At 37.6% G+C, this 144,179-nt stretch overlaps 5 protein-coding genes, 2 non-coding genes and 7 pseudogenes across 9 annotated transcripts; 3 read left to right on the forward strand and 11 right to left on the reverse strand.

Annotated features, from left to right (window-relative positions):
- Positions 1-1,610: 1,610 nt before the first annotated feature.
- Positions 1,611-3,434, reverse strand: LOC104728058 (cytochrome P450 705A5-like). The gene is made up of 2 exons (XM_087475587.1): positions 2,464-3,434; positions 1,611-2,378 (listed from the first exon to the last, which is right to left on the reverse strand). The coding sequence occupies exons 1-2, from the start codon at positions 3,385-3,387 to the stop codon at positions 1,749-1,751; spliced, it is 1,554 nt and encodes a 517-aa protein (XP_087331713.1). The 5' UTR covers positions 3,388-3,434; the 3' UTR covers positions 1,611-1,748.
- Positions 3,435-4,108: 674 nt separating this feature from the next.
- On the reverse strand, positions 4,109-6,515 carry LOC104728059 (cytochrome P450 708A2-like). The gene is made up of 7 exons (XM_087475897.1): positions 6,144-6,515; positions 5,716-6,031; positions 5,454-5,603; positions 5,009-5,347; positions 4,704-4,886; positions 4,501-4,628; positions 4,109-4,398 (listed from the first exon to the last, which is right to left on the reverse strand). The coding sequence occupies exons 1-7, from the start codon at positions 6,353-6,355 to the stop codon at positions 4,278-4,280; spliced, it is 1,449 nt and encodes a 482-aa protein (XP_087332023.1). The 5' UTR covers positions 6,356-6,515; the 3' UTR covers positions 4,109-4,277.
- A 7,576-nt stretch (positions 6,516-14,091) lies between these two features.
- Positions 14,092-14,198, reverse strand: LOC147934036 (small nucleolar RNA R71). Its single transcript, XR_015573378.1, has one exon. It is a non-coding gene; the product is annotated as a small nucleolar RNA R71 (small nucleolar RNA).
- Positions 14,199-25,295: 11,097 nt separating this feature from the next.
- LOC147934037 (small nucleolar RNA R71) lies at positions 25,296-25,402 on the reverse strand. Its single transcript, XR_015573461.1, has one exon. It is a non-coding gene; the product is annotated as a small nucleolar RNA R71 (small nucleolar RNA).
- A 15,948-nt stretch (positions 25,403-41,350) lies between these two features.
- LOC147934038 (uncharacterized) lies at positions 41,351-42,941 on the reverse strand (annotated as a pseudogene).
- A 129-nt stretch (positions 42,942-43,070) lies between these two features.
- Positions 43,071-71,917, reverse strand: LOC147934039 (uncharacterized). Its single transcript, XM_087472446.1, has 9 exons — positions 71,913-71,917; positions 70,900-71,590; positions 70,658-70,744; positions 70,104-70,544; positions 68,527-69,804; positions 64,535-64,858; positions 43,353-43,416; positions 43,223-43,250; positions 43,071-43,113 (listed from the first exon to the last, which is right to left on the reverse strand). Exons 1-9 carry the CDS (start codon positions 71,915-71,917, stop codon positions 43,071-43,073), a joined length of 2,961 nt encoding a protein of 986 aa, XP_087328572.1.
- Positions 71,918-73,786: 1,869 nt separating this feature from the next.
- LOC147934040 (glutathione S-transferase T3-like) lies at positions 73,787-75,000 on the forward strand (annotated as a pseudogene).
- Positions 75,001-77,871: 2,871 nt separating this feature from the next.
- On the reverse strand, positions 77,872-78,751 carry LOC147934041 (uncharacterized). Its single transcript, XM_087472447.1, has 2 exons — positions 78,107-78,751; positions 77,872-77,991 (listed from the first exon to the last, which is right to left on the reverse strand). Exons 1-2 carry the CDS (start codon positions 78,749-78,751, stop codon positions 77,872-77,874), a joined length of 765 nt encoding a protein of 254 aa, XP_087328573.1.
- A 512-nt stretch (positions 78,752-79,263) lies between these two features.
- LOC147934042 (uncharacterized) lies at positions 79,264-79,914 on the reverse strand (annotated as a pseudogene).
- Positions 79,915-80,180: 266 nt separating this feature from the next.
- On the reverse strand, positions 80,181-80,978 carry LOC147934043 (glutathione S-transferase T3-like). The gene has a single exon (XM_087472071.1). The coding sequence runs from the start codon at positions 80,961-80,963 to the stop codon at positions 80,181-80,183; it is 783 nt and encodes a 260-aa protein (XP_087328197.1). The 5' UTR covers positions 80,964-80,978.
- A 1,886-nt stretch (positions 80,979-82,864) lies between these two features.
- Positions 82,865-84,494, forward strand: LOC147934044 (uncharacterized; annotated as a pseudogene).
- A 4,001-nt stretch (positions 84,495-88,495) lies between these two features.
- On the forward strand, positions 88,496-100,198 carry LOC109127293 (BAHD acyltransferase BIA1-like; annotated as a pseudogene).
- Positions 100,199-101,057: 859 nt separating this feature from the next.
- On the reverse strand, positions 101,058-103,089 carry LOC104723627 (cytochrome P450 708A2-like; annotated as a pseudogene). The gene is made up of 7 exons (XR_015570675.1): positions 102,882-103,089; positions 102,466-102,781; positions 102,208-102,357; positions 101,781-102,110; positions 101,498-101,680; positions 101,287-101,414; positions 101,058-101,195 (listed from the first exon to the last, which is right to left on the reverse strand). The product of XR_015570675.1 is annotated as a cytochrome P450 708A2-like (transcript).
- Positions 103,090-121,560: 18,471 nt separating this feature from the next.
- On the reverse strand, positions 121,561-125,943 carry LOC104723628 (cytochrome P450 708A2-like; annotated as a pseudogene). Its single transcript, XR_015570674.1, has 7 exons — positions 125,699-125,943; positions 125,031-125,343; positions 123,285-123,434; positions 122,686-123,020; positions 122,140-122,322; positions 121,939-122,066; positions 121,561-121,843 (listed from the first exon to the last, which is right to left on the reverse strand). The product of XR_015570674.1 is annotated as a cytochrome P450 708A2-like (transcript).
- Positions 125,944-144,179: the final 18,236 nt, after the last annotated feature.

A 144,179-nucleotide genomic window follows, 5' to 3' on the forward strand; every position in this document is an offset into this window, starting at 1 on the left:
GAGGACATAAGAAAAGAGCATGATTGATTGTCTCTTCCGTCCCTCCACAAATTGTACACTCCAGATCATAGCCCATCCCACGTCGCCGCAGATTAGTTGTTGTCGCTACACAACCCGTAATTGCTTGCCACAAAAAATGTCAATTTTTTGGTGGACACCGAAGTTGCAAAACAAAAGCCTGTAAAGGAGTAATGTTGGGACCAGAAACAGGAGAAGCGGTTCCCGGTTTCTGACGCAAAGCTTGATACCCATATTTGACAGTATACAAGCCAGTTTTTGTCAAATGCCAACCCAATCTATCCGGTGTGGGAAGATTACCAAGAGGTAAAGCAGAAATAAGGGCAACATCCTCCGGCTCGAAAGAGGTCGAAAGCAAAACCAAATTCCACGAGTGCGAGCTCCTGTCAATGAAAGTTTCAACTCTAAGCGTAGGATCGGCTGGCGATCCCGAACGCAATGCTGGTCTCGGGGATTGAGCATGAATCCAGGGGTCAGACTATACTAAAATGGAACCTGTTTAATAAGTCCTTTGTTCACCAGAGAGTGAGCAGATACCATACTCCGCCATCCATAATACAGGGAATAAGATTTAATCGGATTCAAAGGATCAGAGTGCCTATAATATTGACCTTTAAAAACCTTCGCAAATGACGAGTCTGGAACTGAAATCAACCGCCAGAGTTGTTTAGCCAACAATGCGGTGTTAAAGTCATCCAAACACCGAAAACCCAAACCTCCATCCAGTTTATCATCACATAACCTGTCCCAAGCGATCCAATGTAACCCTCGTGTTTCTCCTATTATTGAAATAGATTGTAAAACAAAGATAAGAAAATAAGAGTAATTAATTTATAAAAATAAAATATGTAAAATATATATATATAATTTTGAAGAGATTTTAAATATAATAGGGAGAGAAAAAATGTTTTTAAAATTGTTTAGTTTTAAAGCATGAGTTTTGAAGCTTTTAAAAAAAATAGAAAAACAAGGAAGAGAAAAAAAATGACTGTGAAGGCTTTAAACATTTTTAAAATCTTAAAAATGTGTAAAATCAATATTTTTAATGTAATTGTTTATTTTTAAGAAGAACAGCAAACAGTTACTGTCGAAATGTCAAGAAAAATAGCAAAACTAAAAGAAAAATAAAATTTAGTTGAAAAGTGTGGGCTTGCCAAAAATGCACAAAAAAACTATCATTGGATATATAGAGGATTTCAATACTTTCTCCGCTTCAATAGAACTTTTGTTTTACAACTTAAATTGTGTTTGATAAGAAATGCTGTTTCATATTTTCAATGCAAATGTTTGTGAAAGCTTTTATGTTTTTTTACAGTATCTTTTTTTTTTGTCATCAATTACATCATCATAATCGTTATTTGATCTTTATGTTATCATGGTGGTATTCAAGTACCTGCAATTTACACGATTATGATGAATAGTTCCTACGACAAATTATTTTATGATGCAGCTTTCTCCGTAACATGCAGAGGCATCCATACATTCAGATTAATGATGGATGACTCTGCATGTTTAACATTCCTACGATGAACATGCTCTCTTTACAACACACAAGACTATGAATGATTAGGAAGACTTGTTTTTATCCATGGTTTAAGATCGTTTAGCACTTGTGGCATGAGTTATTAGGAATTTAAAACATAATCATATCACATGTTTGATATATCACGAGATTAGTTAAGAAAACAAAAAAAAAAACAGTAAACAAGCAAGCATCTCAAAGTAAAGAACTAGGAAGGTAACTGGTTTAGGGTTCGAGGAACAGGAGTGCACCTAAGAGGTTGAGACATGGTCAACACCATCGTTCCAGCAGCCTCATTCATGTTGACTTTCTCTCCTTCGATTTTCCAATCAAAGCGTTGCACCATCACTCCAATCGCGGTTCCTACAGAGACATAAGCTAGATTTGTTCCAGGACAACCTCTCCTTCCACTGGCAAAAGGAATGTATTTTAGGAACTTATCTCTCTTCTCGTCCTCTTGCCCTGATCTTGAAAAACCTAAAAATCTCTCTGGCTTAAACTCCTCAGGATCTTCCCAAAAATCAGGATCTCTCATTATAGCATAGGAATTAACAATAACTATTGTCTTCTCTGGTATGTGGAACCCTTTAATTTCACACCTTTCTTGGAGTGTCCTTGGCACGAGAGGCCCAGGTGGATGCAATCTTAGCCCTTCTTTGATTATAGCTTGCAAGTAAGGAAGGTTTGGTAGGTCAGTTTCTTGAACCAACCTTGTTTTCCCTACAACAAAATCGATTTCTTCTCTTAGTCTCTCAAGAATCTTGGGATGATTAATGAGCTCTGCCATGATCCACTGTATAGTGGTCGATGAGGTGTCAGTACCTGCAATGAAAAGATCCTATATACAGTAACAAACATTTGTTAGTCAGTAAAACCAACGGTATTTTGGCTTACAAAACCCACCTAAAGAGAAGAACATTTACCACAAACAAGGACTTAATATGGTTTCTTGTGATCTTATACTCTGCGTCTTTGTCTCTATAAGCTTCCAACAACACATCCATCATGTCAGTACCTTGATGATGCTCCTCCAATTTCTCTTCGTGTTCCACAAGAATCTTCTCCAGCAGCTCGTCAAACTTGTTGGAAACACTCATAATCTCTTTTTTAAACAGTGAGATTCCAAGCTTCTTAAGCGGTTTTTCAAAAACGGTGGCCAAGAAAATTTTCTTTGTCAAGGCCATCGACTCCGTTACCAAGCCTCTGACTCTCTCCGCCTCACCATTCTCCTCAGAACAACTCCTTCCCATGATCATCTTACAGATGGTGTTGTTATTGAACTTCGCTGCTTCCTCACCGATCTCAACAGTCTCCTTCTTCACTGCCTTGTCAACCAGAACTTTGTAAAAGCGATCAAGCTCATCTTCACGGAACCTTCGTGAACGTTCGAGTGCCTGCGGTCCAAGAATCTTTGTGACCATCAGCTTCCTCATGAATTTCCAGTAATCTCCATAGGGAGCACTGATGAAGCTATAGGATCCCAGTAAGAGAGACTCTTCAATCGGAGGGGAACTCCGAAAGGAAACATTCACGTCTTGGTCCCTGAAGATATCGTAGGCCACTGAGGCCGAGGAGGCTAGGACTATGGGGACGTGAAAGATGTGGAGATGGAGAAGAGGTCCATACTTGGATGAGAGTCTCTGAAAAGACTTGTGGGTTAAAGTAGACAAAAGAATGAGGTGAAGATGACCGATGATCGGAAGAGAAGGAGGGCTCGGAGGAAGACTACGGCCATCTCGTGAGTTCTTTGGTTTTATGAAGAAGAAAGAGTAACAGAGAAATGAGAAGAGACATAAGAAGATGAAGATGAAGCTTGTTTGAAGGTCAAGTGTGATTATTGCTGCCATGGTTGCTCAAAGTGCAGAGACAAATGAAGCAGACTAATCTTTTTGTCAAGAATCAATGTATTATCATGCTCTGTTTTAGTAGCAAATATAATATGCTTTCTCGTCGAAAGAACGTGAAAAAATTGCAAGTTGTAGTCTTCTCTTTTGATTTATATTATTAAATCCTAGTTTAAGAACTCGTTAAGCGTTTTCATCGCCCAACGTGACAACTAGAATACTTCTATCAATATTGTCAGATTCTTCTAATATAGATTAAGCGCATGTGAAATACTTAGATATTAGGGTAATTATCGCTTTGAACGTAAGGAAGAAAAAAAGAAAGAAAAAAGAGGAAAAGGTATATGTAGAGCTGGAAACTCTTTACTATAAGTCTATAACCCTTTGCTTTATTGGATTTCAGTTTAAAATTACTTAATATTAGTAATTTAATTATTCACTGTCTCCTATATATTTGTCAAAGATCTTCCTATTCATCTAAATTTCTCCCCATCTTATTTTGCTATAGGGACTTGTAAGAAGTGTTTTGATGTGGATATCTAGGATCTAGATTTACTATACGCTTCTGGAAGACGATGATGTTTTGAGATGTAACCGTAATATAGCAAAATGAAATGTACGTATTAAATGTTTTCTGGCGTATATATGTTTCTGATCTGTAGTATGCTTTTGAACGAAGTATGATGGTCTGACTCTGAGATATAGATATTATACACCACCCATGTTATACGAAGTGTTAGGCGTACACTATTTATTCAACGGAAACATACATATTGACCACTGGCCTCTTAAAAGATGGGTCTTGCGCGTTTGTAGCAACCATAACAGTCGGACAGAAAAAAAGATATTTGTTTTACTCTGGGATTCGAATTAACAACTTTAAGATATAACTACTAGCTCTGATAACCAACATTATTATCCACTTTGGTGTCATATGAGAATTGAACATCAGATCCACATGGAAACATAAGCATAAACCTTCGAAGCACTGTAGTCTCTTTCTTCATTGACCACCTTTAAACCATGGGTAGATAGAAAACAATTTAATTAAGCAAAAAAAGCTTCGAGCTGTTAAAAATAAATTAATACATTGTACAATAGGTAATAAAAATGAACCTGTATCTAAACAAATGATGTATAAAAATGGCCATCTGAAGCTTAGCGAACTCAGCTCCTACACATAGTCTAGAACCAGCGCCAAAGGGAATGTACGATTTGGAGAGGATTGAGCCCAAGTCGTCACTCTGAAAATTCAATGATTATATGCTGAAAATTATATAAATTTGACTAGTGGTATAATATAAGTTAAATAAAATCACCTTCCAGCGCCATGGATCAAATGCTAGAGGGTCATCATACTTCTCCGGATTAAAATGGACATTAGCATAGCCCATGAAGATCCAACCAGCTGGAATTGTATAATCACCAACTTGGAAATCATGATCAGTTATTCTAAGTACTGTAGGCGCTGTGCTTGTGATCCTAAGCGACTCATATATCACCTGAAATAAAAGTTAAAAACACAACATTTGTCTCACATATATATATCAAGGTTAATAGACATACAACTTACAACTAATTAACAATGAGTGGATTTATATATATTACTATGATACACACTCACCATTTGGGTGAACGTCATTGATTTGTAGTCTTCCCATGTTAAGCCAGCCTCCTTCTCGGGCTTACCTTGGACAACTCTATCATGCTCTCTTTGCAACTCTTGCATGACATTAGGGTGATCGCTTATGAATTTAACTGTAGCCGCAAGGATCCCTGGTGTTGTCTCATTAGCAATCAAAAAGAAAGTATATATGTATTCAATCGCATTCTCGACGCTCATTTTTTCGGCTCCGCCTTCCATTTCTCCGAAGATAATCTTGAAAAACTCTCCAAACTCCTCTCCTGATGCTCTCTTCTTTAATACTGTTTCTTTTATTAATTTCATCATCCGCTTTCTTGCCTGTGAAGAAACACATCATAGGAACGATTACCTTCCCTCAAATTATATTCACAATCATAGGAACGTTCCAAGATAATTGAAACCAATCCCTTGGAAAAACACATACCTTCATCATTCGATAGACACCAGTCCCAGGAATGTTCCAAGAGAATTGAAACCAATCCCTTGGAAAATATCTCCAACATAGTGCAAGTTCTTTTGCTGCCTCTGGTTCCATTTCACCCATAACTTTCTTTGCAAGACATTCAATTAAGATCTGTAAAATTCGATGATATGTGTTTGATGAGATGATCCATTAAGTAATCCGGTAAAACAGAATCATGCCACGAGTTACAGACATTAAGAAAAGGATAGACTTTTTTTGTCACCTTGCTTGCTGTTTCCTTGACGTCAAGACAGCCGTTCCTGGCTCCTTCCTCCATGTATGTGCGAGCCAAAACATCGACGTCTTCTACCATCTTCAGCTTCAAATATTTTGGACCCAACAATTGAAATGTCAAGTTCCGGACATGTTTATGGGACTGCTTGCTCTGGATAAACAAGTTGTTTTTCCCAAATAGTCGTGCTATGCTCTTCGTGATACCTGGAACATGATTTGCCTTTGCTATTTCCAGGTTCAGTTCAAAATCCAACGAGATTATAGCTTTGCTTCCAAATAAGCTTGTCCGAAAAACTGGTCCGTATCTTTTCGAAAAAGTATGTCAAGGAAAAGTTAACGTAAATTAGGTGGAGTAATTAAGTTATATATTTCTAAGTTTACATACAAATGATGAATGCTAGAGAATTTGCAAAGAACCTGAGAACTCTCTCTTTGATGAATGTCGGAAATTGAAGAACGTCATGAGGCTTCATGAACTCAAAAGTGTCTCCAATGATCGGAAAACCCATGGATCCTGGTGGTAGTTTTCCATTGATTTTCGGATTTCTCCACTGATAGATCCAATGAAATAACGTCACCACAATGAGTGAAACTACCACAGCCAATAATAACTCATAAAATTCTACCATGTTAACTTCTTTTCTTCTCTCAACAATGAGTGAAGATGTTTGTTTGAGGGGTTTTCGGCCGGTATAAGATGCGAGGGAGGTACTCTCTTTATATTGGTGCTCTCTTCATGGACTCACTAATGCTATTTATATAAGTGAGTAATCTTATTAAATATTAATCAAAGGTTTTTTAATGACTTGTGATACTTATATTTTTGTTAGATGTGTCTTTTTCTCTTAGCTCTAAAAACACCATTATTCATTTTGTTAAGTTTTGTTATACTTTTATATTTTTATATTAAAAAGTGTATTTTTCTCTCACAAACAAATACATCATCTATTTTCACTAGATTTTCATGAGATTTAAGATTATATGTATTAAAATTTATTTAAGAGATAAATTTAATTACAATGTTTATTTTTAACAAGAAAAAATAAAAGATTGACACATGGCATGCATCCCTATTTTAACAAAGGGTTTTTCATTATGTCAAGTGATGTTACATATCTATTTTTCTAAACTAATCAAAACATTTCTTACAATTTGATTAGGGGTGTTTAATTGAAGGTGGATTCGGTTTAGTTTGGGTTATTTTATGTATATAATCTAGACGTATCTATCTTGGAACGGGAATCTCGTCTCTAATCTGTGACAATTTTTTTTGTCCCATAACCGTTTTCTTTAAAATAATTACATGTTTGATATTTTTTATTAGAAGTTATTAGGTAAGAGATATAGATGGGATACCCTATTTCCCATTTGAATATTTTTTTTTTTAGGACATTGATGTATATTTGCCAAACTTCTGACATGGTTGAATAAACTTACTTTAACGCCTCGACAACCACCTCTCACTGGACCTCATGTCCATTCTCAGTTCATGGGGCCACCTTCATTAATGGACTTCACGTCCTCTCACTAGGCCCGTGAGCCTATCCATATCCGACGGTCTGTTTGGTACGTCCAAGAGGCTTTAAAGACATGTTACCGTCCCTACAAATCACCACATGATCTTTTCCTGTGTTTTATCCTCATTCGCACAGTTCTGACTATCACTTCCCGGAAGGTCACCCATACTAAAACTACTCCAGCATAAACACGCTTAACTGTGGAGTTATCTCAGGACCTTTGACCGAAAAGATAAGTGCACTTTGGTGACATAGGTGGCCAAATCAATTATTTTAAACTACTCTGCAAATTGGGGTGTCACACTTACAATGTGTTAAACTCAAAAAAAAAACAAGAAGAATCATACTGAAATCCTCCAACTATAATAGATATAATTGTTTTAAAAACCATATTTACAGATTATAAAGAATTTGGTTAATTTTCTCTTGTTGATAAAACAAAATCAGGATATACTCTATAATATTTTATACTACATATATATATTTGTTTTTCATGTTTTATAAACATTTATTATTAATTTTATTTTAACTTTTTATAATTTTAAATTATTACTGATTATTAAAAATAATTATATGCCTAAATATCAATAAAACTCTATAAAAAAATTTAAAATCATGAATATCTCAAATAATTTATTAACTTTGAACATTTATAATATTTATAGCCTTGTGAACCTATTGAAAATTAAAATATGATAATAAAATCAAACAAAAATGAAAAAAAAAACAGAAATTTATCTTAAATTTTTTTCCAAATATACTAACTAAAAACTAATGTTTTAAAATATTTATAATATTTTACACTTATATAGAGTTTAAATACTGTTGATATCTAGAAAAATTATATACCTTAAATACTATTAATTTTTAATTTTTTATAATATTTACATAAAATTTGAATATCATTAATATTAAAACATTTATAAAGTTTAATTGCTGAAGATGTATGACACTAAGTGGAGAAATTCCACTAAGAATTAGAGGGGGGTATTCAAATGATATTTTGGATAATTTGATGGGATTTTGGATTTTGAGAGTTTTTAGGATACTTAGGTGGATTTGTTAGTTTTTTCAATCTTAAGAAAGAAAAAATAGTTTGTGATTTGGTGAGATTTTAAAAGAATATATTGGGTGATTTTAAGAGATTTTTAGAACCAAAATGAAAAAATTGGATTCCAAACAAAACCATTCTCGTCATGAAGTGAATAATTTTGCAAGGTCATTGTTTTCAATTATCACCCTCTCATTTTCATTCTCCATTCTCGTCATGACTATATCAATGGGAAACTCTCGAAGGTTGTTGATATCATCACTGCTAACATTTCCATTTTGGACGATGCGATCGAACTGTGAAGGGATTAATCATGTCTTCTACGCTCTAATGCGACTAAAAGAAGGGATCACTTACTTTTTGAATGCATATACCCAAACGCTTTCTCTGTTAAATCCTTCTGTTTGTGTATTCTCTTGACTACGTATGTACCCGTCTTGCCAATGGTGGTAGACAATTTGATGGTCTTGTCTATGTTTATAGAAAGACACTCAAGTCTAATGGTATTGCTGGTCTTTACCGTGGATTTAACATCTGTTGTGTTGTGTTGGTATCATTGTCTATTGTGGTCTGTACTTTGGACCCTATGACTCTATGAAGCCTGTTCTCCTTACTGGAGAGAAGCAGGTTCGTCTTGTTGTCTTTCTCACTGATCTGGGTGTTTTCTTGCTTATAATTGGTTGGTTTTGACATGTTATTGTTCTCTTTTGGTTATTTCTGGACAGTTTCTTTGCTAGTTTCGCTCTTAGATGGGTCATCACTAATGGTCCGGTTCTTGCATCTTACGCCATTGACACACAAGAATGATGATCACTTGCAGGGATGTATTTAAAGAAACGTATCATCACATTCACTACAGAAGACGTCATTTGCAGAGGACTATTTCTTTTTTCTTTGTGAATTAATTTTTTTAAAAACAAATCTTTCAAAATAACATCTCCCAAGGTGTGATTTTTTCTGTTGGATTTCTCATGTAAAAATGTATCCAAAGTCTCCTAAAATCTGTGTTTTGATTTTCTATTAAAAAAAACTTATACTTTGAATAACAGTAGATTTTATATGATTTTGACAGATTATTAATTGAATAACATGGTACTGTGAGTGATTTTGAATGATTTTATAGAAATTCTAAATTGAATAACATTAGATTTGGGAAGTGATTTTAAAATCATAAGTTGAATAACAGATGATTTTAATAAAAAGCCAAAATCCTCCTAAATTCTCATTTGAATACCCCCCTCTTATTTTATTCCAAGAGAAGGGAAAGTGGAGAGGAATATTCTTTTTTCTTGGCGCCACTTGTGATTTTGGGAAGCAGGAGGGCGACACCTCACCCCAGAGGTGTCACCACGAAAATGCCAAGTGTTTGCCTGAGTGAATGTCATTGTGACACCTCACCCCTCTGCGTGTGCCATGAAGAATCCACCCAAGCCTCTATAAATACAACACTTCTTCTCATTTTGGAGAAGAGAGAAAAAAGAGAGAACTTGCCCAAAGGCTGGTAAGAGAGAAAGAGAGAAGCTGTGAAGAAATCCGCTAAGTTCAAAAAGCTTTGCCGATTAGTTACTGCATTTGTGAAGTTGCGTCGAAGCTAGCAAGGATTTAAACGGTTTTGGCTTGAGTTCTTTAATTTTTGTGAGTTCAGGGAGCATTAATCTGATCTAGTTCGATGTCAACGATTCGCTCTAGTTTCAGTTTGCATGTGTATTTAGATTGCATTTTCTTGAATTTCTTGTTACATTTTCTTGATCTTATGCATCTAAAGTTGGTTGCGAAGTGATGAGATTTGCTCCATGTTAGATCATGTGCATGATCGTCGATCTATACATTTTGATATATTGCATGTGAGGTTAAGTTTTGGTACTTGATGTTTTATGTGTTCTCTAAAACCTTAAAACTTAAGTATCAATGGATTGGAAGGTCTTAGTGTGTGGCATTCGTGACAAGAGGTCCAACTAGCCATAAGCACACTAAGACAGGGATATGGGTGACCTTTGCAGTAATTCTGTCTCGACATGCAGTCAGACTTATGTCTTGTGTTGCATGTTGACACTAAGAGCTCGGAGAGACTTGGTTAGCTACCTTGTCCGAAGCTGTCTAAACGACAGTGTAGCCTAAGTGATGTTCCGGTTGCATGCCTTAGTGGTTGCAATGCGGGTGTACACAGCTGTAGTGTAGCAAGAGGCAGCATATCCAAGCCCTAGTAAACTTGTTTAAAAATTTATCCATTATTCAAGTTTGCATGTTGCATCGATTGGTTGCGTATGGTTATTTGCTTGGCTTATTACCTTCTGCATGCTTTCTCTGATGATAGGTGTTGTGTTTGATTGATTCCTTGTATTTTGGAGTTGGGATGGGAATCTAATCTTCTGCATGGACCCCTGAGACTCACTAAGTAATCTTAGATTATTTATGATAATATTTTGTTCTGCAGGTAACCGTTAGAGGGAAGCTAGTGGGCGTGTTGGACGATAGGACCCCGATAGTGATGGTCCTGCTTCGTCTTCTTTATCAGCAAAGAATTGGGGATACTTTACTCGGAACTTCCCTTCGTCCTCCCAGGTTGTAACCTTCGGATTCTGCTTTCCCAAAACACTTGAATTTGAGGAATCCTCCTTTTCTTCAATTCTTGTATCCATCGCTCGCCAATACCCATTGGTCCTTGATAACTCTCTAATTTACATATTTTAGGCATCCTTTTTTGTCCATATTTTGTATTATATATACCCTAACCTTAGCGTTTTTAGGTCATTAACTGTAGAAATCCACATTTAGGCCATTTAGGGTGTTGCATTCTTGCATTTTGCACATTTTGGATGAAAACAGGTGCTTTAGAGCCTAAAATGGGGAGAAACAAGGTCAAATCCGAGCATGTACCCGAAGGAGCTATGGAGCAGGAAGAACAGTCTGAACCTCAACCCGATCAAAGAGGATCAAGGGCAGGACGAACAACCCGAAGACCTATCCGAGGAGTGATCTAACCACATCCTCGAGCACCGCCTCGAGCAGACCCTCGAGCAGGACTGGGCAGCTAGGTTTAAAGGGTTTCCATATATAAACCCCTCTTCTTCTTCCTCTCGCCCTAGCACGCCGCAGACCCTTAGAACAGAGAGCGAGAGCTTCTGGGAGAGAAACTGAGCGATCCAAACTCTTTTTCCACTTTGTTAGGATTTATTTTCATTTTCTTTTTGCTATTCTTCTAGATTTCGATTATGTACTCTTCTACTCTATTTCTATTTCAATACAATGCAGTTTTCGTTTATATGTGTTTTTATGTTTTCTGCAATGAGATCTGAGTAGTGAAACAAAGTTTCTAGGGATGGGATAGATAAATATGTGTTCTTGATCGGTTAGGATGTCTTAGCTTGATTGTTTATGTTATATAAATTCCTTTCTAGATTGGTGTTCTTAATGTTATTTTCAGACCGAGAGGTTGAGAGTAGATCTAGCACTACAAGAAAACATGGATTTTACGACTACAGTTGACAACTATATATGTAGTCGTCATTTTTGGTGACTAAGTAGCAACTATTTAGCAACTATTTTACGACTACATATATTTGGTTGTATATCAGTCGTTTTTTGACGACTACATATCGTAGTCGCTAGTTTAGTCGTAATTTAGTGACTATTTTATGACTATATTGCATACCAAAATATGTAGTCGCTAAATAGTCACCAATTTAGCGACTAATATGGGACTCATAGTAAATGTCGCTAAGAAGTCACATATCAGTTGCTAATTAAGAAAATCAAAATTTTCAAAATTTAACCCCAAACCCTTAACTAAACTTCAAAACCTAAATCATAAATACTAAATCTTAGAAATTAATTCATAAATCATAAATTCAATGCTTAACCCCAAATCATAAACCTATACCCCAAACCATGTACTTTAAACCCTATAACTTAAATTTAAACTTTTATAATGCATAGTATATAGAAATTAAATTGTAAACCATTTAACCAAAATATAACCATTATGTGTATAAAATAAAATCTATATCTAAAACTATTTAGTGTATACATATAATTTAATATTTTCAAAAACTATTTACTTATACAATTTATTAAATTAGTCATTTTAAAATCTAAATCTAATTGTTGACAAAAAAAAAAAAAAAACCTAAAACTAGTCATTTAGTTTGGGCCTTAAAGGCTTTTGTATCAGTTTGAGTTATGATATGATTCAAAACTTGGCCAACAAAAAAAAAGAAAAAATCAACAAACAAAGAAACCTACCCTAGATCTGTGCCTCCATTCCTCGAAACTACACTTGTTTAGCGACTAATTTACAACTAAATTTTTTTACCGACTTACGATTTACGACAACAGGTTTTAGTTGCTATTTAGTTGTAAAACACTATTTAACGACTAAATAGGGACTAATAGTGTAGTTGTGATTTTCATGTTTTCTTGTAGTGTAGGGTGTTTTGCCATCGAGAGATGTTGTTGAAATGCTTGAATCAATCAATGCTAGAAATTTACTCACTTAGCCTAAGAGATTAGATGTGTAAGAAGTTTATTGACAATAATGAATCGGTTTGTATTGTCTGCTTGGTCATGTTTCTCCAACGAGAGTTCGGTAGGGGAGTGATCAAGGTTGATTTTTTCTATCACGAGATTGTTTTAACAAGGTTTTAGAGATTCATTGTCTAGGGAATATTTGCTTGAGGCATGTAGGACATCCATAATGGTCAGGAACACTTAGGAGTTGATTACCCCATCCTTAGGAGCTTTTGCATCTTGATTGTTTACGTTTTTATTCATAACTCGACCCTATACCCGAACTGGTACTCGATCACCAGCTTCGTGTACACCTTCGAGCTGTTCTTACTCTCCTTCCTTACCCGATCACTCCACCCGATCCTGTACTCGAATGCTCGCATCGAGTACGTAGGTCGTGTGGTTCTTGTTTATTTATTTTCTTTTAATTATTTTAGGATTGTTAGATCAAACCCCAACTATTGCTTGGCTTGACTTGTTTGTTCTGATGATATCTTATCTGCTAGCATAACAACATTTGGATTGATAACCCTTTGTACTACAACTGCATAGGGAATTGATACCCTGGGTGAAAATCCTATTATCAATTTGGCACCATTGCCATTTGGTTGAATTTAATTTGCTACGTTTAAGATTTCAGCACTTGCTAGATCAAGTTCTATTATATACTTAGGTTCGTTACTGACTTGTTTACTTTCATGTTTCTTTGTTTTGCATTTCAGGTACAACCCGAGAACCCACCCGACTCGTCACTCGATCACCTGGATCGAGTAGACCCTCGTGTACTCACTCGGTCAACTGATTGTGCATGCAAACACGATCCAAAGGTAGCCAACACTTTCATCCACAACAAGTCCAGCAACCATAACAAACTACAATTGAGGAGGTCATGAATAATCAGAATGGTCCACAAGCTCCTCAAGAGAGGACCAACATAGGAGCAGGAGATGCTCCATCTACTCACACTCAAAGACATGGCATTGTGCCACCTGCTGTTTAAAACAACAACTTTGAGATCAAGTGTAGTCTCATCCAGATGATTACGAGCAACAAGTTTCACGAACTGCCAATGGAGGACCCACTGGATCATCAAGATGAGTTTGATAGGCTCTATAGCCTAACCAAGATAAATGGAGTCAGTGAAGATGGATTCAAACTCCGGCTTTTCCCATTCTCTTTGGGAGATAAATCACTCATCTGGGAGAAATCACTTCCCAAGGAGTCCATCACCACTTGGGAAGCATGCAAAAATGCGTTTCTAGCCAAATTCTTCTCCAATTCCAGAACCGCAAAGCTGCGAAATGACATTTCCAGCTTTGTTCAGAAAAGCAATAAGACGTTCAGTGAAGCTTGGGAACGTTTCAAGGGATACACAAGTAGATGCCCTCATCATGGTTTCAACAATGCTTCATTGCTAAGTACACTGTACCGAGGTGTAGTCCCTAAGATACGGATGTTGCTGGACACAGCTAGTAATGGGAATTTCCTCAACAAGGATGTCGATGAAGGTTGGGATCTAGTAGAGAACTTTGCTCAATCTGATGGGCATTACAATGAGGATTATGATCGCACTATACGCTCTACTGGAGAGGATGACGCCAAGTAAAAGAGTGACATGAAAGCCCTCAATGAAAAATTGGATAAGCTCCTCAACCACCAGCAGCATGTCCATGCAATCTCAGAGGAAGACCCGTTTCAGTAACAAGATGGGGAGAGTGCTCAATTAGAGGATGTGAACTACATCAACAACCAAGGTGGTTACAATAAAGGGTACAACAACTACAAACCAAACCCGTATCTGTCATACCATAACCCCAATATTGCAAATCCTCAGGACCAAGTCTACCCATCCGCAGTCCAAGGGAACCAAGGCCAGCAAAAGCCTTTTGTCCAATACAATCAAGGCTATGCTCCCAAGCCACAATATTCTGGCAACTACCACCAACCGACTGCACCACCTGGATTCCTACAACAGCAAGGCCCGCAGAACCAATCTCAAGAAGCTGACCTACGTGGCCTAATTCAGCAGATGATACAAAGTCAAGCATCGGCTGCAATGGACAATGCAAAACGGTTTGCGGAGATGAGCAACAAGATCGTTTCTAGGTATAATGACCTGAATGCCAAGTATGACTCTCTCAACACTAAGCTGTGATAACTTGAAGGTCAACACAACACACAACCACCTCAAAAAATCAACCACCTTCCAGGTAAAACTGTTCAAAACCCAAAAGACTATGCCACTGCCTAAGCCATCTTTCTAGATGATGATTTTGAGGACTACCTCACTGAGTACAACGATGTTCAAGATGGGGAGGATATGGATCACTATGGGATGAATGAGTGTCAGTACTACATATCCGAGTATGGACCTGATCCTTCACCCGAGGAGGCTGATCGAGCTGATGATCAAGCACTGGTTTGAGAATCGCAGACCAATGCACCACCCGAGGCTGAACACGATGACATACCTGATGATTGTGATCGGATGATCCATCGGGTAGACGTTCAGATGACAGATCAACCTCAACTGCCTCAAGCTGAGGAAGGGGAATTAGAGGAAAGGTTCAAAGCTGCTCTTGACATCCAGTTAGAGGCGCTTGTAGAGCGTATGTCCAAACGAAAAGCCCCGCCTCCAAAGCTCTTGCCACCACACGAACTTTGAGAGGAAATAATCAAGGAGACAGCTCAGCTGGAGATTGAGGTAAATGAAGCTGTCAAGGAGATTGGGAATGCAATTCTGAGGAGTGGAGTGTGTTTAGATCTTGAACTGCGAATTGAGAAAAAATTGGAGGATCCCGGCTCTTTCACCTTGCCATGTTCAATAGGCCTTAGGATTTTCAACAACTGCTTATGCGATTTGGGAGCTTCAATCAGCATCATGCCACTATCAGTTGCCAACAAGATGGGTTTCAGCAGTTTTAAACCAAGTAGCCTGTACTTGGTTCTAGGTGATAGAACGGTCAGACACCCCATTGGTATTATGGAAAACCTGCCTCTTAGGATTGGAAGAGTGGAAGTTCCTACCGATTTCATGGTCCTTGATATAGATAAGGAACCAAAAGATCCACTGATCTTAGGAAGGCCATTCTTGGCATCAGTAGGAGCAGTAATAGATGTGAAAAAGGGAAGATCAGCATTGAGCATGGAGAACACTTCAAAATGGAATTTGGTATCAAGAAGGGAATTGAGAAGCCAACCATTGATGTACAAGCTTTTTCCACCCAAACAAAACGAAGAAGAGTCAAGCATCACAAAGAAGTCCATACTTCATTTGCTGTGGAACCTGGACAAGAACTGGAAAATCCATTAAATCAGCCAGCTACAGTGGAGAGGATTCCAAAACCTCTCCCTCCTAAAACATATGCTTAAAGAGCATGAAGAGTCAAGCTTAATGTCTTAAAACAAGCTCTCTTGGGAGGAAGTCCCAAAGATATCCTTTTATTTTCTTTTAATTTTATTTAATTATTTTGTCTTATTTTCTATTTTTACATATTTACATATATAAAAAAAAAAGAGAAAAAAAAAGGAAATTTTGGGGAACCCGAGGCTCTACCCGAATGCATACCCGACGCGCCTGATTATGTCCCTACTCGGGTGGCGAGTGGAGTACGAATTCCACAAAACCCTAACCCACTCTCGGTGAAACCCTAGAAGCTGCCTCTTTTATTTAAGGGGACTATGACCCCTCTCCATCAGCATCAGAAAATCTATAAGTCTCTCAACCCTAAAAACTTTTTGTCTTCCAACTTTCTATTTCTCTCTCAAAGGATCAAGAGTCTTTAATCTCTAGGGAACTAACCCTATTGATCTCGAGTTTAGTTTCTTTTCTTTTCAAGGATTCACCAATGGCTCACAAGATGACAACTTACCAAAAGAAAGGGACAAGATCAACCTCCGCCGCTGCTAGAACCGGAGGTGACGGTGTGGATGCTCGCGATTCTCAGGGAGGAGGAAACATTTCGCATTCCCAACCGCTGAGTGGACGTTTCCAATCCCCCACCCGATGCTCAACCTGATCATCTACCCGAGGAGACGCTCGAGCACCCGATCGGGTAGATACCCATGTTCGCTCACATAGCCCAGTAGCGGTTGCAATCCACCGTTCTCCTTGACGTAGGGACCTGTCTACGTTCGAGAGAATCGTCACCGACCCAATAGAGCTCGATTCAGATACAGATGGAGGAGAACCGGAGGAGATCCAAACCTCCAGGTTAAGAAGCAGAGCTGCGGTTGCGAGAGGGAAGAGATCAGCCTCTGAAAAGGCTGAGAAGGTAGCTGAGAGAGCAGCGGAAGAAGAAGATCAAGGTACTGAGGATGAGAGCCGTGATAATGAAGAGGAGTAGAGGGAACACACACGTTTAGCATTAAGGAGGCTGAAACAAAGAGAAGTGGAGACTCCGGACAAGCTATTCAAGGTCCTCCGCAAGATGAGCTTCGTTGGTACCCGCTACCCCCACCGCGAAACGATGAAGCAGTGAGGAATCGCAAGAGACTTTGAGTTTCTTTCGACATGTACCACCTGGGCCAGATGATGCGAACCAACCTCAAAGCTTATGAGGAGGAGACGGTTCACTTCCTTTCCACGCTGCGGTTACACTACTTTAAAGACCACCCGACCCTACTACTCGATGGGGGGATCGGGTTCATCACCTTCTCCGTGCGCAACAAGGAATACCGACTCACCTACAAGGAGATGGAGGAGTTGTATGGATTCAAGGCTGGGAGTGGAGAAAACATTGAAGTAAACAAGGAAGAAATGAAATCCCTATGGCTGACAATAGGCCATAAGCTTCCCTACAAGTCTACAAGCTCAAAATCCGCTCAAATAAGGAGCCATGTTTTGAGGTACTTTCACAAATCTCTAGCTTGCACCTTATTCGCTAGGAAAGAGACTAGAAATGTGAATGATCATGAGCTCCAACTGCTAGACGTAGCCTTGTGTGGAATATTGGATAATGCTAGGGATGGTAGACTGCTAGTAGGGGATGTTGCGGACACTAGCATGATTTTTGTGTTGGTCGATCAGTTCCTGTATCTAAAATCCTGGGCAATGAAAACCGAGAGGCGAGAGGGAGCTGGAGAGATATCCATAGGGGGTTTAGTCACACCAATTTTGGTCGCTTGCGATGTGCCCCTAAAGGGGGTAGTACATGAGCCGAGATGGCTAGACATCGACTACCTCACATTGGCGAGATTCTTGGCTTATGAGAAGCCAAATGATATGTCTCTCTTCAGGTTCGTTCATCCAGCAGTCGGAGCTACTCAGACGATCCTGCCCAACGTTGTGTGCACAAAAATCCGGCTAGGAGAGAACATAGACTTTGTGCCACCATTGGAAGAGCTGTACAACCCTGAGGAAGAATCCGCAGCTGAAGAGAGAGAGCCGACTGAGCAAGGACAGGGAGAAAACTCGGAGGACTATGATTTTGAGGAGTATGTTTGCTCTCAAAAGCAACCAGTTGGAGTGAGGTAAGCTCACAAGAGGATCAGATGGTTGAAGAGGATGAGCAAGTTCCTGGCTAGGAAAGTGAAGGACCTTACTGGCACTGTGAAGGTGATGGGAGGACAGATCATGGAGCTGCAAGATAAGGCAAGCTGTGCCTCAGCTCCCAGTTCAGCTTATGTACCCACATGGATGGGGAGGAGCAGACCATTAGGGGGAATCCGAGGATTAAAACCTCCAGAGCCCCATAGGGCATCCTCCTACGAGTCCCACGCTGAGGAAGGTGTAACCAGACCCGATAGGTCACGGAGAAGCCATTTGGATGCCTATCCGACGCCTAACCCGACGGGGTACACGATGCCTTACACGATGCCACCATCGAGCACACATTCGGGTGACCACTCGGGTCCTTTTGCTCCAACATATCATATGCCATATCCGATGTCGTACTCGATGCACCCTGCGAGCAGCTACACAGGTGACCATTCCGAATCTCTCCCACCATACCCTTCGTACTACCCGATGCCATACCCGATGACCTACGCCATGCCCTACCCGATCAACCCCTCGGATGCTGGCCCAAGCAGGTCGTCCGTGCGCATAACCGAACTTTCTGATGAGCGAATCCTGGCGCCTGCTGAAGCCGGTGACGATCCTGGGTACACGTTGGCAAGCATGGAGGCTGCCACAACCTCCTTTTTCACCAACCCATGAGGTACCACTTTCATCCAAACCATTGTTTATACCATTGCATTTTATTTTGTTTCATTTTGTGTGATTCTCATATTTCTTTTTCAGACTTTTATTTATACAAGGGATTGTGTAATTTAAGTTTGGGGGAGGGTCTGAGAATGTATATAACATTGTGTTTTATTTTCTTAATTTTCTTATTTCAAATTATTGCATGCTAGTTATTCATTTGAGTCTGCATCTATTTGTACAAAAAAACCCAAAAAAAATTGAAAAAAAAAAGGTGTGTTCATGTAGTTGCATTTCCATATTAGGATTGAGTCTAGATTGCTTCATATAGGACTGTTGCATATGCATTTTAGGGGACAATGATTAAAACCACCTTGTTTAAAGCCAAACCTTAGGATTGAAGCTATAGCCCTTAATCACAGTTCATTGTTGCTAGATCAATCTTTGAAAAAAAAATGAAAAAATCTTTGTTTAAAACCTTGTGTCTTTTGAAAGCTTCCTCCACTTTTGTGAAACTTGCTTGAACATTGCATCATCTCTATATTATTGGACTTAACCTGAATTTCAATTATCTTGCTTATGGAATTTGAATATTTGCTCATGGTAACTCTAAACTCAGGTTAACATTCCATTCTTGCCAATCTTTTCGTTTAACCCGATTTGTTTTTCCCTACCCTTGAACTCAAACCTTTCTTCCAAACCTTGTTGTGAATTGTTGAGTGAGGCCTTTTCATTGTGCTATAGGTTGTGAAACCTTGAGAGTATTGAGAACGACAAAGAACTGGCTCTTGTTTTAGCTAAGTTTAGAATCATTTGGACTAGCTAATAGAATCGGTTTTGAAAGATAGGTTGTTAGCATGATTATTTGGGGTTGGGTTGAGGAATAAAAAGGAAATTAAAGAAGAAGGTCCCTATGGTTCGGTTCATTTAAGCTCTAAGTAAAAAAAAGAAAAAGATCTTGCTATAGTCTCCTAGAAAAAGAATAAAAAAAATATAGGAATATTATTAGGAGTTTAGCAAAGAAAAAAAAAGAAAAAAAAAAAGAATAGCTAGATGTTTAAAGATTAGACCTTAGGGATTATAAAAAAAAAGGTTAAAATCAAGGTTGTGGGTAGTTCTATTCTAGGGGGTTTGAAAAAAAAAAAAAAAAGAAAGAAAATGAATGAAAAAAGGGTTAAGCTTTGTATGCCCTAATTGTTCTCAATCTTAGATAGTTTTCACAACTGTCTAGCATTCCATCTTTTGAGAGAAAACCACCCAAAGATATTGTTTGAAACCACCCCACCAAAAACCCTTACCCTTGAAACCAATTGAGCTTGATTCACTTTCCATTTGCAAGAATTCGCCAAACACTTTAATGAATGTGAAAGAGATGTTCTTTGGAATTGCAAGTCTTTACTAATAGTTGTAAGTATGATGATTGATCTTAGCACCGATAAACTATCTTTAATGACTATGGTTTGAATCCTTCGCTTAGCTCAAAAGGTTATGAGTCCTATTTTTAACCTCTTCCTCCTACTTCCTTGCTAGAGGACTAGCAAGATTTAAGTTTGGGGGTTTGATAACTCTCTAATTTACATGTTTTAGGCATCATTTTTTGTCCATATTTTGCATTATATATACCCTAACCTTAGCGTTTTTAGGTCATTAACTGTAGAAATCCACATTTAGGCTATTTAGGGTGTTGCATTCTTGCATTTGCACATTTTGGATGAAAACAGGTGCTTTAGAGCCTAAAATGGGGAGAAACAAGGTCAAATCCGAGCATGTACCTGAAGGAACTATGGAGCAGGAAGAACAGTCCGAACCTCAACCCGATCGAAGAGGATCCAAGGGCAGGAAGAACAACCCGAAGACCTATCCGAGGAGTAACCCGACCACATCCTCGAGCACCGCCTCAAGCAGACCCTCGGGCAGGACTGGGCAGCTAGGTTTAAAGGGTTTCCATATATAAACTCCCCCCTCTTCTTCCTCTCGCCCTAGCATGCTGCAGACCCTTAGAACAGAGAGCGAGAGCTTCTGGGAGAGAAACTGAGTGATCCAAACTCTTTTTCCACTTTGTTAGGATTTATTTTCATTTTCTTTTTGCTATTCTTCTAGATTTCGATTCTGTACTCTTCTACTCTATTTCTATTTTCAATACAATGCAGTTTTCATTTATATGTGTTTTTATGTTTTCTACAATGAGATCTGAGTAGTGAAACAAAGTTTCTAGGGATGGGATAGACAAATATGTGTTCTTAATTGGTTAGGATGTCTTAGCTTGATTGTTTATGTTATATAAATTCCTTTCTAGATTGGTGTTCTTAATGCTATTTTCAGACCAAGAGGTTGAGAGTAGATCTAGGCTGTTTTGCCATCGAGAGATGTTGAAATGCTTGAATCAATCAATGCTAGAGATTTACTCACTTAGCCTAAGAGATTAGATGTGTAGGGAGTTTATTGACAATATTGAATCGGTTTGTATTGCCTGCTTGGTCATTTTTCTCCAACGAAAGTTGGGTAGGGGAGTGATCAAGGTTGATTTTTTTCTATCACGAGAGTGTTTTAACAAGGTTTTAGAGATTCATTGTCTAGGGAATATTTGCTTGAGGCATGTAGGACATCCATAATGGTAAGGAACACTTAGGAGTCGATTACCCCATCCTTAGAAGCTTTCACATCTTGATTGTTTACGTTTTTATTCATAACTCGACCCTATACCCAAACTGGTACTCGATCACCAGCTTCGTGTACACACTCCAGCTGTTCTTACTCTCCTTCCTTACCCGATCACTCCACCCGATCCTGTACTCGAATGCTTGCATTGAGTACTTAGGTCGTGTGGTTCTTGTTTATTTATTTTCTTTTAAATATTTTGGGATTGTTAGATCAAACCCCAACTATTGCTTGGCTTGACTTGTTTGTTCTGATCATATCTTATCTGCTAGCATAACAACCATTTGGATTGATAAACCCTTTGTACTACAACTGCATAGGGAATTGATACCCTGGGTGAAAATCCTATTATCAGTCCTCAAGGTATGTTAAATTCGTCTTCAGTTCCTGGATCGACTCCTCTGTGATTGCATTAGGGTATGGTATATGTTTTCTGAGTTGGGACACATGAAAGACCTAATGCATGCGCATGACTTCTGGCATGGCTAGACGATAAGCTACTTCACCAACTCTTCGCTCGATTTGGTACGGTCCTATGAACCTGACCGCGAGCTTTCCAACCTTTCCAAAACGATCTTTTCCTTTTTGGATTGTGACCTTCATGTACACCCAAACTCCAACTTCAAACTCTACCTCTCGCCTCTTTCGATCGACATACTTCTTATGGCAATCTTGGGCCTTTTTCATATTCTCTCGAATAGACTTGATCTTCTCCGTCGTTTCATCTATCAACTCATGGTTGAAACTTGTCCCCTCTCCTACCTCCGTCTAGCAAAAAGGGGTTCGACACGGCCTCCTGTACATGGCTTCGAATGGAGACATGTCGATGCTCGAGTGATAACTATTATTTTGTAGGAGAATTCAATAAATGGTAGGTTACCTTCCCAATCCGAAGACCAATCGAGTGCACATAGTCGAATCAAATCTTCTATGGGTTGAATTGTCCTCTCCATTTGTCCGTCAGTCTCTGGATGAAATGAGGTGTTCATATGGACGTCCGTCCCTAGTGCACGCTGCAGATCTTGCCAAAATATTGACTCGAACCTAGGGTCGCGATCAGACACTATGTTGGCTGTCACTCCGTGGAGCCTCATGATATATCATGGTTTTTTTGTGTTTTTTAACCATCATATAAGGAGTCTTTTTAGAGTCTTTTGATGTGCTTTTAGGTTCGTTATGAGTCTTTACAGGTTTTATAGGATTTTGGCATGGATGGAGCAAAGTGGAGCAATTTGTGATGTTTTGGAGCAATGAACCGAAGGATATCAACTTGGAGACAATAAAGGGTGATGGTGTCGATCGACACTACCCTTGGTGTCGGTCAACACCCAAGTAAGCCAACACGAAGCCCACGTTTTTGAAGTTTTACAAAGTTACCCGAAGTTTTTCAAAATTGCAAGACTAGTCCCTTATATGTTTTAGGACATATATAGTATTTTTAGGTTTTAGAAACCCTAAGTTTTATTTTCTGCAACCTTCTGAGATAGGTTTTGAGAGCTTTTGGGAGAGACGGATCTGAATCCGTCTATAGAGAGAAGATTCCTAAACTCCCTCTTTACTCTTTTAATATCCATTGCATATTATTCAGAAAGATGCTTTGTGTTTCATTCAATATGTCTGTGTTTCTTCACCATAGGTTGTTCTTAATGCTAGATCTTTGATTAGTCATCTGAATTTAGATCTCAGGATTACTGATTGATATGAGAATATAATTATTTTTCCTGATAAAACCATTGATGAGCAAAATTAATTTTTACAAAGAGATTTGATGTAGTAATTTTGTGAAAAATCTAAGGTTGTTTTCAAAGCTGGTCTTAACCTTGAATTTTACAAAGAGATTTGGATTTTCGAGTTTTAAACTTAGATAATATTTGCATTGAGAACTGATTTATTTTACAAAAGAGTTTAGAGTTCTAGATCTTATTTTTAATTTCTTGAATCCTATTAATTTATTGATCTAATATTATGTAATTTCCTGAGAAATTCCCTAGACCTAGCTTTTTAATCCCTTAAATTTACAACTTTATTTTAGTATTTTGCATTGCTTTTATTTCAATACAAATCATTCTGTTTAGCGTAACTATAAAACTCTATAATATATTGTGCACTCTTGAGTCTTTGTAGAATTCGACCCCTAAGTACTACATTGATGTCTTAATTCGAGAGAGTAGCTCTAGGGTTAATTTGAGCATATCAAATTTTGGATTCATTAGGGATTTCATGGTATGTTAGATTGATTGATTGTTTGAATTCATTATCTTTCTTGTTCTTCACCATAGGTTGTTCTTAATGCTAGATCTTTGATTAGTCATCTGGATTTAGATCTTAGGATTATTGATTGATATGAGAATATAATTGTTTTTCCTGATAAAACCATTGATGAGCAAAATTAATTTTTACAAAAAGATTTGATTTAGTAATTTTGTGAATAATCTAAACTTGTTTTCAAAGCTGGTTTTAACCTTGAATTTTACAAAGAGATTTGGATTTTCGAGTTTTAAACTTAGATAATATTTGCATTGCGAACTAATTTATTTTACAAAAGAGTTTAGAGTTCTAGATCTTATTTTTAATTTCTTGAATCCTATTAATTTATTGATCTAATATTCTGTAATTTCCTGAGAAATTCCCTAGACCTAGCTTTTTAATCCCTTGAATTTAAACAGTTTTATTTTAGTATTTTGGATTGCTTTTATTTCAATACAAATCATTCTGTTTAGCGTAACTATAAAACTCTATAATTTATTGTGTACTCTTGAGTCTTTGTAGAATTCGACCCCTAAGTACTACAGTGATGTCTTAATTAGAGTGTAGCTCTAGCGTTAATTTGAGCATATCAAACTTTGGCGCCGTTGCTGGGGACTCTTTTGATCTACCATTAGATTTGAGTTTTTTTTTGTCTAAGCTTTTCTTTTTATTTGCAACTAACACGTTTTTGTTTCTCTTCCCTTATGTGTTTTAGGTGTATGCCTTCTAAGCCTAGCACTTAGCACAATAAGACTGGTCCAATTGTGAAGCTTTCAAACCAAGAGTTGGAAAAATTAGAGCGTGAAAACCGAAAAGCAGCCAAATCTTTGAAGATGGTCAACACAATCATTCTGAGACCTGATGACGATGGCGTTTTAAGGGATCAAGAGGGCCACTTGCGCAATGAGTAGGGCCAAAAGATTGATGCAGAGGGCAACATGATTTATGAGATTGTTGTCGCTGAGGAGCAGAATGATGGTGTCGATCGACACCCACTTCCAGCCGTTGCACGTGGAGCTGCCGACCACGTCCAAAACCCGCAACCGGTTCACTGGCAGGACCCAAACCGGGATTTGATCAGGGTCATTGCAGACTACAATAGGGCTGACCTGGTTTATGACAACCGTTCTGCCATTGTTCCACCTCCATTCCCAAAGAATGACTATGAGCTGAAGCCTGCATACTTCCAATTAGTTGGGCAGAGACCTTTCTCCAACCTGCCAAATGAGAAACCTCTGGACCAGACTGAACATTTTGAAGATATTGTGACTAGTATCAAGGCTAATGGTGTTACGGAAGACTACATCTACTGCAAGCTATTTCCATACTCACTTGCATGAGAAGCATCTCAATGGTTGAAGCAACTGCAACCTGGATCACTGACAAATTGGCAAGACATCAAGGTGGCTTTCCTCAACTACTTTTATGATGATGCAGTGTCTGATGAGCTGAGAGTCAAGCTATCCTCTTTTAAGCAAAGACCGGATGAAGCCTTCAAGGCAGCTTGGGTATGATTCAAAGGTTATTAGAGGGACTGTCCACACCATGGTTTCTCAAGGGTACAATTGTTGAGTATCTTCTTCAGAGGATGTGACTAGGAGTATCAGTAAGCCTTGGACGCTGCCAGCCATGGGAATTTCAAGACAAGATTTCCAGATGAGGCTAAGCATCTGATTGAAAATCTGGCCTTCAGCGATAGCACTAAGTGAGCCAATGCTGAGAGAAAAAAATTACATGGAGGCAATGATTCATACCAGCTAGCTTCAGTTAATGCTAAGCTTGATTAAGTGCACAATCTTTTTATAGGTAAGAAATCTGTTCATTTTGCTGCTGAGGTTGAGACATTTGAGCCAAAGCCAGAGAATGAAGAAGAGAACGTCAATTTTGTGTAAGGATTTGGGTATCAGGGACAAAAGTTTGGCAATCAGCAAGGCAAAAGGCCTTACAGTTGTAACTCTTCAGGCTACACTTCCAAGCTATATTACCAAAAGCAGCAACAGAACAACAGTTTTACAAGGACCTATGGTAATTCATCTAATCAGTTTTCACCTCCACAAACTTTTGAGAGTTGAATGGAAGCCATGCTTGATCAGAGTCTTCAGGGATAAGAGCAGTTCGCAGTGACATTCAATGGGAAGATTGATAATATCTACACTGAGCTTAGTGGAAAGATTGATGCATTGAATGTTCATGTTAAGAAGCTGGAGAGTCAAGTTCCACAGACTGATGGGTCTGTTAAACGACAAGAGGGTTTTCTTTCTGCAAGAACATAGTCAAACCCCAAGCATGCTTGCAATGCCATATCAGTGAGAGATGAAGATGATGATGAATTTGCTTCCGTAGAACAGGGAGAGAGATCAACCGAGCTCAACACAGAGGAGTCGACACCAGATGATGGTGTGGATCGACACCAACTGGGTGTCGGCGACACTCATCTGAGACAGAACCTGACGTTACAAAATCTCCGATTCTAGTTGCTAAGAGTAGGCATGACCAAAATTAAACCGTAACCGCATTTCGGACCGTATTCAAACCGTAACCGTATTAAAATGGTTAAAACCCATAACGTTAACCGTAAATATATGGTTAAATTATATTAACCATAACCGTTAATTAACCATAACCGTATCAAAACCGTTGGTTAACCGCATAGTTAAACCGTAACTGTTTTAAAAACATAGAAAAATATACAAGTAATTATATGTTTAATATCAATCATATAATATATAGAAATATAATTACACTAAAAGAACATATTAATTATAAATAAATAATATCAATTATATTATATCATCAAATTAAATAATAATACAATATCATATTATCAATGAACCGTAACCGTATATAACTGTAACCACTTCAACCGGAACCGTATTTAACAGTAACCACTTTAACCGGAACCGTATTTAACCTTAACCATTTAACAATTTTATTAAATGGTTATGGTTAAGGTTAAACAAAATTTTTAACCGTAACCGTGGTCATGCCTAGCTGAGAGGATATACAATCCTAAGATTCCTTTTCCTAAGCCAAGACGGTCTAAGCAGGAGATGGAGGAATCTAGATGTAATGCTATGATAGATAAGGTGATAATATAAATGTCTTTGGTTGATGTAGTAAAATTTTCTCCTAGGATTAAGCAGTATGTTAAAAGAATGGTATCAAATGGTTTGAGCCCTGAGGAAGGAGCACTACTTACCAAGGATGTTAGTACATGATACTAGGATTTTTGAATGTCTATCCTAGTAGGTTCAACTAACCTTATGTAGTTGTAATACTTAAGGTGTCAATCCAGTTGGGAACTTTGCTATCACTCAAGATGCAATCAAAGTATTACAAGTCAAGCCAATTCAAAGAGTGGGTTTATATATAACAATCCTAGAATGGTTGAAACACAAAAAGAAAATGAACTAAAATATTAGAAACGAACATGAATGACAAGAAGCAAAAATGAATGAGTAAAAGCAGAAACAAGTCTAAGCATGAACTGAACAATAAGAACATAAACTGTCTCAGGAATGTAATAACAATCAGAAAGATAGAAGTCCTAAGGATGGGAGTAATTGATGTCGGCGAAGTCTCCTAGTCTACAGAGTGTTTAATATGCCACAAGCAAACTATCCCTAGACAATGAACCTCAAGACTTAGCTAATCCAATCTCTTGGCAGAAGCTACTTAGACTCAAACTTTTCCAAACCTAGCTCTCGATAGAGAAACATGGTCACGCAGGCATGACGAACCAGTTCATTCACGTCAACAAACACCCTAGACAACTAATCTCTTAGGCTAGGCATGTAAGTCTCTAGAACTAGTTGGTCAGACATTTCATCAAACACCTTTTGGGTGTGGAAATTTTTAAGACCTAGTTCCAAATGATCAGAGAGAAACTAGCATTTCTAACTCTAGTGCAGAAGGGAAACATACGAATCTAAGCTTAAATATCCTATATACTAAGATTTTCCACCTAATCTATCCCATCCTCAAGAACTCTAACACTACTCAGATCTAGAAATCATCATCACCAAGAACACAAACCCAGAAAACATTAAATCAAGCATAATCAGATAGACAAAAATGAGATGAACAACTTTGTAGAAGAAATCAAATGCAAAAACTCAATAAATTCAAAGATATTTGGATTACAAAATCAGAAAATGTTTAAGGTGGCAACAGATAAAGCTTAAGGTAAAAAACGATATCTCCTGGGTAAAGACTTGAAAGAGTATTTATAGCAAAGCCCTAAAACATAAAACGACAAGATAGAGATGCGGTTCGGGAATCTTCAGAAGCGTGCGAGACGGGTCGTTCTAGTCGCATGTTTGGCGTGGTCGGTCGAGACGCATGTCATCTTTTCCAGGCATGGTGGGTCGAGTGGGATGACATCCATTTCAGGCGTTCTTGGTCGAGTCGCAAGTCGTCTCTCCCGGGAGCGTTGGTCGAGTCACATGTCGTCTCTCCCGGGAGCGTTGGTCGAGTCGCATGTCTGGAGTCGCATGAATTGAGTCCCGGGAGTGTAGCTAAGGCTTCATTCGGCTCCAACAGTCTGGACACCTCCTAAATACCTGAAATACTCCAAAATACACAATGAAATGCATAATTTATGCAGAACTACCTAAGTATGCATTCTATGAAAAAGAGACTAACAATGATACAAAATAATGAGTTATCGTCCTAGCTAAATGCATGATAACTACATGGTAAGGAGAGACAAAATAGACATATCAACTCCCCCAAACTTATTTTTTGTTTGCCCTCAAGCAAACAATCAGGAACAAAGTATGGAAGAGAGGTGTGAAGATGGGGTCTCATAACCTAAAACTTGCTGAATAGAGTAGTTAGAATCAATGTCCTTGTTATTAATTCTATGATGCATGGTGAGAGAACTTTATTTAAAAACTTTAGACAAGTTCTTCACAACCTGAAACGATTCCAATCTTTACACATGCAGTCCTATCAATCAGTCCCTTTAACATTCATTAAGAGAACATTGTTAAATAAGGTCGTATGTTGGTGAATTGGTTATTTTCACAAGTCAAGGTAATGAGGTAATGGAAAAACCTTTTGTTGCAAATTGGAGTATTCTATTCAACTTTGAGATCTATTTGAAAGATGTGTGTTATAATGACTGAACGATGGAAAATTAAAAGGAATTATGACACTTGACACCCCATGTTGCTTTGGAGTAAATCATAGTAATGGAAGAGTTGGGTTTTTTTACCTAATCAAAAGCTGAAAATGAGGAGCATGGAGAAATTATTTCTAGTAAAAGGAGACTAGAGTGACTATAACCAAGTGGAAACTTGCGGTTCGTTGTTGATCAGAAAAATTTGAAATATTCGAAGAGAACATCTAGGAGGAGGACACTCCCAGTTGAGTTGGATACTAAGTACGGGAGGAACTAGTTCACAAATTCGACGACGACGATTTTTACAATTGGGCTTTGTTACTAAGATCAGCCCACTAAAAGCTCAATTGAAGTTAAAGCAGAGGAGAAGAGGGTTTTGCTGTGTGCTCTCGTTAAGCCGCGAATAGAATCGGGGATTATCAAACCTAAAACCAGCAGCCTCCGAGAGTGGGAGAGACGAGAGAGCGCTGAGCCACCATTGTTGTTGTTGTGGTCCCGTGATGGCGTTGTAGTTAAAGACCTGTGATAAAGCAATCGCTAAGTCCATCGTTGTTGATGTTGGAGTTCAGCACTCTGATATTCTCTGTTGTCGTCAAAGGCGGTTGTTTTTTACCATTGGTCACCGGATATGGCACCCACTGTTACCGGAGTAGTTGTAATCATCGTCTAAACCATTAAAGGTAAGGAAACCTAGATCTTCTTTGTAACTTTTGCAGGAAAGTTACTGGCTTTGTCTGATTTGTCGCTTTGTGTTGTTCTATATTGTTGTGGCATGAGGACCTAACCACCGTGAGCTTGATCCACCGTAGTCCGTAGACGAGTATTGCCGCCGTGTTAACAGTGCGTCGAGACTAGTCACCGTGAGAGGTAAACGATGAAGCGTTAGGTCTCGTATGGTTGTTGTTGTGTTGTTTGTTCATTGCTAACCAGTATTTAACCAACTAAACCAGGAGATTTAAGTCCTGAACAGAAAGCTTGATTATCGAACGTGCATGGTGTCGTGCATCGTCACGTGTGTTGACGGTGACGTTGGTTAATTTAATATTGTGGTGAATCGATTAGTGTGCTGGTCTACGAATCTTTATTAACATTTTTTAAGTATATTTTGCTTTATGTTTTTCAAGTTTTGCTTATTTAATTTATTTTATTTATAATATTAACCTTTAATAATTATCCTAAAATAACATTTCATAAAAACTCAATTAATGGAACTATTTAAATCGACCTAATTTGATACGTTTATTGTCATAAAACAACTCTATACGTTTGTTAATTCGATGTTTCCAAAAACAACTCTATGTATTAAATTTTTAATTCCATAAAAATCTCCAAAACTATTTTAATATATTTTCAGAGACTGTATAATCTCTTAAATTTAAATGACACAGCCGAATTTGAGTAACAAATGATTACAATCCTGCTATCTTAACATTTTTGGAGTACATTTTTGTGCCATCCTCTTATTTTCCATAAGATTTCCACAACTAGCCTTATGTTAAATCAATTATTCAAAACTCATTATAGTTAATTGTGTACACTTACATCTTGGGTCGGTTTTAAATTTTGATTTAAAACCCGATTACACTAATCGGATCCTTCTTTGAATCCTTAATTACTAACAGTCTAATTAATCCTTCAAAATTCCGAGATAAACGTATAAGGAAATATATATACACGAAATCCTTTACTAATATGCATTTAATCAGTAGGAATGTCAACAAGTAAAATCCGGGTGGTTTAAATCCCAAAAATATTGCAACACAATAAAATTTATAGAAATTAGAGAATAAATTTTGCACAAATCTCGCAATCGTTTATAGTACTCCAATATACAATCTTCCTATAATATGGCAATCGAGCATTAAACATATGAATTTCATAACTACAGCCGAGCATTTTTTAAGTATATACCTTATTAATCTTACCTAAATAAAAACACTTCGGATCTTATAATATCTTCTAAACTTGCGAATCAAGAATTGAACCAACCCACAATACCAAAACCCTATCATCATCTCAAATACTATATATGTGTCATTCACGACACCTACCTAAGCCACCAAACTAAATACATATATTGAAAATGGTCGCTTCATTTGCCTATCTAAGACACATACGTCCATACAGCGTGGCAAGTTCATGTCAAAGTTTTCTACTCATGGCGACAATACACACAATGATCCTATCTCTGATTCAAACTAATTATCCTTGGTTAAGTTTCAGAAAAAATTGAGTGGTGATCTAAATGCTAACATTTTGATTGGTAAGTTTATTTCTAATATGTGTTTAAATTTTGTTGAATTCTCATTCAACACTCATGTCTAAATCTCATTAAAAAAATTGTAGATGTGATTGGGCAAATCCTCAACATTGGAGATATTGACATGAGCTTAACAACAAGATAACTAATAAGCTTGATTTCGAAATGAGAGATGAAACGTAAGTTAATTGTTTTTTAAATCTTATAATTATCAGCCATATTTACGTATATGTGATAACATTAGTTTTCAATACTAATTTATTCAAACAGTGAGAGACTGCCATGTACCTTGTGCCGACTCTGATGGGATAGTCGTCATTTTCCTAGGAACTATATTTCTGTATCGCTAATTGATGGGATAGTCGCTAATTTATTTGAACAAGGTTTTCTTTTTTGCAAAAAAAAGAATAGGAACTATATTTAATCATGTTTATAACAATTGAGTTATTAATATTTAAGGTACAAAAAGTTTATCCAACCTATTCGATGCTCACAAGTTCATGTGAAATCCATCATTTCTTAAGTCTACTTTCATTTGTTCGTTAATATTGGCAGGGCCGTGCCTATGAGTAAGAAAAAAGGCATTTGCCTTCGCCCCAAAATATATTGTTTTTTTTTGTTTTTTTTTAATCCTCAATTTTGGAAAATATGGTGTATCATTATGGTTTTGGGAGTCTTATTATTTTCTAAACAATCCATGTATGACTCTTTTTTTCTTAAAATATACAAAAAAAATAGTACCCTAAATTGTGAATGAATCGAGTAAGGTCGTGACACAGAAGCAAGAAAGATTATGAAAAATTGGTGAGCGATTATGTTTTAGTTTTTTAGATTATTTTTTTATGTTTTTGAAAAAATTATATAATTTTAAGTTTTTAATATTTATTTATTATAATTTTGTATTTTCATATTTATTTATTTTTTCAAAAATATATTAAAATGACCTCCAATTTAAGTTCGCCTTAAGCCCCGATAAATCTGGGCACGACACTGAATATTGATTTACTTTTTGTACACTTTATTGATTTGTTTTATTTTAATTCTTAATGATATACAGACTCCCTATGATGGCCTCACTCTTCTATCACCGGTCTTGCAAGATACACAATACTATAATATTCCACTATAAAACAACTAAGATGAAAAAAGAAGAAAGAAGAACCTTCGTCTGGATATATTTACGAAGACTCCATCTCCATTTTCATGAAGTGATTATACAAGTGACATCTACAAAGCATGTACATAGTGAATTTAGAATAATATTGTTCTTCTGCATCTGCTCGCAATATTTTATATCTAACTAATAGTAGAAAAAAGTTTATATGAAGTTATTGTAGGGTCAGAAAAAAAATTAAGGAGTCAATTGTGTTATTAAATTTTTTTAATAGGGGTTAGTTGTGCTATTTTATCTGGGTCAATTTGATTTTTTTCCTAATATTTTTCACTTAATTTTATTAACGACGAAGCATACAAATAAAAAAGTTATATTCAAAATTTTATAGAACACTATAACATTTATATTCAAAATCAAAGAAACTCGATTTACCTATAATACAAAATCATTTAAATTATATATATACAAAAAATGAAAAAAAAAAAACAATTGACCCGTGGTGTACCGCGGGTAAATTCTAGTTGATATTAATCTGGAACCATGCGATCGTGGAATGAATTGTGATGCTATAAATTATTTAGATTGTTGGTTTAATTTATTCATTAAACTAAATCTAATTAATTATGGAAAATATTAAATGGAGACATTGGTTTGGGTTGGTTTAATGGATTAAATCATGGATTATTACCTGGAAATAATCTTTGGTTGGTTAATCTCAACTGTTGCAGGTTAAGACTGTTTTGAAGTGGATTTCCGTTGTCGGTAGTTCTAAACCGAGGATTCTATTTGTGTGGCTAAGGTGAGGACTAGTTGGTGTTGTCTACATATGCAGATGTGTTTGGATAGTTACTTAGCTTAAGGTTAAGGTGAGTATACCTATATGTTACATAGTATATAAGTAATGTATATTTGGATGAGTGTAGATCTTATTTATACATATATAAATATATATTTATTATAAAATATAAGAACTAGAATAAACGTGAGAATAGAAAATGAATGTGTGTTGATTGATATTGATGTTGTTGCATGACTGCATGTTGTTGTGGTGAAATAAGTGCTTGTGTGTGAGGAGATAGGTGACAATGGCACGTAGATGCGGTGAGCCGCAGAGAGTCATGCAAGGAGAGATCCTTGTACTTGTCTGGTGGTCTACGGGCGCGGCATTCGGGTAGATCAGGATTGGTTGATGAGCCAACGAGTGCGTTGTGCGTGGAAGAAGTGCGGGAAACCAGAGGAATCCGGATACGCTAGTGAAAATATGCAGGAAGAAGCGCAAATGCATGAGGAATCCAGTAATGCATGGGTTGGCGTGTCTTGACATGTGGTATCATGGGACATAGTTCCATTTGTGTGTTGTGTGCATATGTTTGTGTGTCATAGGATTTAGGATACAGTGATTGCTGCTTGTCTTAGGTTTAGACTCTGTGATTGTCTAAGCGTATTTGGGTGTAGAGACTTCGGGAGCCCTGAGGCTTTCCCTCACTGAGTTATTATCAATTGCTCATCCCTCTATCTTTGCAAGATGGTTAAGCTAAGGGTTCTTTTCTCATGGTTAGTTGGTGGTTTTGCGATTAAAGAGTGTTCTGGGCCAGGCGAGGAAGTCAACCCGTTGACCAGCTTCAGGTTCTGAGTTCGGGTATTACACCAAGAATTTGAACAAACCTCTCAACTGAATCCAAATCAGCTTTCAAAGCTGGACCACCTCTTATATGTCCATCCACTTTTTCCAGGAAGTAGTCATTTTATGGTTTATCTTCAGCCTCTATTTTCTCAAATGCAACTCTCAACTTTAGAGCTTGTTCTAACATGAGATAGGTAGAATTCCATCTGGTCTTCACATCTAATGGCAGGCTTCCCCTTATAATTTTTCATGTTTCCACACTTAAATCAAAGGCCTTGAGTCTATTTGTTGAAGACCTCACATAGTGGATTCCATTGCGAACAACCTCAAGACTGCTATTTATATCATGCAATCTTTTCTTCACAACCAGATTGAATATGTGAGCAGCACATATCAAATGCAAATTTTCACCTTTCGGTATCAATACATTACTTCCATTCTTCTGCATCATTGCTTTCTTGAACTTAGTCATAGCTGAAGTGTTAGTTGTAGTGTTATCAACAGTGATGCAAAATATTATATGTATGTCCCATTCTTCCAAACATTCTAGAAGACAGTTACTAACTGTTACACCCTTATGATCATAAACATTCTTAAATCATATAATCATCTTCTTTAGCCTCCACATAACATCAATAAAATGAGTTGTTATTACTATGTAACTAGCTCCAATAGTGGGAGCAGCCCATATATATATGTATTCACAGACAACTTCTGTTTCTTGTGCTCAAGAATCTTTTTCACTGCTGCCTTCTTCTTCTCATAAATCTCCACAATGTCTCTTGTATCCGTTTTCCTAGAATGAGGTTTATACGGCTGAAATTTAGAGCAGAAATGCCTCCAAGCTAAGCACTCTACGAAAGATAATGGTAGCTCAGCTAAAGCCAATATTTCATTTGTAGCTACTCTAAACAATGCTTCATTGACCTTACTCACTCTAACATTACTACCAACACCATAAAGAGTTAAAACATATTGAACATTATCTTTATTAGCAATTGGCCACACCTTAAACGCCTTGCATGTCTTTTCAATATGTTTCCTCAGAGTAGAGGTTTCAGACTTGGTTGCACAATCCAATTCTCACCCACAATAATTGCAACTACACTTGTGTTTTTTTCTACTCTGGTGAAATGTTGCCAAACATACGACATTTCTTTCTTTTTTGCATTACTACCTTGTTCACCTTCTTTCCCTTTTAATTGCCAGTCTTATCAGTATTAGGTGTTTCCACCTCATCATCGTCTATCACCTCTAATTCATCATCGTCAGTTTCAACCTCCATCGGATCATTGTGGTCTATCCCTGTTGGATTATCATAAGACGCCATCTACATCAAATATTCAAAAGCAAGCCTTAGTCAGAAACTCAGAATCTTGAAGCCAAATACAATCAACAATAGTCTCATTTTTTAAAACTCGAGCTTTAGGTGCTGGGTCTTGGGGCATGTTCTCCGATCATCGCCCTCGATCTTCATGAAAATAAGTTAATGGTCACGTACTCACCTTAAGGTAATTCGAACAATAATTACAACTAGGAGAGACTCTCCTCGCGTCTACAACTGCCCAGCAACGTCCGTTAACTTTCAAATACCTCCGGTGAAAAGCTAGCCCTAGTCTTCATGGAGCTTCCCACAAAATCTTGTATTGATCGCGTAACAGACGAGACCAAGATCATAATTATAATCCTGTTGGTCCCAGTTCGCATATGAGAAAAAACGTTCCACTAAACTGCAGATATCTCCTATGAGTACGATTTACTATGTTGGAACCCTTTCCTCCCGAACCCTGACGATTATACTTTCTCCCTAATCTCCTTCACACCACGCCAAGCTTCTGTCTCTCCCTCTCTTTGCTTATGATAACTCTCTAATTTACATGTTTTAGGCACTTTTTTCATCCATGTTTTGCATTATAAATACTCTAACCTTAGCATTTTTAGGTCCTTAATTTTAGGCATTTGCATTTAGGCCGCTTAGGGTGCTGCATTGTTTCATTTGTGCATTTTGGATGAAAACAGGTGCTTCAGAGCCTAAAAAGGGTAAGAATGAGGTGAAACCCAAACATGTACCCGATGGAGTGATCGTGCAAGAAGAACAGTTTGAACCATAATCCGATCAAAGAGGATCTGAGCGCAGGAAGAACAACCCAAAGCTCTACCCGAGGGTCTACCTGACTAGAACCTCGTGTTAACCTCGTGTAGACCTTTGGGCAGAGCTGGGCAGCTAGGTCAAAAGGGTTTCCATATATAAACTCCCTTCCTTCTTCTCGCCTCAGGAAGCTGCAGACACTCACGACCCTAGAGAGCGAGAGCTACTGAGAGAGAGAGAGAGCGATTTACACTTTTCAAGTTTTGTTAGGATTCGATTTTCACTTCTTTTTAACTACTCTTCCAATTTCAATTCTGTACTCTGTTATATATTTTAGTTTTTCAATTCAATGCAATTCTCATTTGCTTGTGTTTTTATGTTGTTTAACATGAGATCTGAGTAGTGAAGCAAGGTTTCTAAGGATGGGATAGGGGAGTATGTGTTCTTAATCGATTAGAGTGTTTTAGGATTGATTGTTCTTGTTTAAAATTCCCTTCTAGAGAAGTGTTCTTAATGCTAGTTTCAGACCGAGAGGTTGAGGCCAGATCTAGGGTATTTTGCCATCGAGAGATGTTTGTTGAAATGCATGAATCAACTTATGCTAGAGATTTACTCACTTAGCCTAAGAGATTAGATGAGTAAGGAGTTTATTGATAATAGTGAATTGGATTTTAATGCCTACTTGATTATGTTTCTCCAACGAGAGTTGGGTAAGGAAGTAGTTAAGTCTGATTGTTTCTACCACAAGAGTGGATTAGCAAGGGTTAGAGATTCATTGTATTGGGAATAGATTGCTTGAGGCTTGTAAAACATTCTAGGTTGATTAGGAATACTTATGAACCAATTACCCAATCCTTAGGACCTTTCGTATTTGATTGTTACTCGACCCATTACCCGGACTAGTACTCGATCACCAGTCTCGTGTATACCCTCGTGTTGTTCATCTTTGTGTTCTTGATTCTTCTGTTACCCGACCTCCCACTCAATCCGATACTCGATTGCTTGCATCGTGTACTTAGGTCGTGTGGTTCTTGTTTTTATTTCCTTTTTTTTTTACCTTAGGTTGATAGTTAAAAACCCACACTATTGCTTGGCTTGACTTGCATTGTTCTGATTATATCTTATCTGCTAACATCACAACCATTTGGATTGATAACCCTTTGTACTACAACTACATAGGGAATTAATACCCTGGGTGAAAAAACTCTGTTATTAGCTTTACTCATATCCTAAGCACGAATTCAGCAACAACAACATCAAGGAGAAGGAGTTATGGAGCAAGGACAGCTGAACCAGACGCGGACATGGCTTTGGACATGGATGCCATCTCAGACACGGACGCAACCATACCAAGACATGGATCATGGACACAACTTCAAGTTCCAAGAATCATGCCTGAGGCGAACACACAGAGCAAGAGTGCAGCAAGGAACGTGAGAACAAGTGCAACCTCTTTGTCCAACAGTTCGTCCAAGACCACGGCCCCACCTCAAGCCGCCAACTGATGACATCCGACAATGCAATTTGGACCGTCTTCATCCTTACCCAAGGGATGAAGACACCAAAATCATTAGGAGAACTTGTACTCTTTTTTTTACTTCGGGTTTGTCCCATTAGATTTACCAAAAAGTTTTTAACAAGGCAAGGAATCTTAATGCATCACCACGTCCAAACCAATGACGTGGCGAACCTTCCTTATTTTTGTGACCGTTGTGATAAGGGCTACGTGTGTGGCCGTGTATTAGTCTGCGTGTTAATGTCTCCTCTTGTACTCAGCCTATTTAAAGGCAAAGAACCTCATTGTAATCTTTAGACTTGATTGAATAAACAAAGGTTATCCTTTTCCTTCTTGTCTCGCTCCTTCGTCACTCAAATAGCTTAGGCTAGAGTTCAAAAACCCTAGAAGGCTCAAACTCTTGTTTTCCTCTTCTAGTCAGTATCACGAGCCCTTCCATCACTCGTGAGTTCACTGCTTTGATTCGCTCATCTCTACTACATTCATATTGGATTGAGTTACTTACCGAGACGTTTGCATCTGCTTCGCTTCCATCTAATCTAGGGATTTTAGGTCGAGTTAATTACTAGAATCTCTAGCCATTCTCACCAATCCTTCCACAGAAGCCTTGGCCAGTTTGAGTTCCAATCATTCGTCGTCGCAAAACAACCGTCCGATCTATCAAACCGGTCGTCTGTCCGAGAGGTCCTTCATCTGTCTGATCGATTAGAGCGTCTGTCCGTACGTGCGAGGAGTCCATCCCTTCTCCGATCCTAAGGTGTGTGCCGAGGTCACATCAAGGAGCGTCGAGACTTATAAAAACAGATGAGGGGTTTTGGTTTATTTAGTCTAACCAAGATTTAATTAAAACGAAAGAAAGTAATTAAAATCCACTCTCTTGGCGTATTCTACACATCACAATTCTATTACCGGAAGAACACGGGTGTTACAGAGATCTTTAAAATATTATTTAGGATTTCGAGGTTTGTCTGTTTGTCTCTGACTTCATATAAAGGGTGACAAAAAGTAGAAAGAGAGAGTGGAGTATAGAGGAAAAAACTCAAACGGCAGATAGAAATGTAAAGAACACTAAACTCCCTTTTCCCCTTAAATGAAATGTTTCGGGTTTTTGGGTTACTCGTTCGAGTATCGGATAAACCCCAAAACCGAAGCAATACTCACAATGCATATTATAAAGGACCCAACAGTATAAAATGGCATAATCCGAATCAATACGAAACCCGGTTTTTCGTGTCGGTTCTGGTTTGGGTTTACATATCCGGATTTTCTGCCAAGGATTTAACGAGTCCCTAGAACACCTTCTTCGTCATCGCTTTGATTCCACGATCACACATGGTCTTTACCTGTACCACAAAAAAACAATTGAGATGTGTGAGTATTATTACAAATACTCAGTGAGACGATCCTCCCATCTACTGAGATATACACACAAGCCAAAATACAAACACAAACAATACAAGTAAATCAGGTAACCAAAATAACACATCAACCGCCTGAGAACTGGTGTAGACCGACAATCCCACCCAACACCACCAGTGTCAACTAACACCACCGTTGTCAACTGACACCTATCTGGTGTCGACCGACACTCTCGTTCTACAACTCGCGAACCATCACCAATACCCTAACATCGATTCCAGTTGACTCTCCTCGAAATATCTCGGCTCCCAAAGCCACCAACTCCACCATGACTCCCACAACAACCATACAAGACCAAAAGGATCACGAAAGACACACAACAAAGCAAGAAATTTATCACCAAATCAACCAATGTGGTCGACCCATACTAAAACTCCACATTTTTGGTTCTTCAGCGTTACATAATCAATGTGGGACGTTGATATCGATAAGACTAATCTATAAATAAATATCTACTAGGCGAGTGTCACGATTTTTAAAAACCGAGTTCGAATGAGAAAGACCGTATAAGTGGAACCATAAACCATTTAACTAATGAAAGACAAATTCATTTTTGTTAAACTTACTACAGGAAAAAAGGGTTTTCTTAGCATCGGATAAACGCTATTGAACGATACTAGAGCAGTGTAGAAAACGCTATATCTACTCCCGTTATAGTAGATATGACACTTTACATAGCGGTTTCAGTGAATGCTATTATATATTTCGTTAATATAGCGATTTTTTTTCTGCAATCGTTAGTTATAAGATAGCGAATCTTTGTTGCTGTAAATATGATTAATTATAGCAGTTTGATTGCTTTTTCAATAGCAGTTGGAATATGTAATTAATTTTTAGTTGTGATAGCAATTTAGCTTGTGGACACACAACGTTTGTAGTAAACGTATGGTATAACGTTTTAATTTGTATGATTTGTAGCATGTATTTGTATTCGTAGAAACTTTGAGGTATAGGTATGTTGCGTATTTCTTACAATTAAGTATTTATACAGTATTCGTAGTTATATACATCATTTAATTTGGTATTTTGTGTATAGAGAGGAAGCAATTATACAATATTTCTATTAAAAGAATATGATATTTGCTAATATTAAAACTGGGTTTACATGTAATTAACACAATGTGTACATTTCAGCTGAAAATAAATTCAAAGAGATTTAGACTTCTGAATTTTGTCTTGGTTTGAAGCTTCACGTTTATGCTGCTGAATATTGGGTCTAAGGTTTGAAGCTTCACGTTTATCCTGCAAGGAACCACAAATTAAAATATACGCAGAACAACAAAGATAATCGAGTGATAATTCAAGAAGATAAGGAACAATACTCATTTGATATACCGTGATTGGTTGAAAATGTCTGTTTAACGAATGTGTGGATTTCGCCATGTCAGCAATCCGAATGAACCCTTGTCATTGGCTATTATTTCTGAAAAAATTAAAATGTGTTTTCTATGCTAATTTGGAATTTATTAAAAAATTCAAAATTATGTGTTAAACATTCTATGAGATTTCCTCATGAACCAAATTTTTTAAAAAATTTAAAAAATTATTTGAAACTTTTTTTGTATAGTTTATTTGAAGGCATGTTTAGCCATAATGTTACTATGAGAAACATGTAATCTAATGTTCTTAATGTGTAAATAGTTTGTTCAAATACAATGTTCTTAGAATGAATTGAAGTAATGATTCAAATTGTTTTTCTATTATTCTTTAACATTACATTATATTTACTATTAGCTACTATTTAAAACAAACATAATCCTAAACCCTTAAGGGTTGAAACCCTATCCTTACCCTAAACATACCCTAAACATAAGACTACCAATACCAGGAGGATTCATTCACACACAATTCCTAATATTCAAACAATATCCATCAGGGCCTCTGAACTGAGACAACCTCAGGCAAAACCTTCTTTTATCTTCCTTTGACATCCAATAAGCCGTTGGAGGTAAGTATGTTTTCTTGCCCCTTAATTGTGTATGCAAATGTCTTCGTATTCCCATATCTTCCAAATCTTTTCTTGCCTTCAAGCCATCTTTGGAATTAGCAGTTTACATCAGAGTGGACAATAAAGCATCATACACGTTTTTTTCCACATGCATGACATCAATGTTATGACGCACAGGTAAGTCCTAACACATGATCAACAAGATTGTCAGCCTATATACATGTTATACATCTATATATCTGTATCTATATGAATTTTAAGAAAAAAAAACTAAGAGTTACCTTCCAGTAAGGCAATTCGAAGAATATGGACTATTTTTTCCACCTCCATTGATCACTATTCTCTACTTCTGCAATAAGCTCATCTCCATCCAATGTAGATCGTTTCCTCTTCTTTTGCATATCCAAAGTTTTCCCAAAATCATTCCTAAAATCTTTTAATATCTCAGCAATCTCTGCACCAGTTTGAATTCTATTTGCTGCCCCGTTCTCGACAGTGTTGTCAAACCATCCTTTTTTGCGCCTGTACGGATGTCCAGGCCTTAATCACTTCCTATTTTCCAAATACACATACTTACTACTAAACTTCAACCACCGACATGGTGTGTCCTTTCCACAAACGATACATGCTTGTTTCCCCTTAACCTTACATCCAACCAATGTCCCTAAGGCTGGATAGTCACTGATACTCCACAACAACAAATCTCTAAGTGTAAACTTTTCTTTCATAAAAGAGTCAAAAACTTCAATACCTTCTGTCCATAAATCTCTTAAATCCTCTATCAAAGGTGCTAGATATACATCAATGTTGTCACTTGGTGCAGTTGGACCAGGGATCAACATAGTCAACATGATGTTCTCGGCTTTCATACAGATGGTTGGAGGCATGTTGTAGTTAACTAACAAAATTGGCCATGTACTGTAATTTGTGTTATGCAAAGAGAAAGGGTTGACTCCATCTGTAGAAAGATCCAGTCAGAGGTTTCTAGGGTCAGCAGCAAATTCTGGCCAATTACTATTCACTTGTGCCCAGTTAATGGAGTCCACAGGTTGTCGCATTAAACCATCTTCACTACTATTGTTGAAATGCCAACGCAAATCCTCAGTCATTTGTTTTGATCTAAACATCCTCTTCAATCTATCCTTGATTGGAAAATACCTAAGCACTTTCCCTGGAATCTCCTTCATTTCCTCACCACTGTGTTTATCCATTTTCCATCTTGAAGCACTACATCTTGGGCAGCTTTCCATCTGATCATACTGATTTCGATAAACTATGCAGTCGTTTTTGTATGCGTGAATGACATAGTAACCAAACCCAAATATCTTCAAGAATTTTTTCACTTCGGCAGTGGACTTTGGAAGCACATTATCTTCTGGTAACATGTCTTTAACAGTAGTCAGTATCTGGTCAAAGAAGTTCTCAGATATAACACTCTTCACTTTGATGTGGTACAACATTGTTATCGCAGAAACCTTGTTGTACTTGTGACATGATGAGTAGTGTGGAGTTTTGGCTTCTTCTAACTTCTCCCTAAACTCAGAATCTTCTGGAATCCGACACTCCTCATTTGCCTTTTCATCATTAAATTCTGACTCAAAAAAAAGCTGTTTTCATCAAGTCATAAGCCTCTTCCTCTGAAGTTGGAACATCAACAGCCGTTTTGTCCCTCCTTTCCCCATGCTTGCTCCAAAATGGATTCCTCTTGTATTTCTCATCCATATCCCTGATCACTAGATGATCTAATACTGTCTGTATCAGCTGATGGCAAACATTTCTACAATCAACGCAGGGACAAAATATCTTTGTAGGATTACCCAACCTACTTGCAGCTCGAAATACAAATTTTCTTGCGTCCATCTCATACTCAAGGTTATTCCTGTATAAGGTAATTAAATTACACTATTTAGAATCACATTATAGATGAATCCATGTATCAAAATAACATATCAGAATCAGACACATACCTTGGAAGCCAGACCCATGCCTTGTCCATTTTACACCAATACTACCTAAGCTCCAACACCAATTATACGTACATTTGTGATAAAAACTTTAATGATCAGATACTCACATAAACCACATCAACAACAAAATGACAAACAAAAAAGCTAGAAATAATATCTTACACAAATAAAATCAAGGTACGACCGAACAAGAGCTTGAATCTAGTTTTTGCAAACATAACAAGACATGAATATCATTACAACAGTTTCAAGTACACATCAGATAATATCGATTAAACTCAGACAAACATCACTCAATATCAAATATTACCTTCGATTGAAGATTAACTTCAATCTTCCTGCAACAGTGAGAAACAACAAATGATTCAGATCACCAGTTTAACGAACATGAATTATAGTAAATCATTGCAAATTATCGAACACCCAAACATATATTTTACCTTCTGAGTCACTTTCGACCTCACCAGTTTGATTTGGATCAACAATGAAACTGAGGATCGAGATCTACAAGGATTGAGACTAACAGAGAATTAGAATGAGACTGAGAAGAAAGAGAGAAGAATTAAACTGAAAGATAAGAGAAACAAATTGGATCAAAATTGAAGAACACTTTGGAATTCAGAGATGGTTTCAGCGGAGAAAGAGAGAAGAGCGAGAGAAGTGGCAACGCAATTTCTTTCCTTCTTTTCTGTGAAACCTAGTTTCTTTAATTTCTTTTCTTCTTTTTCTCTCTCTTTTTTTTATTTTTTTATTTACTTAGTAAAATTTTGGGTGGCAACGCAATTTTCATTTTCTCGGTTTCCCTTACAATAGCGTTTTTATTTTTGACATTGCAATCGTAGAACCAAAATCTAGGCGCCACATCAAAATCCATTCGCGTTCATCCTAGGATAGCGTTTCAAATTATGGAAATACTATGTTAGTTTTTAAGAAAATCAACTATAGCACAACCAAAAAAATCCGCTATTAAATACTGCTATTGAAACCATCATTTCTTGTAGTGACTAAAATAGATTGTCTTACTTGAGGCTTTTAAATAGTCTATTCATGGGAAGTGTTTTTAGTCAAGTAAATACAGCACCACCTCTGCCATTGATTTCACCGGATTTCGACTCTACTAAATTGCGTTACCCCAAGTTGTATAGATTGGCTATGAATCGGGCCTTGTCGATTCAATGATGAAAAAAAAATAGTCTATTCATTTAGGTTGATATTCAAACATTAAAGGATATAATAGTCTACTGAAACCCCAAAGAAAATCAATTCTCTCGTTAGTATATTTTATTCAAACATTAAAGGATACAAAACTGACGAAAACATTTTAAATCACTAGTTTTGGGAATTACAAAGTCCGCGATTTATTTGGTGATAAAACCTTAATAAATAGAAACCTGAAAAAAAAAAACTAATTCAATATGAAGCAGAAAAAAAAAAGAAAAAAAAAGACAAGAAGTATGGAAAAAGTGTTGGGCAAACAAATATTCGAGTTGGTTTTCGATTTTGAATCAACAAAGAAACAGAGAAGAATCATGAACAAAGAAACCATCTATTTCGTTAAATTATCACAAGATTAAAGATTATACATCACTTGTAAAGCTCCCACTTCACCAATGTTTGTCGATGCCGGAGGAGGTATTTGCTCAATCGAAAGGCACCCCGGGCAAGATTCAGATCCCTAAACCGTTATTTACAAATTTTACATGACTTAGATGAATCTCAATTTGAAATACATATGAAAATTATGCAAAAAAAAAAATGAATAGTTTTATACAACAAAAATTCTTCTATACGCGTCCGAGAGTTATACTAATTAAGATTGCGGTATTCACTAGAGAAATTTAATTATATAACCACGGTTTTTTGCTACGGAAAAGTTAATAACAAAAATTAACTACAAAAAGTTACGATATAATTTATTTTATTTACATTGTAATTTTTTAATAAAATATAATTTATGTGATTATTTTTTTAAAAAAAATTGGATAAACTATTATGCAATAAAATGATATGCTAAATATGATGACTTGAAAAAGACACTTATTTTGTAAGTTTTATATTGTTAATGATTCTAGATAAGTATCCATACTAGAAAAATGGTTAAATTTTATTTTATACAAAATTTTGTATATTTTCTATTTTAAAATAAAATTTAATATATTGTATTAGTTTATGTACGTGAAGTTATTTCAACAATGTATATTCTATCTCATGACTTGAATGTCATTATAAGACATAATTTTGTGAATTTGGTTTTTAGAAAGCGAGTTATTATATTATAAGTAATTTAATATATTGTTATACTTTTTGTTTTAATATACTTGGTTTTTTGAAATTCTTTCATATTATATTGACATATTATTGACATTGCTAAAACAAACCAATTTAGAGTGTTTATAGTTTCTAACTTCAATATGAAGTTTCAATATTTTAAAAATATTTCAAAATAAATTATTTAAAGATTATTATATTATATAAAATTATAAAATTCAACAAAAACGTATGAAATTGAATTTAAATATTCAAATTTTGACCCATTACTCAGTAAATTTTTTAATTCAATAGATATATTTTTTAAAGAATAATATTAATAAAACTTGAATATTTTATAGATTGAATCATTTATATTTGTTTTTAAAAATTCAATTTATGGTATATCCGGAAATAAAACTATTTTTTATTATAATAATTAATATGATAATTTATTTGTTTCACAAAATAGACTCATATATTAAAATGAGAGGTGAAGTATAATGATAATTAACAAATTAATATGTTAAGTTAGATATCAAACAATTTTATTTGATGAATAATTTAATAAAGAAAATTAATATGGTAAGTTAGATGATATCAAATGATTCTTTAGAATATTCTCTTTAAGATTTTTGGAAACAATAAATCCAGACTATACAAATAATATAAAACTTAATCTATAACATATTTGTAACCAACTTATTAAAATTATATAGTGTACAAAACAATGTTGTGTACTTCCGTTTTATTCTATAGGAGACAAGTTTTGTTGCAAACTAGTTACTAAACGTAGCTAGATAACGACAAATAGATATGGAGATAAATTTGTATCACATTTGCTACAAATTTAAGGACAAAATATGTTGTAACCTTAGTGCATACAAGAGAAATCGTCACAAATTGTAGTAAATAATCTGTAAAATAATATGTTGTCCTTATATGTTGTCCTTATTTCTCCGTCTCTCTCTTATCCCCTGTTTTAGAAATCGCTAGGCGCTAGTCGGGCGGTCGGTGTGGGCCTAGCGCCTAGCGAGAAAATTGGAGATTAAACGGGGATTAATAGAGGACTAGTTTTAGTGTTTGTGAATTCTTAGTAAGTTCAGATTTTATGTTTGCCTGTGATAAACTGTTAGGTTCTCAACACATGAGCTTTGTGTAGGGACCTTGTTGGTGGGCGGGTTTAAGTCCCACATTATGTATGATTCTGGAGCTACTCATAGCTTCATTACTCCGGAGTGTGCAGAGAGTTCGCAGATCAGAGGGGATCCCGGGGAGCGTACAGGAGTTGTCAGAGTTGCGGGAGGCAAGTTCCTGAGAGTTATTGGACGAGCTAGAGGAGTTGATATTCAGATCGTAGGAGAGTCGTGGCCAGCGGATTTGCTTATCAGTCCAGTGGAGTTGTATGATGTTATTCTGGGGATGGATTGGTTGCATCGGCATATGGTGCATTTGGATTGCCATCGGGGTAGAGTGGAGTTTGAATTTCCAGGAGGGAAGGTGGTTTTTCAGGGTATTAGACCGACTTCGGGGAGTCTCGTGATCTCAGCCATTCAGGCTTGGAAGATGATCGAGAAGGGCCGTGAGGCTTATTTGGTTACTATATCAATGCCAGAGTCAGTGGGGAAGTCTACGGTTAGCGGTATTCAGGTTGTTGAGGAATTTGAGGATGTGTTTCAGCCATTGCAGGGATTACCACCATCTCGGTCTGATCCTTTCACGATTGAACTGGAACCGGAGACAACGCCGTTATCCAAGGCTCCTTACAGAAGAAGCAGCTAGAGGATTTGTTGAGTAAGGGATTCATCCGTCCTAGTGTATCACCGTGGGGAGCGCTGGTGTTATTTGTCAATAAGAAGGATGGGAGTTTCCAGTTATGTATTGACTACCGGGGTTTGAACCGGGTCACTGTGAAGAACAAGTAGCCTCTTCCCAAGATTGATGGGTTGTTGGATCAGTTGAGAGGTGCTCCTTAGTTCTCTAAGATAAATCTGGCATCGGGTTATCATTAGATTCTGATATATGAGGTAGGTGTGAGGAAGACTGCATTCAGGACGAGGTATGGGCATTATGAGTTTGTGGTGATGCCGTTTGGGTTGACTAGCGCGCCAGCAGCGTTTATGAGATTGATGAACAGCGTGTTTCAGGAGTTTCTGGACATGTTTGTCATCATTTTCATCGACGATATCCTGGTTTACTCTAAGAGTCCTGAGGAGCATGCAGTGCACTTGAGAGCAGTTCTAGAGAAGCTGCATGAGCAGAAGTTGTTTGTTGTTTGCTAAGCTGAGCAAGTGTAGTTTCTGGCAGCGGGAGATGGGCTTTTCGGGTCATATTGTGTCTGTAGATGGGGTTTCTATAGATCCGGAGAAGATCCAAGCTATCAGAGATTGGCCTAGACTGCAGAATGCCACTGAGATTAGGAGTTTCCTGGGTTTGGCATGTTACTACAGGAGGTTTGTGCAGGGGTTTGCAAGTAGAGCATGTCCTATGACTAAGTTGGCAGGGAAGGATGTTCCTTTTGTTTGGTCACAGGAGTGTGAGGGAGGCTTTGCGAGCCTGAAGGAAATGTTGACTAATGCGCCAATGTTGGCTTTGCCTGAGCAGGGAGAACCCTATGTGGTTTATAAAGATGCATCTAGAGTTGGTTTGGGATGTGTGTTGATGCAGCATGGGAAGGTGATTGCCTACGCTTCGCGGCAGTTGCGGAAGCATGAGGGCAACTATCGTACTCATGATTTGGAGATGGGTTCTATAGATTTTGCCCTGAAGATTTGGAGATCTTATCTTTATGGTGCAAAGGTGCAAGTGTTTATAGATCATAAGAGCCTGAAGTATATATTTACTCAGCCCAAGCTGAACTTGAGGCAGAGGCCGTGGATGGAGCTGGTGGCGGATTATGATTTGGAGATAGCCTACCACCCTGGTAAGGCTAACTCGGTTGTAGATGCTCTAAGCCGGAAGAGGGTAGCTTCGGCTCAAGAGCAGGAGATGGAGTCTCTGGTAGGAGAGATTGGTGCATTGAGATTGTGTGCTATTTCTCAGGATTCGTTGGGTTTGGAGGCGGTTGATAGAGCAGATTTTCTGAGCAGGGTGCGGTTGGCTCAGGAGAGGGATTTGGGGTTGGTGAAGGCCTCAAAGGATGTTGATTCAGAGTATCAGGTCTCAGATAATGGTACTATCTTGGTGCACGGTCGGGTTTGTGTGCCCAAGGATGAGGAGTTGAGGCAGGAGATCTTGAGAGAGGCTCATGCGAGCAAGTTCTCTATTCATCCAAGATCGACTAAGATGTACCATGATCTCAAGAGGTACTACCACTGGGTCGGGATGAAGAAGGACGTGGCTAGTTGGGTTGCGAGGTGTGATGTGTGTCAGCTAGTGAAGGCTGAGCATCAGGTACCGGGTGGTATGCTGAACAGTCTTCCTATTCCAAAGTAGAAGTGGGATATTTGGGTCATTGTGGACCGGTTGACTAAGTCGGCACATTTTCTGTCCATTAAGAAGACTGATGGAGCAGCAGTCTTGGCTAAGAAGTATGTGAGAGAGATAGTCAGGTTGCATGGGGTGCCTGTGAGCATTGTATCTGATAGGTATTCCAAGTTTGCTTCGGTGTTCTGGAGGGCATTTGAGGCAGAGATGGGCACTAAGGTGCATATAAGTACATCTTATCATCCTAGACAGATGGACAGTCAGAGAGGACGATCCAAACGCTCGAGGATTTGCTGAGGATGTGTGTGTTGGATTGGGGTGGCCATTGGGCTGATCACTTGAGCTTGGTAGAGTTTGCTTACAATAACAGTTACAAGGCGAGTATTAGGATGGCTCCTTATGAGGCTTTGTATGGGAGGTCGTGTCGTACACCGTTATGCTGGACTCAGGTGGGGGAGAGGAGCATTTACAGGGAAGATTTTGTTCAGGAGACCTTAGAGAAAATTCGGGTTCTCAAGCTGAACATGAAGGAAGCTTAGGATCGGCAGGTGAGTTAGGCCGATAGGAGGAGGAGAGATCTTGAGTTTCAGGTTGGAGATAGAGTGTACCTCAAGATGGACATGTTGCGAGATCCGAAAAGGTCATTGACTGAAACTAAGTTGAGTCTGAGGTATATGGGTCTGTTCAGTGTGATTGAGCGTGTTGGACCAGTGGCATATAGACTGGAGTTACCTGAGGTTATGCGTGCTTTCCATAAGGTTTTCCATGTGTCTATGTTGCGGAAGTGTCTCCGTGAGGATGATCAGTTGTTAGCTAAGATCCCTGAGGATCTTCAGCCTAACATGACTTTGGAGGCGATACGAGTGAGGGTTCTCGAGAGGAGGATCAAGGAACTTCAGAAGAAGAAAAATTCTTTTGATGAGGGTCCTTTGGGACTGTGATGGTGTTGAGGAGCAGACTTGGGAGCCAGAGGCGAGGATGAAGGCAAGGTTCAAGAAGTGGTTCGAGAAGCAGGTCGTTACTTGAACTTGTCTAGCCTGGTCCTAGTTGTAGTCCGTGGCTAGAGCGGGAATGGAGTATTCTAGTCCATCTCTCTTGTTTACGTGGTCGCTTAGGGGTGGTTGGTTGTGCTACTAAGTAACAAGATGAGGTGGTGTTCGGGGTACAAAATTTCCGTGAGGCGGTGGTTTGAGGGGAAAGTTTCCTAAATTAGAAGTTTCTAGAAGTGAAAAGTTTCCAAAAGTGGAAAGTCTAAAAATGGAAAGTTTTATGTGAGTTAGAATTTGTCCATTTTTAGTAGTTGTGAGCCTTCAAGAGGCTGGTGTCTCCTTTGTGGTGGGCTGTTTAGCCGTGTGTGGCCTTTGTGGCGGGCTGTTTAGCCATTATGTGGCCTTTGTGGCGGGATGTTTAGCTATTGTGTGGCCTTTGTGGCGGGCTGTTTAGCCATTGTGTGGCCTTTGTGGCTGGTTGTTTAGCCAATTGTGTGGCCTTTGTGGCGGGTTGTTTAGCCAGATTTGCCTATTTAGGTGGTCCTTCAGGACAAGTGGTCTTCGTGATGGTCCTTTGGGACGAGTGGCCTTGGTGGCGGTCCTGTTTAGGACAATTGCTTGGCCTTGGTGGCGGCCCTGTTTCGGACATTTGTTTGGCCTTGGTGGCGGTCCTGTTTAGGATATTTGTTTGGCCTTTGTGGCGGTCTTGTTTAGGACATTTGTTTACCCTTTGTGGCGGTCCTAGTGGCAGTGAGATGATCCATGTGTGGTCATGAGTATTCCAGTGAGGGGATATGTGGTTGGTAGGATATTGTGTTGTTTTACGCGAGCCATGGGGAATAAAGCTGGATAGGGATTGGGCTCAGACGTGTTCAGAATTGTTTGCTCGCGACTCTTGGGGGACTTTAGTTCTCCTAGTACTACCATATTCGGGGACTTTGTGGCTTGGGAATATGGTTGGTATATCGACTTCGGATGACAATCTGGGCGCGCGCTATAGGGTGGCAACCCGAGAGACGAATATTGGACTTCCTTTTATATATGGCATGCGGGCTTAGGCCCGATGAGGAGCCAACATTATGGTATGCAGACTTAGGTCTGATGAGGAGCCAATAAAAACTCAAGGTTTAGATCTTGGGTAAAAGAAAGTCCAAAAGTCGAGAGCAAATAATGCCTGGAGCGTGAGTCTATCACCTAGAGGTGACCTTCCATAGATAGGTCGGAGGAGTGCGGGCCGTGGAGACGGTCGCACGGGAGTCCTTAGCTGATGGATGTTCGAGATTCGAGGATGAGTCTATGTTGGTGGGGGAGAATTGTAACATCCGCGAACCGAAATCACGGTTTAGAGGTTGCATCGGTCAATGCAAAGTTGGTTTTCTGCGGACAAGTTAAGTTAAACGCTGCGTTTTAGGTTAGGAAAACCCTTAACTCGAGTTTTTGTCTCATTAGTCGTGTTTTAGCTGCTCTTAAGTGTTTCTTGGTGATTTCTGGTGATTGGAGGCATTTCCTGTAGACATTTGTAGGTGAGATCGTTGTAGGAGCTTTCTAGGAGCGTGTTCTTGCTTGTTTAAGGTTCAGAAACTTCTTGGCAAAGGTAAGTGCATGACCATGGCTTATCTAACCTGGAGATTTCTCTGATCTGCTTGTTCATGTGTTGTTTGGCTTGTTAGTATGTTATTTGGGACGTTAGGAAGCTTTCTTGTGGTTTGCGATCGAGTTTCATAGGTCGATGCAAGTGCAAGGACGGCGTGTAAACCTAGGGTTTTTGTGCTATGTCGAGCATGCGTCGGTCGATTCAATGGGAGTATCGGTCGATGCAAGTGAACCTTGCATCGGTCGATGCATATCATGTGTCGGTCAACGCAACCCTAACTGGTGTCGGTCGATGCATGTTTGGTGTCGGTCGATGCAGAGTCCCGGTTTGTTATTGTTGATTGTTGATTGTTGGTTGATGGTTAGACATGTCTCTATTGTTTATGTGTATAGCCCAGTAGATGGTAGGATTGATGGTAGTTTATTTATTATTATTTATTATTTATTATTTATTATTTATTATTTATTATTTATTATTTATTATTTATTATTTATTATTTATTATTTATTATTTATTATTTATTATTTATTATTTATTCTTTATTATTTATTCTTTATTATTTATTATTTATTATTTATTATTTATTATTTATTTTTAAAAAAAACCGGGTCGGGTCGTTTCACATCACCATTCAAAAATTCTTGAGAACTGATCATCTCCTCTATGACCACTCTTTAGGTCAACCTCTAAACATTCCCACCACTCCGGGCATTTTCCATCCCCTTTCCCAAAAATAGAGAAGTCCTAGCTATTCATAGAACTTTCTATTTTTAGAAACTCTATATTTATGGAAACTTTCCATTTCAAGAATCGCATAAACATTCAAGTATTACGCATTAAGATTTCATAAGAACTAATCATTTTATTAAATCTTCTCCCACCAGCATTGTAAGACTAAACTGGCGATACGGTCCATTGGGCCTGAGCAACCTGCTGCCACACTCACAACACTTGTTGAAGTTGCACCCACACTAACCCCACTCTCATACCCCTTCTTGACCTGCATGAAAATTCCTGACTTGCTATCCCGAGGCACTCAAAGCAACTCCAATGAAGTAAGTTCCCGACTTAACTTCTCAAGCACCAAACAATTTCTTTCCTACTTATTCACTTTTGTATCAAATATCTCAACAACATCACCGTGCTTTTTTCCGTAGAACTTACCATGTCTAAACGACCTAGACAAGTCTATAACCATTATAGAGTCTGTCCTAGAACGGTATATGCTCTGATACCAAACTGAAACGACCGCACCAGGATTCCTTATCCTCACACAGGATCCACGGGAAACACTCTCATCGGAACCCTATAATTCCGACGAGACAACCGGTGAAGAAATTGCTTCTTACAAAATCAAATAAACCAAACACCACCTCATCTAGTTACTGAGTCGCACAACCAACCACCCCTAGCGACCAAGTAACAAGAGAGGTTGGCTGGAATATTTGATTCTGTCCAGCCACGAACAACACTTCCCCACAATTATTCCAACTAACTATCAACTCCTCTAATGTCGGACGGCACCTCCACCCAGTGACGAACGTCACCCATCGCACCACTTGCGAACCAACACACATTGACGCTCACGGAAACACTTCTGTCAATCTCTCCTCATCCAAACCTAACTCCAGCAGTCCTCTTAGGACCCAAACACACAACAACATGCTGGTGTCGACCGACACTACCTTGCTGTCGCTCGACGCCCCAACTTTACCGCAAAACCGTCTATACCAGAACACAATACAAACACTTGATTAAAACACAAACCGACCATTCATTTCACAAAACCCATTGTTGGATATGAAGCCTATAGCACCACGAAGCTACCTACCAAAATTCAGCCAAATCGGACTCCGTTTCATCCTCCAAACATTGCCCCGAAGTAGCCATCTCAAACCAGTTCGGGCTGTTCATCTGCAGCTGTTGGTATCGACCGACACCACCATGGTGTCGAACGACACCAACCCAGAAAACACGACCGGAATCCTTCCTTCAAGCTTCTTCTAGCCGCAAATCCCTAATCCACTACAACCATCAATTCTCTAATCGATCAAACACTAAAACAACAACACTTACCTGGATTACAGCCATGAGAAAACCTCCTTGTGTCTCCCAATCCACCACAAATCTCCCATCCATCCCCTCACACATGAAAAAGACGGATCTCCCTTCTTCTCCTTTATTCCTAGCACAAGATCTTCACTCCATAGCAACAGATCTCTCAATCCAAGCCAAGAAATCCCAATCTACCAAGAACACTCTCTCTTCTCTCTTTTCTCTCTAAAACGGCAAAACAACTCCCCCCTGCACGACCTAGGTCGAGTTCAACCTTTAATATGTCGGTTTTTAAGGTTTCAATTAAACCAAACCGCACCAAATGACAAATTAAAACAAACCGGACGAATCAGAATTGCTGGTGTCGATCGACATTACCCTTGGTGTCGATCGACACCCATCCCCAAAATCCCCAATTTGGTTCATGAATGTTACAACTCTCAAGCCACAAAGTCTCAGAATATGGTAGGAGAAAAGTCTCCCAAGAGTCGCGAGCAAACAATTTTGAACACGTATGAGTCCTAACCCTAACCAGGTTTCCTTCCCGTGGCTCGCGTAAAACATCACAATGTCCTATCAGCCACATATCCCCCTCACTGGAATACCTCATGACCACACAAGGATCATAAACCTGCCACAAGGGCCACCACAAAGGCCAAACAAATTTCCTAAACAGGACCGCCACCAAGGCCAAACAAATGTCCTAAACAGGACCGTCACGAAGACCACTCGTCCTGAAGGACCGTCACGAAGACCACTTTCCCCGAAGGACCGTCACGAAGACCACTCATCCCGAAGGATTGCCTTAATAGGCCACACGTCCCGAAGGACCGTCATGAAGACCACACATCCCGAAGGATCGCCTAAATAGGCACATTTGCTAAACAGCCCGCCACAAATTAAAGGCCACACAATTGGCTAAACAGCCCGCCAGAAAGGCCACACAATGTCTCAAAAGACCGCCACACACGGGTACAACGGCTCAAAAGTCCGCCACAAAGGCCACAAGACGGTCCCAAGAGGTGGCGGTTGGGGCGTTACAAGTGGTATCAGAGCCAAACCCAGACGAGTGTGGAGTCGAGTGGACTCACACCATCAGGGGGTGACGGTCTTGGTGCACAATGAGGACGTTGCGATCTGTTAGAGGGGGTGAATTGTGACACCCTCGTTTCAGAAATTTGCGGAGAGGTTTAAAAGAATTGATTTGGCCACCTATATCACAAATTGCACTTATCTTTTCGGTCAAGGGTCCTGAGAGAATTCCACAGTTAAGCGTGCTTATGCTGGAGTAGTCTTAGGATGGGTGACTTTCCGGGAAGTGACTGTCGAAACTGTGCCAGTGAGGACAAAACACAGGAAAAGATCATGTGGTGATTTGTAGAAACGGTAACAAGTCTTTAAAGCCTTCCGGACATAGCAAACCGACCGTCAGATATAGATGGGCTCACGAGCCTAATGAGAGGACATAAGGCCCATTAAGGAAAATGGGCCCATGGATTGGGATTGGATATGGGGCCCAATGAAAGATGGCGGTCGGGGCGTTACAGTCGCAATGGTGCAAACCACTGAAGAGTGGCTGGCTTTTTCTACGCTTCTTGATGAATTCAAGGCACTTAATGTTTCTTTGCCCCTTTTTACTCTCTTAATAAAGGCAGATTGATTAGCTCGTTCCTCTAAATCCTGAATGTCAGATACTCTCTTTATAAATTTTTATCCTCTAATTTGGAGTATCAACTTTATAGTTCTAAAATATATATATATACCAAATATCGATGGATCTTTTGTGAGAATTCATTTTTGGTTTGGATAGTCTAAAAATTCTGACTTCTGAATAGACCCATGCCTATTCTTCTAAACCCTAAACACCACATAATTTTTCCCTGTGTTTTGTCCTCACTCGCACAGTTCCGACAATAACTTCCCGCAAGGTCACCCATCCTGAAAGTACTCCAGCTCAATCACACTTAAATCTGGAATTTTCTCAAGACCCTTGACCAAAAAGATAATTGCATTTTGGTAACATCGGTGGCCAAATCAATTCTTTAAACCTCTCTACAAGTCTCTGAAATCGGCGTGTCACACAAGATAATAATCAGTTATACCAAATCGACATACATAAACATATTTTAATCTATATAATAATAACAATCCGAATAAATGTGACCAACAGTTGTGTTTTTTCAATCGACCTTTTGGATATTTTCTTAAAAATCGTGATGGATCATTAAAACGGCTATTTATGAAAAGATAAAAATGTTCACTGTAAAGTTGTGTTGATTGGAACATTCGTATCTTTTGAAATCTATATATATTTGTCTGTTTGAACTGTTTTCATTTTTTTTTGCCATGACACAAAATCAACTAAAATTTCAATCTCAACGGTTTATACATTTATCTAAATTATTTTCTAGCATTCATTATTTTAAAAGAAATTCCTCTAATTCTTGATTTCACAAAAGATTTTTGGAATGATGAATCTAATTTACATCTTTTAGTTAATTTTAAATATAAAAGTTTAATGAAAATACATAGAGTGTTTTTCCAAGATTTAGATGGAATACATAGTGAGTTTTTGGATTTGACTTTTCAATATATTTAAACCCAATCTGAATAAATGCCACTAAAACTTGTATTTTTTCAATCGTACCTTTTGGATAATTTTTTAATAAAATTTGTAAAAATTTAAATTGTATCTTTTACAAAGAGTTGTGATTGTTCATTGTAACGGTTTTTTGTAAAGTTGCAACTGTTCATTGTAGAGTTGTGTTTATTCGAATATTCGTATCTTTTGAAACTATTTCTTTGAACTGTTTTCATTTTTTTGCCATGACACAAAATAATATAAAATTTTAATATCAATAGTTTTTACGGCTTTCTAAATTATTCTCTAGCATTCATTCTTTTAAAAGTTAAGAAACTCTTCCAATTCTTGATTTAACCAAAGATTTTTGGAATGATGAAACTAATTTACAACTTTTAGGTAGTTTTAAATATAAAAATTTAATGTCTATATATAATAGCAATCCGAATAAATGCCACCAAAAGTTGTGTTTTTTCAACCATACCTTTTGGATATTTTATAAAAAAATCTGTAGAAAAATTAAATTGTGTGTTTTACAAAAAGCTGCGATTGTTCATTGTAACTGTTTTTTGTAAAGTTGCAACTGTTCACTGTAAAGTTGTGTTCATTAGAATATTCATATCTTTTGAAATCTAGATATATTTGTCTTTTTGAACTGTTTTCATTTTTTTGCCATGACACAAAATAATATAATTTACAATTGTTTCCAATTCTTGATTTAACAAAAGATTTTGGAATTGACGAATCTAATTTACAACTTTTAGTTAATTTTAAATATAAAAAATTCATGAAAATACCTAGAGTTTTTTTTTCAAGAGTTAGATGGATTATATAGTGAGTTTTTGAATTTGACTTCTCAATATGATAAGAAAGATGTCTTTTATTTAAAAGCAATTTATATGGGTTATTAGGTGAAATCAAGTGCATACACAATATTTGCGATTTTTTGTAGCACTTTTTCATAACTTTTTTTAAATTCAAACGATTGTATCTGTTCATTGTAAAGTTGTGTCTTTTCACTATATTTTATTTATATCTTTTCATCACAACTTTTCGGTCTATTAGGTGTGTCTATTTAAATAGTCATGTCTTTTGAAGTCTCTTTATATTTGTCTCTTCATCAGTAACAAATTTTCCATTTTATGTTTATGACAACCCGTCTGTGTACCCCACTAGCCTCACTACTAGTTGCCCCCATAGGCTGGCCCTGCAGGGCATCGATCCTAACCCATCACTGTGGATATCCAAATCCACCAGTAGATTATTGGTGCATCAGGGGTTCCTCGAACCCTGGTCCCTCACCCTTTAACAACCTTCCCACATTGATGGGTTAGGATTGATGCCCTGCAGGGCCAGCCTATGGGGGCAACTAGCAGTAAGGCTAGTGGGGTCCACGGACGGATTGTCACATGGTCAATTGGTGGCAACTTGTTTGTGGGAAGGTTGTTAAAGGGTGAGGGACCAGGGTTCGAGGAACGCCTGATGCACCAATAACCTACTGGTGGATTTGGATATCCACAGTGATGAGTTAGGATCAATGCCCTGCAGGGCCAACCTATGGGACCAACTAGCAGTGAGGCTAGTGGGGTCCACGGACGAGTTGTCACAATGTTAAATTTAAATAATTAAATATTAATATCTAATATTCAACGTGATTCTATAATCTAACTTAAATTTTAGAAATGATTATAGCGATAGAGAAATTTAATACAACTTAATATTGAATTTATAGTTGGGTCTATTTTTATCGTAAGTTTTTGTTAAAAAAATAGTTTAATATTTAAAAATAAGAATAACAATCTGAATAAATACGAACAACAATTGCGACTTTGCTTAGTATTTTTTTTGTAAAAAATTGTTTTTATTCCTTTTTTTAAAACTCAAACAGTTGTATATTTTTATTTTACAGTTATGTCTTTTCACTATATTTTATTCATATTATTTCATCACAACTTTTTGTTCTAATAGGTGTGTCTATTTAAACAGTCATATCTTTTGAACTTTCTATATATTTGTCTTTTCATCAATAACTAACAAATCATTGTTCGTTGAAACAAATTTTCCGTTTTATGTTAAATCTAAATAATTTGAATATTAATATCTAATATTCAACGTTATTCTATAATCTAACTAAAATTTTAGAAATAATTATAGCAATATAGAAATTTAATAAAACTGAATATAGAATTTTTGCGTTGCGTCTATTTATCGTAACTTTTCATTAAAAACTAATTTAATATTCAAAATTTATATTATTTTGTTTTTAATTATAATTATTCAATAGAAAAGTATATTTATGCATTACAACCATTAGTTCAATATTCTCAGTTATGATCACTATGTCATATTGATTTTTTAATTGTAGCTTTACCATAATTCTTCATTAAAAAACATTATATTTATAATACTTTAAACAATATTTTTTTGCAAAGTTGCGTCTATTCTATATAATATTTTTTGTTACAAGTTTTTATTTTGATGGTTGTGTTTTTCGTAACAGTTTATGTTTAATTTATGTATTCAAACTATTTTATTACATTCAAATGATTTCATAGTGTATAATTATAAGTTTTAAATTTTATTTATTTTTTTCTAAAATACTTCCCCGCGATATCACGGGAGTCTGAGTCCTAGTATACATAATTATAAAATAGAATATTGCCAATGACTACCCTCACCAGTAATCTCTGCAAGAACATAGACCGTCTTTATGATGGTGAAACCTAGTGACATATAATAAAAATATTAATTTAGAACTAATCTATATGTCATTTTTATTAAAAATTTTAAAATACAAGAAAAATATCAATCCGTACTCTAAGATGGGTCCTATTCTAGTATTAATTTAGATTGATCATTTTTAGTGATATGTTTTTGGATTAGGGTGCCTCCAACGTATTTTAACATTAATGTTTTACAAGTTACGTTATGGTATTCCACTATATATCAGTTGCTCTTGGATCTCATACCTTATATATAATTGAACATAGTTATATAAATTGATTTCTATTATATCAATAACAGTTTATTTCTCTATTATGTATAATTCACAAACACTTTCAAAAATTTAAATACAATCATTTTTTATTTTAACAGCAAAATCAATCAAGCTAGAAAAGGATGGGTTTTTCATTAGAGAATCAATCTGTTAACTTCTTGTAATATGTCTCAGATGCAACATGATAAAGAGAGAGAGAGAGAAATGTTTGTTAAAAAATAAAAATAAGGGATCTCATTGTCCAAAGTAGCGACTTAAACTTCATATGAAGGGGGATAAACGACGTTGAAGGCTTTTCATACCCCAAATGATTCTTTTTCTTGTGCTAACACCCAAATGAATTAATGAGTTTGATTGGTGAACATAAAGATTCACAAGTGTACAACTTTGAATTTTTGCCAATTACAAAAGCGTTACTAAAAACTTTATTAAAAAATGCTCTCAGCCTTTTGTACAATTTTAATGTAAAACTCTTTCTCACAGTTATACACTATTTCATAATATCTTACAACACCAATTTACAGCTTTTCTGTACAGTTTTGTGTATATTACTAATCTGACCTAATAAAAAAAGAGGTACTAAATAAAAAAGAGAGAGACGAGTGAGAATTCTAACTTCATTATAATTGAAGTTTGCAATGTTTTCATGTTTTACAACAATCGAATTTGATCGTTTATATATAAAAGTTATAAAAAAAAATTATTATGCGTGTATGGTGATGAAGAGGTGGACAATGAAAAGATATTTCTGTGTATTTATTTTGAGAACCATTACAGACATATATAGAGGATATAGATTTGCAGAGAATATACAGACTGATAAGGAAACAAATAACATTACACACGGGATATGATTTGCAGAATAATATCCCAATAAGTAACTATGACTCTACACACAAAATAATAACAAACACAAAATGATAGAAATATGCGCATCAATATATACTATTAAAAAGGAAACATTTTTAATAAAAAAACATAGGGTTAAAGATTATTACAATGAAATGCCACTAAAATAGAAATAAGGATATGTATAATTCTTGAAGCCAAACATGTACAATTAATAAGGAACTTTGTTCGGAATGAGTATTTATCTTAACATTTTTGGAGTACATTTTTGTGTCATCCTCTCTTATCTTTGTATCCAAACAAGCCCAACAAAATTCTCTACAATCCTTACAACCAAACACAATCATTTCCTTATATGCTAATATTAATTTCCTAAAATCTATCCACCTAATTTAAACCAATACGTTAGATTAAAATATAATTCTCCTTTTACTTTTATTTAATCTTATATTTAATTATTTGGAGTACTATTTAACACATAAAGTTAATAAAATTTTAGATTTTTTTTAGCATATGATATGATTGAATTTTTATAAACCGATATATATTTTAAAAATCTATCTTAACATTTTTGAAATACATTTTTGTGCAATAATCATTTTCAATATATTTTCCAAAAAACCATGGTATTAAACACTATTAATCTAAAATCATTAAGAATATTATCAAAAATGGGTCAGTTTAATTTTATATGTTACAACCCAAAATTAGTGAATCGGATCCCATTAATCGAAAACATAAATGATTAAAACTCGGATTATATTTACATTCCAAAAGTATATTATTGACAAAAGTGTCGCCGTCGTTATTATTAATTATGTTAGTCAAAATAAAATAAAAAACAATCTTGAAGATATACTGAAGATATGGTAATATTCTGGTTCTAATAAATCTATTTATAAGCCAAAAAATCGGTATTTGTTGTGAAAGTAGAGAAACTCGAAGGATGTTTTCTCTTGGATTATTAATGATTCAATCGAATAGTACATTATATAGTAAAGGTTAAAGCCCTAAGTACAATGGGATTCCTAAACCGACTTAGAATTAGAGAAGAGGGCAAATGGGCCTTGTGGACTTGGACATGTAAATGGGCCGGTTATGGAGATCCACTCCAAGTGATTTACAACACTCTCCCTTGGATGACATAACCGTGCAAATTCTAAGAGATCACCGTAATACGCTTGGGGACGCTGTCTCATTAAAACCTTACCAGGAAAACCCATTGGGACAAAACCATGGTGAAGGAAAAAGAGTACAGCACGTATTACTCCCCCTGTTCCAAGCATCACTAGAAGTCCTTAAGTCTATGCATCCCAATCTGGTGCGTGAGCTTCTTGAATGTCGATGTCGGTAATGATTTGGTGAAGAGATCGGCTGAATTGTCGCATGATGGAACTTGCACCACTTGAACTTCTCCGGAATTTTGTAGTTCATGTGTGAAGAAGAACTTAGGCAATATGTGCTTTGTCCGATCTCCCTTAATGTATCCTTCCTTTAGTTGTGTGATGCAAGTGCTGTTGTCTTCATACAATATAGTTGGTTCCTTGTCATCGTCCATGCCACAATCTGATCGGATGTGTTGTTTCATGGACCTCAACCAAACACACTCACGGCTGGCTTCATGCATGGCTAAAATATCTGCATGATTAGATGATGTGGCCGCTATTGTCTGCTTCATCGAACGCCATGAAATTACTGTACCACCATGCGTAAACACATAGCCTTTTTGAGACCTAGCATTATGTGGATCGGATAGATAACCTACGTCAGCAAAACCAACTAAACCTTCTTTGTTATAGTTAGTATAAAATAAACTCAAATCCAACGTTCCTTGTAGGTAACGCAATACATGTTTAATACTGTTCCAGTGCCTTTGGGTCGGACAAGAACTAAATCTTGCTAGGAGGTTCACGGCAAAACAAATGTCTGGTCTAGTGTGGCTAGCCAAGAACATTAACGCTCCTATAGCACTGAGGTATGGCACTTCCGGACCGAGAATCTCTTCATCGTCCTTCTTTGGACCAAATGGATCACTGTCCAAATTTAGGCTTCTCACAACCATTGGGCTAGGCAATGGGTGAGCCTGGTCTATATTAAATCTCTTGAGTACATTATTAGTATATGCCATTTGATGCACAAGGATTCTATCATTTATGTACTCAAGCTGCAATCCCAAACGGAATTTAGTTTTACCTAGGTTTTTCATTTCAAACTCTTTCTTGAGATATTCAACTGTTTGGGCGATTTTCCCAGAGGTTCCTAGGATATTCAAATCATCCACATATACTGCTATGATTACAAACCCTTTGTTTGCAAACTTCTTTATAAAAACACATTGACTGATGGGATTATTCTTATAGCCTTCTTTGGCTAGGTACTCACTTAGTATATTGTACCACATACGCCCACTTTGTTTCAATCCATAACGAGATTTGTTTAGCCTTATGCAGTATCGTTCTCGAGAACCACTCTTATCTTTGAGCTCAATACCCTCTGGTAATCTCATATATATTTCATTATCCAGTGGACCATATAAATATGCGGTCACTACATCCATTAGCCGCAAGTCAAGTTTTTCTCTTATAGCCAGACTTATTAAAAATCTAAAAGTCGTTGCATCCACCACAGGGGAGTATGTCTCCTCATAATCTATTCTTGGTCTTTGAGAGAATCATTGTGCTACAAGTCGTGCCTTATATCTCACGATTTCATTATTCTCATTTTCTCTTCCTTACAAAGACCTATTTGTGTCCAACTGGCTTTATATCGAATGGTGTCCTTAAGATCGGACCAAACACATTCCTTTTCTTTAATGAATTTAACTCCACGTCAATGGCTTCTTTCCATTATAACCATTCTGAACTTTGAGTGCACTCTAATATGGACGTGGGTTCATGATCCTCATTTATTTCAAGTGCTACCTTGTATGCAATTATTTCATCAATGTCGACATCTTTTCGGTTCCATTGAATTCCAGACATGATATAATTTATTGAGATCTTATTATTATCAATACCTTCAGGACCTTGAGGTTCAGCGTCCCAAACCTCATTTGATACCTTAAGATTTGCCGCGGCCATGTCTATATTTTTCGTAACCTCGGTTTGATTTGCACCTTTCTTAGATTTCCGATGGTTCTTATCTTTGGAACCTATTGGTCTACCACGTTTCAAACGTGCCTTAGACTCTTTAGTAACTTGATTGTGTTCCTTTTGAACATCAATACGTACTGGTGCATTACAAGTTGGTATGTACGATTTTATAACTCTCTTTGGGTCAGCAAAGGAATCTGACAATTGATTAGCTAGCTTTTGTAAATGTAAAATCTTTTGGACCTCTGCCTCACATGCTAGAGTCCGAGGATCTTGCCAATTTAAGGATGCTTGATTCCATGATATTTCTTTGACCAGCTTGATTGTCTCTCCACCCAACATAGGAAATTCGGATTCAGCAAACTGACAATCCACGTATCTAGCCTTAAATAAATCAGCCGTCGTTGGCTCTAGATACTTAATAATGGTTGGAGAATCATATCCAACATATATTCCCATCCTCCTTTGAGGTCCCATCTTTGTTCTCTGTGATGGTGCAATCGGTACATAAACGGCACACCCGAATGTCTTTAGATGAGATATGTCTGGCTCATGACCCGTTAGTAATTGGGATGGCGAATATTTATGTTCACTAGATGACCTGATGCGTATAAGTTCTGATGCATGTAATACTGCGTGTCCCCAAGCCGACACAAGAAGCTTCGACCTCATGAGTAATGGTCGAACAATCAATTGAATTCGTTTAATGAAGGATTCAGCTAATCCATTCTGTGTATGTAGATGTGCCATGGGATGTTCCACACTTACCCCCATGGACATACAATAATCATTAAACGCTTGGGATGTAAATTCACCAGCATTGTCTAGACGTATAGTCTTAAGTGAAAAATCTCTTTAGTTACTTTCACTGGTGATGGCCTTATAATGAGTTTCCCTTGTGTACATGCTACACACGTGAAATTTTTAGGGATAACTCGTCTCTCTTTAAGAGTGTGCGCATTTGAATTCATAATTAGCTTACACATCATGTTAGAACCCGGATGGCCAAGCCGGTCATGCCATAAAGTGAATTGTTCATTGAACATCTTGTTCATTGCCATATTAGCTTCTATCATATTAATCTTAGCATGGTAAAGACCAGTGGGTAATGCGGGTATATTCTCTAGGATTTTTTTATGGCTTTGGGTGATTTCAGTAATATATAGGAACTCTTGGTTTCCTTCACCCTTAGTTTCAACATGGAAACTATTCAAACAAATGTCTTTAAAACTTAATAAGCTCCTCTTTGAGCTGGGTGAATATAAGGCATCACTTATTTCAAGATGTGTGCCATTAGGTAAAAGTATATGGGCCTGGCCGTAGCCTTCAATTAAACTTGCTATACCTGCTATTGTGCTAATATTGACATTTTTCAAAATGAGATTTTGCAAAATATCTCTTATCATTTTAAAATTGTGTGGCTTAATCCACTATCCACCAAAATTATATTTTTGTCCTCAGCCATTTCTCAATATGGACAAGAATTATGTTTTAGACATAAAAGAATAAAACAAACAAAAATATATTGAAGAAAATAAAATAATTGAATTTAAACCAAAATCATATTCCAATAAAATTCAAAGCATGAAACATGGAAATGAAATCAAGACAATATTTAAATTTTAATTATCCTCTCCTAGACAATCCGAAGTCTCATAATCCAATTGGTCATCATTCTCATGGTCGAAATCTCCTTCACCATCGAGATGAACCAGATTAGCTTCTGGATTCTTTTTTCAAATTCTCTTGATAGAGATCAACAAGATGCTTAGGTGTTCTGCATGTCTTTACCCAATGATTCTCCATACCACATCTATGGCAAATGGATTTGGTCTTATGTTGCGGTTTGAAAATTTCACGGCCTCTACCTCGACCACGACTGAAGTCTGATTGATTCCCACGGCCATGACCATCATAATTATTTCCATGGTAATTGCCACGACAACCACGTCCTCTTTCACCACGGCCACAGCCGTGATACTTGCTTCTATGGACGTAGTTAGACTCTTTAGTCTCTTTAGGATCTTTCTTGGTCATATCAACCTTGTGAGCTTCTGGTAATGGATCATTACCAGGAGGTCTCATTGCACTGTTCATTAGTAATAACTCATTGTTCTGCTCAGCAAGTAGCAAACAAGAGATTAGACTTGCATATGTCTTAAAGCCCTTTTCACGATACTATTGCTGAAGTAGTATGTTATTGGTGTGAAAGATTGAGAATGTTTTTTCAAACAAGTCTTCCTCAGTAACCTCCTTACCACATAATTTCAAGATCGAGACTATCTTAAATAGCTCTGAATTATACTCATCCATGGTTTTAAAATCCTGGATCCTTAGCTTTTTCCAATAGAATTGAGCCTTTGGTAGGAGCACCGTCTTTTGGTGTCCATATCTGTTTTTCAACTCTGTCCCAAGGTCAAGAGGATTCTCAATGGTAAGGTACTGGTTCTTGAGACTCTCAGCAAGATGATGGCGTATTAGCAAAATCGCCTTGTACCTACTCTTCTCAGTATAATCATTATCATCCTCAATGCACTCACATAGGTCCTTTGATTTCAGGGTAATTTTAGTGTCTAATGCCCATTATAAAATACAAAACATGCACCCGATTATTTTCATGCGGTATTTAAGACTGAACCATGCAATCGTTTTGGATTATGTCATGCGGTATTTAAGACCGAACCATGCAATTAATTTCGTCTAGGCCATGCGGTATTTAAGACCAAAACATGCCATGCCAATTTTAGTAAATAATTTCTTGTCTATTAATACATAATTAATATATGCATGAAACAATCCTAGACAAAAATGTAATCTAGTATGAACAAGGATAATGCAAATAAATTCAGGGTTTTAGAATTTCCTCTTTTAAGTTTTCCTTTTCTCTAGATAAGATTATTTTCTTTTTTAAGTTTTCCTTTTTAGTTTAGTAAATTTTCCTATTCTGAATAGAATTAGGACAAGAGGTTTTACGGAAAAAAATTTCTCTAGGGTTTCGATTTTAAGTTCTTAGTTTTAGGGTTTCATGCAAGACATAGAACAATTCCGATTTTAAGTTTTCAATTTATGCAAGACATATCACAATCAATCAATAACAAACAATCAATCCTAAGCAATTCTAAACCTCATACAATCGGATTTTAATGTTTTAGGGTTTAGGGTTTTCTAGAATTTAGAACTTTAGGGTTTTGATTTGTTGATTGTGTAATTGTAGATTTTAGGGTTCTAATATATTTAAGATCAGGTTCGAATATTTGTCCGATGAATTCGATTTATACCTTACACCGTTTGGGGTTGATTGGAATTGATCCGGGAGCTAAAGACCTCGGATATACCTTGAGTTTGATCATGAACCTCTGACTAGTCACGAACAAAACTTGATCACGTACGTAGAACCGATCGCCGAGCTTGAATAATCACGAACTTGATCCGGTTGAGAGCTTGGATGAACAAAGGATGTTGTGCGGCTGCTTTAGGGTTTTAGGGATTTTTCTCAGTTGGATTTTAGGGCAAACTCGTGCTGATAACGTGTTGTGAAAGTAGAGAAACTCGAAGGATGTTTTCTCTTGTATTATTAATGATTCAATCGAATAGTACATTATATAGTAAAGGTTAAAGTCCTAAGTACAATGGGATTCCTAAACCGACTTAGAATTAGAGAAGAGGGCCAATGGGCCTTGTGCACTTGGACATGTGAATAGGCCGGTTATGGAGATCCGCTCCAAATGATTTACAACAGTATTAATTATCAAGCATATGAGCATATTTGTTAAGATTTCACAGTAGGCTATTGACTCTCCAGATTATTAATCCAATATACAAGTTCCTTAAAAGTAGCAACACAATCAACTAAATCAAAATTAAAGATCTTTTGACATCATATAGTAACAAAATTAATTACATATGAGCATAATAATAGCATATACCTAATCAACTATTCTGAAATATTTAAATTAAAGATCTTTCAATATTTTTCTACTAACTCAGACAAAACCCTAAAAAATTTCTTAAACATTATAAACACTTTGTTAACCCTCCAACTAGCCATTACGGTAAACAAACACAAAAAGAAAAAAAAACACATTTTGTCATTGATTTCATTTCTTAAGTTTTGCGTATGAGGTGAAACCGTGATATATATGTCATTCTTCGTTTAATAAATCATGTGGCAGTTTTTTTCATTTAATTTCAATCTTGACTCTAGAGCATTAACTATAATTGCTTCTGTGGGTTTTAAGGTATTTGCATTTGTCGTGTGAACTTTTGTATCTCTATATACTCAATTATATACTCAAGTATTGGGAACTTTTGTAATCTTTGGTGTGAGTCCAAACCGATCCATCAACTGATTTGTGTATGGCAGGTGGATTATTTACTTGGAGACGAGACAACCCGTTGAAGTTGGCATACATGGTTGGTTACTATTTAGGATTTACTAACATGGAGAACCAACAAGTATTTTTTATATTTTGTGTTTGTGAAAATTGTATAAAGGTTATTGTTCCTAATAAATTAAATATAATCTATTTTGGTTTAATAATGTTACGGACATATAGATATATTAACAATACAAAAATATATTTATTTAAAATATAAATATATTTACAAATACTGATGTAATTTATTCATATAGTTATTTTAGCAAATTTGATTTTAATCATAGTTCATTGTATTTTTAAAAGTACACATATTTATTGTTCTTTCAAAGTCAACCCATATAATTTTATTAACAAGTACTGTTAATTATTGTAAAAACACCAAAATTTATATAACAGTGTAACATTGATAATACAAAACAAAGAAATTAGTTATGGGATAAATTTTGTAAATACAACAACATATATATAATATTATAATATTTTATATTAACTAACTAAAAAACCTGATTATGTTAATATACTAACTTATTTAAATGATTTATGAAAACGAATAAACCGTGGTACACCACGGAGTAAATCCTAGTTTAACAATATTTTTGTATCCAATCAGAGCCAAACAGAGAAATTTCCTACAGACTTTTTTTGTAAAAATGAATTTAATCAATTTAAGGAAATCTTTGAAAAATCGTAATCTTTATTTATTATCAAATACTATAACAGATATAAAGATATGCAATCAACAAATACTAACCATATGTGAGATCTTTTCAATAATTAGCATTTCAAACTTTCCAAATCCGAATCTTAACAATTACAAACTTAAATATTAACCGTATTTTGAATTGTTTAGGATATGAGTCAATAGGATCCATTCAAATTCAAAATCGTAAAAAAAATATTATATACTTACCAAATGTGCACACAAGATTAATTACCATCACCAAATCATAGACATTTTCAATTAAAAAATCGTAAATATAGAAACGAAAATAATAATTTTGTTATGAAAATATGGTATCAATTGCATTTATCTTATTGATGGAACCGCTGACCTCCACTATAAATATAACCATCGCTAGACATAGTTTAGTGTATCCGATCCTACTTGAAATCTCTAATTTTGTTTATCAAAATGGCTACCAGCGATGGCAGATCCGAATCATGATGTAAAAAATTCAAACCAGTGGCCAGTGAGGATATACTGAAGGTTGTTTTTTTTTTCAGCCTCACATTAATTAATTAAAATAAAACTCCTCAATTGGTTGCTCAAACTGGTAGAAAATTGTTTACAAAAAACGATTCTGAAACTAACACTCTAGAAGAACGAGCTAAGCAATCAACCTTTACATTTAACGTCCTTGGGATCTTGATAAGGGTGAAAGGAGGCAATGAGACACTAAGCACCTGAAACTCCTCCAGAAGCGTTGAGAAAACCGGCCACTCCTCCGGAGCTTGCACCATCACTAATAACTCTGCAGAATCCGTCTCGAATCTCCGGCAATGAATCCCTCTGGAACGGATACACTTCATCGCCCATAATAATACTTCTAACTCTGAATGAAGTGGGGATGCACTGCAACGTTGACATTTGGCACCCATTACCAAAGCCTGATTCTCACCATCACCACACCACCATCCTAACCCTGAATGTGGTTCTGTGGCTTTCCACGAGCCATCAACCTGACAATGAATTAACAACTCCGGCGTAATCAAAGAATCTGTCAAAACGGTTTCAACCCTTGCAGTAAATTGGGATTCCTTCAACCACAATTGTTCACGTAAAGTCTGATTAATGATATCAATTGGCTCTGATTGTAATCCTTGAAAAACTTTTTTATTCCTATCCTTCCATAAGAACCAGACCAGCCACGGAATCGAGCTATGAGTAGTGCCAAAAGCCATATGTGCTAAACCTTTGCCATATATAAAATCCAAATTTGAATAGATTGAACCAAATGGGAACTTATCCGTATCAGGTCCATCAAAAATCCTCTCCCAAACTTGACGTGAATGTGGACACTCAAATAAGGTATGGTTAATAGACTCTTCCTCCAAGTCACATCTCTTGCATATCGTGTCACAATTAACTCCCCGGGAGGCTAATCGCACCGTCACCGGAAGAGAACCCGAAGCGATCTGCCAGAAGAAGTGTTTGATTTTAGGTGGTACCAGAAGATCCCAAGCCTTAGCCTTCAGGGCATTAAAATTGGGACCAAACTCAATTTCAGCCTTCATATCTTGAGCTACCTTATAACCTGACTTAACCGAATACCGGCCCGATTGTGTATAATGCCACACCAATCGATCTGGTCTAAAAGACTTGCTAATAGGCAAACTAAGAATAGTTTGAATATCCTCTGGAGCCATATATTCCTGAAGTATAGGTAAATGCCATTCTTTAGTCCGAGGATTAATCAAATGGTTTACCATTAAATTTGGGTGAAGTTGCTGTCCCCTACCATTTGCAGGTCGAGGGTGTTGATCAGGGATCCACGGATCACGCCAAACCGATATGTTGAACCCTGAGCCAATCGTCCATCGGGCTCCTTTTTCCACTAAACTTTTAGTTGAAAAAATGCTTCTCCACCCAAAGGAGGGAGAATAAGGTTTTTTTGCCATTAAAGGATGTTTGTTCCTGAAATATCGACTCCTAAAAACTTGAGCAAACAAAGAATTCGGAAGCTGTATTAAATGCCAATATTGTTTAGCCAATAACGCATCATTAAAAACCTCCCAATCCCGAAATCCCAGACCTCCCTCAGATTTATCTTTACACATTTTATCCCAAGCCACCCAGTGGAGCCCCCGATCTTTCCCATCAGATTTCCACAAAAAATTGGAAATAGCACTCGTCAATTTGGATGTTAACCCTTGAGGAAGTTTGAAGCAAGACATGACATGCATAGGAAGGGCCAAGGCCACCGACTTTAATAAAATTCCTTCCCTCCCCTAGATAAAAATTTTGCTGTCCAACCATTAACCCGGTCATTCAACCTATCTCGAACGTAACCGAAGACTTGTACTCTCGAACCTCCGAGGCTCTCAGGAATTCCCAAATAGGAGCCCATACCCCCTTCATTGGAAATTCCAATGACAGTTTTTACCTTGTCCTTGACCTCTGAAGGCACTTTTTTACCAAACATAATCGATGATTTATCCAAATTAACCTCCTGGCCGGATGCTTTACCATAGTTGCCTATGACATCCATAACCGTTGAGCATTGTTCTTCACCCGCTTTACAAAAAAACAGACTATCATCCGCGAACAACAAATGAGAAATAGGAGGAGAATCTCGGGCAATCTTAATGCCCGATATTTTTCCTTCCCTCTCTGCCTTTTTTATATTAGCAATCAACACCTCAGTACACAGAATAAACAAATAAGGGTATAAAGGATCCCCTGTCGCAGGCCCCGTTTTGGCCTAATGGAGCCACACGGTTGACCATTAAGCAACACTTGATAGGAAACCGAACTCACGCACCACATTATCCAAGAGATCCATCTGGAATCAAAGCCTAGCCTTATTAAGACCACCTTCAAAAAATCCCATTCAACTCGGTCATAGGCCTTGCTCATATCCGTTCTGAAAGCCAAAAATCCCGAACTGCACATCCTATTGGTCTGTAAACCATGAAACATCTCTTGTGCCATCAGAATATTATTTGTAATTAACCGTCTAGAAACAAAGGCCGATTGTGTTTCAGAAATAATCGAGGACAAAATCTTTTTTAACCGGAAACAAAGAATCTTCGATATGATCTTATAACCCACATTACACAGACTAATAGGCCTGAATTCTGCCATTTTTTAGGCACTTGCACCTTTGGGATCAGACAAATATTAGTTTCATTAATTCTAGGATCAAACTTCCCAGTCCGAAAGAAATCCCTAACGAGAGAAACCAAATCCCCTTTAAGATCAGGCCAAAACATCTGAAAGAAAAGTGCGGTCATCCCATCTGGCCCCGGAGTTTTCTCCGGATGCATTGCAAATAAGGCCTTACGAACTTCCAGCTCTGATATATCCTTAGTTAGCTCCCTATTCATATGTTCGGTAATAAAAGGATTGACCGCTTGTACCATCTCTGAAATACCACACACATCCAATTGAGAAAACAACTTATTGAAATAATCTGACGCAATCCTCTCCATACCCTCATTCGATTCATCCCAAACATCCTTTGTATCAAACAGCCCCACAATCTTATTCCTAACCCTCCTCTGTTTAGTAGAAGCATGAAAGAAACTAGTATTCTTATCCCCAACCCGCAACCAAAATTTTCGACTTTTCTGTTGCCAATACAATTCCTCATCATGATATGCATCCTTTAACTTCTTCTCAATAATGTGAATCTCCGCTTGCGAAATAGAATCATCCTTTTTAGCATCCTCTAAAGCCGTCTTTAGGGAAGATATAAGATTATTACTATTCGGAACATTCTGCTTCCTCCACCATAAGATAGAATTCCTACAATTTTTTATTTTATCCACAAACACTAGTAAACAATGGTTGAAGGTTGTTTTATCGGGTGAAATAATAAAGAGATCATCACTTATAAACAATGGTTTGAATTTAAAAGTATTTAGTATGCATACTTCTTTTCTATTTTGTAAAATACTTTTTTTTAATACTATGAAACTATTTTTTGTTTAACTGTATTTTTACAGGGTTCAAAAATTCATGTTTAACTCAAGAAAATATATGTGAGCATTTATGTTCTATTTTGAACTACTCTAATTAGTTTTTTTTTATGTTTTAGTATTCATCCTGAAAAAGGGTTCCCATTTACATCATGGTTGATGAAACCCTCACCAATTAACAACTAATTGTTTTGTTTATGTTTATGAAATTATATCTTTAATTAAGTGATATTTTTAAGTTAATATTTTCATTTCATATATTATTACATATACATGAAGATACCAGTATATTGTGTCAAAGAGAATACATGTAAGAGTATTGTCAAAGGACTTTAATCATGAAGAATATACTTTTTAAGTGATTGATAATCAATTGTTGATTAAAAAAAAAAGTGATTGATAATCAATTGTATAGTGGATTTGTGTAACCATCCACACATATAGAGTAGTTATATATGTGTATATGTGTAATATAAAAATCAAAATGTTTATTAATATATTTTATAAAATCATCTTTAAATTGTAAATTCACATTTTTGTTAATTTTCATTTATTTGTGTGTTATTTAAATTGCGACAATCAAACTAAACAAAACATATTTTAGAGTATTGGTTAAAATCTCATATCGAATCTACAATAAAATTTTGGAAAGATAATTATCAATTTTAAATAATATAAAAATCAAATTTAATTCGATTACATAAATACCTATCATACCAACTTTCTTTGGGCAAAAAGGAGCTATCATACCAACTAAAACCAAAAAACCTATCATACCAACATAATTGCTGTAACTGTGTTAATATATAAGGATAAGTTTCATTCCTACCAATGAATAAATATCAAGTTTAAACGGGAATAGTTTTACTTTTTTCACACATGAATAAATATAATTTTGGCTAAACTTTTTTTTAATAGCCATATTTTATTCTCAAAATCTAACTTGAGTAAGAGCAACTTTGGATAATGTATAAATAAATAACTTTGGAATGGAAAAAATTTGAGTATTTTTGAAAATTTAGAGAGTTTGTGACTATCAAAACATAAAATAAACTCTTACCCAATCTCTTAAGACATATATCATAGATTAGAAATTTTTTAAAATTGAAATACATGTTACCCACGGGTTTTGCAAATTCAACAAGAAAAATGCAGACATTGCTCCTGTGGTTTTTGGGGGACGAGTTTTCTACAGGTAAAAAAATAGCAAAACCATTACAAAGCCTATCAATGTGGGTTTGTCATGATATATAATTTAGGTTATCGAGTTTAGGAAATTCTGATCATTACAGTAGATTTTATCCAGTTTGATAGATAATTTTTAAGAAATATAAAGAAAATTTTGTATAATTTCCACTAATTTATAAAAATTAAATATTCATCTGAATCTTCTACCTATTACTTTATCGGTTGAACTAACATATACAATATCTATTTAAATCATGGTTATGAAATAGAATATAAATGACATTTATGGGACGTGACAGATTTTTTCACACAATTTGTTACTATAATATGTTTTTTCTTCTCATTCATATCACGTGGTTGAAATATAATGATGAAGCCGCCATTTAAAACAATAACTCCATCAACTCAGGTACTCAGCTCTGTCTATATGTCTAAAAAATTGTTTGAAGTAAGCTTGAATTTCGTGAGTATTAGTTGTGTGGACTTATAGTGAGTTTAATTGTTTAACAGATGCATCTCGCACTAGTGTTTTTTTTATTACAAATTGCTTTTTGATATAGATTAGGTAAGACTTGAGTCTTGGATTGATTGCTTTGTGTTTGGTGGTTGTGATTAATGGTTGAATATTAGTTGTGAGGACTTATTGTAAATTGCTTAGTGTATGTTTGAGTTCAATGCTTGGTTGTGTTAGATTAGGTAAATGTCTACATCATACTTATTGTGCATTACTAATAACAACACCCACCAACATGTTTTATTGTCATTGATTGCTAATAACCACACAACCCAAAACGTTTTCAAACTAAGTTAAACCTCACCTTATATAGTAAACCATTCCTCCTTAAAAGTAAACACATCTCTTTCATTCTCCTTCAAAGTAAACCATTCCTCCTTCAACAATCTCTTTCTTTCTCCTTTTAACACGATACCATGAATCCATTTAGCCACCCTCCTGGCTTCATGGACCTATTAAATAGTCAAGGAGAAACCCACACCAATCCTTATGATATTGATTCACCAAGTATTGAACTTGGTGAATCACAAGTTCCGGCGTTTAGCACTCAATGTTCATATGCACAACATGAAGACCGTAGATCAAGAAATAAATGGGCACCAGCAGATGATATTCTTCTCATTAGTGCATGGCTAAACACGAGCAAGGATCCCATAGTCAGTAATGTTCATATGCATAACATGAAGACCGTAGATCAAGAAATAAATGGGCACCAGCAGATGATATTCTTCTCATTAGTGCATGGCTAAACACGAGCAAGGATCCCATAGTCAGTAATGATCAAAAACGTGCATCTTTTTGGAAACAGATTGCAGATTATTTCAATGCAAGTCTGAAGGGTGCACGACAAAGGAGAGAAGTCAGTCATTGTAAGCAGAGGTGGGGAAAGATAAATGATATAGTGTGCAAGTTTGTTGGATGCTATGAGGCTGCGACAAAGGCAAAATCAAGTGGCCAAAATGAGGATGATGTTATGAAGCTAGCAAACGATATATATTATAATGATTACAATTTGAAGTTCACATTGGAGCACGCTTGGCGAGAGCTAAGACATGATCAGAAATGGTGTTCATCTTCTACTACTAACCGGACTGGCACGGCTAAAAGAAGAAAGGTTGAGGATGGCTTTGGACAGTCTTCAAACTCCGAACCAATGACTCGTCCACCTGGTGTTAAAGCTTGCAAGGGAAAGCCGAAGAAGAATGTAAACGAGACATTCCCTGTTGTTGAAGATGGAAAATATCTGTCAGAGTTAGAGGCAATCTATGAGTTAAAAGAAAAAGATTTTGCTTTGAGAGAGAAGATAAGTAATCGCAGCATGCTTGAAATGATACTTGCAAAAACATAGCCACTTAGTGATATTGATATTGCTTTAAAGAACAAGCTAATTAATGATTTGTTAAGCTAATTAGTTTGTTCTTGTCCTTGATGTATGATGAGCTAATTAGTTTGTTCTTGTTCTTCATGTAATTGGTTCTTCTTGTAATGGTTTATGTAATTGGCTTTAATGTGATGATATGTAATGGTTTATGTAATCGGCTTTAATGTGATGATATGTAATGTTTATGTAATCGGTTTTAATGTGAAGTTTTATGTAATATGTTCAGTTTGTGTATCAGATTTGGTTATGTCTAGTTCAAACCCGACGTTTGTGTGCTTCTTGTGTCTAATTTAAACTGAAATGGCTTGTGTTTTTGTTGCTTGTGACAGGAATAGACCAGAAAAACAGGTTGTTGACAGCTTGAAACAAGGATGCTCGTGACTTGAAGAGACATGGTACAAGCTCGTGAAAGGAAGAAACAAGAAAACAGGGACTTGATTAACCCACTTATTTGTATTTTTGTTGCTCGTGACTTGTATGCATTTTGTGTTTGTTGCTCGTGACTTTCCAAAGCTGGCGACACCATACAAATGATTTGTAACACTTTTTTTTTCAACAAGATTTGTAACACTATATAAGAACGTTATATATTACTACCACAACTCACACAACTCCATCTCTTCTCCTCCTAAACGTTTAATACTTCTTCTTCTTCGACTTCATTGCTCCATATCTTTTTCTTTTACCACTTCACAAATCCATATCTTCTTCTTTATTTTGATCTTAGTCATCTTTAAGAAATAAATGGCATCTTGTTCTAGTAATAATTTCGAGGATTTCGACAAAATGCTTATGAGAGATTTGATCAAGTGTATGATCAAGCGTTCGATCATATTGTTGCTGCTCATGCTGCTCGCCAACAAGCAAGAAAGCCAAGGAAAAAGAGTCTATATTGAAAGAGATCGTGAAGATGGACACAACATCTTGTGGAACGATTATTTTTGTGAAAATGCAACATATCCTCCTCTATTATTTCGCTGTCACTTTAGAATGAACAAGGCATTGTTCATGCGTATTACTGATCGACTCTCTAATGAAATTCCATACTTTCAACAAAGAAGAGATGCTACTGGAAGGTGGGGTCTCTCTGCAATACAAAAGTGTACAACAGCAATTCGTATGATGACATATGATTGTGCAGCTGATGCAGTTGATGAATACCACTGCGATGCAATGCTTGGTCAATTTTGTTGAAAGAGTCATAAATTTATTTGGAGATGAGTATCTAAGGAGACCCACACCAGAGGATCTTCAACGTTTACTCGATATTGGAGAGCGATGAGGATTTCTGAGGATGATAGGAAGCATCAATTGTATGCATTGGGAATGGAAGAATTGACCAACCGCATGGAAAGGTCAATACACACGTGGATCCGGAAATCCAACCATCGTTTTAGAGGCTGTAGCGTCACACGATCTGTGGATATGGCATGCGTTTTTGGACCTCTAGGTACAGTAAACGATATCAATGTTCTTGAACGCTCTCCAGTTTTTGATGATATATTACAAGGTAATGCTCCAAAAGTGAATTACATTGTCAACGGCCGCGAGTATCATTTGGCTTACTATCTCACCAATGGTATTTATCCAAAATGGGCTACTTTTATTCAATCTATTCAACTCCCAAAAGATCCAAAGGCATCCTTGTTTGCTACATGTCAAGAAGCTGTCCGTAAAGATGTCGAGCGTGCTTTTGGAGTCTTGCAAGCTCGCTTCGCCATAGTTAAAAATCCGGCTCTTGTCCATGATAAGGAAACAATTGGAAAGATTATGAGAGCATGTATCATATTCACAATATGATAGTAGAGGACGAACAAGATGGGTACAACCAGTTAAATCCAACATAATTCGAACAAGTAGAAGCAAACAGAACTTCACATGTGGACTCAGATATACCTTCAAATGTCAGCAATATGATGACCATGCTGAGCAAGCGGAAGGAAGTTCGTAATCAAATAAAACATCAACAATTGAAGGATGATTTGGTTGAGCATATATGGCAAAAATTTGGCACAAATCAAGATTACAACTAATCTTTTTCCCCATTTGTGATTTATGCTTCTATTTTCATATGCTTTTATGTTTTGTATGTTTAAAAGTTTATGAATGCAATAATAAAATCTTCATAGTTTAAATATTTAAAATTATTATTATTTTTTTTTACCCTAAGGTTATCTCCAACGGATGTTTTTAAGAGAGGTTTTAGGAGAAAAAAAAAAACAGAAAGAAGAAAAAAAACAAGAGGTCTTCTTATTTAGTAACCTCAGAGCATGGAAATTGGTGTCCTATGGTTTTTGGTCCCCCAAATTTAATATTATTATTTTGAAAGTTTCTTATTTTTAGTATGAGCATTGCTGTCTATTTGTATTTGGTCCCCCAAATAAAATAATAATATTTTGAAAGTTTAAACATTAATTATTTAAAATTAAAAAAGTAAATTCACAGTAAAGATTTAATAAAAATAAAACATATAACATTAACATTGAAAACATAAAAAAATTACAAAGTTACAAAAAATTGAAAAACAAAAACATACAATTAAGACATTAAAAATAGAAAACATAAAACATACAAACATCAAAAGTAAAAACAAACATTTTATTCAATTCATAAAAATTTTAAAATTAATCTTCATTATCTGGAAGATGTCCAAAGTTAGTCCAAATATGCTCAATCAAATCATGTTTTAGTTGGTCATGGGCTTGTTTATCCCGAAGTCTTGTTTGATGAGTAATCGTAGTGCCGATATTTGAACCCACACCGGCGGCACCAACGGTATATGTTTGATCCACATGTTCTCCGTGTTGAAATTCAGAAACAATGTTTTGGAAACTGTATGTATGTCGTTCATCTTCGACAATCATATTATGGAGTATTATGCATGCTCTTTTAACATTTGCCATTTTGTATTTATCCCATAAACGAGACGGATTTTTAATAACGGCGAATCTAGCTTGCAAGACTCCAAAGGCACGCTCAACATCTTTCCGCATAACTTCTTGTTTTTTAGAAAAGAGACAATTTTTCATACCTTGTGGAAGTCGGATAGATTGAATAAAAGTGGCCCAATTAGGATAAATACCATCAGTGAGATAGTACGCCAAATTGTACTCCCTTCCGTTGACAACGAAGTTGACTTCCAGAGCTTGACCGTTAATAATGTCATCAAAAACATTAGATCGATCAAGAATATTAAGATCATTCATAGTACCTGGAGCTCCAAAAAAGGCATGCCATATCCAGAGGTCATACGAAGCTACCACTTCCAACACGATTGTAGGTTTTCCGGTTGATCGTGAATACATGTCTTTCCAAGCCGTGAGACAATTCTTCCACCCCCAATGCATACAGTCAATGCACCCAACCATCCTGGGAAATCCACGCTGTTCATTCTCATAGAGTAGTCTTTCTAGGTCCTCTGGTGTAGGACGTCTTAGGTATTCATCGCCAAACACTTGGATGATGCCGGCGGTAAACTCGTGCAAACATTTCCGAGCTGTTGAAGCACCAATTCGTACGTACTCGTCAACACTGTCAGACGAACTACCATATGCCAATTGACGAATTGCTGCAGTACATTTTTGTATAGGTGATAGACCAGCCCGTCCGGTTGCATCCTGGGTTTGGTGGAAATATTCGACTTCGGTAGAGAGACGTTGCACAATACGCATGAACAATGGCTTGTGCATGCGAAACCGTCGCCAGAATAAATATTCTGGAAATGTTGGAGTGTCACTGAAATAATCATTCCAAAGATTATTGTGGCCTTCTTCCCGGTTTCTCTCGATAAAAATCCTTTCGTTTGGCTCCTTTGGTTCCAGAATAATATGCGAAACATCATAATTTTTTTTATAAATAAGCATCAAAATTATCACCATCATCTCCTTGGTAGTGATAATGACCATCATCTCCTTGGTAGTGATAATGGTTTGAAGATGATCCCATTTCAAATAATAAAAAAATTTAGAAAGAGTCAACTTGTATTGAAGAGAAAGAGAGATCTTGTATTGAGGAGAAAGAGAGATCTTGTATTGAGGAGAATGTTTTTTTGCTTTGATATTGTTTGGTTTTTCATTATGGTCGCATATATATAATGAAAGACTAGTGAGCTTCAATGTGTAACCCGTGATGTTTTCTTTGGTGTTGCATTATGGTCTGCTTGCAATGTGTAACCTGTGACATTAAAAATAAATAATGCCAAGAAACATAGTACATCCTGACTCTTTTGCAAGTACATAATGCGAAGATTCAAAACCCGTGAGCCTCAACTTTATAATGAAGAATCTGTGACTCTATAGTGTAAAAATAAGTACAAACACAAAGGCCATTACAAAAGCAGAGTCATTACAAAGGCATAGCATGAACATCCGAGTCATTACATTACATGAGCACCCTAACTAAATGTCTCCAATCTGATTTAAGTAGACATGAACAAGATACCTAGAAGACCTACCACAATAGCCATTACACCAACAAACAGGAAATTAGTTACATTTCTAAACCTAGTTTCCTCACGTAGCTCAGAAACTACATTCTCTAACATAACCATCTTCTGTTCAGTTGCATAACTCTGATCCCTAACCTGATTGATCTCTGATTCATAGTCATTGAAGAAGGTTAAGTAATCTACCTTCTCAGCCATCACTTCATATCGCCTATCACTGTCTCTCATCTCCTCCATTACAGCCACATCCACCACTTGTGAATATGCATCTCTCCATCATCAACATTTGGACATGTGAAGAACCTGCAATAAGTAACAGAGTTATCATATATAGTAAAACTTAAACTTCAATAACATTAAAAACAGAACAACTAAAATCACATACCTTCTGTTGTAGCAGTTGGATAGAATAGGTTGAGCACCACAGTAGCATACCTTGGGGAATCCATGCTCAACCTCAGGTTGAGGTGGGTATTGACTCGGTTCAGCATTGATGAACGTACTCTCTGCTTCATCCATAAGTACCAAAGCTTCTATTTCTCTCTCTGCAGTGTCCTCTGAGTACCTATCATACTGATCTGATGAATCAGGCTGAGAGTAGCTATAGTCTTGGCCCATTTCTGAGTTAACCTGAAGATAAACAAGAAGAAGCATATTAGACTTAATAGAACAAATGTTAAAAAGATATCACAATCTGATTAAGTGAGTTAAGGCTTAAGATAATAATACAGATAACACAATATATTGATAAGATAATAGACTTATATAGATTCAATTTAAAACATGGAACACAAAAGCCGAGTTACTAGAACATGAAATACAAATCAAACAGGAAATACAATGCATAGAAACTTAAGCAAGAAATACAAACAACAAACACATAGTTAATATCAGAAATACTGGGACACTATCTTGTTCATGATAACTTCTTCACTTGCATTCAAGGGTTCCTTTTTGGCTAAGAGAGTGTCTAGGATGGCCAGCTTTTGTAGTTTCTCCTTTTCAGCCAATTCCTCTTTCTTGACATCCCACATGCTCTTATACTCAGCAAGAGTCTTCATGTTTGTGGACTGAGCATTGTTCCTCTTTGCCTTTGCAGCCTTGATCCCTTCTGGCCTTTTCTCATAGTCCTCAACATTGCAGCTTGATGCTTGTGAACCTTCAGCAGCTGGTTTCCTCTTTGTTGCAGGCTGAGATGGAGGCGTGTTAATAACGTTAAGGCTGAGCCATTTCTGCTCATACCTTAACAGACACCAACAATGTTCAAGGTTAAACCTCTTCTTATAGTCAGAGAAGTAGATATCATGTGCATTCTTAAGGATATCATTTTCAGAATGACCAGAGTTGTTCAGTCTCTCTGCAGCTGCCATTGCCCCACAGAACTTGTAAGTTTGGTCATTTATCTTGTGCCAACGCTGCTTGCAATGTGTCACCAGCATCTGTTCACCACCATTTCTAGCATGAGGAGAGTCAGCATAGTACCGGCTAATCCTTTGCCAGAAGCTTCCTCTCTTTTGTTGATTTGCAACAATGGCATCCTTTGAAGTGTTGAGCCATGCAGAGATCAGGACTTCATCATCAGCAGGTGCCCATGTCTTTCTCTCCTTGCGCTCCAATGGTGTTTCTTGAGAAAGAGGTGGCGCCTCAGAAGGTTGGGAGCTGAGAGGAGGCATTTGTGAGCTTTTCTGTCCAGAAGGTGGATAACTTTCAAAACGAAAGTTTTCATTTATACCACCTTCTTCTTGACTGTTAAGGAGGTTTAAGTAAGAAGAAGACTGATAAAAGGAATTCGTAGAATCCATATGAAGAATCTTAGAGAATGAGTAGAGAAGAGAAGGGATTAGATAAGAGAATGGATTAGATAAGAGACGCGATTAGAACTGAGAAGGGGTTACTAAATGAAAGAGATTTATGATGGAAATAGAAAGAAGATGGTTGAGGTTTAATAGGTTAAAAGGTAACTTGCAATAAGTAACAAAACATAATGAGCTAACAACCACAGTCTAATCAGAAGATGGTTGGGGTTTAATAGGTAAAAGGTAACTTGCAATAAGTAACAAAACATAATGAGCTAACAACCACAGTCTAATCACAATTTATGACAAGTACACTTCACAAAAGCTATGAAGTAGTCTTTACTGGCTCATTCAACTTAAAGGTGGCATAAACACATCTGAAGAAGAAACCTATGAAGTAGGTACTACTATGGATGCATTGGTGTCTTTACTTGCTAATTCATTTTACTTGATAACTGCATCAGTAGCATTCAAAATACCCCTTGCAATTGATGGCAAAGAAAAACTATAAACTTCCTAGAAACAAGTCATCTAAACCCAATAATAAAAACAGAAACCTTACTTGCAATAGTAAGCTTCTGAGCTGCGTTTGGTGAACTCTCGAACAATAGAGGAAGACTAGTGAATTTGGTCAGAAGAACCTGAAGAACATAACAATTAAAAACCACCAACATAAGAAGAAATCCTCACCGTTCAATTGCAATATAGAATTAAACCCTACATGTTTTACTCACATTCACAATCCCTTAAAATAGAAATCAGCACTTACGCTCTTCTTCTAAAAGATCTCTCTAATAACAAATTTTTTACTTCAATACATCAAAGATATCATAGGTTCGAGACAAACCCCATCAATTCACCTAAAATTCAATCGATAAACCAGATATATATGCAAAGAAGAGAAATCGAAACAAATTAGGGTTCAAAGAAGCGAGAGAGAGAGAGATGTATACCTTAAGCTGAGACAACAGATCACTACAGGTATCGTAATCCTTCCTCGCAAACACCGCCTTGAATATCTCAAACTGCTGTGAAACTTCCGTTAACTGCGGATCCATTGCTTAACCCTACCCAAAGACTTCTCCCAATCACCACCTTCCACGTGTCCAAGTAGACGAACGAAAACGTCGCATTTAAAGAATGGATTCTTCAATATTTGCCCATTTTTGATTTAATTTTAAAAAACAATTGTTGGGGGACGGCCCAAAACTACGCCATTGCACATGGTCTCAGTATACATATAAGAGCTGTGACGTGTCAGCTAATTGTTGGGTAAACCATTTAATTGATTTTGTTTTTTCATCTTCCTCTCCCGAGAGACTCTCTCTCTCTCGAGCTTGATTGAACTCGCAACTCTCTCAATCAGAGAAAATGGAATCACAGGAGATGGAATCGGAGGATCTGGCCGCAGAATCATCAACGCTGGCGATATTTATTATAGTATATGATCCTTTTGTATATAGTTTATATCATTTTTGGTTCCATTGGAGTCTGTATAGTTTAGGATTAGTTGGTTTAGAGGCTTTGGTTTAGGCCTGGTATAATGTATATAAACCCCCAATTGTACATTTTACATTGATAAGGAGAATGAGATTCTTTGTAACAAACTTTTTCCGATCATCGATTCTAATCGGAAAAGTTAGTTACGCCGCTGTATTTTTTTTCCGATCTAGATCCTCCCGTAGCTCTTTGCGTCTTCATCTCGCTTTCGATTCCTTTTCTGATTCGCGTTGCTTTTGTTTCCGCTTTGCCCCTTTTTCAACTCGATTCAGCTAATCATGGGAAAACGAAAGACCACTTCGAAGTATCGCTCTTCTACACCAGATCTACCGGAAATTTCTTCTCCGACTCTCCGCGACAAGTCTCGAAGCTCTTCGCCTTTGCGAGTTGCCTCTGGATCTACGCATCAGGCACTCGATACTCGACCACGGTCGTTCTCTGCTCCGTTTACAGTCTCGGATTCTCCAGATAACATTCACAGCCCATATCATCTTCACAGCTCCGATCATCCAGGTTTGGTTCTTGTTCCTGACCTCTTAGATGGAACAAACTATGGAACTTGGATTGTAGCCATGACTACTGGTATCGAAGCTAAGAATAAATTGGGATTTGTTGATGGATCTATAATCCGACCTGCGAAGACAGATCCTTATTATCCGATATGGAAACGATGCAACAGCATGGTCAAATCCTGGATGCTCAATAGTGTGTCGAAGCAGAGATATGGAGAGATCTGTACACTCGATTTCACAAATCCAATCTTCCTCGTTTGTAGAAGTTGCGTCACTAGATTCATTCACTTCGTCAAGGTAGTATGGATCTGTCTTCCTATCATACTAAAACTCTGTCATTATGGGAAGAACTCTCTAGTCTTCAGGTGACTGCAAGGACTGTTGATGATATGTTGGCTGAAAGAGAAATGAATCGTGTCATTGATTTCCTTATGGGACTTAATAGTAACTATGACACGGTGCGTAGCCAGATTCTCATGAAGAAAAGCTTGCCATCTCTCTCTGAAGTCTACAACATGTTGGACCAAGATGATTCTCAGCGATCGGCCAGTTTTCCACCTGCTTCTGGTACTCTCGACACTTCTGCTTTTCAAGTGACTCAACAACAGTCTCAGGGTGCATCTTTTGGTGGTTATCAGATTCAAAAGGGCAACAAACCACTGTGTACCTTTTGTGGGAGAATTGGCCATGTCATGGATAAATGTTACAAGAAAAATGGTTATCCGGTTGGTCATCCTCGCTTCAAGTCAACACGAGTGGTTCCCACTGCAGCCAATATCATTTCCGAGAGTGTGAGTGAAGGAAATGTTGTTGTAGAGACTCCGAGATTGACTGATGATCTCTCCACAGAACAGATGCAGCAAACAGTCTCTTTTCTCAACACCAGGATCCAGAGTTCTACACTTACACCTGAGGTTCATGCGGTTTCAGTATCTTCCCTCCCTTCTTCTTCTTTAACCAATGGCCCAACACCTGGTAATTTTTACCCCTCTATCATTTGTTCTTTTTCCAGTGTTGATAGGCCAGATTCTTTTTCGATTACCAACCGTTATGTTTGTTCTGCGAATAGCAATCTTATTGCTATCAATGCTTGGGTGATAGACAAAGGAGCTACTAACCATATTTGTCATGATAAAGTTTCCTTTTCCACTTTCAAATTTCTCTCTAATACCAATGTCAATCTTCCTAATGGCGGTTTAGTGAGCATTGCTGGGATAGGATCTGTTCATTTGGGCAATCATTTAGTTCTTCATGATGTCTTATACATCCCTCAATTTAAATTCAACCTTTTAAGTGTCAGTTGTTTGACCAAATCTATGGGTTGCAAAATCTGGTTTGATGAAAATTCTTGTGCTCTTTAGGATCTTTCTCGGGACTTAATGATTGGAATGGGTAAACAAGTGGCCAATCTTTATTTTCTGGACATTGAGTCTATAAATCTCCCAGTTCATAAAGCTTCTTTAGTCGCCGCTTCTGTTGTTTCTCATGATCTCTGGCATAAACGGTTAGGTCATCCTTCCTTTTATAAACTTCAGTCTCTTTCTTCTGTTTTACATTTTGTAAAAGAACCAAAAATACAAAAGGATTTTCATTGTAAAACTTGTCATTTGGCAAAACAAAAACATATTCCTTTTATCTCTCATAATAATATAAAGAAAATTCCTTTTGAATTGGTCCATATTGACACTTGGGATCCTTTTTCTGTTCCTACTCATGATGGGTTTAGATATTTTCTCACTATTGTAGATGATCATTCAAGGGCTACCTGGGTTTATTTGATGAAACAGAAATCTGATGTTCTTCATATCTTTCCTTCTTTTATTCCTATGGTTGAAACTCAGTTTGAGACTAGGGTTAAGGGGGTTAGATCTGACAATGCTCATGAACTTAACTTCACTCAGTTTTTCCAATCTAAAGGCATTATCCATTTCCATTCTTGTCCTGAAACTCCACAACAAAATTCTGTTGTGGAGAGAAAGCACCAACACATTCTCAATGTTGCTAGAGCACTTCTGTTTCAATCACATCTCCCACTTCCTTATTGGGGAGATTGTGTTCTTTCTGCTGTTCATCTCATTAATCGTCTACCAGCTCCTGTGCTTGATGAGAAGAGTCCTTTTGAGATTCTCACTAAGAAAGCCCCTAACTATGATGACTTACGAGTTATAGGGTGTCTTTGCTATGCTTCTACCTCACCCAAGAATCGACATAAATTTGATCCCCGAGCTCGAGCCTGTGTTTTTCTTGGTTATCCTTCCGGATACAAAGGTTATAAACTTCTTGATCTAGAAACAAATGACATTTTCATTTCTAGACATGTAGTTTTTCATGAAGAGCTCTTTCCTTTTGCTAAGTCAGAGTTATCTCAGGAAGCTAAGAATTCTTTTCCTGATCTGCCTAGCAATTCTCCTATGCTTCCACATTTATCCGATGCAGAGGCTTCTCCTTCTTCATCATCCCTAGAGACTATGCCTTCTGCTAGTCCTAGTACAAATGTCCCTGAACCTTCTGTTCAAACATTGCATAGGAGAAACAAAAAGCCTGCTTATCTTCAAGATTACTACTGTCATTCAGTGGGATCTTCAACCATTCATGAAATTTCTCAATTTCTCTCTGATAATAACATATCAGAACTTTATCATTCTTTTTTAGTTCCTCTAGACAAAAACAAAGAACCCTCAACCTATGCTGAAGCCAAAGAATTTGAGGTGTGGTGTGGAGCTATGGATGTTGAGGTTGATGCTTTAGAGATTACTTGCACATGGGACGTTTGTACCTTACCTCCGAATAAGAAACCCATCGGTTGCAAGTGGGTTTTCAAGATAAAATACAATGCTGATGGCACTATTGAGAGGTATAAGGCGAGTCTTGTTGCCAAAGGATACACACAAACTGAAGGGGTTGATTTTCATGACACGTTTTCTCCAGTCTGCAAGCTTACTTCTGTGAAGCTTCTCTTGGCTATTTCTGCTATCTATGGTTTCACTCTTCACCAATTGGACATTTCTAATGCCTTCCTCAATGGTGACCTTGATGAGGAAATTTACATGAAGCTTCCTCCAGGATATGCAACAAGAAAGGGGGACTCTCTTCCACCTAATGCGGTTTGCAGATTGAAGAAGTCCTTGTATGGTCTTAAACAAGCCTCTCGTCAGTGGTTCTTGAAGTTCAAATCTACTCTGATTGATTTAAGTTTTGTGCAGTCTCATTCTGATCATACTTGTTTTTTGAAAATCACTACTGATATCTTCTTGTGTGTTCTAGTTTATGTGGATGACATTATCATTGCTAGTAACAATGACGTTGCTGTAGAGGATTTTAAGGCTCAGCTTAAGTCCAGTTTTAAGTTGCGTGATCTTGGTCCACTTAAATACTTCCTGGGTTTGGAAATCGCAAGATCTGCTGAAGGTATTCATGTCTGTCAAAGGAAGTATGCTTTGGATCTTCTTGATGAAACAGGTCTTCTTGGTTGTAAGCCTTCTAACATCCCTATGGATCCCAGTGTCAAGCTCTCTAAGGATACTGGTGGTGATTTTGTTGATGGTAACGTCTATCAGCGACTCATTGGACGGCTCATGTATCTTCAAATTACTCGTCCCAACATCACCTTTGCCGTCAACAAGCTCAGTCAGTTCTCTGAAGCTCCTCGACATGATCACCTCCAAGCAGCCTATCGAGTTCTCCATTATATCAAAGGCACTATTGGGCAGGGTTTGTTCTATTCTTCCAATGCATAACTTCAGATTCAAGCTTTTGCAGATGCGGATTATAACTCTTGTCCAGACACAAGACGTTCTACTTCAGGACATTGCATATTCTTGGGCAAATCCTTGATATTTTGGCGATCCAAGAAACAGCAAGTTGTGTCAAAGTCCTCTGCGGAATCTGAATATCGTAGTCTTTCTTTGATTACTGATGAACTTGTCTGGCTTGCCAAGTTTTTTAAGGAACTTCAGATTCCTCTCCATAAGCCGACTCTTCTGTTTTGCGACAATGAGGCGGCTATTCACATTGCTAACAACTCTGTCTTTCACGAGCGCACAAAGCACATCGAATCTGACTGTCACAGTGTTCGTGAAAGGTTGGTTGCAGGTTTGTTTAAATTACTTCATGTTAACACTCATCTGCAGCTTGCTGATCCTTTCACAAAGGCTCTTCATCCTTTTCCCTTTCAACAGTTGATAAGCAAGATGGGTCTTCTCAACATCTATGCCCCATCTTGAGGGGGACTATTATCGTATATGATCCTTTTGTATATAGTTTATATCATTTTTGGTTCAATTGGAGTCTGTATAGTTTAGGATTAGCTGATTTAGAGGCTTTGGTTTAGGCCTGGTATAATGTATATAAACCCCCAATTGTACATTTTACATTGATAAGGAGAATGAGATTCTTTACTCATAATATTAAGCTACATGCAACTATGACCGATGCTACCCTTGTCGCCGGCCTTACTTTGAACGGCCTCTCTCTCACCGTCGAGAAGCATGGTTCCTTCATCGTCGAGTACAATGTCCCTTAAGAAGGTAAAAAAAACAACTCTTTGCTTTTCCCCTTTTAATTAAGTGAAAGTTCCTTTATTTTCAATTGATTGATTCAAATCAGTTTAATTTCTGAAGAATTGAGGCATAACCAAACAATTGCAGTAGAACTAAGAGTTGTGGGGTATATTTAGGGTTGGTGTAATCTAATTTGGTCAGGGTGTTTTTGGGTTACAGGATGTTAGGTTTCAGTTCATGAACACAATAAGGGTTGCTGAGAAGCCTTTGAATTTGACTTACATTCATAGCAGAGCAGATAACAGAACAATTCTCGATGGATCGTTTCTGTAACTTATATGTGGATGCATCGTTTTAGTCAATAAACTAGATAACTGAATGTTACAATATAAACGGTCTTATATTTTAGATTGGTGTTCTTGAAGACTCTGAAGAAAAATTTGTGTCTCTCTTGTGTTGACTGTTGTTAAATTGTGCTATTTTATCTTTGTGTGCAGCCAATCTTTGGGTATGGAGTGTAGAGTGATAGAATCTGGGCAGCCAATCTTTGGGTATTGAAAGACCATCCCTAGTTTATTATCGTTAAGAACTTAAACTGAGTATTTAGGAAGTTGATGCAAACCCTCTTCTCTTTAGTTATCTGGATCAGTTTGATGTGGCGCAAAGATGAAAACTTGATTGCAGTTGTCCATCTTGATATACCTCTTCGCAGATGCACCTGCATCAACAATGAGTCATTTTTCTAGTTGCAGCTCAAGGGTCTCACTTCATGGTACTAGGGTCTTGTCTAATCAGCTTTCTATCTCCCGGGGCAAAAGAAAGCAGTCGGATGTTCCAGCATCTACTGGCTCTGGGATTAGTTATGTTGCATCTTTGTTTAAGAGGTCAACTCATAGGAATGGAATTAGTTATGTCAAGTTTTTAACATCAATCTAGAAGATTAGAGTTTCAACAGTTTGCTTTGTTGATCTGTTCCATATTTTGTTTCTTTTGTCTCTAGTCTTCACATTCTCCATTGTGCCAAAGATGCAAAGACAAATGGACTCATTCTTGAGGAAATTAATAAAGTCAAATCTCTTTAAAAATAGGTATGTTTTATATGTTTAAAAATTTATGAAATGTAATAATTTCTCATATTTATACAATCTGAAATGTTTAAACATTTATACTAATCAAACTAATATGAAATAAAAATTTATAATACTCAAAATTTATAAGCATATATCAGAAATGCAATAGTTTCATATTCTACTTAATTTTTTTTTAATTCAAATTAAGAGACTCAAAATTATAACCAACCATTGGAGAATTTTTTTTTTCATTAGGAATCCCAAAGTTTGTATTCTACTAAAAGTACATAATATAGTAATTAAAAAAATTAAGAGCTCCAAAAATATAACCCCCCATTGTGGTTGCCCTAAGAACCTCACTTTTAAGAGTTTACCATTGGAGAAGTACAAATTTAATTAACAAACAAAAAATTCTTATTTTATAAAAATACACTTTTTAATACTAAAATTTCTAAGAATCCCAAAAATCAGAATCTACCAATAAAGATGCTCGGGAAAACTGAAAAGCTCTCTGGCCGAGACTCTGTCACGCTTCTATCCACTCGCTGGACGAATAGAAGGCGTTTCCATCAGCTGTAACGACGAAGGAGCCGTGTTTAGCGAAGCACGCAACGATCTCCTTCTCCCTCATTTCCTGAGAAACCTAAACACTGACTCTCTTGACGGATTCCTCCCAAAGTTAGCCCAGGAGAATCTCCAGGGGAGTGGCCGTTGCTGAGTGTCAAGGTCACTTTCTTCGGGTCTGGATCAGGAGTGGCCGTTTCTGTCTCTGTCTCTCACAAAATCTGTGATGCAACCTCATTGGCGATATTTGTTAATGATTGGGCTACCACCACGACCAAGGGGAAGTCAAATGATGTGGCGCGAAGTACTATTGAGTTTACTGAAACGACCATTTATCCTCCTCCTCATAACATGTATTCACAGTTCCCATCAAAAGATTCCAATTATACACGTAAATGTGTTGTAACCAAAAGATTCGTCTTTGAACCCTCTAAGATTTTTGAGCTTAGGCACAAGGCTGCTAGCAAAACCATTCCTGCGCTTACTCGTGTTGAAGCTATCATGTCACTTCTCTCGAAATGTACCAGGAAATCCTCACGCTCTCACTTGGAAAGTCCAAGACAAGTGGTGATGTGTCAGGCCTTGGACTTGCAGCTTAGGATTCCATCTACTGTTTTGCCTGAAGACGCGATCGGCAACCTACAAACAGTTTTCGCTCTCAAGAAAGAAGCGGACAGGGACTTAGAGATCCCCGAAATCGTGGCCTCGTTCAGGAAGGCCAAAGAAGGTGTTAACGAGATAATTAGAGAGAATCTCCAAGGCAATATACTTAGTCAGAGTTTGTTGAGTTTGATAGAGGTAGGTGAGTAAGAGTCACCTGATATAGACATGTGCATAATGTCTAGCTGGTGCAGAAAGCCTTTCTACAAGGTTGTCTTTGGATTGGGTTGCTGTTGGATATGGGTTTCACCCTGCCTTAACAGGCCTCCAACCTAGCCCATTCCCGAATAGTCAACACAACCTTCAGAATCTTTGACTGACCAAATCATCTTTATCAGGCCGACAGAGTTTCTAGAAGGCCCAATAAAGACGGACAGCCCATCAAACGACAGCCTGCAAATAAGCGATCACCGACTTTGCCCTAAAGTGGTACCACATCGATCTTGAGGTATGAGGTTGAAACGTCCCATCAGCTATAAATACCGAAGGACAGGCATGGAGAAAGTATCAAGTGACCTAGAGCAGGAGTCTGACATAAGTCTGATTCTGGCACTAAGTTAAATAGTCACATTGAGAATACATAATTCTGTAATTAGCCGTTCGACTTATATCGGGAGACTTTGTAAACTCAGCGATCTTTGGTTGTCTGAATAAAAGTCCTTTGACGCCCTCTTTAAATCGTTATTCCTAATCTAGTAGTGTCTGTCTTTCAACACTGTATCTCGGCAAAAGAGGTCCATCGAGTAATGCAAGAAACGCACGAAGGGGCCGGCAGAAACCACTCAGGTAGGCACGCTCTAGCACTCAAGATCAAAAAACATGGAATATACTGGCCAACTATGGGTAACGATTGCGAGCAATTTGCCGTCAAATGCGAGAAGTGTCAGGGGCATGCGTCAGATATACACGTCCTGGCAGAATTACTCTCCACCACAACGGCGCCATACCCATTCATGCAATGGGCGATGGATACTGTCGGACCGCTTCCTGTCTCTCGCGGCAAAAAATTTCTCCTCATACTGACAGACTACTTCACCAAGTGGGTCGAGGCGGAATCATACAAGAAAGTCCAAAGAAACGAGGTCCAGAATTTTGTCTGGAAAAATATAATATGCCGGCACGGACTACCTTATGAAATCGTTACGGATAACGGGTCGCAATTCATCTCTAAGAAATTCGATGACTTCTGTGCCAGCTGGCGCATCCTCCTTAGCAAGTCAACCCGGAGATACCCCCAAGGTAACGACCAAGCGGAGCCACTAACAAGACGATCATAAACGGCTTAAAGAAGCGACTCGAAGAAAAGAAAGGACTCTGGGCCGACGAGATAGATAGTGTGCTGTGGTCCCACCGGACAACCCCGCGAAGGGCGTCAGGACGACCCCGTTCTCACTAGCGTATGGCTTAGAAGCAGTTGCACCAGCCGAAGTCAGCGTCGATAGTTTACGCCAAACCCTGCTAGTCAAAAAGCTAGAGTTAAACGAAGAAATGCTTTACGATAGCCTAGACAAGGTCGAGGAATTGCGAGATCAAGCCTTACTCCAAATTCAGAACTATCAACAGGCAGCAGCTCGCCATTATAACAAAAAGGTCAATCTGCGATCTTTCAGAGAAGGAGATCTCGTGTTACGCAAGGTATTTGAGAATACCGCCGAACTCAATGCAGGGAAGCTCGACGCAAAATGGGAAGGCCCGAACCAAGTGTTCAAGGTCTTCTGCCCAGGAGTCTACGAGCTAATGACCATGTCCGTAGAAACAATTCCGAGATCTTGGAATGCCGGCGACCTTAAGCGTTATTTCTATTAAAAAAAATCTGCTATTTCATGTAATTTGAACTACGATCGGCTTGATCCTTTTTTTTTAAAAAAGGTACGTAGGCAACCTGGAAAGGTGCAACCACTACTTATAAAATCTATTTACAAAATTACTTCAGTATTCCTTTTGTTAAGCATACTGCCTTACAAAGTTTGACAAGCGTCATAGCTCAAAAATTGCCCCTTAAAAAAAAGGGGAAGGAAATAATAACATGCAGAACATGCAAAAAATGGGGTCGGCAATTTGGCCAATTGTACGATTAAAAAAAAACACACAAAACAGCGCAAACAAAATGCCACACTCCATGAAAAGTGTAGGTAAGAGCAGGGCTCCAAGCAATGTCTGCAAACAGTCCATGGTCGACGAGCATAGTAAGGTATAAGTCGGGCTTCAATAAGCGAATACAACTCTTTCCGCTCCTTAAATTTAACAACAACCCCTGCAAAAGCAGACTACAACCAAAAATCATATGGTTCCGAACAAAGCCATTCGGCTCGACACAATAAGTTGAGAGACGTCTCACTGTCGAGAATAGCGAAACAAAAAAAAAACAAATCATATCTTAAAACAAAACCAGCCGACCGGGTGCAATGTTCAGTAGGAAAAAAAAAAAATACATAATATGCCCAATAACAAGTTAAGCCCCCCCCCCCCCACCCCCAAAGAAAAAAAAAGAGTCAGCAACCCTGCATACGGGCGCACAAAGTAGTTCAGTTTATAAAAGGTAAATAACGTGTCGAGCATCTTCAACGACCCCCACGAACCTCACGGCTAAGAGCACGAACCCGATCGCGAAGCCAAAAAGGCATCATGCGGAATTTCCTGAACCTGAATCGCTCCCAATCTTCCGGTCCAGCCTCCAGCTTCCTCATCCCCATCTCGAGGTCCATTATCTGCCTAACCAGAAACTCGTGCTGACAACGATAGGCACGGTGTTGAATCTCAATCTGCCAAAAAGGAGGGGGAAGAGGAGAGAAGAAAGCAAAAATAAACCCAGCAATCCAAAATTCAAGAACGGCAATTTACAAAGCAAAGAGAAAAAGACGAATGACGAACTAACCGTCCTAAACCAACCAACCGCTTGATGCCTTTCCTCGGGGTTCAGCGTTCGAAGGAACTTCGGCGGAATCTCCGTGACACCTGGTACAAAATCACGCGGCAACAGCCTACAAGGAGGTGAGGCAGCCGCAACAGGTGGTCTCTTCCAAGGGAAGAACAATTCATTCGGACGAGCCTCGACGAAACGGCCTGACCCATCACTAGGTTGAGCTGGATTGATACGAACTGGTGAGGGCAAGGGATCGGTTCGGGGACAACCAAAGACGATACGTTCACGACCTGCCGACGGTCCCATCCGTGGTGAAGGGGGACGGTTGCGGTTCACCGGAACCCACTCCCCAGAGTCGTCAGAGTCACTCATGATCAAGCAAGAAAAGAGAAATGAGAATGAAAAATGAGACAGGATTACCAGTTGAAAGGAGAAAGTTGTGTGGTTTACTCTCCCACCCCCACCTCCCTTTATATAGTTACGACGAAGGAAAAGCGAAGAGGCGTCGGCAATCAATCGCCCGTCCACTTACCCGCATTTAATGCAGCTCCCTCATCAGCCAATCAAAATCCCGCAATAAAAATCGCACCACATGCAACACCCACACGCAACACCCACGCGTGGTTATGATGAGAAATGCCTCGGAAAAGTAATTCACCATTCAAGTCAAGCACTTAATACGAAAAAATTAAAGGGTCCAAAGGTTGCGAGTCCCCGCCTCCACAAAGTCTCCCGCTCGTCAAAAAAGGGAGGAGCTATAGCAAATTCCAACTTTGCTTAAACTCACCCCCCAGCTCGTCAAAAAAGGGGGGAGTTATAGCAAATTCCAACTTTGCTTAAACTCGCCCCCAGCTCGTCAAAAGGGGGGGAGCTATAGCAAATTGCAACTTTGCTTAGACTCGCCCCCTGCTCGTCCAAAAAAAGGGGGGGTGCTATAGCAAATTCCAACTTTGCTTAGAGTCGCCCCCAGCTCGTCAAAAAAGGGGGGGAGCTATAGCAAATTTCAACTTTGCTTAGACTCGCCCCCAGCTCGTTAAAAAGGAGGGGAGCTATAGCAAATTGCAACTTTGCTTAGACTCGCCCCCAGCTCGTCCAAAAAAGGAGGGGAGCTATAGAAAATTCCAACTTTGTTTAAACTCGCCCCCAGCTCGTCAAAAAAGGGGGGAGCTATAGCAAATTCCAACTTTTCTTAAACTCGCCCCCAACTCTTCAAAAAAGGGAGGGAACTATAGCAAATTACAACTTTGTTTAGACTCGCCCCCAGCTAATCCAAAAAAAGGAGGGGGGGGAGTTATGGCAAATTCTAACTTTGCCTGACTTGCCCCCAGATCGCCAAAAAAAAGGAGGGGAGCTATAGCAAATTCCAACTTTGCTTAGACTCGCCCCCAGCTCATCAAAAAAGGGGGGGGGGAGCTATAGCAAATTCCAACTTTGCTTAGACTCGTCCCCAGATGGTCAAAAAGGGGGGAGCTATAGCAAATTGCAACTTTGCTTAGACTCGCCCCTAGCTCGTCCAAAAAAAGAGGGGAGCTATAGCAAATTCCAACTTTGTTTAAACTCGCCCCCAGCTCGTCAAAAAAGGGGGGGAGCTATAGCAAATTCCAACTTTGCTTAGACTCGTCCCAAGATCGTCAAAAAGGGGGAGAGCTATAGCAAATTGCAACTTTGCTTAGACTCGTCCCCAGCTCGTCCAAAAAAGGGGGGAGCTATAGCAAATTCCAACTTTGCTTAGACTCGCCCCCAGCTCGTCAAAAAAAAAGGGGGGGGGGAGGGAGCTATAGCAAATTCCAACTTTGCTTAGACTCGCCCCCAGCTCGTCAAAAAAGAGGGGGAGCTATAGCAAATTGCAACTTTGCTTAGACTCTCCCCCAACTCATCCAAAAACGGAGGGGGGAGTTATGGCAAATTCTAACTTTGCCTTACTTGCCCCGAGATCGTCAAAAAAAGGGGACAATGGCAAATTCTAACTTTGCTTCACTTGCCCCCCAGCTCGTAAAAAACAAAAACAAAAGGACAATGGCAAATTCCAAATTTTGCAAAACAGTTTAACTGATAACTACTTCGTCCATATTCAAAAGAAGGGGGAGAGTAAAAACGGAAAAATCCCATTTCCCCCACTGGAGTTCAAGGTCATTAAAAAAAAAGGAAAGAAAACACATAAAGAGGTCTTAAAGATAGTTAAAGCCGCATGCAGCGTTATTTAAAAGCCACACACGGCCTATACGGGATCAGCTTCATTCACGCCTTCGGAAGCAGGAACAGGCACAGGAGCTAATGGGTCCACCACGGCTGCGTCACGGATCTGGTGATATGATTCTTGAGGCTCTGATACCACTTGATATGATCCTCCCAAGGATTCGGCACCTTCGAGTTGGTTGATAGAGACACCTTGATTCTAAAGACGATGAAGCCTCAAGAATAATGATGGTGGAATGAATGGTCGCACAAGAGTTGCGGAAAGACTCTTGATATACCGGTTTGATCTTTCAGCCTCACACCAAAAAGATCGGATCTCTCAGCCTCGCAGCAAGGAGATCGGGTTTTGACTATTGGAATCACACCAAGTAGTCGGTTTTAATTGTTGGAATCACACCAAGCAATCGGTTTTGTTCACAAAGAACAGAAGAGAATCACTCTCAAAGAAAAGAAAAGGTTTTATAAAAAAGTTGGATTGATTATTTCTTTGCTCTTACATGAGTTTATATAGGAAAGAAAACTTGGTAACAAAACAAAGTATTAACTAGTCTTGAAACTAAAAAAAACAATTAAGATAGATGGTTGAATGAAGACCCAATTCTTGTGCATATATCCCTTCCCAAGGTGTCCTTCCCAAGGTGTCCTTCCCAAGGTGAGTTGAATTCCAATTTTCGTCACTTCTCATTGACCACAAAATAAAGTGATTATTTTGGGATTTCTTGGATTTGAATTACGCTCAAACTGGGCTGGACTTGATAGACATCATCCCCAATATCATTTCTCATGCTCTCGTTGCACATAATCTCTTGAATTAGTCCATTAAGTACCTCTTTGATGTTTTATCTCTTTGACTCCTTGATCTAACTTTCTGATGAGAAACAACTTGGGTTGTATCATTTCTTCATCTTGGGCTTAGTTGAAACAACTCCTGGTTGGTAAACATAATTCTGGAAGCTCTTAAACCAACAGGACCTGAAACTTATCTTGTTAAGAACTAGATTCACCTCCTTTGGCAAATGGGACGTATCTCTGTGGTTTTGTTGGCCATATCTTGTGTTCTTGAGCTTGTTGGAAACATAAGAGATCCATTGACATCCTCCAGTTGAATTCGTGTCGAAATTGATGCTGAGTTGGTCTGTGTAACACGATCTTTGGCTCAGACGCGAAACTAGAACTAGGACAGATCCACTGACTTGAAATATCCATATCTTTTAAGTATGAACTGATTTTAACGTGCTTCCAATTCTCAGTGGTTCTAGGATGGATCAATATTCCAGAACAGTTTTGTTCATAGCTTGAATACTTCTGGCTTGGTCGGAATCCTCCTTTGAATGCTCGTAGGTCTAAGTCGCGTAGCCATGAGTTCACCTGATTTGTAAAATGAATAACTCCTTCACCTAAACTCTGATTGGACTGATTCAACTTCGAGATATGCTCTAGATGCGGTAAGAATAGATTCCTAATAGCAGTTTGGCTGGAAGAGTTGATCTTTGACTTTGTTTGTGTTGAGCAAGACTCAAGGGTCGTCTTGGATGGTCTCATGATCATATCATCTGGATGGTATGCCCCTCTATTCCCTCATAAATAGGAGTCACAGCTGCATCCGCCAAGGCAAGTCCGGTTACGATATCCTGCTTGTGGGTTTCCTGCGGCACCATCTGTGACCCAATATCTAGAGTCAGATCGTCGCCATTCCCAGGAGGCAGCTTGGTTTCCACGTCTTCGGCAGCAGCAGACGGCATGTTCGAGCCGTACTCGTCAAAATCAGCAACTTCGTCGTAACCTGGTATACGGCGCGGGTTGGCAGCGACGTGCTCGGCAGTTGGAGTCACCACGTATCCATCATTAACCAACGGGTAAATTTCAATACCCTCAACCATATTATTCCAAAAATTCGAGCCGTCTGACACAAATTTGATCGTTCCGGCAGGAATCGGACATCCACTCTTCACGAGATCCTCAATCTGCTTCGCAATGCCATTCGCTTGAGCCTTCATCATCATCGAGTAAAACGCACGCCTAGCATCCCAGATGTGCTCACGGATCTGGTTTGACCGTTCGCGGTAGCCTTCCTTCACTTTGCGACGTACCTCCTCAGCCCTCTTATTGTCAGCTGACGGTCATGGTCCTCAGCAGCCTGGCGAGCAGCGGCCTCTAAGCGAGTAACATCAGCACAAGAACGTTCTAACGCCCCCTGCAGTTGGAGTTTCTCCTCCTTCAGACGATTGGAGTCCCGCCAGGCCTTAGAAGCTTCGGACCGGTATTTTCCAATCTGACTCTAAGACTCCTTCAATCCAGCTTCAGCTTGAACAATGTCTCGTTCAGCAGTCTTCAACCTGCGTTCATACCGACAGACCATCGAATACACCGCGCTCGCTGACTGACACCACATTAAACAAAAAATTTCCCTTCCACCGAAGAAAACTAGAACCTGAAGATCATGCCGAGCCCATTCATCGAATGCGTCAGACTCCTTTAAGTCATCTTCAGAACGATCACCCGACACTCTAGAGATCTCGCAGATGAGAGCACCGCATTCCTTCTTGTCAGACAAAAAAGGAGTGTCCTTCGCATAACGAATATGGACGGAGTGGGAAGACTGGACTCCCTTATCTTTCAGATCAAGTGAAGAAGTTCTCGGCTTTTTAAACACAGCCAGACCGTCAGAACCAGACGGTACGTCCTTACGTTTGCCAGAATCCCCTACCGAGTCAGATAGCATCTTCGAAGAGGAGCGATCTTTCTCAGCTGTAAGATCGATCGGGACAATGTCCCTGTCTCGCTTGCTAGCATCACCAGTTTTCCCCTTATCGCGAGAGGAATTACTATCAGGAGCTCGATTGCCCGAGGCGCCTGCAGCTCGAGAACTCTAGACAGATGAATGATCAACCAAACTCTTCTTTAAGGCCAGTTGTAGCTCTTTCTCTTCCACCGAATCCTTCTTCTTTGAAACGGGCTTGCCAGAGTATTTAGGGACTCCCATCTTAACCATCTTCTTGCTATTTGGACGTCCTGCGAACACAAATCGAGATCCTTAACAAGAAAGGAACAAGGCAAAATAAGTCGGCCGACCAAATTAGTAAACTTGTCAGGATCATACCTCTCGTCGGTTTCCTGCCCCTAGCCTGATCCAATTGAGGGATACTCCTCCAATCGAGAACCGTCTGCCTCCTAAGCAAGTCGCGAACCTCAAATAAAGAAAAGAGCAACTGACTTGTCAACCAACTCTGAAAACAAAGAAAAGAGCAAAACGATCAGTGATTGGTAAGCTAACACAAGGAGAGAAAGCAGGGTCCGCCCAAGAAACTACCAGGGGACAAATTCCATTCAGTTTTAAAGCCTAACGACGTATCTTCTACCGAGGCATCATCGACCTTAGCGTAAAAATATTTGTTCAAACAAGTATGGGTTTTCGATGGTGGATGATCCATCAACTTATACCCCGGGATTGCACTAGCATACCAAATGCCATTAAACCCTTTTTTACTGGTAAAGCACATCATATTCTCGACGAAGCAAGCCGTCAATTTAACCTCGCACTAGTCGGTGAGATATTAGAGATCGACCATATTTCGAATCATATGGACGGTGAGCTGAGTAATCGCTATTTGACGACGCCAACAGTAGTCCATTAAGAAGGCCGGGATCGGAAAACGAAGACCCCCCCCCTTCGTGAAATAAGGCTCGTACAAGCTAATATACCCATCCGGGCACTTAAACACCCGATCATCGGATGATGGACATACAATAGATACATGTCAAGGAGGCTTACAAAAATCAGTCATGGCGAAAAGCGATTCGGCATAACAGAGCGTCGGACCATAGTCAAAAGGAGCGTCAGGATAGTCAACCCCTTCGCCGACCTCGATCTCATCTCCGGATGAGGCGTTAGCAGACCTCGCATCATCACGAGAACGAGGAGAATCGAAGCGGCCTACTCGATCAGGAGCGGAACTAACCGTTTCTGGCTCAACGGGTGTGTCAAACGAAGAGAGGGACCCAGGACTGGCTCTAAATTCGGGAGACCGGCTCATTGGTCGGCACATTTTAGACCGCCTCGCAAGCCTCAGTGATTCCATCGATGTCTCGGAATCAGACATACCGAAAGCATGATTAGACGATCTAACCCCAGAGGAACTAGATGTCGAATGCTCCCTCATGTAATCCTCACATGAGTTTGACATTATAATTGAGATCAGCAATTACAACAACAATCCAACCGAACGCTACTAATATGACAAGCTAAAAATTACAGGAAAATCAACTAGCTAAAGGTATAAAGGGGTAAGTTCGAATTTTGCGGCTGGAGAAGAAGTGAGAAAAACGCTCCAAAAACCCTCCTTTTATAAGAGGAGGAAATAGAAACCCTAGACGCCGTGATTGGGCGCAAAACGGCATGATTCCCAAGTCGTGACGCTTCGATCCAACTTGCTCCAAAGAAAACGTGAGACCCCAAAATGATATTTCGTAAATGGGCCAGGCCAAAAAAATTCACAAACAAAAGCTCATTGGCTCAAATCAAGATCGACCGCAATGAACTTGGGGGGGGGGGACAATTGTTGGATATGGGTTTCACCCTGCCTTAACAGGCCTCCAACCTAGCCCATTCCCGAATAGTCAACATAACCTTCAGAATCTTTGACTGACCAGATCATCTTTATCGGACCGACAGAGTTTCTAGAAGGCCTAATAAAGACGGACAGTCCATCAAACAACAGCTTGCAAAGAGGCGATCACCGACTTTGCCCTAAAGTGGTACCACATCTATCTTGAGGTATGAGGTTGAGACGTCCCATCAGCTATAAATACCTTGAGGTATGAGGTAAAGACAGGCATGGAGAAGGTATCAAGTGACCTGCAGCAGGAATCTGAAATAAGTCTGATTCTAGCACTAAGTTAAATAGTCACATTGAGAATACATAATTCTGTAATTAGCCGTTCGGCTTATATCAGAATACTTTGTAAACTCAGCGATCTTTGGCTGTCTGAATAAAAAATACTTTGTTTCGCCCTCTTTAAATCATTATTCCCGATCTAGTAGTGTCTGTCTTTCAACAGTTGCCCCGTCTGGATGGGTTACCCGTCAAGTACCATTTACAGCAACATGGGATATGTCATGTTGATTGATTCAAAAGAAGGTGATGGTGTAGAAGCATGGATAAGCTTACCTGAGCAAGACATGTCCGTATTCATCGATGACCAAGAGTTGCTTGCTTATGCCATCTTAAATCCCCCGGTCGTGACCTAAACAAGACTACTACCAATCGCACCTCAATATACATCAAAAATTGCTTACGCTGGATTTACTAAGTTCTTGGCTTTTACGTTTCATTGTGATCTGAATAAAGTGAACAAGTCATTTCAATTTCATGTGTTCATGACCTTTATCTTGTTTGTACTATATATGGTTTATTAATCGTTTGATTTGTCATCCACTTACAAATACCTCTTACATGATATTATAATAAGTGCTTAGCAGATTTCCTTCAATGTTTTTTTTTTCTTCTTCTTAGTTTCTGATTAATAGGCTATGATGCGGTTCATGGCTCTGGTTGTTTCGAGGCTTGTACAAACTAGCATTTTGAAAAATATTGTAGCTACTTGTGCAGTTCAAATGAAACTAATACATCAAGAATTAATTCTACCTCGCCCATTGGCCATCATACACTAAAGAGATTAATTACTTATGAAGCACAAATGAAATACAAGAAGAAATGAGCAAAAAGATATAAAAATAAAGGAGGAATCTTCACGAAATTTCATGACATAAAAGATGTTTGTCAAAAAAAAAAAAAAAAAAAAAAAATCCTTTAGTTTTTAGATCCAAATGTTTTTCCTAAGAAAGGGATAAAAGCATGAAATCTATATTTTTTTCGCCATAAATGCTTTGGTGGCTTTATAACAAAGCGAATATGAGTTCGTGACGATCTGACCAAATGGCATCGTCACAATGACAAAAGTTCTCTTTGTTGTGACGAAATGAAACCGCTACAATATGTCGACATATACTAGACACAATGTTAAACACATTATTAATCCAGTCGGAAAATACACTCTCTTCCAAGATGATTTTTATACATTTAAGCATTCGAGCCAACAACCTTAATTAAGAATATAATTAACCACCACTCTAATAACCATCAGAGTTATCCTCTTTGGATTCTTCTGTGATTTGAACATCAGATCCACATGGAAACATAAGCATAAACCTTCGAAGTACGGTAGTCTCTTTTTTCATTGACCACCTTCAAACCATGGGTACATAGAAATACATGTAAGTAAAAAAGCTTTGAATTGTTAAAAAACAAATTAAAGCCTTTAGTGATAAGAATGAACCTGTATCTAAACAAGTGATGGATAAAAATGGCCATCTGAAGCTTAGCGAACGCAGCTCCTACGCATAGTCTAGAACCAGCGCCAAAGGGAATGTAAGTCTTAGAGAGGATTGAGCCCAAGTCTTCCCTCTAAAATTTTAGTGTTTATTCCATGCTGAAAATTATATAAAATTTTTGAATAAGTTAAAAGATGAAGTTTAAATTTAACTCACCTTCCAACGCCATGGATTAAATGTTAAAGGGTCATCGTACTTCTCAGGATTGAAATGGACATTAGCATAGCCCATGAAGATCCAACCAGCTGGAATTGTGTAATCACCAAATTGAAAATCATGATCGGTTATTCTAAGAACTGTTGGCGCTGTGCTTGTTATCCTAAGCGACTCATTTATCACCTGAAATAAAACACCATATTTGTTTGAACTACTATATATATCAAACTAATAGACAATGAGTGTATTGATATATTAATGTATGAATGTGGCATATACCCACCATCTGCGTGAAAGTCATTGATTTATAGTCTTCCTAGCCTCCTTGCCATTCTTTCCCCGAACAATTCCCTCATTCTCTCTCTTCAAATCTTGCTTGACTTTAGGGTGATCGTTTATGAGTTTCACTATAGCCGCAAGGATTCCTGGCGTTGTTTCATTAGCAATCAAAAAGAAAAGTGTATATGTACTCGATCGCATTCTCTATGCTCATAGTATCCGCTCCGCTTTTCGTTTCTCCAAATATGATCTTGAAAAACTCCCCAAGTTCCTCTCTTGATGCTCTCTTCTTTAATACCGTCTCTTTTATTAACTTCATCATCAGCTTTCTTGCCTGTCAAAAAACACATTTTCGTTTTGATTCCTTTACAACCAACTCATTTGCACATATATAGTGCTATAAAGGTTATATGAACTGGAAAAATATGTACCTTCATCATTCGATAGACATCAGTCCCAGGAACGTTCCAAGAGAATTGAAACCACTCCCTTGGAAAATATCTCCAACATAGTGCGAGTTGTTTTGCCGCCTGTGGTTCCATTTCGCCCATAACTTTCTTTCCAAGGCATTCGATTAAAATCTATAAATTTTGATGAGATGATACATTAATTAAGTAATCGAGTAGAAGTAATAATGCAAAGAGTTACAAACTGTACGTACTATATGAATGAATTTTTATTTTTTTTACCTTGCTTGATGTTTCCTTGACGTTAAGGAAGCCGTTCCTAGCTCCTTCCTCCATGTATGTGCGAGCCAAAATATTGACGTCTTCATCCATCCTCAGTTTTAAACCTTGTGGACCCAACAATTGGAATGTCAAGTTTCGAACATGTTTATGTGACTCTTTGCTCTGGATAAACAAGTTGTTTTCCCCAAATAGTCGTAATATGCTTTTCGTGATACCAGGGAGATAATTTGCCTTCGCTATCTCCACATTCAATTCAATATCCATCGAGATTATAGCTTTTCCTCCAAATAAGCTTGTCCGAAAAACTGGTCCATATCTATTTTTCCCGTAAAAGACAACGCAACACTTAGGAGTAATGTAAAAATATATGTAGAAACATACATACATATGCATTCTGGAGAAATTAGCAAAAGTACCTAAGGATTCTCTCCTTGATGAATGTTGGAAGTTGACGAGCGTCATGAAGTTTCATGAACTCAAAAGTCTCTCCAATGATCGGAAAACCCATTGACCCCGGAGGTAATTTTCCATTTGTTTTTGGATTTCTCCACTGATAGATCCAATGAAATAGCTTGCCGCTATGATTGAAACTATCACAGTCAGTAAGTCATAAACCTCTACCATGTTAACTTATTTCATTCTTTCTACCTTTGGAAGTTATTGGTTTGAGGGTTTAGGGATGCATGATTCTACGACGGATGTGCCCTCTTTATGCTACTGCTCTCTCGTATATTGAAAATATATACTATATAATTGTATTCAAGTTGGTTGAGACACTGGTTGGTACGGACAATAACTCACTCCTAAATCTTTTTTTTTTTTTGGTTCACTCTAACTTTTTTTTAACTTTATTGTTAGTTTTTGGTCTAGATTATTTAAGAAAAAAAAAATTGTTTTTGTGGTTTAAGAGGGGTAACACGAAAAGAAGTTGTAAATGAATTTCAAATTTTATTTTGTCAAATCATCACCACACTACACACAACTACTTTGAAAAACCAAATTATCGAATTTATCCAAAACGTTTTCTACATAATCTATGAGAGATGACATAGTCATTTGTACATGTACTTGGAGGTGAATGTGGTATGGACGAATGGTGATGTTATACATGCATAACAGTGTACGTGTAAGTTATTTGGTTATTTGGTCTTTGGTAAAATTGTAGAAAAACACACAGTAATGAATGAAATTACTGATTATATGATGAAATGCAATCTTTTTCATTGTCATTTTTTGTTTTCGGGTGATTTTTCATTAAAATTTCAATATTGTGTTGCTTGACGCATACGGAATTTGTAACGAGACGTATTGAATGTAAGTACATGTGCGATTTATTATGTTGCTTGTCTATCAAGTTTCACGTGTTTAAAATGTCCGCTGGACAGTCTGGACGTATATAAAGTCCACGCTTCGAGAATCGAAGAACTAATATAAAAAGTTGTACACAAAAATCAATCCTTATACTATATGATTTCGTTAACAAAATATTTTCTTTTTTAGATAGATATAGTGAAATTAAAAATTTACTATAAGAAAGAATTCGATCGCTCTTTCCTTGCATAAGTTACTGATTTTATTTTTGGATTTCTGAATTAGACATGTTAAAAGATGATTTAAAGCCATGGAGTAATATGGTGAATTATGACCCGAACAAGGAGGTGATGTAGTTTGCCAAATGTCGCAGTATGGATAGAAATATCTTCCTTTATTGATTCATAAGATATTGGTATTTATAAAAGTATGAAAAGGGTAAATATTGGTATTCAACGACTCGGCAGGATTGTTTACAGGGCTTTCTTGAGCAATACGTCTTTCAGATCTAGTTTAGAAGCATTCATTGTACAAAAGGTTCTTTGATTGAATAATTTTAGATTCAATTCAAAGAAAAAAAAACGTCTTTCTCAGATAGTTCTACACACAATTTGGAAACAGAGAAACAGTGGAAAACATGGGGAAGATTCCACCAAAGCCACACAACTGGTCAGGTGGATAGATAAACTAGTATGGAACAGGTTTTTTTCCATCAGCTCGTTGGGTGATAGGAGATATGATGATAACTCTGGCTACAATACAGGCTCTAGTTTCTATTCATTATATTTTCTAAAATTTCTGTCTGCATTTTATCAAAAGTAACGTTCAGCCAAAAAAACGTTATTTTTTTAATATAATTTAATATTTTGTTAGAAAAGAAAGAATACTAGGGCAAATAACTAAGGAGTGTATTGAACTTGATATTTTAGGATATTTTGGAGTATTCTTAAATCTCCTGTTATTTAATTGATGATTTTCAAAAATCACCAGAAATCTTATGTTATTGGATGTGAATTTTATAAAAATCATTTACAATCTCTTGTTATTATTGCGGATAATCATGTCTCTTATGTTGTGTTTATCTTCTTATTATTGATAAGGACTAGTTGTCCTGTATTTTCGGGTCTAAGGTCTATCTTGTTCTTGTATATATACTCTAGTTGGAGGATCGATAAAAGTTAAGTTGGTTTGATATCTATTTCTATATCGTATCAGAATTAAGATCACAAAAATTTCTCTAAACTTTTCTTTTCAATCGATAGTTTTGATTTTCTCTTTACTTCTTCTTTGTTCAAAGTTTATTTCTTGCGTGACAAGTAAACATGTCCTCCGTCGAAGATAGTTCTTCTGCAACAAAGAAGGATGATTCTCCGCAGTCAGTGACTCCGGTGGTGTCTCCTTACACCTTGTCAAGCTCCGACAATCCTGGTTCCATGATCTCGTCGGTGTTGTTAAACGGTGAAAACTATAATGAATGGGCAACGGAGATGTTAAATGCACTCCAAGCCAAACGTAAACTTGGTTTCATCAATGGCTCGATTCCTAAACCAGCTGGTGACAATCCCAATTTGGAGAATTGGTTGACGGTGAATTCTATGATTGTCAGTTGGATAAGGACTTAGATTGAACCAAAGGTAAAATCGACAGTTACCTTTATCGCGAACGCTCATCAACTTTGGTTAGACTTGAAGCAGCGGTTCTCGGTTGGGAACAAGGTTCGTGTTCATCAACTCAAAAGTCAGCTCAGCGCTTGTCGACAAGAAGGACAAACAGTCGTTGATTACTACGGCAAGTTTTCCACTTTGTGGGAGGAATATTAAATTTACAAACCTCTCACAGTTTGTTCGTGTGGTTTGTGCACATGTGGAGCTACATCTGCACCTGCAAAAGAAAGAGAGGAAGAGAAAATTCACCAATTTGTTTTGGGACTTGATGAGTCCAAATTTGGGGTATTTGTGCTAATCTTGTTGCCATGGATCCTCTTCCTTCTCTTGGTGAAGTGTACAGCAGAGTAATTCGAGAATAACAACGGTTGTCTTCCACTCGTCTTCGTGAATAACGAGAGGAAGCAGTTGGTTTTCTTGCTCGGTCTGATGCTTCTAGTGGAAGCAAACCAGAATCTTTCCTTGGTAAATCTCGTTTCTCTTGTTCTCATTGTGGTCGTAGTGGTCATGAGAAACGAGACTGTTGGCAGCTCATCGGCTTTCCGGACTGGTGGATGGAGAGGAATGAGAAGAGCAATGCTGGTCGTGGTTCTGGTGGACGAGGAAGAGGTCGTGGTACTAGCTACAACGTCGGCGGTTTCGGACGTGGTCAACATGTTACTGCACACGGAACTAGTTTCAGTCCTTCTGGTTTGCCTGAATTTACACAAGAACAATTAAAGGCTTTCACTCAGTTCATTCAAGAAAACTCCAACAATGGCACTGCTGCTGCTGATAATTCGAACAATTTGTCTGGTAAGATCACTTTTGGCAATGTTATTTTGGATACTGGAGCCTATCATCATGAAACAGATATTTTTTTTTTTTTGTGGTGATGAATGATGTATGGAATGATGACTTATGAATGAATGGATGGCAGGGTGTTTCAATTCCCCTTATGCAGTTGTAGTATAAGAGGTGTCAATCCAATATGAGTGTTTGTGAACAATCAAGATGTGCATATGAGTCTAAGTCAAGCCAGATGTAAAGGTTGTTTGTCACTAACAATCCTATGATGAAATGGAAAGTGCAGAAAGTAAAACTAGAAGAACTAGGAGCTAAATGCAAATGGAACAGAATGATTATGACAATTATGAAGCTAAAACAGAAACGGAAACTATGATAATGCAAGTATTGAACTAATGCAAGGTAAGTAATGAACATGATACTAAATGAATGCAACAGAAATGCAACTAGAATGAAACAGGACAAACACAAATCATAAACACAAGTTCTGGGTTGGAACTCGAGCAAGCACTCGATCGAGTGTAGATCGAGTGCAGGGTCGAGCTGGACAAATACGCAAAACAGAGCAACACAAGAAAAACAGAGCAATACCAAAACGAATCAAACAACAGGATTTTAGCTAAGAAATCAATAAACAAGAAAGGTCTTGAGGAGGGATTCATGGGCTGGACTAATGATTGAGGTCATCTAACTTGGTCAACAAATCTCAAACAACTTGAGCTAATCTCTAGACATATATTTCTAAGACATGTTTAATCCACTCTCATGGCAAGAAACAATCAAACTCATGCATCTCTAGACTTGTTCTCACAAAGTAAAGAATCTACACAAGCAGGCATTAAGCAATATGTCAAAAATCAAACAAGAGTTCTAATCTCTTAGCAAGCCTAATGATAGTCTCTAGATCTAGCCTTATCTATGCTCCTTAGACATTGGTGTGATGCTAAGAGGCTTGAAATCAGATCCTACCCTCTCAGATATAGGATCAGCATTAAGAACATCTAGCCTAGAAGAGATCTACAACAATCAGGCTTGACCAAATCAAACAAACCTCAAACACAACCCAGCCTAACCCATCCTCAAGATCCTAAGCAACTACTCACAAGCATACATGATGAACATCAAAATCATAAACCCAGAAAATGATGAAACTTGCATGATTAGATAGATAAAGCAAAGATCTACAATATTGAAGAAAGAATCAAACTCAAATTCTCAATATTCTGAAAGTTATGAAACCAACAATATTGAAGAATTTAGTCTTTTTTCTCCTTTTAAAAGAAGTACAAGATCTTAAGAAAATAAAAGTGCAAAAGGAATAATTCCCAAAAAGGTAAAAACTAGGTTTTTGACTCTCTAAAAAGTTGGCTTCCTTTGTGGCTGCTGGTACAAGCCCTTATATAGAAAAAGTAGTGGAAGCCCTAAAAACGCTAAAAGACAAAATAGTCAGGCGGTTCGACCAACTCGACCTGGTGCTCGGTCGAGTGACCGGTCGAGTTGGCTCCTCTTGTGCTCCTCCCACTCGGTCGAGTCCCTCTCAGCACACGGTCGAGTGTCTGGTCGAGTGGGCAGTCGAGTTGGACTCCGGACCTTGGTTCTTCAGCCTTAGCTCTCTTGCTTTCTCCTCATGATTGCTTCACTTCTTCTCAGCATTGCTTCCATGCTCCTTAAGCTCCAAAATCACCTGTTTATGCATGAAAAGATGCAAATGCAATGCAACTAAACTCTAATGCAAGAACAGTCCTAAAGCTATGCAATAATAGTCAAAATGGATAGCAAAAGATGCAAAAGATGCAAAAGATGTGAATATATTAAGGGAAAACAGGGTAAAATATATGAACATCACATCACATGACGCGCACTCTTTCTTTGTTGACCAATGTGGTCTCTATTCCACCAAGTCCGGTTGGATTTGCTGATGGCAGTAAAACTTTTGCTATAAGCATGGGATCTTTTCCACTCTCCAAGGATGTCTAGTTGACAAATATCCTTTTTGTTCCGTCACTCAACTGCACATTGATCTCTGTTTCTAAAATTCTGAAACAAACAAAGTGTCTAGCCATGTTTTCTGACACTCTTTGTGTTTTGCATGACCCATTTTCGAAGACTTTGATTGGAAGCGGTGAAGAGCGTGATGGTGTGTATTATCTTACGTTGTGGCTACAACGAAGATTCATATGGCAAGTGCGGCAACAGATCCTGCCTTGTGGAATCGATGTTTAGGACATCCTAGTTTTTCGGTTCTTTCGTCTTTACCTTTATTTTCTCGTTCTTCGTCTTCTGTTAGCTCTACGTCTTGTGACGTGTGTTTTAGAGCTAAACAAACAAGAGCTGTTTTTCCGGATAGTCTTAATAAAACAACAGATTGTTTCTCAATAATTCATTGTGACGTCTGGGGACTGTATCGAGTTCCTTCTTCTTGTGGTGCTGTATATTTTTTGACGATTGTTGATGACTTCTCTCGCGCATTGTGGATGTTTCTCCTCCTTGAGAAGTCTGAAGTAAGACGTGTTCTTACAAATTTCTTGCAATACACGGAAAAGCAGTTTGGTAAAGCTGTCAAGGTGGTTCGAACCGATAATGGGACAGAATTCATGTGTCTTTCTTCTCATTTTCGTGCTAATGGGATTGTTCATCAAACGTCGTGTGTTGGCACGCCTCAGCAGAATAGGCGTGTTGAATGAAAGCATCGGCACATACTAAATGTTGCTAGAGCATTGTTCTTTCAGGCAAGCTTGCCTATCAAATTTGGGGGGGGGGGGGAAGCCATTCTTACTGCGGCATATTTGATCAATCTTACGCTGTCTTCGTTTCATTCTGGTTGCAGTCCTTTTGAGTTGCTGCATGGCTTCAAACCTACCTATGACCAGCTTCGTGTTTTTGGTTCTGCATGCTATGTTCATCGTCTCGGTCGAGACAAAGATAAATTTGGCCAGCGTAGTCGTTTGTGTGTTTTTGTTGGCTATGCTTCTGGCAAGAAAGGTTGGAAGGTCTTTGATATTGAACGGAATGATTTCCTTGTGTCTCGGGAAGTGATCTTTTAGGAAGAAGTTTTTCCTTATGCATCACTGGTTTCTACGTTACCTCTTGTGTCGAATTCTTCACCATCTGGTGATGATGATTGGTTGGTTACTACTGCGGATGCAAGGGGGGAGCTCTACTCCTCGTTCTCCGGATGCTGCTATACAAGAGATTGCTCTTGACAGTTCTTCATCGCATGATTTAAGTGCTACTGCGAAGACTGCTCCTCATAACCTGTTCCCGTTGTTGTAGAACTGGTGGTTCCCGCTGATGCACCCTCCACTATTGTTCTGGTTGTTCCTCCTCCGATTGATCCTTCTCGTCTTCCTCTTGTTGACCAGGCTGTGTCTGCTCGGTTACCGACTGTGTCGGCTCCTCTACAACGTCAAAGCCAGCGTTCTTCTAAGCCTCCTGCTCGACTTAATGATTACATCCTTTATAACGTTAATTACACACCATCATCCTCCACTGCTCTTCCTGACTCCTCTTCAATGTCTTCGTTCTCGGTCTCAGGTATCTCTTTGTCTCCTTTCACGGATTTTGTTTCTGATGCTGAGTTTTCTCCAGCTCATCTTGTTTTTCTTGCGGCTATCAATCAATAATTTATAATTCTCACCTCAAATCTACTGTTATTCAAAAAATCACAATTTTTTTAAAAAATACTATATAGAATGTGATTCTAGAAGATTTTTCTATCATTTTTAGTTAAAACATATGACTTACAAAATCACACCTTTGAAGGTGAAATTTTGGAAAACAAAATTCTTTTAAAAGAGATCGACACCTACTTGAATTTTTTTTATAAAAGCAAGTCTCTTTCTCACTCTTCTCTCTTCTCTCTTCTCTCTTTCATCCTAAACTGATTCGCAGGAAAACACAAAAAAAAAAAAACTCTTTTTTCTATAACAAGTATCTTACCATATGGCCTTAAATTTTTTTGGTAGGGTGCTAATTTACGTGCTCTCCCAACCAGGTCCACGGAGACGAACACGCCAAAGATCCCGAAATTGCGGTTATTAAAATAACTAGGGAAAATACTTGAAAAGGAAAAATATAATATTTTAAGGTACGTTCCCGTTTCCGAAACGTTTCAGAAACTCTGCTTTCGTTTTGGAAACACGACATAAATTTTTTTTAACTTAGAAACCTAATAAATAAATTTATTTGAAAATATATATTCACAATAAATATAAATATATAATATTATTAGTGTTTTAATTCAACTATTTAATATATATGTTCTGAATTTGTGTTGTTTTAAGTATTTCTTTTGATATAGATTTTATGTTTGGTGTTATATTATGTATACACATATATATCAAGATATGTATACATACGTTTCTAAAACGTTTCCATTTCTTAATTTTAGAAAAATATCGTTTCCCGTTTTCGAAACGTTTCGCTTCTGCGTATCCGTTTCCGTTTCCATGCAACCTTGCAATTAGATATACGATTATTCCAATATTGCTCCTCAAGTGGGAATATTTTAAATTTAGAATGCCCAACTTAAAGATAAGAGCTTTAATATCTAATCGACCAAAGATGTATGCAAACTGAGAAAACAAGATGTATACATGTTTCGTGCCGAGAAGGTTCAAAGTCCAAAAGACCAAAAGTAATTTAAATACATGAAATGTAAAGGCCCCAATCTATCCTATAAAAATTGGCTAACTCTCTCCATTTGAATGACACGTCAGCAATGGAGAGAGTGTTACCTGTCTATCATTATTAAAGGCAAAAAAACATAAACTAAAAGGAATATGAAACATTTTTTTATATCTTTTTTTATATATATTTATCCTAAAAATAGTTTCAATATTCACATAAGAAATATAGAGAAGCTTAGAATATGTTCCAAGAAAGTATATGCATACCAAAAGATAAAAGGGCATCAAAAATGAATCAAAGAGCCACTTCTTCTTCTTGGCGTAAACCATGAATGTATCGACATATGGTTTAGGCATTACAATTTTGACAATAGTTTGAAGAGTTGCAGTAATGATCGAGATATTTCATGAAAGTTTGTAGAAAATTTCATGAAAGTTTGTCCTAAAAGAAATAAAATTTTATATATAATGAAGATTGAGGTTTTCTTCACTATCCAATGGAAGATAATTGAATTAAACTGTAGAATGTTAGTTAGAAAAATACAGAGACAAAGAGGAAAGGTGTTTTCGTATTCTAATATTTACAAGTTGTCAAAAAAAAATTAAATGAAATTCTTATTGTGACAACCCGTCCCGCGGATCCCACTAGCCCACTGCTAGCCGCCCAAACGGACTCCAAGCTGGCCCTGCTAGGCATCGATCCTAACCCAGATCAATTGGTGACAACTTGTTCTGTGGGAAGGTTGTTAAAGAGTGGGGACCAGGGTTCGAGGAACGCCTGACGCACCAATAACCTACTGGTGGATTTGGATATCCACAGTGATGGGTTAGGATCGATGCCCTGCAGGGCCAGCTTGGGGTCCGTTGGGATGGCTAGCGGTGGGCTAGTGGGGTCCACAGACGGTCTGTTGGGGCAGCTAGCGGTGGGATAGTGGGGTCCACGGACGGCCCGTTGAGGCAGCTAGCGGTGGACTAGTAGGGACCGCAAGACGGGTTGTCACCCATGCTCAAGGAGATGAAGGGTCTCGTGACTGTGCAGTTTTCGGGTGGTACAGATCCTACTGCTATAGATGCGTGGAGGACGAGTGTGGAACGTAACTTCCATACTCTTAGATGTCTTGAGGAGTTCTGGGTGGACATAGGGGTCCACCATTTGATTCGTGATGCTGAGTTGTGGTGGAGATCAGTGGCTGCTAGGAGAGTGCAGCGGGAGATGACTTGGGTTGACTTCATGGGGGAGTTTAACCGCAAGTACATTCCGAGAGAGGCATTGGACCGGTTAGAGGTGCAGTTCCTTCAGTTGTCTCAGGGGACGGTGTCAGTGCGGGAGCTGGACTTGGAGTTCAGTCGACTTCTATGTTATGGGGGTCGGGCTATGGAGTCTAAGGAGGCTCAGATCAGGAGATTTTTGAGGGCCCTACATGATGATTTGAGGGTTCACTGTAGAAGGCAGAGTTATGCTACGTATGCAGGGCTGGTTGAGACTACAGCAGGGATTGAGGAGGATATCCGGGCATGGCCAGTGGCGGTTAGTCCAGCAGTTCAGCCTAGTAGGGCTCAGCAGCAGGGTGGTTCTAGCAGGGGCGGTAAGCCTACACAGGGAACCAAGAGAAGGTGGGAGGCTATGCAGACGTCGAGTGGTGTGAGTTGCTTCAGGTGTGGAAGCAAGGATCACAAGATTGCTAGCTGTCCCAAGAGGAGTGCTCCGACGACAACGGCTCGTGTATGCTATCATTGCAGGGAGCCAGAGCACATCAGGCCCTTGTGTCCCAAGTTGCAGCCGGTGGCAGTGGAAGCGTTGCAGCAGGTGCAGCCGAGAGGGCAGCAGGTTGCACGGATTGAGCATGCGCCACGGGTTTATACGACTGCAGAGACTGGTGGAACCAATATCGGGGCGATCATAGGTATAATTTCTGGTACTTTAACTTTGTGAGTTTCAGTAGGTTCAGAATTTATGTTTTCCTATGATAAAGTGTTAGGTTCTCAACACATGAGGTTTGTGTAGGGACCTTGTTGGTGGGCGGGTTTAAGTCCCATGTTATGTTTGATTCTGGAGCTTCTCACAGCTTCATTACTCCGGAGTGTGCAGAGAGCGCGGGAATCATAGGGGATCCTGGGGAGCGTACAAGAGTTGTTAGAGTTGCGGGAGGTAAGTTCCTGAGGGTTATTGGACGAGCCAGAGGCATTTATATTATGATCGCAGGGGAGTCGTGGCCAGCAGATTTGCTTATCAGTTTAGTGGAGTTGTATGATGTGATTCTCTGGATGGATTGATAGCATCGGTATATGGTGCATTTGGATTGCTATCGGGGTAGAGTGGAGTTTGAGCATCCAGGAGAAAAGTTGGCTTTTCAGGGTATTAGACCGACTTCGGGGAGTCTCGTGATCTCGGCCATTCAGGCTGGGAAGATGATCGAGAAGGGCCGTGAGGCTTATTTGGTTACCATATCTATGCCAGAGTCAGTGGGGAAGTCTACGGTTAGTGGTATTCCGGTTGTAGAGGAGTTTGAGGATGTGTTCAAGTCATTGCAGGGGTTACCACCATCTCGGTCTGATCTTTTTACGATTGAACTGGAACCAGGGACGATGTCGTTATCCAAGGCTCCTTACAGAATGCCTCCAGCAGAGATGGCAGAGCTGAAGAAGCAGCTAGAGGATTTGTTAAGTAAAGGATTCATCCGGCCTAGTGTATCAGCGTGGGGAGCACCGGTGCTGTTTGTCAAGAAGGAGGATGCGAGTTTCCGAATGTGTATTGATTACAGGGGTTTGAACCGGGTCACTGTGAAGAACAAGTACCCTCTTCCGAGGATCGATGAGTTATTGGATCAGTTGAGGGGTGCTACTTGGTTCTCCAAGGTAGATCTAGCGTCGGGTTATCATCGGATTCTGATAGATGAGGCGGATGTGAGGAAGACTGCTTTCAGGACGAGGTATGGGCATTATGAGTTTGTGGTGATGCCTTTCGGGTTGACTAACGCACCAACAACATTTATGAGATTGATGAACAATGTGTTTCAGGAGTTCCTGGATGTATCTGTCATCATTTTCATCGACGATATCCTGGTTTATCCTAAGAGTCCTGAGGAGCATGCAGTGCATTTGAGGGCAGTTTTGGAGAAGTTACGGGAGCAGAAGTTGTTTGCTAAGTTGAGCAAGTGCAGTTTTTGGCAGTGTGAGATGGGTTTTCTGGGTCATATTGTGTCTGCTGATGGAGTTTCTGTGGATCCGGAGAAGATTCAGGCTATCAGAGATTGGCCTGAAGGAGATGTTGACTACTGCGCCAGTGTTGGCTTTGCCTGAGCAGGGAGAACCCTATGTGGTTTATACAAATGCATCTAGATTTGGTTTGGGGTGTGTTCTGATGCAACATGGGAAGGTGATTGCCTACGCTTCACGGCAGTTGCGGAAGCATGAAGGCAACTATCCTACTAATGATTTGGAGATGGGTGTTATAGTTTTTGCCCTGAAGATTTTGAGATCTTATCTTTATGGTGCAAAGGTGCAGGTGTTTACAGATCAAAAGAGCCTGAAGTATATATTCACTCAGCCCGAGCTGAACTTGAGGCAGAGGCGGTAGATGGAGCTGGTGGCGGATTATGATTTGGAGATAGCCTACCACCCTGGTAAGGCTAACTTGGTTGCAAATGCTATGAGTCGGAAGGGGGTAGCTTCGGCTCAGGAGCAGGAGATGGAGTCTCTGGTAGGAGAGATCGGTGCATTGAGTCTGTGTGCTGTGTCTCAGGAACCGTTGGGTTTGGAGGCGGTTGATAGAGTAGATCTTCTGAGCAGAGTGCGGTTGGCTCAAGAGAATGATTTGGGGCTGGTGATTTGGGGCTGGTCTCAGTTAATGGAAATATCTTGGTGCACGGTCGGATTTGTGTGCCAAAGGATGAGGAGTTGAGGCAGGAGATCCTGAGAGAGGCTCATGGGAGCAAGTTTTCTATTCATCCAGGAGCGACTAAGATGTACCGTGATCTCAGGAGGTACTATCATTGGGTCGGGATGAAGAAGGATGTAGCTAGTTTGGTCGCGAGGTGCGATGTGTGCCAGCTAGTGAAGGCTGAGCATCAGGTTCCAGGAGCGTTACTGAAGAGTCTTCCCATTCCAGAGTGGAAGTGGGATATGATTACTATGGACTTCGTGGTAGGTTTGCCAGTGTCCAGGACGTTTGATGCTATTTGGGTCATTGTGGACCGGTTGACTAAGTCGGCACATTTTCTGGCTATTAAGAAGACTGATGGAGCAGCGGTCTTGGCTAAGAAGTATGTGAAGGAGATAGTCAGGTTGCATGGGGTGCCATTGAGCATTGTGTCTGATAGGGATTCTAAGTTCACTTCGGTGTTCTGGAGAGCGTTTCAGGCAAAGATGAGCACTAAGGTGCATATGAGTACAGCTTATCATCTCCAGACATATGGACAGTCAGAGAGGACGATCCATATGCTGGAGGATTTGCTGAGGATGTGTGTGTTGGACTGGGGAGGTCATTGGGCAGATCACCTGAGCTTGGTAGAGTTTGCTTACAACAACAGTTATTATGCAAGTATGGAGATGGCTCCTTATGAGGCTTTGTATGTGAGGTCGTGTCGTACACCGGTATGCTGGACTCTGGTGGGGGAGAGGAGCATTTACGGGGCAGATTTTGTTCAGGAGACCTCAGAGAAGATTCGGTCTCAAGCTGAATATGAAGGAGGCTCAGGATCGGCAGAGGAGTTATGCCGATAGGAGGAGGAGAGATCTTGAGTTTCAGGTATGAGACAGAGTGTACCTCAAGATGGCCATGTTGCGAGGTCCGAACAGGTCATTGACTGAGACTAAGTTGAGTCCGAGGTATATGGGTCTGTTCAGAGTGATTGAGCGTGTTGGACCAGTGGCTTATAGACTGGAGTTACCTGAGGTTATGCGTGCATTCCATAAGGTTTTTCATGTTTCTATGTTGAGGAAGTGTCTCCGTGAGGATGACCAATTGTTAGCTAAGATTCCTGAGGATCTTCAGCCTAACATGACTTTGGAGGCGAGACCAGTGAGGGTTCTCGAGATGAGGATCAAAGAACTTTGGAAGAAGAAGATTCCTTTGATGAGAGTCCTTTGGGACTGTGATGGTGTTGAGGAGCAGACTTGGGAGCCTGAGGCGAGGATGAAGGCAAGGTTTAAGAAGTGGTATGAGAAGCAAACCGCAACTTGAGCTTGTCTAGCCAGGTCCCATCTGTAATCCGTGGCTGGAGCGGGAATGGAGTATTTCCATGAGGCGGTGTTTTTTGGACGAAAGTTTCCTGAATTAGGAGTTTCCAAAAGTGGAAAGTGCTAAAAATGGAAAGTTTTATGTGAGTTAAAATTTGTCCATTTTAGTGGAGAGAGCCTTGGAGGGGCTTGTGAGGCCTTAGTGATGGACTTTTTAGTCATTGTGTGGCCTTAGTGGCGGTCTTTTGAGACATTGTGTGGCATTTGTGGCGGGCTGTTTAGCCAGATGTGTGGCCTTTGTGGCAGGCTGTTTAGCCAGATGTGTGGCCTTTGTGGCGGGCTGTTTAGCCAGATGTGTGGCCTTTGTGGCGGGCTGTTTAGCCAGAGTGCCTGTTTAGGCGGTCCTTCGGGACAGATGGTCTTTGTGACGGTCCTGTTTAGGACATTTGTTTGGCCTTGGTGGCGGTCCTGTTTAGGACATTTGTTTGGCTTTGGTGGCGGTCCTGTTTAGGACATTTGTTTGGCCTTTGTGGCGGCCCTTGTGGTAGTGAGATGATTCATGTGTGATCATGAGGTATCCCAGTGAGGGGATATGTGGTTGGTAGGACATTGAGATGTCTTACGCGAGCCACAAGAAGGAAACCTGGATAGGGATAGGACTCAGACGTGTTCAGAATTGTTTGCTCGCGACTCTTGGGGGACTTAGGTTCTCCTAGTAGTGTCATATTCTGAGACTTTGTGGCTTGGGAGTATGGTTGGTATATCTACTTCGGATGACGATCCGGGGCGCGCTGTAGGGTGGCAACCCGAGAGACGAATATTGGCCTTCCTTACATAAAATTATGGCATGCGGGCTTAGGCCCGATGAGGAGCCAACATTATGGCATGCAGACTTAGGAAGTTGTCTTGTTCGCCGTTTATCGTTTTTGAGAGAAAAGGAGAGAAAACAAGTGTTCTTGAGCTTTTGAGAGAGATTGGTGAGATTCTTTGCTGTTTCTTGAGAGATCCAAGGCTAGGAAGGAGTTAGAAGCTAGCTAGGAAGGTTGGATTTGTTGTTGTTGGTCTGAATCTTCCTGCAAAGAGGTGAGTGCATGACCATGGCTAATCTAAGCCTTTGATTTCCTTGTTCTTGCTTGTGTGTTGTTGTTTCGTGTGTTTTCTAGCTGGGGATTGGTTGCTACAGGGTTCTAAGGATGTTTCCGGCTTGGGTTTTGAGTATTGGACGAGTTGGTGGAGTTTGGGAGCGAGATTCGACTCTCGACTTTGCAGCGGATCGCAGTTGCAGGTGGAGTGTCAAACGACCCCACTTGGTGTCGGTCAACACCAGCAGAATGGCATCGATCGACACTGTGGGGTAGTGTCGGTCGACACTTGGCTGGTGTTGGTCGACACCTCCCTTCCAGCGTGACGAGGTTTGTTTTCCTGGTTTGTATGTTTTGTTTGTTGTTTGTTTGGAACATTGGAATCACTGTTGCTTGTGTGTATACCCCAATAGATGGGAAGATTGTCTCACTGAGTGTTTATCAAATACTCATGCATCTCAATTTGTGTTTGTGGTGCAGGTAAAGGCAAAGTGTGATCGTGGAATCAAGGCAATGAAGAGGAGGTTGTTCTAGGGACTCGATTGGATGTTGTCTGGCATTGCTAGGTTGCTAGAGTTGGGTCATTAGAATCATTACTAGGATTGCTGGTTTGGTGTTTCTTGTTGTTTGGTATTTTGATATTGTTATGGTATGATACTGGTTTATTATTGGTGATTTTATTGGTATTGGTTATTCCGCTGTTGGTTGTGATTGTGGTTAGGTGCCTAGTGGGTATGGGACCACTAGTTGTAATTTTTTTATTATTATTATTATTATTTATTATTAAAAAAAAACGGGTCAGGTCGTTTCAGTGACAACTTGTTCCGCGGACCCCACTAGTCCACCGCTAGCCCTGCAGGGCATCGATCCTAACCCCTCATTATGGATAGGAACTCACATCCAAATCCACCAGTAGGTTATTGGTGCGTCAGGCGTTCCTCGTACCCCGGTCCCCACCTTTTAACAACCTTCCCACAGGGCAAGCTGTCACCAATTGATCTTACAACCCGTCCCGCGGATCCTACTAGCCCACTGTTAGCCGTCCAAACGGACTCCAAGCTGGCCCTGTCACACTTATTAAAAAAAATTTAGAGTTATATTCAAGAAATAGAAGAGCTAACATAAAAGGAAGGTGTCTATCTTAATTATCTATACTACTAAAAGGGAAGCATTTATAATAAGTAGACATAAAGTTAGAGATTATTACAATGAAATGCCACTCAAATAGGAATAAGGATAATTATAATCCTTGAAACCAAACAGATATTACATGAGTTACAATTAACCAAAAAATTGGATCCAAACAGTATCTTATTCGGATCCTATATCCAAATAGTATTCCACCGAAACTATAATTTAGGAAACAAGAATTACAAAAAATTAAATTGCTAAAACTATATTCATTTCTTTTATTAAAAACAGAAATAAATTAAATAGACTTTCTCAATTTAAAGAGTTTCCAAAAAGTGGTATTCGAGATAACTAGATTTTAGGAAACAAGAATTAGAAAAATAGAATTTGTTGACATAGTATTTATATAAAGAGATCTCAATCTTTTGAAAATATTCTAAATATCATACAAAACCGTATTATTAGTGATTTGATTGATTATGATTAGGAAATCTAATTAAATACTATTATGATTCTAACCAAAAAAAAACAAATGGTAAAGATTTAATTACTTACTTAATTATGCAATATTATAAAGTATACTAACGAATATACCTTAAAACCTACCCTAATCGTAGTATCATTTCAAAATGCTATAAATGATTACCAAAGAGAAAATATTTGTAAGAAATAATTAAATGATTCACTTGAATATTTGATCTAATATTTTGGATACTTTTAAATACTCCCGAAATTTTAGAAAATTTTGAATTATTGATTCACTAAAGTTACTGATTAAAAGATATTTAATCAAGATATGGTGTTAATTCAGCTTTTATTTTGCGTAAGCAATTAATGTAATATGCAATTAAGAATTTATTTGTTGAGATTTTGATCTTTCAAACCCTAATTATCTTTCAGCTATATATATATATATATATATCTTCTTAAAATTACACACACTAATTAAACCGTTTATTAATAAATATTTTCATCAGCCTGAGAAAAAATTAACGCTGTAGAGCTTGTAATAGGAGTGTTCAAAGGTTTTAGAAAAGAAAATGGCAGATGATTATGAATATATAACCAAGCTCCATCATTTTATTTGGGGTGAGTCTTATTTTTATTGTACTGTAGGTTCACAATTTTGTTATTTTTGTATCTTTTAAGTAAGAAATTTTGTGTTTGCACATAATGGATGACATACATAAAAAGTGACTTCGGCTATGCATATAGGTTTTGTACATGAGTTCTTTCGACAATTTATACACACATTATATAGTCATCATATATCCTATATATTTACAAGCATTACCTATAGCATAATGTGTATATATTGTATAGTAGATTTGTCTGCCCATCCACACAACATATAGCATAATGTGTAGACATGTATGTCCCATAATGAAAATGTTTCATAATACAGGTTATAAAACTAATTACAAATTGTAAATTCACATTATCTGCTTCATTTTTATTGAATTTGTGTGTTATTTAAATTATGTCAATCAAACAAAACAAAAGAAAACGATGTTTACACATTTAAGAATTAAATAGTAGTTTTTTATTTTAATTTTATGTATCATAAAAACATTTCTATATTTCAGTATCAAAAAAAAAAATGTTGACAAACTATTCCTGATAAAATAGAAGATGGGACGGGTTTGTAATATATTCAAAATCTCCATAAACTTATTTATTTCAAATATCATGATTAATTATAGCGGGTATAAGATAAAAACATGTAATTTAAAAAATAAAAAACATTATAATGTAAAAAAATTGGGTAACGAGTTACAATATAAAAAATTTTGATAGCTATGTTCAGTTCTCAAAATCTCACTAATTTGAGTATGAATCAACTTTGGGACGGGTACATGTCTAATTTACGATGATTATTTCAAAAAATTTGAGTAGATTTAAATATTTTATAGAGTATTCAAGCAAAAAATATTACATACGTTACTCATGTGGTTTCTTGGAGTGAGTTTTTTACGAGCCAAAAAATATTAAATTCTTTACCTCACAAACCTATCGAGATGGGTTTCACAAGCGCTTTGGTAATACTTTAGGTCATTTGATCAAAACTTTTAATTTTTTTGCGCTTTTTTCCGGTTTTATAGTTTACAGATTTAATAATAATTAATCTAATTGATCACTAATTCGGTTTTTATTTGATCTGGATCCACCATCACATCAATCCAAATTTCTTCGTGAAACTGCTATTATTTCAACCTAACATTCACAAAATGAATATAAACAACCAATTTTAGTTTCAGTTATAAATGTTATACCCTCTAATTATATGTTACCTATGGAAAAGCAGTACTCTCAAATATAGTGTATGTGACTATTTTTACAATTTTTTATATATAGACTGATTTTTCATATATTATTTTATTACATTTTACAAACTAAAACAAACTAACATTTTCAAAATAAAAACTATATAAAATCATATTTTATATAATTTGTTTTTGGCACGTACATAATATATTTCAAACTTTATAGCAAGCTTAGTTTATGAAATCAACCCCGCACGTATGTACGGGTCTGAATCTAGTATCTATAAAAAGAGTTAGCCAAACTGCAATTCTTGATAAAATAAAATATTAGTGTTTCATATTATATAATTGAGAAGCTTAAGTATGAAGATATCTAAATAGTTAAGCTTCTTTTGAATGAATGTAAAACTTATTCAACCAAAAAACTCTTTGTTACAAAATATGCATACTTAGATCAAACTTTTATTTGAAATGTTTTTTTAAAAGTTTTAGACAAGAATTACATAATGTTTAAATCTCTCAAAACAAAGTTGTTCATGCATGTATCTAATAATTCAATTACAAAATGAGAAAACCTATGTGAAGTATTAAAAAAAATCAATGTCAAAAATATATTTTTCAAAATTTCACAATTACAAAAAAACCAAAGATAAATAAAAAAAGAACAAATTAGTAGCACAATTGTATAAAAAACGGTAAGCCATAACGCCGCGCATAGCGCAGATATTCATTTAGTACATTTTAAGACAAGGACTTGCGATTAAAATCAAACCCAAAAGGTTAGTGCAACTTTTTATGATTTACATGGGTTAACAAAAAAAATTCATCCACCCATTAATTAATGATATTTATACCCCTAATTATCGCCTTGCTAACTCTAGCCTCTAGATAAATCTTCTTTTGCTTTTTGTTACTTTTAATTGTGATCATACGATTCATTTTTTAGTTATAGTTTTGCTTGTGACATACAAAGTCTAAAACTGTTAATTATTGCATTTTCGCCATGAAATAACAAATAACTAATCAGTCTGTTTTTTTTTGGAAAAAAATATTTTTGAGGATGAAACAGTGATAACAAAATATTTCAAGCTATAAGTGATCGTAGAATACAATTATAGAATATTTGGATGGCTTATTGGCTATTCTTTTAGTATATTTATTTTACCCCATTAAAAATATTTCTGACTCACACAAGGACTTCCAATGAAATAGAATCACTCTAATAACCAACATAGTTATCCTCTTCGGTGTCTTCTGAGATTTGAACATCAGATCCACTTGGAAGCATAAGTATAAACCTTCGAAGTACTGTAGTCTCTGTCTTCATTGACCACCTTTGAACCATATGTATATACATAAGTAAAAATAAAACTTTGACTAAATATAAAACTAAATTGAATGTCCAAATGACTAAGTGATAAAAATGAACCTGTATCTAGACAAATGATGGATAAAAATGGCCATCTGCAGCTTAACGAACTCAGCTCCTACACATAATCTAGAACCAGAGCCAAAGGGAACGAATGTCTTGGATACGTTCACACTCAAATCTTTTCCCTGATAAATTTAATAAATAATGTCAGTATTTGTTAAAAATCCTGTTAAAATAGATAAGATCAAATAAAATCACCTTCCAACGCCATGGATTAAATACTGAAGGGTCATCATACTTTTCTGGATTGAAATGGACATAAGGATAACCCATGAAGATCCAACCAGCTGGAATTGTATAATCACCAAATTAGTACTCACGATCAATTATCCTAAGCACCGTTGGTGCTGTGCTTGTGATCCTTAGCGACTCAGTTATCACCTAAACCAAAACGTATTATTCAAAGAATCAAAACTAATAGAATATATATGACAAAATTGCCCTTTATAATATATCAATAACATACATTCTAATTGATTTAATTTGAATGGTGATCTACAACAGCAATACTGACACAGTAGTACTAGACTACACAACTCATATTGTTTATTATTTACCAATGTATTATACTTTATATAGATATTTAAGTTTTATTTATTCAATTTAAACTCACGCTTTGTTTAAGTCGAATGTAAGAGCAGCAAGTTGGCTTTTTTTTTTTTTTTTTGAGAAAATGACTTTTCAAATAATATACTGGAGATATTTGAATCCTTGTTATAATATTTGATTTTGTTGGATACTCACCATCTGGGTGAAAGTCATAGATTTGTAATCTTCCCATGTTAGGCCAGCCTTCTCCTTCTTCTCAATCTTACTTCGGACTATTCCTTCATGTTCTCTCTTCAACTCTTGCCTGACTTTAGGGTTATCGCTTATTAGTTTTATTGTAGCCGCTAAGACCCCTGGTGTTGTTTCGTTAGCAATCACAAATAAAGTAAATATGTAGTCGATCGCTTTCTCTACGCTGATAGTGTCCGCTCGTCCATCCATTTCCCCAAAGATGATCTTGAAAACCTCCCCAAACTCCTCTCCTGATGCTCTTTTCTTAAGTATTGTACCTTCATCATCCGATTTTTCGCCTGTCACATAAGACACATGCCTAGTTCAAGAAAAGTGAAGGCACTTGGTGTATGGGGGGTTTTATGTTATCCAAAATGTTATTGACTTTTTTTTCAGCTATGTTTCTAATAAAATTATATAAGGACGTCGTGTATTTTCTTAAAAAGATGCTTATGGACATTAAAAAAATTATTTGATTTGAAAAAACCATTACCTCTATTGTTTTCCCCCAAACCCTATGAGAACAGAGTGCTATTAAGGTTAAATGATCTAAAAAAACGCACCTTAACCATTCGATAGGCACCAGTCCCTGGAACGTTCCAAGAAAATCGAAACCATTCCCTAGGAAAATATGTCCAACAAAGTGTGAGTTCTTTTGCCGCCTCTGGTTCCATGTCGCCCAGTACTTTCTTCGCAAGACATTCAACAATAATCTGTAACGTGATATGTCGTTGGTAAAATGATCCATTAAAGTAAGGAAAAATGATTGCCAGCTACTTAAAATATAGACCAACACATGACCACATATACAAACAATATAAATATCTTGCTAACTTAACTACATGAACTATTGTCATTATATAAGGACATCCATAAACAAATATAGGTTATGTGTACAACATCATAAACATTCAATTCCGGTATTTGGTTGGCCGGCATCCGGCGTTGACCAATGTTTACCGACGTTGACCAGTGTTAACCGGCGTTGACCAGAAAAAAATATTTTAAAAATAATATTTTTTTTGCTTTTATGTATTTTTGATAAATAAATAAAAAAATATAAATAATTTGTATAATTTGTAAAAACAAAATATAACAACAAAAAAATGCTAGAAATTATATTCCAAAAAAATTATAAATTTTATGACAAACGAAATTTGTGGTACCTAGTAACTAATTTTGTTAATACATAAAATATACCAAAATAATATAATAAAACTATACCATCAAAATTTTATGTGTTGTAGATATTTACATAAAAATATAACAAACATATACATTTTTCCTTTAAAAATCATTTTTTATTTTGTATTTTCAAAGGTGGGGGTTTTAAATATTTTTTTTCTTTTTACTTATTTATAAGATTATGTCATTTGAAATATATCCTGCAAACTATTTCTTTGATTTTAAAAAACCAACCTTTGATTTTACAAAATCAACTTTTGTTTTTAAATTATCTACTAGATATATGTCTTTCATGTAAATAAATAGAATTTTTATTATTTTCTTCCTTTCTTTTTCTTATTAAAAACAAAGAAATAGTTGGCAATGTCTTGAATATATTTCAAATGACATAATCTTATATATAATTAAAAAGAAACAAAATATTTAAAACCCCACCTTTGAAAATACAAAATAAAATATGATTTTCAAAGGAAAAGATATATATCTTTTATAGTTTTATGAAAAAAATCTACTACACATAAAATTTTTGGTGGTATAGTTTTATTATATTATTTTGGTATATTTTCTGTATTAACAAAATTAGTTACTAGATATACCAAAAATTTTGTTTGTCATATAGTTTTTAATTTTTTAATATTTTTTTGGCATATAACTTTTTGTTGTTATTTTTTTGTAAATTATACTAATCATTTATCTTTTTTATTTATTTATCTAAAATACATAAAACCAAAAAAAATATTTTTAGGAAAAAAGAAAAAAAATTAAATATTTTTTCTGGTCAATGCCAGTCAACACTAGTCAACGCCAGTCAACACTAGTCAACGCCGGTTAATACTGGTCAACGTCGGTCAACACTGGTCAACGCCGGATTCTAGGCAACTAAATACCGGAGTTGAATGTTTATGGTGTTGTATACATGACCTATGTTTGTTTATGGATATTCTTATGTGATGACAATAGTTCACGTAGTTAAAAAGACATTTATATTTTTTGTATGTGTGATCATGTGTTGGCCTATAGTTCAAGTAGCTGACAATCATTTTTCCTTAAAGTAACTGAGTAAAAACTTAGAACGTAATCGTGTTGATGAGTTACAAACACTGTAAAATGGATGACACTTGTACCTTGCTTGACGTTTCTTTAGTGTCAAGACTGCCGTTCCTAGCACCTTCTTCCATGTGTGTGCGAGACAATAAATCAATGTCTTGAATCATCCTTAGTTTCAAACCTTGTGAACCTAAAAACTGGTTTGTCAAGCTGCGGGCATGTTTGTGCGTCTCCAAATTCACAAACAAGTTGTTTTCCCCAAATAGCCGCTTTAAGCTCTTTGGCATACCAGGAATATTATTCGTCTTTGCTATCTCCATATTTACTCCAATATCAGTCGAGATTATAACTTTTCCTCCAAATAAACTTGTCCGAAAAAGTGGCCCATGTCTAGTTTGTTTTCATTAGGAAATTAGGAAATAGTAATTAAGACTCCGTAATTGACTTTGCTAGGAGTAATTAATTTAGAGAATTTTTTTTCATCTTGAGAAGTATAAAATTGATATACGTTTGGTATTATCTAAAATTTGTTATTCTATATTAATGTTTTAAATTTAAGCAAAGAACGTTAATATAGTCGTCTCTTAATATATTTCAGTAATAAGTGAGTTTATAGCCAGTTGATGCCACCCAACAAAAAGTTTATATATTGAGGTTTATGTGCTATAGAATTTGACTTATGTTGGATCGTAGGGGTCATATATATAGTTATTAAGTTAATTACGACAAATAAAACATGAATAACCTGAGTACTTTCTTCTTCACGACAGCTGGTAACTGAATAGCTTCATGAGGCTTCATGAACTCAAAAGTCTCTCCGATGATTGGGAAACCCATTGATCCTGGAGGTAGTTTTCCATTACTCTTCGGGTTTCTCCGCTGATAGATCCACTGACACAGCTTCACCACTATGAGTGAAACTACCACAGCCCACAACTCATAAACCTCTACCATGTTAAGTTTTATCTTCTTTTTTTTTTTTTTTTTTTTAAATATTTTGGTTATGATGTTGGTTTTAGGATATTTGAGGGAGGAGGCTCTGCTCTCTCTTAATATATATACTAGTTCTTCCTTTTAGATGTACTCTATATTTAAGAGAACGTGGCTTGTTAGAGAGGATGACATTTGTACCCATAAGACTATCTACGTTGGTTTGTTGTTTACAACACCCACTCTTTTATTTTTCACACTCCACATCATCTTCTCTTTCTTCCACATCATAATTCAATACCTATATCACTTTTATTCTCTACAATAGTTTGTTTAATAAAATTACAATATCATACCCTACCACTATTATTATTTTATATTTTCATTTTATTTTTACGTATGTTTTTGTGATTACATATTATTAGTCACAGTTAATATCAAATGAAAATTAACAGTCATTGTAAAACAGTTTTGAGTTTGAATTAATTTTACATTCATTTAAAAAAAACAAATGAAACTAAAATAAGTAAATATTAAATAAATTTACAAAACAAGAAAAATAAGATTTTTTTATATCCAAATTAAGTGAATCAAGTCTCTATTTATAGAAGATGAAAAATAATAAATTTTGTTATTAAAATGTTTAAATAAAATTTCATATTCTATGAAATAATAGATCTCAAATAATTGGGTTGGATAAAAAATATCTGAAACTTCATCATCCAATAGAAATAAAACACATATGTTTATATATATATATATATATATATATTATTATATACTTTAAAAAATAATCCACTTATTATTTGCCACGTGGCGACTAAGACCCACATTTTTGTGTTTCAACGAGGTTGAATCTTTTCAATAATGTTGTCTCCATTATAGTTATTCGACAGTTGAATAAATTATTCAACAGTTTAAAAAGTGACCATTGTAACTAGTCTAGGATGACAATCTTAAATGAATATTGGATTTTCAGATACATAACGGTACTAAAAATCACATAATTCCCTTAAATAAAATAGATTAAGTCTAATTGCCATTTCTCTTAATCATCTTCAATATTCTTATTTGACCAATTCGCTCTATATTTTGATCAAGTTGACAATAGTAAAAAGATTACTCTTTTCTCAACTAGTCTGAAAGAAAACTCGTACAACTAGATTCATTCCCTTTTATTTTATGGAAATTTATATTTTGCAAAAAGATAAGTACAGTATGGAGTTTGTCTCTGCTCCTAGCGTCCTACTGTTAGCTTAATATTATTGACATGCAATGACCACTTTTTAATAGTGGTGTATGGAGAATTGTGAGTAGGCATGGGCATAAAATTCGAAAAACTAAACCGAAAACTGAACCAGAAAAACCAATTCTGAAACCAAATCGAATAATCAAAAAATTCAAATACATTAGAAATGTTTTATCTGAGTTATTTTATAACGAACAAAAAACTGAACGATATTCATCAAAACCATTAATTATAATATTATATCCAAATAATAAAATATTCAAAATAACTAAAATATCTACAAATTATTAATTAATTATATTTGTCAAATTGTACAATTTATATTATAACTAAATATATATTTTCAACTTTTTCCAAAGCCCAACATTTATTCGAACAGAATAGTCATCAACATTTATGTTCGTTGGTAGAAAAGCCTAGGACACTTTAGCGAGAGAAAGTAGGATCAACGATTCTCCTTTTATTGTCTCTCGGTTCTTATCAAATGTATTTGATTTATTAATTGTACGTACTGAAATTTATTTTTTCCTTTTTGGACATATATAAAACTGAATTTTCATATCAGGAGTTTTAGGTTTTTTTCTTAAATTTTCAACTTGTAAGATACAAAAATTGAGTAATAATAAATTAATAACTAATAAGAATCTCAACAATGCCGGTGGGTATGGGTTAAGAAGTGCTCTGGCCTGTAAAAGAACTCCCATGGGGGAGTGAAATAGAACATTAAAACCGTAAGCTCTCGATTATTCAGTCTAATACGATTCAACATGCTTTTGAGCCATACAACTAAAGCCGATGAATATCTTATATAACATGAGAAGGTTTGGTCTAATTTTTACTCACATTGCGACATTTGGCATTCTCTTTTAGTGAGATCTGTTATCTTTTATTTCTATTTTATTTTTTTTTATTATTTTCTTAAAACAAATTTCTATCAATCTTAATTCTAAATAATCATACTTTTCTTGTCTAGTTGGTACATAGCTTTTCCTTTCATATCAATACATATATCAACATATAATCGATTTGTCAAGAGCATTTCAGAATTGTTATCATGTTCAACTATATATATAAAAAAGGATTTTCATATATGTTGAATTTTCCTGATTTTCTATCTATTTATTTCATTAGACAATTGTAAGTGACATATTTAAAATAGTATTAATTAAATCATTAAGTTTGATTATTTCTTATATGGAACATATATTGAATTTTATATTTAATATCATATTGTGGGTCACAAATTGTTTTCACCATGCATTAAAGAGAGATGTGTCAAGAGGAAAACAGATCGTCATGTTTCTTGATTATGATGGTACTCTTCTCCAATCCACAATGATCCAAACAGAGCTTTGATGTCTAGCAAGGGGTCCTTATAATTAATCAAGATATATTGAATTTTTTTCTCCATAGTCAAGATATATTTCATGTGTTCTGTGTTTCACATATGAGAAAAAGAGTGAAAAACATGTCCAAGTCTTTTCCAACTTTTATAGTTACGTATACGCATTTTATTTTTGGTAAAATAGTTACAAATTGTCAAGGTACAATTTGTAAAATAATGTTGTTTTCCATTTTCTTAACCAAATTTGTTAACTACCAAATTACAATTTGAGATGTTATTTATTATTTTTATTTTTGTAGATTTATAGCTTTTAGTGAAGCTAGCAGAACTGTATTATATAGAAGCCATGGTATGGAATCAATGGATATTAAAGGCTCAGCTAAAGTCTTTTCAAGATACAAGATGGTAGATTCTTAAAAAAATGATTAACTAAATTTTAATCTGAATTCCTTTATTTACTTTTAATCAAAATTTTGTTCTCTTTTTCTTAACCAAGTTTGTTAACGGCCAAATTACAATTTGATATATTATTTATTATTTTATTTTTGTAGATTTATAGCTTAGTGAAGCTAGCAGAACTGTATTATATAGAAGCCATGGAATGAAATCAATGGATATTAAAGGCTCAGCTAAAATCTTCTCAAGATACAAGAAGGTAGATTCTTAAAAAAAATTGATTGACTAAATTTCAATCTGAATTCCTTTATTTACTTTTTAATCGAAATTTACTCTTGGTTATTATATATGTAGACATTGTTTCAACTTTCTTGAGGATTAGTTAAATGACTTTATTTTAGGTTTATGTATTTGTTTTAACATCTTATCGAGAAAGGGGCCAAGCCAGTTCCGGAGGACAAGCAAACTAAACAACCTTAAACCACAAATTTATTTTATGTTTTAAGGCCATCAAATAATAGGTATATTTTAATAGTCACAATATTTTTTCCTCACTAAAATCTACTCCATCCATTCCTTATTAATCCAATTTCTAGAGAAAAAAGTTGCACAAAAAGAACAATTTTTAGTATCCTATATTTTTTTAATAACTAATTAATGACAAATTGTAAACTTAAAAAAGAACTGAATATTATTGGTTGAAATTTGTAGAAATTTGTTAGTCACAAAAAAAATAATGCAATTAAAATCAGTTTTTAATATGTTTTCTTAATATGTGTGAAAATTCTAAAATATGAATTAATGGAACAGAGGGGGTATTGTCTAACATAACCATTTAATACAGTCCCACATAATTTTTACACTACTGTATTGTTTAAAATTTTCAATGATAAATAGAAAGAAGGTCAGATTTTTATGATTTGTGGCAACATTTTTCATTTTGTTGGTTGAAAGGGATTTTGCTTCATATTACAATATTGGCCAGGCTAGATTGTGGAGAATTACTATCCATGAAGATGGAGGCATATTAAAGGCACTTCAAACGTTTGGACCGAGCAAAATAAAAGTTAATTATATGAGGTAAAGTGAGTCGTAAAAAAGCAAGCAATGGAAAAATGGTAGATCAATATTCCATAGTATAAAAATTTATAAAAGGCAAATGTTTTATTTACGAAATCATTTCAATAAAGTTGAGGCAAGTTAATTCAAGAGTGATGGAGAGATAATGCTTAGTATGATAATGTTTAATATGTTTAGTATTTGGAGCTTGGAGTTTAGATTTTAGAATTTTTAGTTATTTTGTATATAGATAAGGGTATTATTGAAAATGGATTATTTGTTAAGGAAATTTAATATATAGATCACCATTAATACCATTAAGCTGGGTTAGGATGGATCTTCCTCAAACAACTGCCCAGATCTGAAATTTCGGGCTGATCCGTGGCACACAATGTTCACTCACCTCTACTCGCTGAAGCACTTGCCCTTCTCTATGCCGTCAAACAAGCACTTGATCTGGGTTACCAATATATTTCTTTTGCTTCAGATTCGCAACAGCTAATCAAAGCACTCAATTATGAGCCCCATTCAAAGGAGCTCCACGGGATTCTCCATGATATCCTCCTCTTATCTCTCAATTTTACCGCATGTGATTTTCGTTTTGTTAACAGAGAGATGAACAAAAGAGCCGAGGTAGCTAAATCGGCTTTATGTCTACAGATGTTGTACCAAACTTTATTTAATGAAAAGTAGAAGCTCTTTGACAAAAAGAAAAAAGAACACCATTAAGTTATCTTTCAAAGTAATTATATTAAGTAAGGTCTTACAATTTTCCTTTTAGACTACTTATCAGTTTTTTTCCCAACAACAAAAATGTAAATAAATATAATTTATCTTAATTAATTAACAAAAAGACCAAATTAAATTGATTATGCGGTAACTAAAACAATGTTCCTATTACTATAGTAACATATTGGTTAAATATTTCAATAATGCTGTATTAATCACAAATATTTAGTAATGTGTACTTTAACTTTTCTCTCTATCTCAAAATAACTCTTCTAAACATCATATAACAAATATATTAAAATATTATAGTTAAACAGTAATATTATGAAAATTAAATTCCAAGACATATATTAACAATTACAATTTCATATAAAATTAAATAGAAACTTCATTTTTCATTTCAAATCAATATTGCGTACATAACTCACGCATCGTGAAACGACCCGACCCGTTTTTTAATAAATAATAATAATAATAATAATAATAATAATAATAATAATAATAATAGTAATAGTAATAGTAATAGTAATAGTAATAATAATAATAATAATAATAATAAAAAAAAAAAAAAAAAAAATAATAATAATAATAATAATAATAATAATAATAATAATAATAATAATAATAATAATAATAATCTACAATTAGTGGTCTCATATCCACTAGCCACCTAACCACAATCACAACCAACAGCAGAAATAACAATACCAATAACCAATAAATATCCAATAATAAATAACCATTATTCAAAACATAACTATTCCAATAACCAAACAACAAGAAACATAGAACCAGCAACCTAGCAACGTTCTAACGATCCAACTCTAGCAACCTAGCAATGTCAGACAACAACCAAGCGAGTCCCTAGAACATCCTCCTCTTCGTTGCCTTGATTCCACGATCACACTTTGTGTTTATCTGCACCACAAACACATATTGAGATGCATGAGTATTTGATAAACACTCAATGAGGCAATCCTCCCATCTACTGGGCTATACACACAAGCAACTGTGATACCAATGTCCAAAACAATTAACAAACAAACATATAACCAGGGAAAACAAACATCATCTCGCTGGAAGGGAGGTGTCGACCGACACCAGCCGAGTGTCGATCGACACTGGCTCGTGGTGTCGACCGACACTACCCCACAGTGTCGATCGATGCTGCTTTTCTGGTGTCGACCGATATACCTCTGCAACCGCGATCCGCTCGAAACCGAGAGTCGAATCTCGCTCCCAAATTCCACCAAATCGCCCAAAACTCAAACCCAAAGCCAAATACATCCGTAGGAACCTGTAGCAACCAATCAAAAAAACACACAAAAACATCAACAAACAAGAAAGAACAAGGAATCACAGGCTTAGATCAGCAATGGTCATGCACTCACCTCTTTGCAGGAAGATTCAGACCAAAAGCAACGAATCCAACCCTCCTAGCAACCTTCTAGCTCCTCCTTAGCCTCAAATCTCCTAAGAACAACCAACAATCTTCTCAAAAATCACCAAAATCTCAAGAACAAGGTTTTTCTCTCTTTTCTCCCAAAAACAAGAGAACGGCGATAAACACAACTTGCTAAAACCCTTTTCTCGACAAACCACTTGAATAACTCGGTTTAATGGTTTTTCCTAAACCAAACCGGTCCAAATCGATAATTAAATCGAACTGGTCGAACAAGAAAACAATGGTGTTGATCGACACTACCCCTGGTGTCGATTGACACCCATCCCCAAAATGCATAGTTTTGGTTCATGTATGTTACAATTCTCCCCCACCAACATAGATTCGTCCTCGAATCTCGAACAACCATCAGCCAAGGCTCCCGTGCAACTGTCTCCACAGCCCGCACTCCTTCGACCGATCTAGCTACATCCTTCTTAATCCCAACCTAGTGATAGTACCTCTTGAGGTCACAGGACATCTTAGTCGCTCCTGGATGAATAGAGAACTTGCTCGCATGAGCCTCCCTCAAGATCTCCTGTCAAAACTCCTCATCCTTGGGCACACAAATCCGCCTGTGCACCAAAATAGTACCATTAGCCGAAACCTAATACTCATAATCCACATCCTTTGACGCATTCACCAGCCCCAAATCCTTCTCTTATGCCAACCGCACTCTGCTTAGAAGATCTGCTCTATCAGCCGCCTCCAAACCCAACGGCTCCTGCAAAACCGCACACAAACTCAACGCACTGATCTCTCCTATCCGAGACTCCATAACCTGCTCCTGAGCCGAAGCTGCCCTCTTATGACTCAGAGCATCTGCAACCAAGTTAGCCTTACCGGGGTGATAGGCTATCTACAAATCATAATCCGCCACCAGCTCCATCCACCGCCTCAGCCTCAATTTCAGCTTGGGCTGAGTGAATATGTACTTCAGGCTCTTATGATCTGTAAACACTTGTACATTTGCACCATAAAGATAAGATCTCCAAATCTTCAGGGCAAAAACTACAGCAGCCATCTCCAAATCATGAGTAGGATAGTTGTCCTCATGCTTCCACAACTGTCGTGAAGCATAGGCAATCACCTTCCCATGCTGCATCAACACACACTCCAAACCAACTATGGATGCATCTGTATAAACCACATAGGGTTCTCCCTGCTCAGGCAAAGCCAACACTGGTATAGTAGTCAAACGGAACATCCTTCCCTGTCAACTTAGTCATAGGGCGTGCCTTGCTTGCAAAGCCCTGCACGAACCTCCTGTAGTAACCTGCCAAACCAAGGAAACTCCTGATCTTTGTGGCATTCTGCAGTCTAGGCCAATACTTAATAGCCTGAATCTTCTCCGGATCTATAGAAACCCCCTCTGCAGAAACAATGTGACCCAGAAAACCCATCTCACGCTGCTAAAAACTGCACTTGCTCAACTTAGCAAATAACTTCTGCTCCCGCAGCTTCTCCAGAACTGCCCTCAAATGCACTGCATGCTCCTCATGACTCTTACAAAATACAAGGATATCGTCGATGAAAATTATGACAGACACGTCCAGAAACTCCTGAAACACGCTGTTCATCAACCTAATAAACGCTGCTGGCGCGTTAGTCAATCCGAACGGCATCACCACAAACTCATAATGCCCATACCTCGTCCTGAAAGCAGTCTTCCTCACATCTGCCTCATCTATCAGGATCTGATGATAACCCGATGCCAGATCTATCTTGGAGAACCAAGTAGCACCTCTCAGCTGATCCAACAACTCATCAATCCTGGGAAGAGGGTACTTGTTCTTCATAGTGACCGGTTCAAACCTCTGTAATCAATACAAATGGAAACTCCCATTCTTCTTCTTAACGAATAATACCGGCGCTCCCCACGTTGAATCACTAGGACGGATGAATCCCTTGCTAAAACAATCCTCCAACTACTTCTTCAGCTCTGCCATCTCTGCTGGAGCCATCCTGTAAGGAGTCTTTGATAACAGCGTCGTCTCCGGTTCCAGTTCAATCATGAAAGGATCAGACCGAGATGATGGTAATCCCTGCAATGACTGAAACACATCCTCAAACTCCTCAACGACCTGAATACCGCTAACCGTAGACTGCCCTACTGACTCTGGCATCGATATAGTAACCAAATAAGCCTCACGGCCCTTTTCGATCATCTTCCCAGCCTGCATGGCTGAGATCACGAGACTCCCCGAAGTCGGTCTAATCCCCCGAAAAACCAACTTCTCTCCTGGACGCTCAAACTCCACTCTACCCTGATGGCAATCCAGATGAACCATATGACGATGCAATCAATCCATCCTGAGAATAACATCATACAACTCCACTGGGCTGATAAGCAAATCCGCTGGCCATGACTCTCCCGCAATCTGAATATCAAATCCCCTAGCTCATCCAATGACCCTAAGAAACTTGCCTCCCACAACTCTGACTACTCCTGTACGCTCTCCGGAATCTCCTCTGATCTCAGCACTCTCTGCACACTTTGGAGTAATGAAGCTATGCGTAGCTCCAGAATCAAACATAACATGAGACTTAAACCCGCCCACCAAAAAGGTCCCTACACAAACCTCATGTGTTGAGAACCTAACAGTTTATCACAGGCAAACATAAAATCTGAACTTACTAAGAACTGACAGCTAGCAACCTTGTGATCTTTGCTCCCACAACCGAAGAACCTCGCACCACTCGGCTTCTGCATAGCCTTCCACCTCCTCTTGGTTCCCTGTGCACGCTTGTCGCCCTTGCTAGAACCTCCATGATGCTGAGCTTTACTAGGCTGAACTGCTGGACTAACCGCCACTGATTGTGCCTGGATGTCACCTTGATATCTGCCGGAGTCTCAACCAGCTCTGTACGTGTAGCATAACTACACCCTCTACAGTGAACCCTCAAATCGTCACTTAGAGCCCTCAAAAACCTCATGATATGAGCCTCCTCAAACTCCATAGCCCGACCCCCATACCTCAGAAGTCGACTGAACTCCAATTCAAGCTCCCGCACTTACCGAGTCCCCTGAGCTAGCTGAAGGAACTACACCTCCAACCTATCTATAGCCTCCCTAGGAAAATACTTGCGGTTGAACTCCAAGATGACATCTCCCTCTGCACCCTCCTAGCAGCCACAGAACTCCACCACAACTGAGCATCCCCAGTAAGATTGTGAACCGCTATATCAACCCAAAACTCCTCAGGACATCTGAGATAGAAGTTACGTTCCACTCTCGTCCTCCCAAAAACTGCTAGGTACCAATATGCTTCATCTCTCTCAGTATGCTCACATAACGAGAATGAACCCCCACATCCGCAGCCACTGGCTGCTGCACCCCTGCCGCCACCGGCGGCACTACTGGTGCCTGAGCCGGTACCACTCCTGGTAACCGCTCCAACAACTGTGTCAGCAAAACTGCAAGATCAACACCAGGGACTCCACCTGCTGGGACTCCCACACCCGGAACACTAGCATCACTGGCCACTGGAGCATCAACACCGCCCCGTCCGGCCACACTCATGGAATCCTCCTGGACACCCTGCGACTCGCCAACACCCTCAGCTGTCACACTCTGGTCCGCAGTCTCACTAACTGCTGGGACTCTGCCTCTACCACGACCACGTCCGCGTCCACGACCAGCAACAACACCCTCTCTAACCATCTGCACTACCATGAACAGAAGGCTAAGCACACAATTAACATAACACAAAAATATAAACTCACCATGGAATCACACTGTAGGCTCGAAGAGGATGTTCTAGGACTCCATGCCACACACAATTGACTAACTCACATAATCAATCAAGACATGCAATCCCAAACATCTACAGCACAAAGCCTAGTGAACCCAAACAAAGAGATTTCGACCATGAGAATGTTGACCAATTGGATTATGAGACTTCTGATTGCCTAAGAGATGATAATTAAATTTTACATTGGTTGTATTGATTTATTTTAATTATCTATGTTTTATGACTTTGAATTTTATTGGATTATAATTTTGCTTTAAATTCAATAATTTTATTTCCTTCAATATAAAATTATTTGTTTTATTACTTTATGTTTAAGACATAAAATTCTTGTCCATTTTAGAAATGGCTGAGGACAAGAACATACTTGTGGTGGATAGTGGATCAAGCCACACAATTTTGAAGGATAAGAGATATTTTGTTAATCTCATTTTGAAAAATGCCAATATTAGCACAATTGCGGGTATAGAAAGCTTAATTGAAGGCTACGGCAAGGCACATATTTTATTACATACTGGCACACATCTTGAAATAAGTGATGCTTTATATTCACCCAGCTCAAAAAGAAGCTTATTGAGTTTTAAAGACATTCGTTTGAATGGTCTACATGTTGAAACTAAGGGTGAAGGAAACCAAGAGTTCCTATATATTACTGAAATCACCCAAGGCCATAAGAAGGTCCTAGAGACTATACCCGCATTATCCACTGGTCTTTACCATGCTAAGATTAATATGATAGAGGCTAATTTGGCAATGAATAAGATGTTCAATGAACAATTCACTTTATGGCATGATCGGCTTGGCCATCCGGGTTCGAACATGATGCGTAAGCTAATTATGAATTCAAATGGGCACACTATAAAAGAGAGAAGAGTTATTCCTAAGAATCTCACGTGTGTAGCATGTGTAAAAGGAAAACTCATTATAAGGCCATCACCAGTGAAAGTCACTAAAGAGACTTTAAACTTTCTGGGAAGGATACAAGGAGATATATGTGGACCAATACACCCACCTTGTGGGACGTTTAGATATTTTATGGTCCTTATTGATGCATCGACTAGATGGTCACATGTTTGCTTATTATCAACTAGAAACCTTGCGTTTGCTAGATTGCTGGCCCAGATCATACGTCTGCGGGTCCACTTTCCAGATTTCAGATCATACGTCTGCGGGTTCTCGAGAACAATACTACATAAGGCTAAACAAATCCCTTTATGGACTGAAACAAAGTGGGCGTACGTGGTACAATAGATTGAGTGAGTACCTATCCAAAGAGGGCTATAAGAATGATCCCATCAGTCCATGTATTTTTATAAAGAAATTTGCAAACAAAGGATTTGTAATCATAGCAATATATGTGGATGATTTGAATATCCTAGGAACCTCCTGGAAATAGTCCAAACAGTTGAATATCTCAAGAAAGAATTTGAAATGAAAGACCTAGGTAAGACTAAGTTTTGTTTTGGATTGCAGCTTGAGTACATAAATGATGGAATCCTTGTGCATCAAATGACATATACTGAAAAGGTACTCAAGAGATTCAATATGGACCAGGCTCACCCATTGCCTAGCCCAATGGTTGTGAGAAGCCTAAATTTGGACAGTGATCCATTCGGTCCAAAGAAGGACGATGAACAAATTCTCGGTCCTGAAGTGCCATACCTCATTGCTATAGGAGCTTTAATGTTTTTAGCTAGCCACACTAGACCAGACATTTGTTTTGCCGTGAACCTCCTAGCAAGATTTAGTTCTTGTCTGACCCAAAGGCACTGGAACGGTATCAAACACATATTGCATTACCTACAAGGAACGTTGGATTTGGGTTTATTTTATACTAACCATAACAAAGAAGGTTTAGGTTGTTTTGCTGATGCAGGTTATCTATCGGATCCACATAATGCTAGGTCTCAAACCGGCTATGTGTTTACAAACGGTGGTACAGCAATTTCTTGGCGTTCAATGAAGCAGACCATTGCGGCCACATCATCTAATCATGCAGAGATTTTAGCCATGCATGAAGCCAGTCGTGAGTGTGTTTGGTTGAGGTCGATGACTCAACATATCCGATCAGATTGTGGAATGGCCGACGACAAGGAACCGACCATCCTGTATGAGGACAATACCGCCTTGATCGCATAGCTCAAGGAAGGATACATTAAGGGAGATCGGACGAAGCACATATTACCTAAGTTTTTCTTCACACATGAACTACAAAAGGCCGGAGAAGTTCAAGTGGTGCAAGTTCCATCATGTGACAATTCAGCCGATCTCTTCACCAAGTCATTACCGACATCAACATTCAAGAAGCTCATGCACCAGATTGGGATGCGGAGACTCAAGGACTTTTAGTAATGCTTAGAACAGGGGGAGTAATATGTGTTGTGCTCTTTTTCTTTCACCATGGTTTTGTCCCACTGGGTTTTCCTGGTAAGGTTTTAATGAGGCAGCATCCCCAAGCGTATTATGGTGATCTCTTAGCATCTGCACAGTTATGTCATCCAAGAAGGAGTGTTGTAAATCACTAAGGATGGATCTCCATAACCGGCCCATATACATGTCCAAGTCCACAAGGCCCATCGGGCACCTTCGCTTATTCTAAGTCGGTTTAGGAATCCTATTGTTTTAGGGCTTTGTCCATTACTATATATATGTACTCTTACCAATTGAATCAATAAAAATACAACCTCTAATTTCTTTACTTTCACAACATTAACTAATAATTAACGAGTGAAAAACTTAAATTATATTATTGGGGTTTCTGAAAACGATTATCAAAGTGTTCATTATATGGCAATTTTACCTTCCATCTACTAAATATATAAATTAAATATACAAAGTAAAAATATATATATATGGTATATAACCATCATACATATTTTCTAAAATGTTTCATATCATATATATTATATTTAAAAATTTTAAAATATAGACTAGGACTTTCTTTATATTATTTAGGTGCAAACGGTTGCACAATTGAACAGATTGAAGGGGTTAAAAAAATTATTCAACCAATTTTCACAATTTGCATTGAAAAGATTGAAGAAATTGAAAAAAAAAATATTCAATTTAAAAGGTTAAAAAATAAACTAATTATACAGCAAAAATGTTCAATTTCTTCATCTATTTTTTTTAGATGAATGAATTGAATATTATTCAGCCCAATTTCATTCAATTTAATATTTCAACCCTCTTATTCAACTTAATATTTTTAATTTATTTATTTTAAGCAACTATTTGAGTGTATATCTATTTCTTTTTTTCATATAATTAACATATAGTTTATGTCACCCGAAAGTGATGTCTTTGAACTTGTGAGCGTATTTATTGTTGTTGAAACTTTTGTTGAAGATGCTCTAACCTTTTGATTGGCTGTCGAATTTTGTATTCTTTTAAATAGTTTTTGACTAATTCAATACTTCTGTTGTTGTATATCAATACCGTTTTCCTCAAAATTGTGAACCCATATCATATTACTTTTCGATTTTTAACTTTTTTTTTTGTTATAGACATTCTTTTAGATTACATAGCAAAACGTATTAAAGCCTATTGATTTGGCTGAAAACAGTTATAAACCAAGACTCGTAAGTCGTAATATATCTTTATGCTGCTACTTGAACTATTTATACTTATCACCACGCTAGTCGCGAGAGAGATCAAAATGGACAAGATTAGATTAAGAACCTGAGTCTGAGTGTAAAATTATATTTAGCCAAAAAATGAGATTTGACAAGATTTTGCATATATAGATATATCTATTATTTTACAACAACAACAAAATAAAATAAAAGATGTTTTTACCCACGTTTGTTGATAAATTTTATGTGAGCATGGTGCATCATGTAGAACTGTTCGTTGTGGATATTTGTAGTGCGGAGAATATAAAAAATATGGAATTTTGACGGGAAAAAAAAAAGGAAAGTAATGAATAGTTTTGATATACAAGAAATTTCCGAGTCCTTGTTTTGACTCTTTCTTTTTCTCAATCAGGCCTTTAAGCAACTTTGTTGCCCACTTCCGTGCCTATAGTGTTTGTTAAGGTGTAGAAGCTTGAGTCGGCTTACCCGAGAAAGAAAACATGTTCGTTTTCATCCGTGACGAAGACTTGCTTTCTTATACCATTCTTAATCCCCGGTCTTGATCTAAAAATGACTCTAATTAGTGACTTCTCAATGTATGTGTGATGTCTAACTTCGAGTAAAGCTAAAAAGGTCTTTCTTGCAGGCCTTTTATAGGAAGACATAGTAAAGAAGCGTGATCGTTACCATACTTTTACTAGTTCAGACTTCATAACTTGGAAACCTAATCTCGTTGAGATCTATTGTCCTGGATCCTACTAAAATCAAACAATTTCCAAGCATTTATTCAAAGTACAAACAAAACTTTGATTACTATTTTTTATAACCTGCCCTGCCCACTAATACTTGTCCTCTGGATTTTGGAATTTGTTCTTACGATTGTACAATTACTTGACGCATATGTTTTACTTGATGCCGCATGTATTAGTAAACATGAATATCCAACCCAAAATCAATTGGCAATGAGTGGAGGAATCCATGTACTATTTATATTACTCCACAAATCTTATTTTTCTCGATGTGGAATATTGTCTAATACACCCCCTCCCTCACGCTCAGGATTGGACATCTGTAGCGTGAAGTTTGTGGGACTGGACATCCACAAGTGAACTCACAATCGAGTGAAATTTTTTAATCTACAACTAAACATATCACTTATATGGGCCACATAGGTGGAAAACCATTTCTTTGTGGGAAAATGTTTGTTGGGCCAAACCATAGATTCTGATACCATATTAGTAAACATAGATATCCAACCTAAAACCAATTAGCAATGAGTGAAAGGATCGATGTACTATTTATATTGCCCCACAAATCTTATTTCTCTCAATGTGTGATATTGTCTAATAGCATGCCTTACTTGTTGTGAAAGTAGGCGTGGGCTTCTCGTCTTTTTGCTTACGTTGAACCCTCTCGTCTTGTCTTGTTTTTTTTTCTTTTTTTTTTTCCTTTTTCTTTTTCTTAACTCAGATTGAACCCTAGCTCTGATTCTCTTCCAATTTATTATTCTTTTCTTCTTCCAATTTTTGCTTGCCTTAAAACTACTTCACTTTATGAAATAACATAGTCAATATGCAAGATTATTCTATGACCTTGATATTTTAAAATTGTTAGCTTATGCATTTTGCCACTTCAGTCCTTTTCAAATCCATGTTTTTGCTTGATCACTGATGTGTTTGTAAGGTATATAGCATGCTTAACATTTGTTTTGAAAAATTATTGTGTTTCCAAATTCCAATTATGTACGCTTAATTATATCATAGTTCATGATTTAAGGTACTTCATAGTTTTCGGGAAGTCTTCAATTCAAAGTCTGATAGTTGCATTAAATCGTGATTATATATAAACTAGTTAAAATGTTGTTCGAATATATATATTTAAACTATCAAAATTGGGGACTTAACACAACAATTACAAAGCTTTAGTTGTGCTTGAAGCAGGAGGCTAATTTAGCTTACTTGCTATGGAGCAAGAGAAAGAAGCTTATGCGCGATGGGACCATGTCTCTGCACTTGAGGAGAAATTTTTGAAACAAAGGTCAAAGTTGCACTGGCTCCGTGTGGGGGATCGAAACAATAAGGCTTTTCATCAAGTTGTGGCTACTCGGGAGGCTGTGAATACGATGCGGGAGATTGTAGCTCAGGATGGGCGACTGCTAAAGACCACAAAGGATATTAAAGCGCAGGCGGAGACTTTTTTCCAATCTTTTCTACAATCTATACCTGCTGACTATGAGGGGATGTCAGTGGGTTGTCTTGCCGATTTGTTGTCGTTCCGTTGTTCTGTGGAAGATTGTAGCTGGCTCACTATGGTGGTCACGGGGAGGAGATCAAAAAGATCTTCTTTGCAATGCCAAGGGATAAGTCGCCGGGTCCGAATGGCTATACAGCTGAGTTCTATAAGGCAGTTTGGGATACTATTGGTTTGGAGTTTGTTGTTGCGGTTCAGTCTTTTTTTACTAAAAGTTTTCTACCAAAGGGACTCAATTCCACGATACTAGCACTAATACCGAAGAAAAAGGATGCCAAGGCGATGCGAGATTATCGACCGATCTCCTGTTGTAATGTTCTTTACAAAGTTATCTCGAAGGTGATTGCCAACAGACTCAAGCGTATTTTGCCTAAATTTATTGTCGGGAACCAATCAGCGTTTGTGGCGGATCGATTGCTTATTGAAAACGTTCTTCTTGCGACAAAGATGGTGAAGGACTATCATAAAGATACTATTTCCACGAGGTGTGCGATGAAAGTGGATATTTTAAAAGCATTTGATTCAGTCCAGTGGTCCTTCCTGTTCAATGTTTTAAGCACTCTGCAATTCCCTCCTGTATTTATCCATTGGATCTCGTTATGTGTCACTACGGCTTCTTTATCGGTTCAGGTGAATGGAGAGCTTGCGAGTTATTTTCACAGTGCTAGGGGACTGCGTCAAGGCTGCTCGCTCTCACATTACTTGTTTGTCATTTGTATGGATGTTCTATCTAAGATGTTGGACAAAGCGGTTGGCTCACAGGACATCGGGTACCACCCGCATTGTAAAAACCTCCGTTTAACACACCTTTGCTTTGCAGACGGCCTCATGATATTATCAGATGGGAAACTCAGATCAGTTGATGGTATAGTTCAGGTGTTGAATCTCTTTGCTAAGCGTTCAGGCCTAATGATCAGTATTGATAACATCATTATTTTACCCATTTTAGCTATAGTTTTAGTATGCATTTAGGAAGAGTTTGACATGATTTCAAGGCTTTATTGTCTATTATCAAGTATTTTAGGTTTCAAGAAGGTTTTACAGGTTTTATAGCAAAAAGGACCAAAAGACAACGAAAATACGTTTCAGGAAAGATTGAGAGCTTTACAGTACGGGCAACTTTTGAAGAACTTCTACAACTCAAATTTCGACGTACTTGGTGTCTATGGAAATCTGGAAGAGTCATCTTTCTCCTTAAAGTGGAATCAAGTCAATCTATTCATTCATCTAGAAGTTATTCCCAATTTACCGAAACGTGTTATAACCGACGTAAGGAGAACCATTCAGCAAATGGGCTTTTCATTGAAGGCCTGACCAGCGACCACCACGGCGGCCCAGTCCAAGCCTTCACCACGTTCTAGAACATTCTTTCGCCGCCCCCTTTCCATGCACTTAACAATAAAAGACGTTTGTACCTTTACAAAACCCTAAACCTAGACAAAACCCTATAAATACTCTTCTAAGCCCTAGGGTTTAGGGTGTGCCTTCAACATGCCTTCACCGAGCAGCCAAGAGATCACGACCAGAGGAGCAGCCAACGACCTGAAGCCCTCTCTTGTCCCTTTTTTTGAAGCTTTGAAGATCCACCAAACTCTTTTCTATTCTATTTGCTTTGTTCTTTGTTTCTAAAGGAAGAAGATCCTACACTTTGTTTGAAAATCATTGAAGTAATATCTAAATCCCTTTTCTCTATTTATTCTTTTATGTTTATGAAGTGTTTAAACCTTGCTTTGATGATTCTTTTAAACATGCTAGAGTAGTTTTCTAGTTGGGTTTAAAGGGATAATCAAAGGGGGGAGATGATCTTAGTTTAGGTGGCAATTTTTAGGGTTTGTTAGATTTATATTTTTGTTTATTCTATACTTTAATTCTAAGTCTTTGCTTAATGCTTTAAGTTAGCCTCATGAACTAACTATGATCTAAAGTGTGTGTGCTTTGCCAAAAGCTTGCATGTGTGCTTGACCTAGCTTAGATGTGTGAGGAGTCTGATAACTCTCTAATTTATATGCTTTTAGCATCCTTTTTTGTCCATATTTTGCATTGTTCATACCTCTAACTTAGCATTTTTAGGTTATTAATTGTAGGAATTCACTTTTAGACCATTTAGGGTGTTGCATTTCTGCATTTGCATATTTTGGATGAAAACAAGTGCTAAAGAGCCAAAAATGGGAAAAAACAAGGACAATCCGAACATGTACCCAAAGGAGCCATCGAGCTGCAAGAACAAGTCCGAACCCCAACACGATCAAGGAGGATCCAAGAGCATGAAGAACAACCAGAAGATCCACCCGAGGAGTAACCCGACTTCACGCTCGTGTACCCCATCGAGTAGACCATCGGGCAATTCTGGGAAGCTAGGTCAAAGGGGTTCCCATATATAAACCCCTCCTCTCCTAGCTAGCAAACGAGCACGCCGCAGACCCTCAAACCAGAGAGCGAGAGCTTCTGTGAGAGAACTGAGCTACTCAAACATTTTCCTTTTCGTTTTTGCATTTTTATT

The sequence above is a fragment of the Camelina sativa genome, chromosome 11 (assembly GCF_030686135.1).
Source record: "Camelina sativa cultivar CO46 ecotype springtype chromosome 11, ASM3068613v1".
Classification (NCBI taxonomy): domain Eukaryota; kingdom Viridiplantae; phylum Streptophyta; class Magnoliopsida; order Brassicales; family Brassicaceae; genus Camelina; species Camelina sativa.

Bases quoted from the DNA above. Each gene is read 5' to 3' on its own strand.
- LOC104728058 (XM_087475587.1), bottom strand. From the start codon at position 3,387: ATGGCAGCAATAATCACACTTGACCTTCAAACAAGCTTCATCTTCATC. The intron at 2,379-2,463 runs GTAAATGTTCTT...TACTGTATATAG, and splicing joins ATATTAAGTCCTTGTTTGTG to GATCTTTTCATTGCAGGTAC.
- LOC104728059 (XM_087475897.1), bottom strand. From the start codon at position 6,355: ATGGTAGAATTTTATGAGTTATTATTGGCTGTGGTAGTTTCACTCATT. The intron at 5,348-5,453 runs GTATGTGTTTTT...GTTTCTTCACAG, and splicing joins GTGTCTATCGAATGATGAAG to GCAAGAAAGCGGATGATGAA. The intron at 4,629-4,703 runs GTGATTTTATTT...TTGAATTTTCAG, and splicing joins TTGATCCATGGCGCTGGAAG to AGTGACGACTTGGGCTCAAT.
- LOC147934039 (XM_087472446.1), bottom strand. The intron at 43,417-64,534 runs GTAAAGACATGC...CAATCCTTGTAG, and splicing joins GTGGTATGGAGAATCATTGG to ATCTCGATCCTCAGTTTCAT. The intron at 43,114-43,222 runs GTAATATTTGAT...TGCAAAAACTAG, and splicing joins AAGTTAATCTTCAATCGAAG to ATTCAAGCTCTTGTTCGGTC.
- LOC147934041 (XM_087472447.1), bottom strand. From the start codon at position 78,751: ATGGTCATTATCACTACCAAGGAGATGATGGTGATAATTTTGATGCTT. The intron at 77,992-78,106 runs GTAGCTTCGTAT...TTAACGGTCAAG, and splicing joins CTACAATCGTGTTGGAAGTG to CTCTGGAAGTCAACTTCGTT.
- LOC147934043 (XM_087472071.1), bottom strand. From the start codon at position 80,963: ATGCCTCCTCTCAGCTCCCAACCTTCTGAGGCGCCACCTCTTTCTCAA.